This window comes from Anopheles moucheti, chromosome 2, assembly GCF_943734755.1.
Source record: "Anopheles moucheti chromosome 2, idAnoMoucSN_F20_07, whole genome shotgun sequence".
NCBI lineage: Eukaryota > Metazoa > Arthropoda > Insecta > Diptera > Culicidae > Anopheles > Anopheles moucheti.
Window position 1 is genome coordinate 95730882 of NC_069140.1, and position 143134 is coordinate 95874015.

Here is a 143134-nt window from a genome sequence, read left to right on the forward strand (position 1 = left end):
TCCACCGTGAGAACAGAGCTATTAACCAAACGTTTAAGATGTTTCTAACACGAGATGGCTCCCAAAATGGCTTCCAAAATGGCCCCCAAAATGGCTTTCTTTCAATTGATGGCGGAATGTTTTGACTACTTTTACTGAGCGACTGAGGTCCTGAAGTCTGTTTCTTGTGGATTTACTAAGATTTGGGAAAAGGACAAAAAAAAATTACCTCTAGAAGAAGTATCACCGTGCAAATAGACATGCAGCGATTTTTCTCAGTGCGAAATTTCGCAAAGTAGCTCAATCTTGCAAAAAACCCATTTCTCATGTGGAAACATTTCAGCGCCTACTGAGGCTGTCAAATCATTACATCGACAAGCCGTTTTTTATATATGAACTTATCATCGTATTTCATCGAATAGCATTGCGAAATTTCGCACTGCGAAAAATCGCTGCATGTCTATTTGCACGGTCATGTTGATGTGGTATTTCGTACCAACCCCGATCATTGTGTCAAGCGATCTCCGGTGGAGATGCACTCTTCAACATATTCAACAGTTTTACATGAGAACCTTTTTGTGAATATTTCAAACAGAAGATCTTCTTCAATAATTCTGAATCGCAACGCGAAGCAGCATTCGATCGTCAAGTCGAGAGGAGTTTTTAAAACTTCAGTATGGTTTTTTTTATGTTACAACTGCTCGTTGAAAATGAACTTACCCTCAGTTCATCCGCTCAAGGTCAGTGCGCAAGCAGTTGCTGATCACATATTTAATTAGCAAAGCAACTAAAAATCCTTTCGCCGGTTGATAAGAACCCATTTTTAGCACAAATTTGCTTATTTTTTTGCGCACCCAATTATAACTCCACCAAACGGCGGATCATCTCACGTACGACGACAGTGTTCCTTATCATAGCGGGTTTCCATTGGAATTGGAAGCAAACGAACGCACTGGGGCAGTACCAACAGGCTTGGTACAAATAATAAACACTTGACGCTACGAAACGACACGTCGACCGTTCTCGCTTTAATCGCCACCCGGATCGTGTCATCATCATCATCCGCCGGCAGTAGTTTTGTGTTTTGTTTTGGGCTTGGCTTAAGATCGTTTTCTTACCGCTTTCGTCCGCGCCTGTATTTATGTGTCTCTTATTTTTCCATCTTTGTGGTTTATTTTTAGATCCATCCCGACGGAACCCTTCGACAGGCAGGAGGGATGGAGCGATGGCGGGGGGGGGGGGACCCCAATGGCTGGGCTACGTGGAGCCCCCGAAAATGAGCTAACCGAACGACCGAAACGAGAGAGAAAGTGTGTGTGTGTGTGTGTGTGTGGGTTTGTACGGGGGACGCTCGCGAGTTCCTCGCCTATGTTTTTGCTTACCGTGTACGATCGGCCACTCTCGGCGTGTGCGTGTGTTTGATCCCCTATCATGTGGTGATGCTGCGATGGCGTTGCGAGGGTTGTTGCTAAAGGAAACCCATCTTCCTTCCGCAAACACCTACCCTTCCTCCATTTTGAACATAATTCGCTCTGGTGGAGCAACGCGCCGACTACAATTCTCTTTCTCTCCTCACTGTGGTTTAATGCTCGGGAAGATGCACCCCTATCATCATCCCCAACCCTCCACCGCAGGGGTGAGTCTACGTACACAAAAAAATCGCGAGTGAGAGAGTGTGTGTGTGAGAAAGAGAGAGAGAAAGCGCGAGATAAAGAGAGGGAGAGAGAGAGCAGTGGCAGCACTCCGTCGAAAAGCGGTTCACTCGCGTTCTCGCGTGCACGGAGCAGAAGCAACGCATCTCCCGTGGGAAACGGATCGTTTTTGATCGTTTGGCGCGCGCGTTTACCTCGGCTGAGCCGCCGGGGAATCGGTTCGAGTCTAGGTGTCGAGTGGAAAAGTTAAAGAAAGAAAGGAAGAAAAAAGTTCAAAATTATCGTGTGTCTACACGTTGTTTGCGTTGCTGTGTAACCGTATGTACGTGCGCAATTCGGTTCAAGTGTGTGCAGTGTGTGCGTCCACGTATCTAGCAAGTACTTACTGGGTTTAAAGGCGAAAATACAATAACATATGAATATTCATGCGGTCAAGCTGTTCGAAAAGAACATCACACCAATCCAACATTGGTCCTGAGAAGATTAGCTTGAGAGGGAATTTTCTTCCGGCCAAACAGCAAGAAAGTCCCTCGCTGGGAAAGACATGGCCCCACTCGCCGTGTTCTAATCTGCGTCAGCGCCATCTAGATCGTTATCTTAATCCCTCCGTGCAGCAAATTAATCAAAGTGTGCAGTCAGCAGCAGGCCAAGCAAAAAGCGGCGCATACTAAGTTTATCATCATTTACAGGCCAAGCAGCTGAGTGCCAAGCAAAAATAATAAAAAAAGAACGTAAAAGGAACCAACCACAACGAAAGAGAGTGAGAACGAGCGCACACACGTCAAAGAACGCAGGGTTTTTTTTTATTTGTTACCGTTTCTCCCTTTCGAATTCTTTTCTCCCAACCCTTATCCGACGCTTCGAGGCAGATGAAAATATGAATTCCCTCGCCAAAAAAAAAAAAATAAAAGCACCCAAATATTGGGCACCATTTTCTCACGATCATTTGTTGTGCTTTGTTCCGATTTTGTATGTTGTTTTTCTTTTCCACCCTCACAGTTACGTCAGCAACATTGTTCTTGTACGTGTGCGTGCGTGTGTGTGTTTGTTTGTGAAGTCAGTTTTGCAAGTGTTTCTGGTTTAGCAGTGTTGTTCTTTTTATAATTCGCCAAAAAAAAAACGCACACACACACAGCCGGAAGCTGTGACTTGGTGTTTGGGGTGTGAGTTCCTGTACGATCACTGTATGATCACGCGCCAGATTGTGCGCGCCCGTGTATGTGTGTGTGTTAAAGTACGTGTGTAATACGCGGAAAAGTGCAACGAAAACGCAACGATCTGGTGAAAATATAACCTGCTGCAAAAATAAAAAATATTTACCACAAACGTAAAGTGTTGACATCCTTGAATTTGAGGAGTTATTTTTTAGTCGATGTCTGAGGCAGTGTTCTAACAAATCACACAAATAAATGTGTCCGCGGTGTGTGCAGCGTGTGTGGTGCGCAATTATTCAATCTGTTTGATCTTGAGTGGTTGCAAGTGTGCATAACAACAGCAACAAAATATCACAAAACGAAGATTTTAGCATTTAAGTTCAGCTCCTGTTCGTGGTGTGCACGCGAAGGAAAGGCTTTCAGCAAGCGGGTGCACGGAGAAAACGGGCAGTGCACAGCAGGGTAGGGGATCGGCGAAACGAAAAAAAAAGAAAACGTAATAATATTCCACAAATCAGCCAAGTGCCACGTATCAGCGTCAATTCTCGCGTTCTCGGCGATCAGCAAATTGTGTTCTTCCTTCTTAGAGAAAACGTCAGTGGAGCCCGGCTCATAACGGCAGTGGAGGAAGCAAAACCGAAGAGTGTACGAAAAAATGGCGATGAGCTAGCGTGTGCTTGCGGCGCGTTCACAACAGCAGACGAAAGCGAAGATTTGACAGAAGAGCAAAAGTGAAACACATTCCCCGCCCGATCGTCCGTTTGGGCACATTTGAAGCCCCCAACCGCGGTGACCAAGTGCAAGTGAATATTTCGTGGCTAAGATACGCAACGATCGGTGGCGGCTCGGTAAAGTATTTGCTGGCATTTCCATCCCGGTTTCTCCCACGGCATTCTGGCACCAAGGGGAGTACGTCCCCGCCCCAACACGTTAGCCCCCTCGCTTCGTTGCAACCCTTCGTCACGAAACCGGCACCCCACAGGACGACGATTTCACGTTCAAGGCGAAGCGCGAAACTATTCTAAGTTCGGCCTTCGAACACATGGTAAGTTTGGCTTGCGACTCTAGATTAGCGAAACGAAATCAAAAACTGGCGAGACGCTGAAGGAAGTGGGAAATCAAAATCGGAACGGGGAGCCACGGGGTGAGTCGCTAGGGCACATACAGGGGGGACACACAGTGAGGGCGCTATTTTTAGCTCAGATGTTGCTGCAGAACATTTACGCTTTGTCGGACACATAGAGGGAAAGCGTCATCCCCGCTCACCCCAGCTGCGAGGGGTTGAATGAGGTGTCTGTTTATATTTTTGCACTGCACCAGAAACGGTGTTGTGCAGTTATGGTGCCGAACAGCAACAAGCGGACTTGCTGCTGTTGTTTTTTTACTTCTTCTCTTCGCTAGTGCCCCTGTTCTGGCTCGTGCATGTTTATTTGCGGCAACGGTGCACGTATTTGCTCTCCTCAAACCATTCGTTCGATCTGCAGCAACAAGTATAATTGCTAAAACAAAGCAAAAGCAAACAAACTGTGGAAAACTCACTTCTTGGTGGTGTGCCCATGATATGCTACGGCCTGAGGCTGTACGGTGTGTACACTTGGGTTATGGCAAAAAAAAAACGACAAAAAAGCCTCTGTTTACGATACACATTTCTCGGTGTGCTAAAGAAACCGATGCGGGAGGGAATTTTTTTACGATCGTAAACGGGCCAAAAGTTTGTTTTGAAAATAAAATAATAAATAATTTGCCTTTCACTTTCACCGGGGTGGGTTAAGAGGAAAAACAGAGAACCCTATAGTACAGTGAAGTTTGTTAAATTGCCTCATTATAGCGTTTGATTGAGAAGCCTTTGCATACCTCAACGATCATGCAATGGAAGCTAACTAAAGGGGTTTCCAATAGGGATTCGTTTTCTTTCCAACCGATCATTTATTCATTGTGCATCATCCAATGTTTGTTGAATGTACAAGCTTCGCAATAGGACAGGGTTTTGGCATTCATTGAAATTTAAAATGACAGTTGGACGTCCGGTTTTTATACACGGTGCTCTGTTTTAATATAATTGAGGAAAATTATCTAATGGAGGATTTTCATCGGAGCAAACCTCTACCCGTTATAACCCAAGAATAATCTTCCAATATGTTATTTTTTGCATAACTGAAAAGCACTTCAGCATGTTGAGCAACACCATGGAGAGCGCAACAACAAGTGGAAAAGATTAAATTGTGTGATAAAGATCATTGTGCAACGTTGATGAAAAAAGTAAAGTAAATCGATTTGGTATACCTTTTACTAAGAAATTTTGCATCTGAAAGGTTCATTTTAACAACTAAACAGCCAAAGGTATTGATAGGAATATCTCTTCAAGGAAAGGATAAATCTCGTCAACATCTCATTCACTCAGTTTTTTTGGTTTACCTTTGAGGATAGTACTCAGTTTAGAGTTTAAAAATTCATATAGATATGCCAACGATGTATAGATAGACCTCTTCGATCGAAGTCTTACAGTTTAAAGGTTTAAAAGTAATAATCACAATTATGCGGCACCATTTAACAATCCTTTTCTGCAACATTCAATCGTGAAGATTTATTTTGGTTGGAAAGAGGAGAGAGTTGGTATGATGTCACAATGTTAACGAATAACAAGACAAAAATAGATAAACGACGTCATACCATTGCCAATCAATTTATCATCCTTTCAGAAATGAATTAAATTCGATGAATGCAACATATTGGCATATTTAAACCGAGCAATTTTAATTCAGTGTCTTTGTAAATAGACGTTCTAAATAATTGTATGCTACAGTTCCTTACTATCGTGATAGCACATTAAGATTCATATTTTTGGCCCGGCTTTCATCATTCGGTTTCGCAATGGAGCCGCCTAGTCAGTTGTAAAACCGTTGCCATGGGTACGACAAATGGTGTACGGATTTATTGTACCGAAAATTTTGCGACCGTTTTCAATTGTGTTTCACTCCGTTGTGAAAGCAAAATACGAATGGGAAAAAGGATTGTCACAAAGGTCGTAGAATTTCGTGCAGTCAATTATAATGTGATTTTACGATCACAACGTTATCGCAAGTTATGGGGTTCGGATCGGAATTATCAAACAAACATTTTGTAAGATTTAATTTTCCTTTGCTCTTGCAATTGTTTCATCGTTATTTCGGGTAGGAATAGAACATCATCTATTTTTTCCATGAATTTAATATAAACGGAAACCCTGTTGGGTATTGTCCTGTACGTAATCTAAATTTGGTGCCAATTTCAAGTATTCTGTGGCGCATTTAGTTCGTTTAATCTAGTGCTATTTTTGCTGCCTCAAGCAAGAAGAATTCCTCAAATAATAACGTGATTCTGTACGCAGCGTTGCAATGTAAACCCATTTTGAGTGGTATCGCAGCAAAAACCGTCACCTGCAGACAACTGGAACGAAAATCCTTTCGGCAGTAACTTACCTTCGATGGTGATGGTGATGAAGTTATGCAAAACTGTGCCGTTCAGCCCTACCGACCGGCAGGACCTTATCAAAGCGATGCCACGTGACAATAAATCATTCCGGAACGGTTAAAGTTCTTCGTGTTGGGCCCGTGTTGGGGTTTTGTTGCCGCATGCCAGCCGTTACAGGGATGCGAAACATCCTTTCTACCGGGCCGGTTAATTTTCCCCAAGCAAAACTTTAAACCAAAAAGCACAAGCCGATCGTGAAAATTGCGGGTGTTTCATTTCGCTTCTCGGAAACGTTGCACGCACAAGATGGTTTTACTCTGGTGTGTACGGGAGATGTTGTGGTAAGTTGTGAAATGTAGTGGAAAATGGGGGACAAATGGTGCCTCATGTAAGAAGCCATACAAGCGAGATATGATTTTACGTTTCATAAGCACTTTCGTTGTTGCAAAATGCATTGCACCAGCAAAAGTATAGATGTGTTCGCGTAAAGCAAAAATTGGGTTTTAGAATAGTCTCCAGCTTTTTTTGTACATAAATTAACTTTTAATGTAAGGTAATAATGGAATTTAATACAGTCATTAGAGTACAAGCAATGTAGGAATCGGATAAGTGAGTTGATGTTAAAATAGAAGCGTTGAACTGAATATTGCGATTTAAAACTGAAATATAAAATGTCAGGTGTTCGAGTGCGAAACGCGAAGCTCTCTATTGCAAAAGATTGTCTTCTTCATGCGGAATGGAAATATACCGGCACGGCTTAAGTAATGAAAGCCTCCGTCTCCAAGGGGTAATTCTGAACCCTACACCTACTCATTCGACCGTGTGTATTGGGGAGCTTCTTTTTTTCGTCCTAGTCACATTTATTCTTACCGTTTTCGCCCCTACACAACAACCACTAGCTGAACATGGCCAATGGACAGGATCGGCCCAACGAAGGCTTGGCACTGATCGGTATTAAGCATACAAACATAACTGTCAGCCCGTCGGCGGCATAAATTAATGGCTAATTGTTGGTTTTATCGGCAGCACCCAGAGGGCCCAAAGGGTTTTGCCGGCTAAAAACAGCTGGGCAAGCATGCGGGGAAGGTTCGTGTTGCCTGGTGCTGCCTGTTGTGTCATCCGATCAAACCGTTTATCGTTTGTGGTGTAGGGAGAAAAGCAAAAAAAAAAAAAAGAAAGAAGCGAAAGGTCTGCTGAATCGTTTCCCTTCCGCCCTAGGTTAGATGGTAGAGGCCGTTGGCTTGCAATATTTAGCCATTCAGTAAAAGCCCGATTGTTGGCGATGTTGGTAGGTAAATAAAGCCGCTGGATGCGTGATGTCTGTGGAATATCCAAAAGGTATCCCTATCATAGCAAACATTGCTCAGACGTTTATGGAAAGACTCGTCTTGGTAGCTTGTTTTGTTTAACAATTTGTATTGTTTAGAACATTGTTCTAATTCTGCTTTTTTTGCACACATTGACAACTGTCTACATGTTTGCGATCAAACTCGCAATCATGTCATCGACACCAGCATCATCAGCACGTGACACACGACGATGTTTCATCTCGTAGCGTGAGCTTAATGGTTCTTCACATCCGCAAACCACACGCACGCAGTTCGTTCGGCAGATGAGTTTTGCGCTACTATTTTGGTGGTGTTTAATTACGCAGTTAGCAAGACGGGCGACAGACACCCACACGCTCACACAGTCCACGTAATATGCGTCCTTTCCCCAGCTTTGATAGCTTCCCAATCTTCCAATATTTAAAAAGGCGACCGAGAAACCCGGTGGGGCGACACACGGTTGCGCGAATCAAGCGGACGGACGTGGTTGCCGGTTGTTTGGTTTGTTCCCGGCAGGTGATAATTTATCGTGATGGACGGGGGTAAATATTTAATTAACACATTCGACAGCACGGGAATGGTGGAGATAAATATCTAAAAGCACCACTGTTGGTGCACATGGTTGGCGAATTGGTTTTTGCGTCGTGGGTTATCAACTGTGGGGTGAGTGTTGCTGGGGCATTTTTTCGTCGTTCGCCGTATCACCGTTACATTACAGCAGTATTCCGGTATATTGGGCGCATCATGCTAATATACGGTAAGCTAAAGCTCGTTTTGGTGTACAATTTTTAACACGAGCGTAATATTACTCTGCTGCGGTTTAAGAGTTTTTAATGGTGTCGGGTTTTATGTACTTTTGTTTGAAATGCTAAGCTTGAAAACGGTTGTCGACCGTGCGAAGGGAACGACAAACATTCATTTGCTGGCCCCAGCGACAGGCCGTGCGCTCATAAAGAATAATCGAACGACGAATGAAATGCAAACTTGGTGCGATACGCGATAAGTGGAGGCTCAATTAGTAACTTCGGACACCCTGGAAGAATGCAAACGATCTTGATTAGTGGTAAAGCGCGGCGCTCTGTTGCCTACTAGTATCGCTTAGCATCATAACGAATTTGCTGCGCAAAATCGATCTCACGATTGTGGTGATTTAATTCGACAAAACTCATTCTCGGATGCAATATTTAATGTTTAATGGTTAAAGTAGTAATTATATCTATTTCTTTCGTATTGTTTTAATATTTTGGTTATCAAAATATTAAACACGATGTTAACGTGTGGATAATTTTAAACAACTCACAATAAACAACCTGTCATTGATCCCACCATCACTCATATGTATCTGCCTATAAGTTTCATTGATTATTCCAACTTAAAGTTGGAAGAAATTTGTAATCGCCGGTCTAAATCTAATGATCTATCTAAATGATGCGCAGTGATAGCAATGTATATGAAATCTGTCAGTGAAATGGATCTCCTGTGACAACAATTTTAGCTCACTGACCCATAAATCACAGTGGGTGGAGAAAGAAATTTTTGGATTTCAAACTTTTGAGCTATAAATATGCGGAAGTAAGTAGCGATAGCAATCAAATCGTGCCCTTTCTAAATAAACATCAGATCTATTTACGTTTTAATTCGATAAACTTTGCAAAAAATGTTTAATTTTCGAGGCGGACGGCAACAGAACCTTTCGACCTAAAGATGTACGATCGGTGAGATTGTGCATCGCCTAAACTGATATTTATATTGAATTTTAATACTCACAAGAACACTTCTTGTGTTCTTTTATTTATGGTCCTCTTTCCTGCTCTATTTTCATTCATCTCATTCTTTAATGTGGTTTCATTGAAAGTCTAACCTTTTAATCTAAATATCAAAAGGGATCTTCTCAGTGTTGCAAGTTCCATTTTCGATTCGATGCTTGAAATTAAGGTACATATTTACTGAAGCAGAAAGAAAGTCTAATGCCCCGTACCGAGCGCACGAGACGACCTACTCCGTCGCCCATGCGTACGTGCACCCACGGGGCATCGCGGCAAGGCCAACAAAATGCATCCAGAAATTAATCGCCCACCGCCCGGTCCAAACCGGTGACGTGCCGCCGTACAAGTCGGAGGCACCGCAGGTCGACGATGTCGTCGTCGCCGTCGCATGCGTACGGACCACCACCTTGAGAAGCTGGTCCGCTGGCTGTTCCGTGAAACAGGTTAGACCGGGCCCCGGGCAAACCGAACCTGGGCTCCGGCGTTGTTGTGATTCCCGGTGACACTCACGCAGGGGCGAGAAGATATCATCGGGTTGGGGGTGTGTGCGCGGCGTAGGTCAATGAAACTGCTGTACGGCTAAGTGGTTTTTCGAGGTGCAGTTGTTGTGGTTTGGTTTACTTAAGCAACGCGGCAGAGTGCATCTGCTGCGCTGTGTACGGTGTTTTTTGCCCAGCACCCAGCATGTGATGGCTATTTTAATACGACGTTGCTTAATTAAGGATGCTTAATACAACAGCAACAAAAATATCAACTTCAACTTTTCCATCCGAGTTTAACCCATTCAAACTTTACTAGAATGGTAAAACCGAGATGGACATACCGATTCGCTGCAACGAGCGGCGTCGTCGGAAGCCTTGGTTCACACCCTGCGTACGCTACTAATTACAATTAGGCTGAAATTTATTGGCTCCAGATTGGAACTTTATTTCCGTCCCTTCCGTAACCACCCAGCAAAAACCCACCCCGAAAACCCAGCGCAAACGACCGTGATGTGTGATTGGAAAAAAGAAATTGTGATTTAGAGCGATAGCAAGGGGAGGGTGAAAAAATGCCGTATCACTACAGCGCACTAGCATGCGATAAAATATAGTCTTATGATAGCGCATGACAAGATTGCTGGGAGAAGTCTGGGAAGACGCGACTGGGAATGAAACCGTCGCCCGAGTGCGGTCGAGCGAGTTTCAGACAAGCTGTCCTTTCCGACACACACGCAAAGGATGTGTTCTGGATGATGGTTGCGGCTTCGCCCTCTTCGCTATCCATATTCTCATGCGCCCTGGCCAGACAGCAAATGAATCCACCACACCGGAAAAGGAACTGACAAGCTCTGTGCGAAAAGTTCTTTTTCCCATGCAGTTTTTTTCGTGTCGTACAAATGAAATACATTTCGTGTTGTTGGTTCTCTTTTTCCTCTGCGCCTTTTTTGTTTCCATCCTGCACACGCTACCTTTTGGTGGGAGTGCATTAATGCAACGCGTGTCGGTGACAGCATGCGGCGCACTGTTGTTCATGTTGTTTTGTGTGATTCGAGCCAAACCACGGGGTGGGAAATGCATTGTGGTAGAAACACAGTCGGGAGCGCAACAGGACACTTTTTTCGATGCGGAATACAACACTACTCGTAAATGGACGACAGATGATGGTTTGCAAAACATTATCAGTTTTGTAGTGGAGAGAATAATGTTGTGTGGTATTTAACATTAGTTGATTGGGAGGTTGTAAATAAATACATTGAACGATTATTATTTTAATACAGGTGTAACAACTTCTAGTAAAAAATGTGTTTTGGTCAGTTGACATTCCAAAGCTGTCATTAGATTTTACAAAGTTTGATAATGGTCTTAAAAACGCCAAAAAAACATTTTTAACGCAACGTTAATGTTAATGCAATTAATTGAATTTAAGGACGGTCTATTAGTGAAAAATAGTTGATGAATTTCAGGATAAAAGGAAAAAAAGATATTTCTAAAATTCTTTAATGACTCAAACGGTGGCACTTATTGTCATTTCATCAAAAAAAACCTCATTAATCACACATTTATGAATACGTTTTAAGAAGATACTGTAATATTGTACATAGCGAACCAAACAATTAAATTTTTTATCAAACCGTTGGACATACTTAATTAAAAGGCGATGTTTAACACCAAAATAATAAGTCAATCTGACAATGGTCAAAAACTATAATGCAAAAATAGATTTATCATTTTTAACTTGATAATTTCCGACTAGTAGTTAGTTTATTTAAATATCGCCGAAAAGCATAATTTATTTACTAAAAAAATCATACCTCGCTAGTAAACGATTGGTCGACCCGCAGTGGTTAATAATATCGCCTACCGATTCGGTTGTTTCGTTACGAAAGTCGTCAATTATCACATCACCATCATTCTTGACCGCGTAAACTTTGCGTTCCGCTTGCGCTCCGCCAATTCACCCATGTCCACCTTTCTAGCAAACATTTCACAGAACATAACTGAACCCATCCATCATGCTACTTTGTTTGTCTGATTGGCACCAGTTTTCGAAACGAAATCGGCAAGAAAAGCAAACACACACACACACTCGCAAGCGCACATTCTTAACCTTCTCATTACCATTTGGTGGGGCCGATTTCCGGTTGCGGGTTGTCCGCTTCTTGTGGTTCCCTTCCAGCTGAGCGAACTGATGATCACCGAGATCGCGATGGCCATGAAATTTCCTTCCCAGCATATAGCCCTCCACGATCGATCATCGACAGAACAACGTGCTCCCCCGCTGGTTCGCTTCTGCTGCTGTTGTTTGCGTCGTTTTTTTTTGTTGCTCGCTTAAACGCTATTTCTCGTCCTCTTCGGCCGTTGTTCTGTGCTTACCGTGCGCTTCGGTGATGGGGTGAGTGTAGTGAGCGGGTAACACTATTTTTTTTCTGCATGCAAAGCTTACGCACGCACTGTTGGCAAATCAATTAATTTAGAGTAAAGCCGCGCATCGCGGTGTAGCTCTTCCTGTCTTCCAGCCGGGTACTGGGTTTGCACGCATCGTATCGGTTCGCGTCCGGCCGAAGCGAAGGAATCAAGACATTCCGGACAATGTTGCAAAATTGCCCATTTGCTTAGGGTGCCCCGGTTGACTGGAGGTCGATGGATGGCTATAACGGTGGGTTACGCTGAGGACGCGTAAAGCTGGTTTTGACAAACGTGCCGCCAACGACGGGGAACCCCCCCTCTTTGGTTCCCCGAGGTCTGGCTGACTTTGATCGACTTGAACTTGACCACCTAGGGAAGTTGTGGTTTGATCTCCGATCGCGCTGTGGTCCGTTTTGTTAAACAGAAAACACAACCGGTGCTTGATTGATAAGTTATTTTTTGAGGTTTTCTAGGCTTTGGGCACCCGTTTGTATGATTCCAAATATTTTATACTTGACTTATATTATCTTATACTTTTAAACTTGAACTTTTTTGTTATTGAAAACCATAAACGATTACGAAGAGTTAACTTCTTTGGTTTATCGTTGATCAATTCCTCACAAATAAAATAAGATATTCTTCATTAATTAGTCTAACGAATACGTATATGACATCTCGTCTACGGTTTATCCGGAGTATTCGATGAATCGGGTTTAATCGAAATTAACTTTACGCTCACGTTGTGCTTTGGTTTATGAATTTCTACCAGAATAATATATATTTTTAAAATGCCATTACATTATGGAGTCGGTTACTTTTCAAGCAAGCAATTATTGGCACAAAATAAATGGATGAGTCAAGTTAAGAAGGAAGCAAAAGAAAGCCACAAAGCAAGCATAAATAAAACAAAGAGAGGGTTAAAAAAATCAAAGAAAAGCCCCACGTCCACAACTACTTCCTTCGATCATTTCACCACCGGTGGTGCGGTCCGATCGATTATGATCAGGCATAAATTATTGGCTCGAACATTCCGTTTCGTTTGACGGTTTAACGCAGGCGCACCTGAGGGTGGTTTGCTGCGGCCAGCCAAATCGGGGGAACGGTAGCACTACGGATGGGTAGTTTGGTTTTTAATTCGATCGGGGACCACCACGAACGAACGTACATCATGCACCAGGGTTTGCGGGCTGTGCGGGGTCCAAGGTTCCGATGGCCTAGCCACAATACAACCGGGTGCGAAACCATTGACCGAACCCAGTTGAAGGTGAAGTTGTTTTTATGTTTTTTGTTTTGCTCACACTGTTGAAAACCCCCGTTTAGCGGAGTAGAAATAGCGCAAAAATCCTCATTGCCATTGTAGCACAGTTATTACTTAATTAGTGATACAAAACCACCGCCAGGTTTTGGGTTTTTCTCTCGCCTGCCGAGACAGCATCACGGCACAAAATGCACGCGAAGATAATTTCTTTGCGGTACGACAAACTATGACAACGGTTGCGACCACCGTCTGATGCTGTCCACTTCCGGGTTGGTGGGAAAAAAGGGTACGATAATTGAATCAGCATCCAGGCGAGGGATGGGTAAGCGTACTCGGAAAAACATATCGGAATGCGCTAAGGCGAAACAGTGTTAAAGCACGATAATTGTGCAATTGTGGCATGGCAGATGGATATAAAGTTTAAACTCCCCGTTTGAAGTAGGTTTACATTCTCATATGCTCGTCACCGACGCACATTTGGTGATTAGATTCGCATAACTCTTTATTAATAACAACAGCATTATTGTTCGTTTCATGAATTAATATGCTCCGTTCTTCTGCTCTGACACATATTAGGGGCAGTATTTGAATCGTTGTATCATCCACATCGTTATTATGCACTTAATGTTCGAAATATGATCTAATCAAACATGTTATAGTTGTCATTCTACGTTGCTCTTATTAATAAAAATCATTGTATATTTAATTGACAATTATAACAAGTTGAATTAAGTTTGCTATGTCGAATAAAATTTGATTTTACTTCCGAATTTATTAGCTATTTTACGTATCTTATAGGCTAATCTAAAATGTTCTCATAGTTTCCAAGAATCAAAAATTACCACGCGTAATTGGAGTCAACTTAAAACACATTGTAAAGAGAGAAAAGTAAAGACACTAAAGTCCAACAGCTAAATTCTCATCTAATTTCATTGCAAAGTCTTAACTAAGGAACTAAATCATTAAAGAGCGACAAGGTAATGAATGAAACTTTCACCACAACATGCACGTGAGGCTATCAACTTGACCTATTTGCATGTAATAATAATAGCGGAACATCCTTATTCAAGATTCACCAACCATAAACTCTTCATTTGAATTGAATAGATTACAACAAAAAAAAAACAGCTACTGCATAAGCCACTGTACGCCCGATGTAACGATACTTTCGATCTTTCGCAGGAAAATGCGCCTGATGCATTCATTGAATCTGTAAAGCAAAGACCCGAAAGCGAACCGTAAACTTTGCTGCCATGCTGGGGGAAAAGGATGTCAGTGCAGTAGGGGGGTTTTTTTTTGGAAGGGAACCCAATCCATCAACCAGGACCTTTACCTTTCGGCTTCGATGTATGCTTGGATCATCGGGTTTTAATGAATTCCATTCAGAGACAGGCAGGGAACGCTAGCTAGCTGCCTGAACGGCCAGCTTGAACGCGGGCGTAGAACGCTGCAAGGAGAAGAATTTCCATTTTTGCTGTGCTCTGCATGTGCTTTTTTGCAGGGTTTTGTGAAAGGTTCCGTACGAAAGTACAGTGCGTGCGGGAGTGCCGTAGAATGCAATCATCACGTTCGCGAACAAATGGCTTTCGTTAGGGAGCGAAGTAAAAATATTGATAGCGTTTTATTCGACAGGAGATCGTAACATTCTTGTCCAAGGATTGGGTGATGGAAACATATTTTGAGAACATGTTTTGAACCAAAAAACAGTAGTAAACAGTTGCGTTTGTCAGTACACTACTGTAACGAATCAATCTTGGCATTCTTGGGATTGAGCGTCAGACGTTACAGCTGGTACGGTTGATAAGACGAATCATTCAATATGCTTGCCCAGTGAGCGAAAACTTCCGGTCACGAATGGATGGCAAGGCTGGCGGTTGCCTACACGAACGTTAGATAAATGCTTACAGTACGTCACCACCTGTTCGATAGTACGGTGGGCGAATGTGGAAAATGTTTCATTTTCCACATGTTTTTCCACCGTTGCGTCAGTTCAATTTTGCATGCAAGTAGTGATTCAACATTGATCCATTAACTGGATGCATGTATGGGCAAGATGCAAAAGTTGAAATGCAGTTCACGGCGTAAAGTTCAAAGCATATTTGACAATGAATTAAGCATAGAGTTTCCATTATGCTTAACCGAACAAAGTAAGCAATTGGTGCATATTGTTTTATTAATGTAGGCGAATCATTGGTTGAAAGTCGTTGGAGTATAAAAGCGATATTATATTTAAGGTCTTGTAATTTGATAGATATTATTAGATATTTTTAGAACTGTCTGCACTTGCTAGTGCTTTGTGAAGACGAGAATCCTTTGAAGTATGTAAACGGAATATGAATAAAACCGGAAGTCGTAAAAGCACATTAAAGACGTCCAATTCAGTCCTGACCTGAAGACCTGAAGACCTGAAAACTTCCTGATTTGAATTGGTAATCTAAGTAGACCGTTTGATGAAACGTTATGTCGCATTTAAATTTGAACTATCACCATATATCTTTTAAATTAAATCAAAATTACCACCTTAATTTAATATTAATTTAACGTTGAAATCATTTCCCAATGCACATTTATATTTTATTTGCGAAATGTCTAAATGAAATGGCTCGAAATGTTATCAGCGATGCCACACCAACAGCAAAGAACGTGTTTCGTAACCAGACAATGGTGCATTTGTGTCTTATTTGCAATTGGATTGGAATGTGGTTCCAATCCGATAGTGCACGCATTCGTTCGCACCAGCGTACGTCGTACGCAATAACGCCGTTGCGAGCAAATTGCCACGAGCATTGCCACCAACAGGACACGGCCTTATTGGCTGATGATGGGCAAAAAGGATCGAGCTGACTAATGTAGCCGGCGAACCCCATGGCAGCATCATGCAAACGTGTAGCACAAACACCAACCCGTACAGTGTGGCTCGCACTGTTCGGTCGCGTGTTTCGGGTGTTTTTCTTATTGAAGGTACGGCATAGATTTGAATGTGAAGATGTCAATCGATATGCTCCCGTTAGATCGTTTTGCTGCAAGCTATTCGTTCCACGCTTAATTAACACCGATTCACCCGGGCGAGGTGACCGTAATGGGGTGCAAAATGGAAGGCCACTGTTCAATCAACAGGTTGTACCGGAAACCGTACCGTCGGTGCACCGTATTTCCATGCGTCCTCCGTGCCATCCTCTGCCGCGACGCGAGACCTTCGTTCGCGCGCGCTTCATTGATTAACGCAGCGCGCACACACGTCTACCGGCGGCCCCCCGGTGGGGGGGGGGGGGGGGAGGGGAGATCATTGCATCTTTCCTGACGGTCTCGAAATGATTGATTAAACAGCGCTACCTCCGGTCGGTTCAACTTTGTTCGATGCAGCGAAACTCATCTGGCAAACGGCCAACGCGATTCGTATGGGTCTTCCGCCGGCAGTGTTTGCATTAAATTTCATTTTCCTTCCGAGCTGCCACCCGGAACGAGGTGGTGCACCCCATCATCACCAATTAAGTGTAGACAATAGGCGATGGGGTAAAGGAAGAGGGTGATGCGAAGGTTTGTGTGTGTGTGTGTGTGTGAGAGAGAGAGAATGTGTACCGTTTAGTAGCAGACCGATTGACAATTTAATTTTGAACACGACGCAATTCGTATGCTGCCGATCTTTTGTACAGCGGGCACTGATTTGATCGAGATTGAATGATGAGTAAATATGTCAATAGCAAAGCAATAGAATTAGCTGATCGATATCAATTGAGGTGTATTGCTGTTGCTATTTATTACGTCGAGTTTATTGATCATCGATCGAGTTTGTCATTCAAACGTAATTTTAAAAAATGGCCACAAATGAGTGTATTTTTTAAACTTATTATGTTTTGCTATAGAAAATTGAATTGACCGTTTTTTGTTGCTAAACTGTCTACTTTGAAATTCTAGTCATATAAATTTAATGTTGATAGGGCTCATAATAAACAACCTGTTTTCATGTCCCACCATGTTTCCTGTCCCACCATGCATTGACATTTGTTTGTTATCAAAAAATATTTGTCGCAAACAATTGTCGAATTTAGTAAATTTTCTCTTTTTAGCTTAAAATATATTAAAATTAATGAAAATAAAATATTTATTTTTTAACAACCTTTTTACTAGGAGGTTTAAATATAAGTTAAAAAAGTTGTTTAAAATTAAGCTATTGCGTCATTTCTCTTTCCAATAGTATGATTGAGCAGCCAAAGCATTCTAAAGTAAGCGTACGGGAACAAAATCACGATCTATCACACTCGGGCAGGGCACCGAGGCATGCATTGAACTGCATCGCAGACCTGTACCATTCATGCAACACCGACGATGTAATAGCCGGGCTATGGAGGGTGGGGCATGATTTGACCAGAGGCAGGGACTTAGAAAACCAGCTAAAGAACGTGCAACGATCGCCGGGACACAACGACAACATGATCGTGTGTGCCTACGATAACTTGCTCGCTTCACTGGCAACTGGTGCGCAATCCAAGGCCAGTTATTTATACGCTATCGGTTGGGCTAAAAATAGCCACACTTTTCATAAATTATCTACCCCTGTTCCTGTCCCTTCCCCACTGTCGTGGTGGTGTGGTGTCTCGTTGTTTGTTAGGGTGCCCCTTTGCCCCGCTCTCTCGCACACTTTCGACACTTGAGCCGCTTCGGAGCTGCTTGGGCGTTCGTACATCAGTGGAGCCCCCGGGGAGGCGGAGGCAGACATTTTGATTGAAGTGTAGAAAATGGAGACGATTCTGTGCGGGTTGTTCTACCGGGCAAGAATAGTTCCCGGGCCAGTGGTATGATACACTGGCTTGGGAACGAGCTCCAGCAGAATCGAGTGCTTGCAAGAATCTCCAAAGTCTACGCACGGAACAGCTTCGAAGAGAGCTTCGAATCTTCAAATCGTGTTGGTGTCCGGTACCGCTTCGAAACGGAACGTGCTGATCGGTGAGCTGAAGAGGATGGCAGTAGGGGATTGTGCGTAAGAGAACGCAATGCAACGCAAGTGTTCATTCGCAGCTCATCAGAATAAATTAAACTACACACTAGCATTGCGGTCGTGGAATGGAAAGGCGACAAAAAGTAGGAAGAGATTGAAAAATAAAGCACCGTGTGCGAGTGATCGGAAGTCACAGAGAGGGAGATCATTTTACGTCGCGACAACGTTTGCCTAGCTGATACTGCTCGTTGCAAGGTACGTGTTTCGTTTCTGTCTGTGGCGTTTCAGATTTTTCGGTGACGAAGTCACTTTAATGAACTGAAGTAACTGAGAATGTGTCGCAGGATTGGATTACCCTGTTGGAAAGCGCACAACAATGACAAACGCTACGACTGTGTTCTTGAATAACTACTGGCAACTTAATTCTGCAACAGACGCTATTGTTATTCTTTTGTTTTAATTTTATTACTTAAATTGTTAGTTAAAACTTTATATTGTTATTTCGGTTAAGTTTTTATACTAACATTGAAGATTTCTCTAACAAAATAAAGATCACTCTTTGTTGTCTGCAAGAGGCAATCTTTTCTATGCCGTTTTATGCACATCGAGGGAGCAGCTCTGCAAAAATAATGAAATAATCCTTTTATTCAATTTGCGATGAGGGTCTGAATATTCAAAATCCAAACTAAAAACGTAAAACCAACTTTTAAAACACTGTAATCACTTCCGCTTGCTGGTCGAAACACTCGAGCGTTTGTTTGGTGGCCACCAGGGCCAGTTCTGCACCACTATCGGACGATTGGATGAAGTTGAAACCCGCCGAGGTGAAAAGAATAAACGAGAAAGCAGGAAAACAACACGATCGCGTACCAGGGTGGCTGAAAACATGCGAATGGCAGCAATGCAGTGCGTCGATCTCGTTCCATCCATCATGTGCGCGGGCCAGTCCAGCAACCGGTTGATCCGGTAGTCACGACCGGCGGTTTCGGTGTGGCTATTTTTAGAACGGAAAATAATATTTATTTATTTACTGATACTGTTGTCTGTTTGGTTGGGTGTATGTGTGCCTCCAGTATTGTTGTTTGGGGATGGAAGGGACGCACGAGAAGCGACCTGTTGCCGGAGTCGGAAAGAAAGAAACGTCCGATTTACAATATATCATCCCCAACACCGAACGGCCGGCGGTCGTCCTCCAGCGTCGTCGTGGTCGTGTCCGAATGATTAACGTTTGCCGATGATGGGAACCTTTTGTTGCATTGTGGCCCCTACCGATACACGCACCTACATGGGGACTGCCCCGGATCGGGAGATTGCCGCGCCGATTGTTGGTGGATGCGTACGCGTTGGAGTTGCACGTAGCCTGCCCGGAGTTTTATGCAAAGCGCGTAAAACCTTTGGTGTCGAACGTTTTCTGGGACACAGTTTGCGGTAACGTTATAATGGACTTTCGGTGAAGGTGTGTGTGATCAGTGATGGGTCCATTTACTGGAACACCAAATGGGTTCATGGAAGCACATCTTGGGCATTCCTCATCACCATAAACGTGTCAATAATTAAGCTTAATTGTTAATTAAAAACAGAATTATTGATACTGAAGCGGAATAGTAAATTGTGTTGCTTATTAACTGCTTTTTGAATCAATGTTTTGCCTTAACAAATTTCATTTCAAAAACAAAACAAAAATATAGACTCCGTTCCGATGGATCTTTACGTGTTTACTTGTCTGTACAGCTGTGTCGATAGGGGAACTGGCCCCTGAAAAAAAAGCGAAACAAAACAAAACAGAGTACACGTCCGTCATCGTGGCGCAGCGTCACCAGGCACGGGCGATATTTTTAGCGCCCCATCGGCGTACGGTGGGCACACCTTCATTTCATATTCCTGTCAACGACACGCGGGAACCCACCAACGGATCTCCCGATCGCGGCAAACCGAAAACAATAGTGAACCTCTGTGCGTGGTGTACGGAATTTGACCAACAGCACATAAGCACTCGTGCACGTAATGTCCGCAAGGATGCGTGGGGAAAGTGTGCTGAAGCTGTGCTGAAGCTGCCGTCCCGGGTGCATTTACATAGAGATCGCGCACGGCCTCAAAGCGCTACATACTCTATTGTCGTTGGTGATTGATGGGTGATTCGTGAAGAAAATCTTGATATTGCTGTGCGGCGTGGTGCGTTTTGGTCCGGTTTGGTAACAAGCGTATAGGAAATGTGATTGTGTGTCCGTTAGAATTGTTATAGATTGTTTTGGGACACATTAACTTATGTTATGGCAGGAAGTTAAGCCTACTATCTAACTTAAAGTTTTGAGCTTAATATTTTTTTAATGATTGTTTACGCGTCTAGCCTCGATCTTTTTTTTCTGACGTCAAACAGGTTGATGTTCATCTAGCGGATAATTACCACGCAACGGTTCAAGCAACAGAAGTGATTCTCAATTAATGATTCATTTGGAGTATTTTTTTTTTGACAAATTGAAGTGGAAATAATAATGTGATTGTGCATTTGTTAATGATCTTTTGAAAGCTTTCAGATCATAGATAAGTTTAATACAATTGCTTATTGGTGTATGTAGTAATATGAGTAAATTAGTAAATTATTAAGTAAATGAATAAATAAATAATTGCAGTGGCACCGATAATGGGATGGGTACAAACAAAAGAAATATATTCAATTTTCGAATAAATTAGCATTGACTGCTGCTCAGTTTGGGCGTTACACAAACAAAACATACAGAGAGAAAAACACACGTACACTCAACCTCTTTCGTGTTGCTCATACTTTCTTACCTTTCGGTGAAGAATTCAAGAAATGAAGAGAAAAAAAAAGCAAATTCCGAATTGACCAGCCAAGACGCCCTTCAGTTTTGGGGTAGGAAATGTTATTTTTATAAATCCGGTTTTTAGCTGGTCGGTCCGGTCTGGTGCTGCCCGATGCTGCAACGTGCCCGGCTTTTGAGCACCCCAGGGCTGTACAGAACTGCCCTCGGCTCATTCCCGTAGCGCTGAAGACGGCAGCACTACATCAACGTGTTTCGAATTTTAGCGGTCATTGATGATTGTCGCCGGCGTGCCATTTCGTGGTCATGGCAACGGAGCCATTCTTGCTTGCTTTGTTTTGTTTTGTCGGCACAGTGGAACATCAAACCGGCATCGCGCATACAGTGTGGTGCGTATTTATTGTGGACGAAAGTTTTATTTTTATTGAGGAAGATTTTTTTGGTTTTTGGAGGGTTTCATTCGTGTGATTAAGAATTGTTTGCACTGAATTGGAGTTTAAGAATGTAACAATTGGCTTTTCTTTTAACGGATTCCACCATTTTGTGTTTACCGAAGCTAGCAACAACATATAAAAACACTACCAAAACAATGTTGTTTGGTTTGACATGTGTCAAAATTATCGCCATCTAGCGGGATTTCGCAATAGTTGCAATAATATATTTTTTTTCGGTGTTTTGGGAAACGATTGCAAAATTTTCCCAACTTCAACACAACCCTCACAACTTTCCCCTTGTCATCATTAGGGCCAGCCAAAATCAATACAAGGTGGGTAGGGTTTCCGGGCGAACCGATTTCCCGCCTCCCTCCCTAAAAAATAGACACTGGTCTCACAAATGCGTTAAAAATGTCACCGGAACAAATACCCGAAACTCGATAAAGTCGGGTCAGGTTTTTCCATTAGTCTTCCCACCCTCAGCGCCGGTGGCAGTTAATCACCGTTACGTGTGAAACTTGTCGAAATGCGTGCACAGCAGCACAACCCGATGGGTCAAGGTTAGCGTTCGGGCCGGCACAGGATGAACGGGGTTGGAATGTTGTTGTCGGATGTGTTTATTCAGTGCCAAGGGTGGTACGCGTGTTGTACTGCGCTGTTCCTTGATTTTGTTTATTTTATATATCTACAACGCTGGGCAAAAGGGTGATAGAGAGAATGAGCGAGAGGCAATATTTGAACAGTTAAAATAATATTTTCTCCCACGAGAACTAATTGAATAATTAATCTTGTTTTATTACAAAAAAAAATCTTCTCCTTTTGCTGTTGATGGAGGAAAGAATGTTATGGAAAACTGTGGAATTTTCACGAATGTAAATATTGTACGAACAACTTTGCGGTGTTTAACTCAACCGTGTTGATGTTATTAATATCATGAAAAGTAAACATCATAATACGCTCGGTTTCGTGCACCCGTATCGTCCAAGGCTGGAAGGAAAGTTTTGTTGATATTTTTCCATGACAGCAAAGCTTTGTACGTTGTACGAATCAACAGACGCGTGGGCCATTGGAAAGATAAATTGGCCTTACAGGATGTATGTTTTATTATATTTACCAGCGATTGTAAGCATCCGCCCGTACCAACAGTCACTGCACGTCCTGACGCACACGCACCCACAGGAGGCTTTTGAGCGCGCACAGCTCCTTGACTCCCACGGGCATTTGGGTCGTAACATCAAAGGATTGCGCTTGTCTACGCCGAATGTTTCCTTAATCGGAAAATTTGCATAATCCGCATTGAATTACACCGGTTGTTATTGAACCCCCAATGATAATTATGTGCGAATATTTGATACCCTTAACAGCGAGCATAAATCGTCAACTCCAGGTGATGTCTGTTTGCCAAACGACCGTTCAAAGTGGATTAAGTGAACCCAATGAAAGGTGTGTGCCCACTGGGTAAAAGTTTCCTATGATGCTTTGGTATTAATGCTTCAGCATTGCATTGATCTTTAAACGCTTCCCACACACAGTGATCAAGTGGCCGAATTACAAACCATCTGTTTTGTTCAACTTTACCATTGGTACTACAATTTTCCATCAATGTCTGCCAGTTTTGTTGAAGAACTTTTTATCAGCAAAAGCTTCTGGAGGGAGGTTTGCTTATGATGGGGGAAATTCGGCGAGTGGCCTCAGCGCCCATCAAAAGTTTTAGATTGAAGTTTTGCAGATGGATTATTAAGTGCGGCACAAATCGCCTTTTTTGGTGGATTGTCCGTGGTTTTTATTTGGCTATTGATTACATTTTTTTTCTGATGAGAAATTAGAATAAATGTCTACTGCTTGACTCATACATCGGCGGAACAGATGGCTTGAAGGATGGATTTGAGGTTAAACAAACTCGCTGTTTAACCAAAAATTATTATTTGGAATAATTTAAAAACGCATCTACTTCTTTGCTTTCCCAAAAGAATTTAATAACGCAAGCTAATACATAAACAATAGCATCTTCTTTCAAATTATTTGACCATAAAGATCAATGTTTGTACATATTTTATTGAAATCATTATAAGAATATTCAATGTTATTAGATAATTATAGTAATGTTTGCAACTTAGCAATATTTTTTCTCCACATGTGAACAAACCATAAACCATTGCACATACGCGCTTATGTGTTGCGCCTTAATTTCGGGGATTAAAACACGCTTCCATTCCACGCGGTGGGAGAGAGTGAGAGTGCTGTCCACGTGATGGCGTTAAGCACTGTGCTACTATTTGCCAACGGATGACATTTGATCGAATAATCACCAGGCACGTGACCTAGCCGGGCCACAGTGGGGTGAGGTGAGAACAGCGCACACGATACGTTCTAACAGAGTACGGTACGAAACCCCTGGGCAGCTTTCCACCCGAGTCACCGTGCGTTCGTTGCGGGCATAACTCTCGATGGACGACAAACTATGAATCTCTGCAGCTCCACATGCATCTGCACGCGCATCCATTTAGCTCCATCGGACGTTCTGGGGATGGGAGGGTGCAGTTAGTTGCCATTGGCGTTAGAGTTATGCAGCGCTGTTGTGAAACCGGCTGCTGATTGATAAGTCAATCAAGAGCTTTTGAACGGTGGCTATGAGTTTAGTTTGCTTTTACATAATTGCAGCATTTAAAAAGTAAATCCTTTTAATATTCTACAGTCACCAACTCTCTACCTTTATTATTGCAGAAAGTTTACAGTAACTTATCCATCAACTCGATAGCACCACTACCGAACCTGCTGGAATGGAAGCTGATTAATTAAGATTTTCACCCAAATGTCCTGAGGCTTACCTGCTCTTTGAGGTCCTATTTCATACCGCACATTGGATCGCTAACGAGAACTGAAAGATTACAGAGCCGCCTAACATAATTAGATGCATGAGTGAGCGAATCAAAAACGTTTTCTACGTGCGAAGGTTATTTCGCGTTGCTAGTTAGCCCGTTAGTCCCGTACCACCGCCCGTACGGCAATGTACTTTGACTTTTGATTTACCGGTGGATTAGACGGTCGACGGTGGTTGGGATGGAGTATTCCCTGGTGGTGGCTTTAAACATTAAATAGGCAAATGTAGTGTAGGAAATGAGCAGAAGATTAGCGAAGTGTTCAAGCGACTCAACCCTTAAAGGTTGGCTTTAAGCGAGCTAAGCGTCTTTAAATGTTGAGAATGCCTTATTTCTTCGATTGCTAAACGAATTCTGTTCACTTTTCTCTTCCACAGCCGGTGTTCGAAATCGGTTGGAGTCGCGCTGATCGGCCCCATTCGAGGGGGCCATGACGCGTTGGCCCGTCCTACTGCTTGCACTGCTCTCGGTGGCGTTCGGTCATGTCCCGGCCGTGGTGGCCCTGAATTCCGGCCCGAATGGCGCCGGTATCGGTCCCACGCCGAGCGGCGGTTCCGGCGGCTCCGGGAGCCCGAGCGTCCCCGAAGCGTCTGCATCCTCGGCCCTACCGCTCTATCATGACCCGTATCAACCACAGTCGTTGCTGCTTCAGCATCAATCATCCACCCAGCAGCAGCAGCAGCAGCAGCAAACGCACTCGTCCGGCTCGTACATTACGAAGATGCCGGAGAACTCACCGCACCAGAAGTTCCGCAACAATCGGACGGTGCTGACGCTCGGCTATCTGACCGCGGTCAAGGGTGATCTGATCGAGAAGCAGGGCCTCACCATCTCGGGCGCCCTCACGATGGCCCTGGACGAGATCAACAACGATCCGGAGCTGCTGCCGAACGTGACGCTCGCCCTGCGCTGGAACGATACGCGCGGCGAAACGGTTGTCGCCACACGTGTCATCACCGAGATGATTTGTGATGGTGTGGCCGCATTCTTCGGACCAGAGGGTACCTGCCAGACCGAAGCGATCGTTTCACAGAGTCGCGATATACCAATGATCTCGTATGTAAGTATTCAGACAATAGTTTAAGTAATGTTTAATGATCTTAACTACTTTTAATATTTGCAGCAGTGACTACTTCTTATATTTACTACTCCTACTATTGGACTACTCTTAACATTTACAGTCATAAGTTAATTAATTTCGTCTCAGTTCTTCTGTTCTGTTTTGTTTTTTAATGAGAAGCGCAGTGTTTTAATGTGAAATGGTGTTATTTAAGGAATTTTGTTAATTAATAAGTTGACTGGATAAGCAGAGCCTTCAATTTCATATTATACTGCTGCTATGATAATATCCTTTAAAATGAAGTGTAAAAAAACGTATAACATTTAATTATAAGCTATTATGTATACAAGTAAGTATCAAGCTTTTTTCTGCAGATGCCACTCATATTTACCAAAACTTGTTTGAATTGTTAAATAGTTTTAACAGAAATCCTTCAATTTTCACAACTTTTTCGCATCTTTCTGGAAAGTTATGGATTTCTGTCCAAACCACAGACTCATCTTTCTCAAGGCGTCTTCCCTAATTCAACTCTATTGTCCAAATAGTTATTAATGGAAGATATGATATAAGGTTCCGCATTGCCGTGAAGGAAATGTAGTGATTTGCAGGTAGTCCCATGTTCTGTTCTAAATTATACAAAACTTCTGCTAAAAGCTAAGGCGGGATTCTCTTCAAAATAAAGATCTTAAATTCTTTCTGTGATTTGGATTTGAATTCTGTCCGTAATGTAAAGGATTCTTATTTTTTGTAAAACTCTAAAAACTTTTTTGTACAACTTACTTGTATACCTATTAAGCTTTCATAAATCCTAATCTTTTAGTGTTAGTATTTAACAGACGTTTTACTAAATTATTTACATGCAACCGGCCTTTGAGTGCCTTTCACAAAGTATGTTTAGTAATCTTCGCCATCTTACATGATATAGTGATGGTGACGTTTGACGTTCTAATCAGGGGATGCATTCTTATCATTAATACACCCATCTGCCTACAGCTATTTTACTTTCATCATCTTTACCGATTGCATCGACCGATAAGGCGTGCAGAACTAAAATAAAAAATTGATTCGACCTTTCGCTTGTTTGTACTTGACGTGACGTGGCTGTAACGATGCTGTCACGAATGGTCAATCGGTTGAACTGCAGTGACGGCGCACACATCCTATCTTCGCCCGATCTAGGCATCTTCACTCGCCGTAGTTGACCCCGTTGTGGTCCCGTGCACTGCATCAAGAACAATGTCGAAAAGTGTCGCACGAAAATGAATAATGTCGCTCTAAAAATAACACCAGCCGTGCCTGTTGTGTTTGCCCATGGGTCTATCTGGAAGTTTATTTCATGCGCTGTCACACGGACGCGTCAAATGTGTGTTTGAACGGGCCGGACCGGGCGGGCCATCGATAAGTGAGGCGAAAGATGAATTGGTTCATAAATGCAGCGCCACCGAGTGCATTCGATTCCGTGCGGACACGGAGGGTTGGTGCTGTTTGATTGGGGTGGCTGGTTGCTGGATGACAGTGGTGGACGTCTTCCTGCATAATTATCAGCATTCTTGTGCCTGGTTCGATCGAGCGATAGTTTGCTTTGTGATGGTGTTTTCCCCGCTCGGGCAAAGACGACGTGAAGCATTCAGTTATGGTAATTGATGATTGCTAATTAACTCAACTGAATAGTAAATATCATCGCTGTTTTCTGTCACCGAGTACATCGTACTGGGTGACATAGATATGGGATCGGTGATGATCTTTTGATTTTAAACGGACACGGTTTATGGTGTTTGGTGTAATACTCGATTATGCAACTTTGTATTGTGGTTTTCTTCTTTATTACTATATATTTATCGTTTAATTTAGCAGTTTAGTCATCGGTTTTACTTTTTAAAACATATTTCCTCATGTCCTTTAATGTCATATTTTTATTTTTAAAAACTTGAACTCATTTACAGCTCCAGTGTAATGTAGCGAATAAAATCTAACAACGTTCACTTTTTGCATCTATTTGCAGAGATGTTCCGAGCTGCAACGCAGCTCACCAATTCCTACCTTCGCCCGAACCGAGCCACCCGATACTCAGGTACGTGAAAAGGGGGCGGATTTCTGTATTTGTGTTTGATGCTCCTGAGCTGTGGGACACATTTTCCGTCCAACTCGCTGACGTTAACGACAATTTTCACAAGCAATTGTGCAATATTCATTACAGGAAAAAGCAAAACACCAGCCAGCCAAGTGGTGGTGTGTAATTTAAGCGAGCAGCTGTTAGGATGCTGCAAATCGCAATGTTTGCGCTAGAAAACAGCTCGACAAGGTTGTGTTTTAATTTCTAGCACGACACGGTGTTTGCTCCTAAATCAACAAATTTACCAAAGCTGTCGGGAGATGTACCTTGTCTAAAATTCTAATTAAATTAAAATCTTCAAGCGTATAGACAAACGCTTGAAAGTCATGAAATGGTACGTCTTCGTACGCTATCAGCAGAAGGTTGTGTGTTTATCTATCTCCCCCCCCAAAAAAAAAAAAAAAAAACAGCTCGATACTTAAAGCGAATGGTGAAAACCAATCCCGAAACGTCAAACCAATCAAACGGCAGCGTGTACTTAGCATATTGATCGATTTGGCAGCGTTTGAAAGTGGAGCGAAAAACACCTTCACGGAAGAAGAAAATGTAATTATGCCACTCTGTCAGCGAAGACCTTTTTAATCTTTTTCGTTTTTTTTCCGTCAATACGAGAGCGTTCCATTTTTTTCTTCTTCTGCCAATACGAGAGCGTTTCCGATTACCCGATCCACCCGGTTGACTCACTGTGCAGCCGGCAAATTGGGGTGTAAATATCTCCTGGCAGGGCAAGGGCGCAAACTGGTGGCGTTCAATTTCGCTGACACCATGACCAGCGGCGAGGTTTGTTTTATTTTCGCTGCTTCAATGAAACCCCCACCACCTGTTGCTTCGTGTGCCGGTAATCGGCACACATGTCAGCAAATTTCTTCCTTTAAAACGTTCCTCTAAAAATAATACTTCCGTCCGTGGTGTTTCTGGAAGGTAAAACGTCCGCCTGTGGACGTCGGTGTGATGACATGCGCAAAATAGTAGACAAAAAAGAAGGAGTTTGCAAATTAGCGTTGCTCACTGGCGGCGATTATCACTTCCGGATTTCGTTTCCAAGAAGGTAAAGTTGATAGCACGGAATTTTGCTAGAGCCTCGTGATCGGAAGTACTGATCAAGCAGCTTTTAAGCTGTTGCATGAATGAAAAACTGAGTGCGTCGTACGTGGGCCGTGTGGGCTCATGTTGGTGTCAGGTGTACGGCTGGCACACGCGCCAGTTTTACGCAAGGGGTCGAATTTCCCGGGCAACTTTTATTGCCTGTCACGTACGCTTCTTGTATGGCATATGAAATATGGGGAAAAAAGTAGGTGATTCGATACTCAAAATACATTTTTTATTGATTTGAAATGCAAGCCATGGTTAGATACCGGTCCTAATTCAAGTTACCAACAGAATATTTCGTTAGTATCCTGGTCACGGCACCATAATAGCAAACGTTACTTTGATCCTTTTGCTTGAGGTGTAACAATAGAGTAAATTATTACATATTTATATGATTTGGTGTTGTATCTGGTTTTTATTCATTCTGAAGAGAATGTGATAGTGATTCCTTTTAAAGTTATCTCCGCATCCACCCTCCACTGTGCGAACTCACCTTGACTGCATTTGACATTCGAACGGGCGAGATATTTATGTTCTGACTCGCTACGTTCGATGTAAATTGTGCTTTATTTTAGCTTTCTTTTGAAGTACATCGCTGAATCTGGTGTACGAACTAAATGCGATCTGCATGTCTGCAATAGTAGCTGTTCGAGCCGTTCTTCTGCAATTTCATTTCAATTCATTAACCTCGTTTGTAGCTTTTGATAATATTCGTCGGTAGCTCTGGTTGACGTTTAATGATCAAATTTCGAAACTTAATTTACATGCGAAAGGTTAAATGGTCGTTTAATAGGTACGGTGTAATAGTGCTACAGAAACGAACAGGTCGGGCGCCATTTCAATGAATGTTTCGCATTAATAGTAGTTTGTTTCGCATCTCGCTTTGCAGGTTACCAAATCCATCATCTCCCTGCTGACCTACTACGGCTGGCGCAAGTTCTCCATCATCCACGAGCAGCTGTGGAAGAACGTAGCGACCTCGCTCGAAGCGCAAGCCACCCGCAACAACCTGTCCGTCAACCACGTCGAGATGGTGTTCGACAACTACAAGTGCTGCCAGGACGATATGGACTGCTGCCGTAGTGGATATTGGTACACGGTATTATATTATTACATAAATAATTAAATGTTGTCTAGAGCAGAAAGTTTCGGTTTTTGTTCAACTATCCGCGCACCATACAACCCCGCACGTTTTGCACGCATCGCGCCCACTAAGTAGCAGGACCGGCAGTAGTACCCCGGGTAGTCCGTTGGTCCGTTGGGTTTTCGGGGGAGGGAATGTTTGTTTGCTTGCCCCAGCGTGTTTGAATACGGTTGACGGGTGTCTTTCGATCTGTTCTGTCGGTGCGGATAACCCTTATCCTTTCATTATCTTGCTTAACGAGCTAGACCAACGTATTCCGATGGTAGCTAAGTGGGGCCTCGTTTCACAAACGCACCGACACGGACACGGGTTAATTGAATCGGGTTATCTACGGATGGGAGCAGCAAACTTTTATTTCTCCCAACCACCCAAGTTCTAAATTAAAGTTCAATCCAGTTTCATTAATAGGTCCTTTGTAAGTTCTTGCCCTTCTCCGGAGTGGATCAACGCGTGGAAAGAGTGCTTAATTTTGGTTTTAACGTTCACTACAACATCCTGCACTAACTAACATTAATCTCCTACCCCTGCTAATGTTTGTGACCGGTGTATCTTTCCTCTATGTGTACTTCAAACCATTTTGTTCGCCTCTTATTTCAACGTGTGTGTTTGTTTGTTTTCTCTTTTCTCTTCTCTTTTTCGGTTACACTTTCTGTGCTCTTTCGCAGGTCATACAGAAAACGATGAACAGGACCCGCATCTACGTGTTTCTCGGCAACAGCAATCAGCTCGTTGACATGATGGCCACCATGGACGGTATGCAGCTCTTTGCCAAAGGCGAATATCTCGTAATATCCGCCGACATGATGACTTATTCGCAGAAGTAAGTTGCGTGTGTGTGTGTGTGTGGTTTTTGTCCTCGGGTGCAGGGCAAGCTTACGTAAAACGGGGTACATTTTAGCATTACGCTTTGCATAGTGCTCTAGAGCATATTGCTACATTCCAAACATCTTATAAAAGTGGAAGGGATATTATTAAATTTCGAAAAACCCTAACCCCGACCTCACAAGCGGCACTTTTATTTGTCTTTTCAGCAGTTTTGAATGATAGGCTCATTGAAACAAAAGGCTCTCTCGCTTTTCTTTTAGTTAGTTTGAGGAATTTTATTTTAGTGCTTTCGGGCTTTGGATTGTGTATCCTTAAAACATAGGGGTTTCATTCCACCAGTGCAATGCTCTCTGATTTCAACTTCAGAATATCTTCAAATTTCCTCTGGTTCAGGCTATCTCATTCTATTGTCAGTCAATGTAGTGCGCAAGTACGAAACGGGAAGTTACTTGAAAATTTCTTCCTCAAGTGTTCAGTTTTCTTTATGTATTTGATTTTTTTCCTTTTCTACTAACTGTTTAAGTACATTAAAAAAACTTAATAATAAGATAAGGTGACCTTTCAATGTTTGGAGAACAAAATGTCTTGAAACGAATGTGAATTGTTTCTTAGATTATGTTACCTTTAATTATAAACAATATGTCCTGGCTGTCCCTTTTGAATATAAAAAAACTTTCAATTACTTTAATCACTAAATAAAGCATATAAGTGGTTTTTCCCATTCTCATGTTAATCACGCCCGTTTCTTCATTTCTGTTCTTTTGCTTTGCAGATTGTCGAACAAGTATCTGTGGCGGGTGGAGAAGCCACCGAACGTGCGAAACTGCATGGACCTGCCGGGAAACTTTGAGCGGCGTAGCAAAAGCTTGCTGATGGTTGTCGCCTCCGAACCATTGCCCACGTTCGAAGCGTTCACGAACAAAGTGCGCGAGTACACCCAGAAGGAACCGTTTTTCTTCAAGCAACCGTCGCTGTTCCATCAGTTTGTGAAGGTTAATTTCCTCTAACGATTCCAATGCCCTTAACGCTTTTCCCACTTTGGTTTGCAATGATTTTCTTACGTTTCGTTATTCGGTGTTTCACAAAACGATGCCTTTGCAAAAGCTTCTCTTGCGTTGTCGATATAAAAAATGGTCGGTTTTGGTTCTTCCGAAATAAGACAAAAACGTCAAACATTGCATAGCTTCAGGCTGTAACTCTTTCCATCGGAGAATGCCTTTTGATGGATCAAAGCAATCTCTTTGCAGTGGGTTTGCTGGGGCAGAATTTTTGTTTCTTGCTCGTTTTCTTTCCACATTAATCGCATGTTTGCGCCATTTTTTTTTTATTCGCTCCCATTTAGAAAAGGAATCAGTAATGTTACGTTTATTTGTATCTGTTTTTCGGTTCACATCACAGTACGTGTCAATTTATGCCGCCTATCTGTACGATTCGGTGAAGCTGTACGCCTGGGCACTGGATAAGCTGCTGAAGGAGGAACAACAGCACCGGCCGTTGACGAGCGACGTGATCCGGGACGTGGCCAGCAACGGTACCAAGATCATTCAAACCATCATCAACAACCGAACGTACCACAGTAAGTGCACAGCCAACCGTCCACTGCGATTGGTGTTATTAGCGAGTTAGTGTTTTGATAATATATTTAAAATGTTTTCCGTTTTGCTGTCTGTAGGTGTTGCTGGTGCGACAATTAAGATCGATGAATATGGCGATTCGGAGGGTAACTTTTCCGTGCTGGCACTTAAGCGAGAGTTTTACGAGGAGGCCAACTTTTCCTGCATATACCAGATGCGTCCGGTTGCACACTTTCAGATGCGGCAACCACAACAACTGAACGACACGAACCAGCATCGAAACGATGAAATTCCAGTGAGTGAGTCGTGATTGTTTCCGTACTTACCTTTAACTGCGCCGTTAGTTCTGTAGTGTGGAGTGGGTAGCAATATAATCTCAGTATCGAAGCGCTACCTACCGCGTAACTCATCGTCTGTATTTCGAATAATTCGAATTAATTGAAAGGAACAATTCATTTAGATATGCATTGGATGTAGCTTTTGTGGACATGGAGAAATGGCAAAATGGATAGGTGTTATTTGATTTAGAATAATTTATGCAGGATCTGCCGGCGGAATAGCTACACGGACACCAAATTTATTGCGAGGAACATGCGGCTCGTTGAAATGTCCATTTGCATGATGTAAAAATGTCGCAAGTGGCAATGTGTCCGTACAGTGCTGAAATGGAGCGTTGCTTATCCAACGGGTACATTTATCCGTCTGTTTGAATTTCAAACAGCACTAACTAATTGTATTTTATTGCAAATTTAAATTTTTTGTGCTGACTGCACATGTACATTAAACGGTGTACATCAATTGTTCTGTTCCTAAAGTGGATCTGCATTCACGTACCGAAACTATCCTAGAACTGAGCTGATGTGTAATTTAAAGCTTCTATGTGGAATAATTTTATTTTTGCGAAATTGAACACTTTCACATGCTAAATGTATTGAATTCAACTGCTGCGGTGCTTTGCGCCTGGAAGTGACATGCGATAATGAATGTAGCTTTCGTGTTGGTTATTTGTTTGTGTGTTTGCTTAGGATCTCTAATTAAAAGTGATGCTGTGTAACGAATGGCCGAATGTAAGGTGGCCAAATATCTATGGAGCTCCATTTCCGGACAACCCGTAGTTGCCATCCGCAGTAGAGTAGTCAGTGTTTTATTCCGTCCTATATGTTAACAATTGGTTGCACTGTTGATTGTCTTGCAACCCACAAGGATTTGGTTCGTGGTAAATGCTTCTTGTTTGCACTCCTCGAGGATTGCTACTATGTACTGAGTTGCTACAGTGACATTGATCGTAATCTTGTACTCAGCAGGATACTCCTCCCAGAGCGCTCCAGATGCGTATCCAGAGACAACCGCAATGCGAGGACTACAAGAAAAAAGCTCAATATACTCAATCAGTGACTACTTCATTCCGTCCGCGTCAAACCCACCCCAGATCCCTTCCCATCCTTACAGACCGAGCATACAAACGAGCGCACAGAGCAAGCCCTTCCGCACTCTAGCGACAAAGTTGAACGCAAAAGGAAATGACACTTGGCCGAACGGATCGCCGAATGTAAATGATTGTCTCCGCTCACCCGCACTCATGGTACTCATTCGTGGCGGTTGGGGGATTTTGAACGAATCCTAAAGGATTATCAATTATTTTCAACTCCAACTCCGCTGTCGGGCCACAGGACAACAGGCCAGCAGTAACGAGCTTTGCATTGTCCGAATTCGGTTTCCACGCCGGATTTACTCTTTGGCCGACTGGCGGGTAGTTAAGCTGCCCATTGTACCTTCGCATCACGCGCAATCAAACCGGTCTTATTGTAGGTGGCGTAGAAATTACGGGACGGGCAAAACCGAGGGGAAAAAATCCACCAGTTATTCAAATCGAAAAGCTTCCGTTCGGTCATGGCCAAAGTAGAATCACTGTCGTACAGAGAGGATGATTTTTTGTTCGTTCAGTTATTCGCCGATGCTCTTGTTTCGTCATATACGGGTGTACACATATAATCCATCCATTTCCGCTTTTCCCATTCTAAGCGATCCGTTCTTACTGGACATTCTGCACGTCATAAATAAATATTCTTCTATCCCTTTCCCATTGGCTTAACCTGGCTCTTCGCGTACGTTCTTTGCAGGAGTTTAAACTGTCCAAGGTTGGGAATGCGATCGACTGGCCCGGATCGGACCGACCGATGGATGAGCCGTCCTGTGGCTTTATGAACGAGCACTGCATGAAAGATGACACCCATATCATGTCGATGGTGGTGGCGGGTGTCCTCGCACTGATACTCTTCTGTGCGGGCGTCATCACGATGAGCATCTATCGCAAATGGAAAATCGAGCTCGAAATCGAGGGTTTGCTGTGGAAGATCGATCCGGGCGACATCAAGGGGTACTTCAACACGGAAATTGTGTCCTCACCGAGCAAGGTAAGTTCGGTCGGTGAATGGGATTCACTGACATGGTGTGCTCTCCGGGGGCGAGCATATTGGCAGTGAAGTAGCATTTCCATTTCCTCGCACGCTACATCTCGTTAACGTTTACGGTAGAAATCATGCTTGAAGCTGATTGAAAAGTCAACATGACAAGATGGATTTCGCATTCGCATTCGCTGCGTACAGTGGAGAGGGACTGCTTTAAATGGTACATAGTGCAAATTAGCTTCCTTGTCTGGCGTTTGCCTTCACCAATCAAACACCATTAGCTGTAAAACATTTTGAAACCCTCCATTCCATTATCAATAGTTCAGCTCTTTAGCTGTAGGATTTAATGGCATTCAGTATGCTCAAAGGGTTTATTTTTTGGTATTTCGGAAGCTATAAATTATTAATTAAAATTAATTAAGAAACCATTAAAAGGCAATGACACTCGAGTTACGCGAATATTTGACAGTAATTTTGTATACGGAAAAGAATGTTTTATTTGTCAAACTTTGAATCTACCCAAAAACACGTTACATTTTAAAATTTTAAACATAACGTTGGTAAAAATTTACTTTAATTGTCAAAATAAATGTAAAAATATCAATTATTAATGAGCTTCGCAACGTGAAACAGAGAAATTGATCGCTGAATACTAAATATAAACGATATTATTTAGAGGGGAGGGGTAAATCTAGTTGCCCGAATTTTTCTGGCACGCATAACTGAGGAAAAGGCTGTAATTGATGAATCAAACTCTCTCACTCACGTCGAAACTCCGTTCTACTGACACGCAAATGCATCTGCAAACGGCTCGCTGCATTGCACTGATATGCTTTGGAGCGGTAATAAAACATGATTCATTTGCTGAACGATTCCCAATGCTTCCGGGCGTAAAACTCGGCACGTAATGCTCGACACCCCGGTCTTCGGTATTTGTCGTGAAACTTGTTGCTTCTTTGCACATTTATGTCCTTCCGTTCTTTCATCTGTTCTCTTTTTTTTTTTTGCTTCATTCCCGTTCGACGCCGTACAGCTCAGTCTGGCCAGCGCCCAATCGTTCGGATCGCGGTGCTCGAACCAGGTGTTCACGCCCACCGCCCGCTTCCGGAGTGTGGTGGTGCGCATCAAGGAGCTAAAGTTTTCCCGCCGCAAGGACATCTCGCGCGAAATCATGAAGGAGATGCGACTGCTGCGCGACCTCCGGCACGATAACATCAATAGCTTCATCGGGGCTTGCGTGGAGCCGATGCGGATATTACTAGTCACTGATTATTGTGCCAAGGGAAGCCTGTACGATATCATCGAGAACGAGGATATCAAGCTAGATGATTTATTTATTGCATCACTGGTGCATGATTTAATTAAGGTGAGCGAATCGTTCGTTTCGTTTCGATTTCCAGCACGTCCATCGCGGCATTCGGTTCGCAACCCAGTGCGACCATACGATGGTAAACATCCAATTGAGTTTTCGCTAATCTAGTTTCTCCGTTCATTCGCTGTTCTCTTGTGTCCTTTATTGGTCCCCGGTGCGTGCGTGCTGTGCATGTACAGGCAATGATCTACATTCACAGTTCAGCTTTAAACTATCACGGTAATTTGAAATCGTCCAACTGTGTCGTGACGTCGCGCTGGATGCTGCAGGTGACGGACTTTGGTTTGCACGATCTTCGTCACTGTGCGGAGAATGAATCGATCGGTGAACATCAGCACTATCGAAGTAAGAGCTCATCACTGGAAATACTTTAAACAACATTTCAAACGGGACCAATTATATTTTCGTTCTTTATTTTCGTTGTAGATCTGTTCTGGAAATCACCGGAGCTGCTGCGTCAACCGAACGCTTACGGTAGCCAGAAGGGGGACGTGTATGCGTTCGCGATCATACTGTTCGAAATCATTGGCCGCAGGGGTCCGTTCGGGTACACCGAGCTGGAACCGAAGGAAATCATCGATCGGGTGAAAGCGTTACCCGAACCGGGCAAGGAACCGTTCCGGCCCGACATCGACAGCGTGATCGAGAACGAAAACGTGTCCGACTATGTGATCAACTGCATACGTGACTGCTGGGACGAAAATGCCGATCTGCGGCCAGACTTTCCCAACATTAGGTACGTGAGGTTCTGAGAGGCTGGGAGATCATTCGTGACGGTTTTATGCTTTAATTTTGCGTTTCCTTTTTGAAACAGGAATCGGTTAAAGCGTATGCGTGGCGGAAAGTCGAAAAACATCATGGACCAGATGATGGAAATGATGGAGAAGTACGCAAACAACCTGGAGGAGATCGTGCAGGACCGGACGCGGTTGCTGTGCGAGGAGAAGCGCAAGACGGAGGATCTGCTGCACCGCATGCTGCCCCAACCGGTGGCAGAGAAACTGACCAAAGGGCTCGGCGTCGAGCCAGTATCGTATGATTCGGTGACGATCTACTTCAGTGACATTGTTGGTTTTACAGCGATGTCGGCCGAAAGCACACCGTTGCAGGTCGTCAACTTCCTGAACGATCTGTACACGGTGTTCGATCGCATCATCAAGGGTTACGACGTGTACAAGGTGGAAACGATCGGTGACGCGTACATGGTGGTAAGTGTCCAGTTGACATGCCATGTTGTTTTGATTTTTTTTTCGCCCTTTTTTCTCATTACGTTTTATCCCACCGTTCCGCTTCACCTCAGGTATCCGGATTGCCCATCACGAATGGAAACCGGCACGTCGGTGAGATCGCTTCGATGGCGCTGGAGCTGCTGCAAGCGGTACGCAGCCATCGGATCGCACATCGGCCTAATGAAACGCTAAAACTGCGTATCGGCATCCATACGGGGCCGGTCGTGGCAGGTGTGGTCGGTCTTACAATGCCGCGCTATTGCCTGTTCGGTGACACCGTCAACACGGCGTCACGCATGGAATCGAACGGGGAGGCGCTCAAGATACACATCTCGCAGCAGTGCAAGGATGCGCTGGACACGCTGGGCGGATACGTGATCATCGAGCGGGGTCTGATCGCGATGAAGGGTAAGGGCGAAGTGATGACGTACTGGCTCGAGGCGGCAACGGAACAAGCCATCCAAAAGATACCGGTGGACGTGCGGGATCTTCCCCCACCACTGTTCTGTCGACCGCGGCGCAGCCCAAAGATGACGTACGATTCGCGCCATCCGAGCATCATCGGACTGCCGGGTGGTGGCATGTTCAGCAACATCAGCGGGATGGGTAGCTACATGCCGGGCAGCAGACGTCAATCGTGCGCCCATCGGGTCGGTGTCGGTGGTGGGGCGGATCACGAAAGCAGCTACAGTCTGCAGGGATCCATGTTCGGACCGATGGTGCCGTTGCGTGCCGATTCTCCGCCTCTCCGCCGACCGGATCGGGTCGGGCGCGAAGATTCGATCCCGCTGGACGATGCGGATGACGATTCGCAGTGTACGCTGGATCAACGGCCGACCGTAACGAACGCACCGACAACAACCACAGCGCTCGGCGGCAGCAAAATTGCCTCCAGCGACAACCTGAAGCGCGCGTTGTTTGGCAACAGTCCTGGTAAACGGTTGAGTCACAAACTGCGCTCGATTACGTCCGCCGACGATTACAAGCAGCTCTGCAGCAACATGCCGGCCAATGGGGGCCGATCGCCGGAAGCGGCACTTTTGCGCGAGAGCCGCTCGCTCGATCCCTTCCCTGTCACGATCGAGCCACGGCGCAAGCGGCTGGACGCACTGGCCAAACGCGTGCCGCGGCTGGGGAAAACGATTGCCGCACCGTCTCGCACCGGTTCGCAGACGTTCGCACCGGCCCCGACAGTTGTGTCCACGATCAGCCACGAATCGATTGTAGACTCCGTCCGGGGCCAGCACGACGATCAGCTGCAGCTCGGGTCGGGCAAACTGACCGTCCTTGGCAACGTAAAGTGTCGCGTGCCGGACCCAAACAACAGCCACAGCGAGGCGGCATACCACAAATATCTGCACAACAACAACTGCAACGGTTCGATCGGCAATGGGGCAGCGGAAGAGCAGGCCACCTGTCCGCTGCTCACGCGCCAGACATCGCTCACGACCCCGCAGGAGCACGACTGTCCCGGGCTGTACACGAACAACAGCAGCAGCAAGCGCTGGTACTCGCTCGAGCATGTCGGCGTGCCGGATGAGGACAGCTGTAGCAAAAAGTCGCTGACGCGCAGCTCGATCAAATCGTGGCTGGTCGGCTTCATACACGGCAATGGGTTTAAATCGAGCGACAGTTCGTTGCGCAAGGTGGGCGTCCTGCCGGTCGGTGTCGGTGGTGTTACCGGGTTTGGCGAGTTGCAACCAACGCCGGAAAAGGAAAGCATGGTTTGAGGCGTGATCTTTTCGCTTCACCACATTCCTGATCACCCCCCCCCTTCCCCCCAGTCAAATCCATCCATCTTGAAGGCAACAACATTCAAAGAAGACGCTACAATATAGTACATTGCCTCTTTCAACCCCAGCACCCCTACCCCCCCCCCCAGCCATGGAGGATCTGTTTTAAACCGGCTTACCAAACCATGATGCCGCCCGAGCGGGCGGGGCCACAATCTGAGAAGATTTCGCAAATGCGCGTTTCCGTGCATAATCCTTGCGATGTTCGTGTATCGATGTTTTACATTTTATTTTAAAAGTTTTGTTTGTTTGTTTGTTTGTTTGTTTTCCTCATGTATTTTAGCCTGATTGTAATCTGAGTGCCATGCGTTTTGCAAAACGGAACAGTGTGTAATAGGAGTGCGTAACAGACAGATGGGGGTGTGTATGCAAGAGTGGAATGGACCTCTTCTGGATCCAAACGTGCGTGCGTGCGTGTGTGTGTGAGTGTGTGCGTATGTGTGCGAACATAAATGGCGAATGTATGAATAAGTAAGCACGCGTAGATGTGTGCGCTTTTATGGTAAAGCCATAGCGAATCAACTGTACCTTTTTTATGTATCTTCCATTCACATAATTTTTAATCGGTATGATATAAAATGAACATTCATACGCATTGTATCACCTCGCCCGGGTGAGCTACGCAGAGGGGGAATGTCGGGGTGAGCAAGGGTGGAAAAATCATTAATTACGCACCAAACCAATTAAAACTATTACGACTCGTTTCCAACGATTTCAAGCACAGTGCAAAATCGGATTGTGCATCATACTAATGATGCAAATCGGACGGGACGGGTAGAAGATAGATAGCGAAGCGATTTCATTGAGACCAGACCGGTGCAGGTACTGCAGGAATGGGTTTGGGGAAAGTAGATAGCACACAAGTGAATGAAGGCAAAATGGAGAGATAAAGGGAAATAAATGGAAAGCAAACAGCGCAGAAGAAAAAAACGATGGAAATGAGAGGAAAAAAAAATACAACTAGGCTGTGAAAATAGAAGTTAATCAATTAAGAATGTTTGTCGTTTCTTTCTGGCACCGGGGACCGGGCTTTAGTCGCGCGCCGATTGAAGGATGAATCACCAGAGACACGACGGTTGCTTGGGGGTTGCGAAATAAGAGTTTCAACTGCATTATGCTTTAGGCTAGCGGGAATGTTTAGAAGTTCTTCGTCTAACAGTTCGTCTAACTCGTTGCTGGTGGCCACATCAGGGAAATTCGGTACAGCACGGTAAACATTCGTGGCAGATTTTGTTTTCGTTTCGTTCGAAACAAACTGTCTGTCGAGGGGGAGCAGGTGTGTTGGCCGTGGGTGAGCTTAAACTATACTTCATGTGATTGTGATTTGGGTGTATGATCTGGTGGCGCCACAACTAGTCGTCCCCCCTTATCGGTGTCTCTGTGTATATGTGTGTGTGCGTGAGCGTCTGTGTGTATCGTCGATGTACATGTGCCTGTATGTAGATGTATATGTATATTTGATCGTATTGTTTGCTTATCCGGCCTGGCAACCGTTTCCCGTTTCTCTCTCCCTTGAAGAAGCAGGTACCGCTGCGTACCGCTGCGTTGTGCTTGGTTTTATGACTTTTCGTGCAAAATGTACTTTAAATGATGTATGTAAAATATGTGTCAAGGATACACGCCCACACACACACACACACAAAGCGTGTGCAGCATCCACGCACGCACACAGGCGAGTGTTCACGCAACGACATGAACGATCACCAAGCGCGTATTTCCCGTAAAGGTGTGAATTGTAAGCGAGATCAGAGCGTTTGTATAGCAACAATACAAAAACAAATACACACACACACATCTTCACCTATAGAAAGCAACAATTAAAAATGAGCATAAGAGCATACGTGTAATATTCGTCGTTTAGGTAAATTGTAATTGAAATGCCTTGTGTGCTGGGCCAGGGTTTCGTCCAGGGTGTGAAATGCTAAGGGTTAATGCCGCGCAGCACGATTCAAAGTTACCGTCATTAGTAGAAGAAGTTATTGTTTTACGAAGCATACAACGAAACTACAAAGTGTGACACAACAGAAATACACTAAAGTAATATGCAAACCAGTGTGGGACGTAGTTCAGAAAACAACAACCAGTTACTGCTTTGATACGCAAGCTCCGTATAGTGCAACGCACAGAGAGAGAGAGATATCGATAACATAACATTTACGATATGAATCTCGTTACCGGCCGTGTAGTAGCTGTTTGGTTCGCTTCAATTTCTTCTGCAACACAGAAACAACAGTTCACCGTTGAAACGAACGTTCCCAGCGATCAAACGGTCGTTACCTTGTAGAACAATATATTTACAGATTGAAGAAAAAAAAAAGAACTGTTGAAAGAAAAAGCTGTCAGTAAAGCCAAGCATATTACACACAATGTAACGCGCGCGCGTGTGTAACATTACACGGTATCAGTGTATCAGTCAGCGTGGAAGGAAATTGTTTGGAAATATTACTGTATGTCATATATTTTATAGCAACGGCTAAGAGATTAGGCGGTCACTGGGGCCGAGCCGTTAAAAAGTGTATCCAACCAAACTATTGCTGTTAGAGGAGGAAAGCAAGCAGAATCTCGTCCGAGTGCGAGTAACGTGTGGGCAGCATAATGGCGCAAGCAAGGAAGAGAAGGAGAAAAGAAAACATTGGTTAGCGTGTTTTTAACATAAACATAACGGGTTTTAAACTATCAAATCATTCATTGTATAGTGCATAGTGTATGATTCACGTTAAAAAGGAGTGCTCCCGGGGCCAAACCCCCTACCAACCGCCACGGAGTGATGAGAAATGTATATTTATTGAAAATAAAAAATATGATACTACAGTACGTGTATTGTGGGGAGTATGGTGCAATTGTTCCTTTTTTTTGTATCTATATTATTCGAAATCGTGGAGGAAAAATGAGCATTTAAGTTAATTGAAACGGAAAACTTGTTTGTTTTTTACTCCCACAAAACAACTTAACGTAACCAGTATTTTTTTAATTATTCGGCTTTTGAACCCACACACAAATGACATATTGCCCACTATATATCATTCAACCATCGTCATAATTCATTCAGTTCGTATCATGAAGCAGACGATTAAACAACCACCTCAATTGAGATTATGTATTTATCGGACGGCACCGGAATGTTGTTTCAGGTTTGAGATGAGCATGGGTGAGGGTTCAGTGACACATTCCATCGAATATTTATTACTTTTGCTTGAAAACTAGATTTTTTTTTTAAATAAAAACCATGAAAGTAGTATGGAAAAATACTACTGAAAATAAGTTTTGTAAATTTTTTTTGGTACAATTTTATTTGATATTGCATCTAAGCTTAGTGAAGAACAAATAATTGAGTTAGACGCAAAAAAAAACAAATTAGAATTAAAGTTTTGAGCTAAAACAAAGCAACCAATTAAATTCCAATGGAGGCGCATTGTGTTTAAGGATGGAGACGCCTGGTGCCAGATGATGGAGACGCCTTGTGCTAGAAGATGGAGACGCCTGGTGCTATAAGATGGAGATGCCTAGTGCTAGAAGATGGAGACGCCTGGTGCTAGAAGATGGAGACGCCTGGTGCCAGATGATGGAGACGCCTGGTGCTAGAAGATGGAGACGCCTGGTCGTTCGTTTTGATGCGTGTATAGTAAAGTGGTGAGTATTATTAATTGTCTAATGGGGGGTTTCCATCGCCAAAATGGTACTGACCAATTTAAAAAAAACGTGTTTGTGTTAAGCTGCTCAACTTGTTCCTAATAATGTTTGCAATAATATTTGATTGGGGTTTGCAGAGCTCTGCAGTCTTCGAATTTCATTTCAAACCGTCCCTTGAAGTACATCCGAATATCAACAGGATATTAATTCCAATCGCTCAGATTTTTTCTATTTGACTTCTCGTTTGTAAGCACCATAAACATGCACATCCATCCCAAGGCATACGATGCTTCCTGTTACTGTACGTGTTCGGCAAACAGCAAACATGGTGCTTATCCAAGCAACACAAGAGCGACAAGGGAACAAAATCAATTGCTGCTTATCGGCACCTATTGCCCGTGATTGAACTGGCTGTAACGAAAACAAAATCCCAAAGGGCGGGTGGATGAACGGACAAAGCGAGGAAAGGTTCGAGATGGAGGGATAAGATAATTATTACACTTTCATACGTACCAAAGCTTCCTTCCTGCGAGTAAGCCAACAGATTGGCCCCAGGGTCAGCATCGAGCTGATCGGCCAGATGCACTCTTCAACCGAAGCCGAGCAACAAAACTTTACCCTTACCGAAAGCGAGTGATAGATGACGTGAGCAGTTAATGCAGCTTTTTTTTTAATTCAATCTTTACGAGCCTCAAGTGCAAAGAGTTTATAACCGAAAGTGAAGTGGGGAACAAAGGGCAGTGATAGAGAGAGATACAAACATAACCAGCTGACAGTCGGCCTGGCGCTTGGATCGATAAATTGACAGATTGTAAAGTTTGCTTCTCTAAGTAAGTGTCGACCATTTTGTGGCAGTTTATATTGAACGGTGTCGGTTTGTGGTTGGGTCAATCGTTAATCGTCAAAGTGCAATTCTCATTTTTTTCACACATCTTGCATAATGTTTCTAATTATTCAGGAAATCATAACTAAATTAAACATTCTAATCATATACTCCGACGAGTCCCCATTGGTAATGTACACCCGATTATCGGGATAAAATCGGGGAACGCACACACCACTTATGCAACGCTCTGTTTTTAAACCCAACCATTCTTCTTCTCTAGATGGATTTCACCGTGTATGATTATCCGCGCGAGATCTGGCGGCTGAAGCCCGGCTGGGAAGTGGCACTGAAGACGATCACCTTTCTGCCGCTGATACTGTTCGGTCTGCTCGGTAATGCGATCCTGTGCTACATTCTCGTACAGATACGTGCCCTCCGTACACCGACCAATCTGCTGATAGTGAATCTGGCGGTGGCCGATCTGGCCACGCTGCTCATCTGTCCGCTGATGTTCATGTTTCACGATTTCTACCAAAACTACGTGCTCGGTGCGATCGGTTGCAAGACGGAGGGGTTTCTTCAGGGTAAGTAGATTTGATTGGAATTTTCAGGTGAATTAAATGTTAAGCACATGCAAATGCCAGATGTGTGCCGACGTATATGTACGGAGAATTATGTGAACGTGAATTAAGTGATTTCCTAATGGATCAAATATGCATAATTCTGGTGATAATGTTTATACTGAAAAATATATTGCCGACGGATGTACAGTGACTCAATCGTGAATCCGGCCAGCCAAATAAAAGCTGAAGGACCTTTTGTGTTGGACAGAGTTGTTAATCTTTTTTTTTTATTTAAACATGTATTCGTTTTTTGGAAACCCTGGAAAGTGTTTTAGCTAGTTTTAGACAATTTTAAAACAATTATATTTTATTTCTCGAACTCTCCACATTTCTCTCCCATTTGTTTCAGGCTCGCTGCTAATAACATCCGTGCTGTGTCTGTGCGCCATCAGCTACGACCGACTGACGGCCATTGTGTTTCCGAAGCGATCGCGTCTCACCAAGCGCGGTGCCGCCGTGCTCATCGTTGCCTCCTGGATCGGTGGCTTCCTGCTCGCGCTGCCCCTCAGCATGTACCGGGCGTACCGGGAGCGGCAGTGGAAAAACTATCTCGAGACGTACTGTGCGGAAAACACGACCTTTCTGCCGAGCTACTGGCACGTGCTGATCGGTGCGCTCGTCTGGTTTCCGCTGCTGGTTATGTTCTGTTGCTACAGTCTCATCTTCTTGAAGCTGGATCGGTATGAGCGGCGCGTGCTAAGAAAGGAACATCCTATCTCGGTGTCCTACAAGCGAAAGGTCGCCAAAACGCTGTTCATCGTGTTGATCGTGTTCGTGCTGCTGCGTATTCCGTTTACCACGCTCGTCTTCATACGTTACAACCGGTATTTGAACGACAATCAGAACCAGGTGGGTGTGAAACGGTTAAGCTCAGTGTAATTTACTCTGTATGACAGCTTCCTTTGGCCAGAATGAACGATGTGGGCGTACCGTCAGTTATCTCTGAAGCCCTGAAGCCCTAAAACCCTGATATTTTTAATAACACCTGTTAAAATCGATCATTACCTTATTGGTTGCATACTTCCAGGCGTAGATGGAAGTTGTGCAATTGCATACTTTCAGGCGATATTTTTCAGCTTGTGGTGCAATGTAAATATCTAGAATAGAATACAGTTGAAACAGTGCAGAAGGAAGATACTTTAAGAACTCTTTTGTTAATGGATATTTAAATCATTAAATACGGCTTTTTCTCTTTCTTTCGATATCGAAACAGATTGGCAATGACTTCCTCGTGCTGTGGTACGTATCACACTATCTGATGTATCTGAATGCTGCCCTAAACCCAGTGATTTACGGCCTGACGAATGAAAACTTCCGCAAAGCTTTCCGCAAAATAAGCCTCTCCCGACTGTTGTGCATTCCGGCCCTTGCAAGTAAACGACCATCGGGCGGGAAGGGCCGTTCGCGAGACAATAAGCCCGGATACGGTGGGAAAGATGGCATCGCAACGATCGGGGGTCGGCTGCAACCGAGAGCTCCCTGTGGTACGAACGAAAAGATGGCCAACCTGTCCAGTTGGATCGTGTGTCAGGCACGGCGCGACAACCCCCCGACCAGCCCATCGAAGGACACCAAAATATCCCAGCTCAAGCCGACGACGGATGGGCTTGGTGGAGATTCCCAAACACCCCGCAACTCGACGATCGTTTCGGATGGATTTATGTGACACGGTCGTGTGAGTAAAGCCGCCCTACGCAGCTGGTTGTATTGGTGTAAATCAATTAGTAGTCACAGCGTGCATGAACCGCATTTCAACGCATCCGAACAGTTTCCTACTGGGCATCTGGGTTGCTGGGTGGTGTTCGGTAAGGTTCGATCACTGACACAGCTTCAATAAGGTCATTCTTAAACTCTACACAAAACGTTACAGTTCCCTCACTGTCAAGCTAGTTTTAGAAAATGTTTAGTCGCAAATTAGCACTGCTAAAACGAATCGAACCAGATCGAAAAGCTTACAACAAATGTTCCTCCTAGTTTTGTTCCCTCAACTGTAAACAAAAAACAAAACAAAATCTTCCACTTTTTATCAATCTCAGTCCACTCAAAATATCTTCCAAATGTTCCACCACAGAGATAGAAAATAGTTTTAGTCCACCTCCAGCTTGCGGAAAGATCCCTCCATGCCGAACAGCGATTCGGCCGTTTTAGCCTTTCCAACGCGCTTCCGCTCGTCCGTGCCGTACTGGTCCTCCTCCAGGAAGTACTCCCGATAGGACAGGATCTTTTTCTCCCAGATGTTCGTTATTTCCTGCAGCGAGCTGCTTTCCCCACCGTACTCCTTCGGCAGCAGACGCTTCGGTATGTGTTGGTACAGTTTGTCCAGGTTGCTTCCGTGTACGTACAGCTGGAAAGGGATTTCCAAGCAAGTCCACGTTGAGCTACATGTGGTTTAAAGTGTCCACACCGTGCGGGGGGATTCACTTACCCGTGATCGGTTCTTTTCGCTCATGAATGATTTGAACATGTTGAAGACGGTCTCGAATCCGGTCGGTGTGTTGATGTAGTGGAAACCCTTCTGGCGCAGTGGCGAACCTTCCTGGCTCATCATGGTCATTTTTTTCACAAACGTCGGTGTAAACTGCAGGAAGTGGGCGCTAGTCACGTTTGCCAGATCGAGAATGCCAACCTTCGGTGGGAGACAAGTTTAATCGTTATTATTGAGGCTTTTTCGGAATTTATGGTTAGTAGTGTCTATGTCTGTGGGTGTATATCATCGAGAAACATGTAACAATTGTTTATACAATATAAATTCAATGAAGAACTATTATTTCCAAAACAACTCCTTAGGGAAGCAGCACGCTCGTACTGTAGCAAGCTTCACAACCCGTACACAAGTCAATGATTTGATTTATATAATTCCGTTTGATTTAAATTCTACTAGAAATTTTGAATTATTGTTCCAAAATACCTTCACCAGAATAGGAGGCAGCCATCACATTTTTTAAGCCACCAATGTTGCGATTGACTCTAGCGCCATCTATTGCTAATAATAAGGGTTCTAATAATGAGATACTAATACTAATTACTGAGATACCTTTGAAAATGATTTATAAAAATGCTTTATTACTAGAAACTGTAGAAATTAAATGAGGTAACGCTCAATTTAGATTATCTTAACATCCATTAAAAAAATTCTGAAATTGAAGGTTAAATTGCTCAAGAATCACCGGAACCTAGAAATCATCCGACATCTCTCTGAAGAGCGCTTCGTGAACACTTTCCCCAGCGGCTTAACAGTGGCTTCCATAACTTATCTTCAACACTTGAACACACGTACACACCCACAGCAGTAAGTGGACAACTAACTAACCTAGCTCATTTCACTTGTTAATGGATTTCCGCACTTAAAAAGCTTGTTGTTATCACGCGCGTTGACAACAATCCGTCACTTACGTCACTCACGATGAGTAACAACACAAACCGAACGCTCGCACAACTCGTTCAGCGGCTGCCAGCACTTGACATCGACCGCAAACCTCTTATCTCCCGACCACACCAGACCCAAAACCCCAACAAAACACAAACACACACCTGAGCGGCGTGGCAGCACCGCTCACTCCACCCAACGACACTGACGACACGCGACTGTGCAAAGCGATAAGGCCCATTGCAGCGCATTCCGTGCAAAGTGATTGCGAACACCTAGAAGCTTCCTGCCGGGAGTGTACGGTCCGGCGTACGTGCGCGTACTCACCTGACCGGCGATCACCATGTTGTCGTCCTCCAGCATCAGAATGTCGTTGATCATGGTGCTCACTTTAATCACCTCCTCGGCCGTGTACTCCTTCGGGTTGTACACACCCGGCCGGATCAGCATGATGCGCGGCGCATCGGGACCATCGGTCAACGGTAGCGGCAACCCAATGCCGAGCCGCACAATCTCCCGCGTCCGGGCCTTGTCCGGGTCGCGGTTGCGCATCAGCTCCGGTATGGCCGTGCGCACGCTGTAGAACATGTCGATTTTCTCCTTCGCCCGCTCGAGACTGTACTTGCAGCCGCGCAGAAACGTCACCAGAAACTGGTCGTCAATCCGTGCGCGGATGTGAGGTGTTCGGGCCAACCATTGCCGTAGCGCAGCTAGATCCTCATCGATCCGTTCGGGTTTTTCGTTAAGTTCGCGCTTTGCCTTCTCGTGCAGTGGCGCCGATATTGGGCGCAGGTTCACCATGGTGAGCTTCACGACACCCTTAAACACGCACACGCACACCCACACACACGGCCTGGCAGCTCCCAACAAAGGTGGTTCGCTACTGACGGCTTTCAGGTAGATCGCAACGACCAGTACCCAGCACACGGGGCGGGAGATATCTCCACTTCCTACAAGCGATAAGCCTGGAACGCACCCGGCTCACTTATCGTGGTACTCCTGGCTCGTCGTTCGAACGGTTCGAAGCGCCATCTGCTGGCCACCGACAACCGTCCAACTGTGGACGTCCGTCGCTCAGACAACCGTTGTACCTGAGACAATGCAAACGTGATCAAAGCGAGGAGAGCTAACCCGCATCCATTGGCGGGATTGATTGGGCGCTGTGCGACGGACTCTTTGCACGGTGATGCAGGGCCTTATCTTATCGGATGATAAAATCCAACCATGATGCGGCGATTTTGTTTCTGCGATTTCATGCCGCTCCGGCACTGTGAGGTCGCTGTTATTTGCAAAACGCAATCGGAATTCCCGGCACCGGCCGGTACACATGCAATCGGTCGTAAATCGGCCTTATTGTAATTGATTTGCTCTGCAACATCTTCCTACACCTGGTGGTTCTTTATAGATACAGATGGACTGTATTAGTTGGGCTATTATTGGCGGCTATTTTAAGCCTCTCGTCTCTCTTTGACCAGTTTTATTTTTGGCCCAATATCTTTGTCCGGACATTAAAACACCGCCAAAAGACGTAGTACAAAGGTGCTGTCAATGATAAGGCTAAGATAGCTGCTGGTTGACAGATTGTAACCTAAAAATCCTTGAAGAATCAGGGTTAAAATGCTCACGGAAGAAGAATGAATGTTTGAGTGTAATTCTCTTAGCATGTGGTCCGGCCACGAATTCAAACCATTTTATGCTACCCAGTTCAAAAAGAGGACATCTTTATTTCCCACCTTTTAACACGCCCGTGATCCACCGCGCTTAGTCGACCTCAAGCTTGCGGAACGAACCCTCCAGCCCGAACAGACTGTCCGCATTCTTCGGACGACCCGGACGTTTCTTTTCCTCCGTACCGTACTGATCTTCCTCCTTGAAGTACTCCTTGTAGGAGATAATCTTCTTAGCCCAGTTGTCGACGATCACCTGAATCGGGCCAGCATCACCGCCGTATTCGGTGGGCAGCATGCTCTTCGGTATGTGCTCGTACAGCGACTCCAGATTGCTTCCGTGGACAAACAGCTGTCAAAGAGAAACGAGGAGTGAGTGCCTGCATCGTAACATGACCACCGTAAGTGCCGCTTACCCTGGAACGATTTTTCTCGTTGAGGAAGCTCTTGAACAGATTGTACACCACCTCGAAGCCGCTGGGTGTGTTGACGTAGTGGAAACCCTTCTGCCGCAGCGGCGAACCCTCCTGACTCCACATGGTGGCCTTCTTCACGAACGATGGACTGAACTGCAGGAAGTGGGCCATGGTGCAGTTGGAAAGATCCAGAATGCCCATCTGCCGGGAGAGGTTTGGACGGTTTAGAGTGCGCCGCACGTTTCCCTACCTACTGCAGCGCTTACCTGCCCGGCAACGATCAGATTATCATCCTCCTTCATCATAATATCGGCCATCATGGTGTTGTACCGGAACACCTCCTGGATGGTGTACTTGCTCGGATCGTACGTACCCGGGCGCACCAGAATGATTCGGGGCCCGTCGGGCGTGACCGTGTTTGGCAGTGGTACGGCCACACCGAGCTTGATCAGCTCGAGCAACTTCGCCTCCTCCGGGTCACGGTGCCGCATCAGCTCGGGCAGTGCCGTCCGCACCGTATAGTACATGTCCAGCTTTTCCTTGGCCCGCTCGAGGCTGTGCTTGGAACCGCGCAGGAACATCATCAGGAATTGATCATCGTCGCGGGATTTCAGGTACGGGCTCTTGGCCAACCAGGTCCGCAACGCGGCCAGATCCTCTTCGATCCGTTCCGGTTTCTCGAACAGCTCGTCCGCGGCCTTCTTTGCCAGCTCGGCAGATAGTGGCCTAATGTTCGGCATTATCGGTTTTACGGGAAGGGGGGTTGTATCGGCAACGGGTGACTGATAAGCTGCGATATAAAGCGTAAGGGGGAACAATCGCTCCGGTAAGATTATGCTCCAACCGGCATAGCGGGACAGTCGTTCAAGGTCAAAGTCCAGCGAAACGACCCAGATCACTGCACATATGCAAATCAACTTCCTTTTCTTCGTGGGTGATCTCGCTTATCTTACCTTTCTCGTTCTACTTCGCAACACTTCCGCAGTTTTCCCCTCCTTATCACACACAGACACACACTTTGCCAACACTCAACGCAAGGAACGTCCGCGTTGCGGAATGGTGGCCTCTGTACTGGATCTCCCTTTTAGTTCGCACAACACTTCGATTGGTAACGGGATGGTGAACTTTATTATCGATCTCCTTCGCCACCCTTTGCTGGGTGCGATTAATTTATTGATCTTACTACGGTTGCGCCCGATAAGATAACAGCGCACCTTACAAGGCGTCAGATCTTTGGTGGATGGTTTAAAAAAAGTGAAATCGTAAATTATTGCACGGTCATCCCCGGTTGTATACGGTTACAGTTGCGACTGGCAAAAGATAACCACGTGTGCGCCTTGCGAAGCTTTCGTACCGCTTGCGATACCGTACGATAGATGGCGCTCGCGAGTGAAAGCCGCGCAACGATTTGAATTTGCGAACCGTTGAATGCTCTTTACATTTTGGTTTGTACATTTATGGAAATAATTTGATTTTGGGGAGAATTATATAAAAAAGCCGTGCTGTGAAGTTCAATAATTTATTATTAAATTAAAATTATTATGTCGGTATAGTAGTCGGTATATATTAAATATTCTTTTTAAGATTTTTACATTTTATAATTAAACTTTATTACCACACATTTTTGCATTATTATTATTACTTAAAACAATTGAATTTACAATTTATTATTTTATTTAAAGTGCGGGAATTACTCCTTGTCCGCTTACTTCGCCTTTGTCTTATTAGTATAAAATATTCTTTCGTGTTTGGAAGTATTTGCAGTAGCCGTAGAGTTCTTGGTTTTACTCAAAAGTGTACAAATTTTATCACACTTTTTTATTTCACTAAGAACGGGCTAGCCGTTCTTTGAAACGACACTCTTAAGAGTTTCAAAAAAGAACCTTTAATTATTGCATACTTTCAGGCGCATTGGCCCAAGTCAGATCACTATAGATAGTCGTTTAATTGTTTCAATTCATTACATAACCACCCTCAATCACCTGCCCTGTCCTATTAGTGTTATGAAACCCTTATCAGTTTTGAGTATACACTCCGGTGCAGATGTTAATTTCAAGTCTCTTTACCTACTTTTCTGTTTTTGTAAATATTTGCCGTTCATTGTGGTAAGTGGAGAGACCTGTCCGTTTGAAGTATATCATTCCTGAATGGAAGGAACTCGTTTAGCATTTCTTCCTATCGTAAAATAAAAAAAAACACTCTCAACGGGAATCCCTGTCCACACACAGCTTTACCACTTTTAGCTTCATTATATGCTGCGATAAGTGATTCATAAAATGGAAGAAATAAGAACGTTTTTTTATCGCACCCAAAACAATATTTGCCACGCATTAATGTATTTACGAACTTCCGTCTATCTGCCGAAACTGCGCCGTCAGCAAACACACTTTGTTTCATGTCATGAAGCACGGCAACACACAAAAAATCGTGCATCGTGTGCAGTGTGTTATCGCAGCCGAAACCGGATCGATGTACGGTTCAGTGGTAGTGGTGGTGATGGCCGAGATTCACGGGACATATCTCGCTGCATCCGACAGTACGCGACACCGGCAAGGGAACTCGCACACAACGTGGACACCTGGACGGTTCGAGAAGCACCGGCTTCCCTATCTTATCAGATCAACGCCACAAAACATCACAGCCACAACGAATGCGTGTGACCGTTCGCGCGCTAGAACGCGTATATGGAAGACGGTCTTGGCAGGCGACACGTTCAGTAACGCACTGAAATCCCGAGTGGTAACAACTGTTAGCATTGCTTGAAGAGTTCGATAACAAAAAAAACGAGCGATGAGCATAAAGGTAGAAGCGCTAACGAACGAAGTGTTCTCGGCACCGGCTGTCCCGGATAGAAAGATGATCGTAAGTAATCGAGTGGGGGAAGTGTTAAATTGTGTGCTCTATTCGATCTAATTGATCCACTCTGTTTGCAGTCCGTTCGTCCAATTGCGGAATGCCTCAAGCGCAAAGCGGCCGACGAGCTGAACGAAAAGGAAAGCATCGTTGCGCAGGAGCTGGAAATGATAAAGACCTGGATCAGACAGTCCGGACACATCCGCGGTCGGATGGAGGAACAGTTTTTGCTTGGGTTTTTACGCTCCTGCAAGCACAGCCTGGAGCGGGTGAAGGAAAAGCTGGACACGTACTACACGATCCGGTCCGTACTGCCGGAGGTAATGCGCAACCGCGATCCACTCGATCCGTTCGTGCGGAAAGTCATCAAAATGGGGTAAGGATTCCTTAGCAGTGTGAAAAACAAAACCTTGTGTCAGCCACCTGCAACAGATCGTGTGCTATTTCCACAGTGTGACGGTGCCCCTACCAAGAACGGTCCACCCGGACGATCCGAAGATCATTCTCATACGGGGCGATGCGTTCGATGGGGAGGTGTGTGACTTCCCGGACATTCTGAAGGTGTTTACGATGATCGGTGACATACTGCTGCGGGATGACGATCAGATGATGATCTGCGGCCAGGCAGCAATCATCGATCTGGGCCACTCGTCCAGCAGCCATCTGTTCAACTTCAACCTGTCGTTCCTGCGCAAAGCGTCCATCCTGAACCAGCAAGCTTCACCCCTCCGGCAGAAGGGATTCCACTTTATCAACACACCGAAAAGCTTCGACATCGTGCTGAACATCTTCAAGGGACTGATGACGGAGAAGAATCGCAAACGCACGGTACGTATCTACCTTCTGGATGCATCCACCGTATCGCGTGCGTAACCATTGTTCGCGATAACGAACCATTTTCCCATACTGCGCATACACGCATGCACACCATAATCAAGCGAAGGGGGTGGGTGTTTTACGCTATCTAATGGGCGTCAATTTCCCCGTATCCAAACAGATCATATCGCACGGTTCCAGCCTGGAGTCGCTGCACAAGTACTTCCCCAGGTCCATACTTCCGGCTGAGCTGGGTGGCGAGCTCGGCCCTGTTCAACAGTTTGTGGACGAATGGGAACAGAAGCTGATTGACAACCGGACGTACCTGATCGAGGAGGAATCGCTCGGTGTGGATGAGAACCGGCGAAGGACCACCAACCCGCTAGCGGAGGAGAAGGATCTGTTCGGGACGGCAGGAACGTTCCGGAAGCTAGAGTTTGATTGAATGTCAGGTGGCTGGCTGGAAGTTGTAGGGTACTGCATAAGCCATATGGGGGGGTTGAGTAGATAAGTATGTTGATTAGATAAGTATTACTATAAATAATATATTGCATAAGTGATCAAACAGGAGTGTAACTCTGTAAACTAAGAATAACTGTGTTAGACCTGTGTATTACTGTGTTCTCCTTAGAACTTGGAAATTACTGAAGCTAAATATAAAATTATTTAAAATTAACTGGTAGAGTTTTGTGGATTTTTACAATGGAGACGCCTGGTATCTGTCAGAAATCGGAGAAAAGTATCAAATTAGCCTTAAACTAACTAACTTCTAATAATTCTGGGATTATTTATGATCCACAGAGAGAAATGCTATAGGTTTCTGGTTGGTCTAGATCAGGAGTCTTCTACCGTAGTTGGGGGCCATTATACATTAACTTTCAGGCCATTTACCAAGAGGCTGGAGGCTCTCGAGGGCCGCAGTTCGGAGACCCCTGGACTAGATCGTTCGGTGTCATTCCCGTGACGTAAGCAGGTAAATGTTTCCGCACGAAAGGTAATCGACTAACCTTTACAATCGCATTTTTCTTCCATCGCGATTCCACACCACCAACCCGCGTTATTGCCACCATTGCACCACACCTATTGATTATTACTGCAGACAAATACATCACTGCCTGCAAAGGAAAGTGTCCTAGTCGCACGAGACGCCACGACGTAGTAAATTATACAAATCCGTTAACTGCTTACAAAAGAGCATAATCACAATCGATATCACCCGCGAATTCTAGCGGTGCTCTTTTGTGCGCTGAGTGTTCCTTTGCCTGCTGGAGGCGATAAATCGTCTGGTGTCGTCTAAGGCACACCTCGCACTTCGCCAACGGTTGATGGATGGATATAGTTCGCTTAACCTTACCGATCTCTGCTCACTGGAACGACACGGGCGAACATTATTGCCCGTTTTAATCGTTACCAGAACCAATTTCCGTGCCGACAAATGTCGACGCGGTCCGTACGCGTACTTCCGGCGGGTTAGTACTGACCACCGAAAGATTTTGCACAATAGCGTCGGTACAACCGCGTACGCCACACGCAAGACCGATCCATTACAGCTGTAACTGTTCAACAGACGCTGAAACGATTCGCCGTCCTTTATGGACCACAATCGGATGGAGTGAGACGGCTCGGGAAGGTCAATCGATGGGTTTTTGCCTTATAAAGTGAGCTGCGTGAAATGAAATGTACCTCTTAAACTCTTAGCGCAGTCACCTTTCATGGAAAGAGCTCGTATTATCGGGGAAACTTTTGTCCAAACTACGGAGTGTATAGAACTCCACCTAAAAGCAAGGTGAAATCTTCCTTGCTTGTGTTTCTGGTGGAATCAAGACGCATAAATTAGCCCACAGCCACAGCAGCAAAGGCGGCAAGAAGAAGTGGCTCTAGAGGACCGAGTTGGCACTTCACGCCATTTTACCATTTCGGCGGTAAATCGCGGACGTAAAGTAATTAATAAAAGACCGTACAGAACAGTTCGGTTGAATAAAATCCATCTCCGAGGAGGGGCTTCCCAGAAGGGAAGAAAGGTGAAAAGTTCATAACAATTCACAACACGTTTTTTTTCTTTCTCCTCCCTGATGGTGGTGTGCCGTGATGAAATGGGCTAGTTAAAGGATTAACTTTTTCGATGGGGCAAGAATTTCAACCCTAGTGTGATTTTCTTGTTGTTTCCTGCGCGACCGGACCATAATGGGTTTTGGGGACATTTTAAGTTGCCAGAATTTTCGTTATCGCTCGACATGCCCAAAGCAGTAATAACTATCGAGTGTGCAATTTACAGACCTGATTCCGTCCATTGCTTGAGGCGCGATAGTAAACATTCTCATCTAACTGTGACCGAACATGCAAATCACACTCCTTTGGGGTTTATATTTCTCCTTAAACTTTACGTCAACAAATCACGTGCAAATCATCGAAAAAGAACCATCTTTCCACTCGAACTCGCGTGTTCACATTCACTACACACTTCATCGTGTTACATAATTTGAAGTCGAGTTCTACCATTAGGAATACTCATTTCTCGTATGTAGGAACAAGCTTCTTACTATTATTTGGAAACAATATTCAAATTATTGTACACTAACGCTATGTTCACATTTTTTTCTCTACCAATATCGTTTAGAATTCAGTTTGTGAATTACTTTAAACGCCTTGAGAAATTGATTCTAAGCTTTATTCAACTCCAATCTTGGTTAATAATCTTACTGCGGCAGTAATCTAATAATAATCTTACTGCGTCTTACAATCTTACACGTCGCATAATCTTACTGCGTCAGTACAACGAAATATAGCTAACATAACATAATTTAGAACATATAACTTTATGTACCTTTCAGAAGCTGCTGAAGTTTTCTGGTTTTTGATTTATTTTAAATAACTTGATAACTTCAAACAACCAAACCCACACAAGTATAAAATGCTATTTGCACTTAGATACAAACTGGAAAATCACATAGTTTTTGTTTGATTTATTCAAAAGAACAAACATCAAAATACCCCAAACACGTGGCTGAAGAAATTAAAAAAAAAATATTACCAAATTCGAGAGAAATTTCCCACTGTGCAACTTGCTCTTGGTGATTATGATCCTCTCTCTCTCGCTCTCTAGCGGTCTGTTTCGTGTTGCTCTACAGTAGAGTATCGTTTTGCTTTGCTCTTAATTTTAAATATTATCTAGAAACTATCGTTTATTCCATTTTAATTATCTTAATCATGATACACACAAACTCGTTCTTAACATTGGTAATTTTGCTTGAAAAAGTACTTTATTTTGGCAATTACAAAAGATAAACAATGCCCGGATAATCGGGACTCTACTGCTGAGAGGGAGAACAACAAAACCAAATGTCACTTTTTGAAGCTGGATTGAAAGCCGTACAAATACGAATCCACTCCACGCATGTTTCCCTTTGGTGTTATGAGACGGAACTCAAGCCAGCTTCAAAGTTACGAATGTTTTTCATTTGACATTGAGACGTTTACCGCTGACCAACGCGACCGTGCGAAGAAGGTAGGTGAGTTTTGCGACCACGAACGACTCCGGTATCCAATCCAGCCAAGCCGTTGCTACATTGGCTCGCTCTCTGAGGTCAGTTCGGTGTCCTTTGCGAACCCTGTGGTCAGACAAGCGGTGACCGCCGAGCCCTCCGGTAGTGCAAACAAAACTCCCTGCGAGCTTACATTCGCGTCCCAACTCCCGCTCAATTTTCGGTGCTCCATCAGGTGTAATTTCGGGTTTGTGCAATTTTGTGTACTTTTCAGTTGGTGCATTGCTGCATTTCCTGCCTTTCCTGTTCCACAACAAGTCCGTAGTGAAGTTAAAAGTGCAAAATGTCGGACCGGGTCCTGCTATCGAAAGATTCGGTCTATCAGCAGATCAAGGATTATTACAACGCCAACGGTGCGTCGATTAACATCAAGAAGCTGTTCGACGAAGATGATATCCGTTTCGATAAGTTCCAGTAAGTGTTTTAAAAGGGGCAGTGTAATTCAGTGGTTCGTTTGAGGTGCTTTTGCCATGACACATACGCATACACAACGGTAAAGGTTGCCTTCTTCACGATCATGTCGGAACACGCTTGACCTCCGCGATCTCTAACGACACGGTCAAACGCAGCCAACGAAGCAAACGCCACCAGTTGGTCGGTGAAAGGGAACAGCAATCGTTGGCAAATCACCTAGTGTACACTTTGTTACAAACTGTTGCTTATTTTTATTTTACCAAACATATTGTACGTAATTTACCGCTTATGTTACGTACTGTAGCTTATACTGCAAGATTATGGGAATGTGACGTAAGGCTGAAGGATTTTGCCTGTCCCTCCATTGCCGGCTTGCAAGGATGGTCGCAATGCATTAGTATTTTTAATTATTTTTCGCTTTTTGAAAAGATAAGGGAAGATGATGTTCCAAAAGTTAATGTGCCTGTTGTTATCTGTAATGTGTTGCTTCAGCCAAATTGTTTAAAAATTACATTCGCTTTTCATGATCATGCCATAAGCATGCAACCTCCAAAACAATTTATTTTGATACAGTTTATAGTTAGTATATTAAATTTATATCAAGATTTTAAAAAAATCATTACGAAATGTTACTGATATGTAAGCTTCATTTATGCTATATTTAGTTCATGAAAAACTACCGGATTGCATTAATTATTCCCGATATAATTTATTCTACATTACAGTTCACTTGGGTTGAGAGCCACTGACGGTCTTGCATATCAAAAGTATATGTGCAATAATTAATTCCTTTTCTAGTGAAAATATAGCTAATCATCTTAATGATTAGACTCATATGCTATAAAAAATAATTATTTTGGAATGAAATTATTTGGAGAGCAATCAATTAAGCTGTTGTTGTGCAATAATACAATATTGGAGTGTAGTTTTATAAATTCCATGTTGGGTCTTAGGGAAATTTAAAGAACTTGATAAAAAGATTATGAAAGGACATACAAGAATTTGTTGAATATGATGTCCCCATCGTTGTTAATTAAGTTAAGAAAATTGCAATACCTTTTCTCAATCAATCGATTATTATGTGGCAAACGATCGAACATTTCAGTTCAGGATTCATTATTTATGTTTTGAACTGGGCCAGCTCGGATTACCTAACTGTTGTAGCATCTGAACGAACGCGAGAATTCGTATTCGTATTTATGTTTTCATCTTTTTTCCCGATGTGTCTCTCCCATGCACGTGACATAACACTGTGGAGGGCATGTACCCCCAGGCGGGCGATACATTCACCCTCAACAAAAGTGTATCGAGATTTTAATGCATTTTGGAAATTTCTTTCGTATCATTTATCTGCTTGCAGCTTGAAGCTAACGACCCCGTCCGATGGTGACATCCTGCTCGACTACTCGAAGAACCGGGTGACGGACGATGCGTGGAATCTGTTGCTGGAGCTGGCGGAATCGCGTGATGTCGTGAAGATGCGCAACGACATGTTCGACGGAGAACGCATCAATGTGACCGAGAACCGGGCCGTGCTGCACGTGGCCCTGCGCAACCGCTCGAACAAACCGATCCTGGTCGATGGCAAGGATGTGATGCCGGAAGTGAATGCCGTGCTGGAACACATGAAGGAGTTCACCGAACAGATTCACAGCGGTGCGTGGCGCGGTTACACGAACAAGAAGATTAGCGACGTGGTCAACATCGGCATCGGTGGTTCCGATCTCGGTCCGCTGATGGTGTCGGAAGCGCTGAAACCGTACAACCAGGGCATCCGGTCGCACTTTGTCTCGAACGTGGATGGCACACACATTGCCGAAACGCTCAAGAAACTCGATCCGGAGACGACGCTGTTTATTATCGCGTCGAAAACGTTTACTACGCAGGAAACGATCACGAACGCGACTGCCGCCAAGCGTTGGTTCCTGGAACGTTGCACGGAGAAGGAGCATGTCGCAAAGCACTTCGTGGCATTGTCCACCAACAAGGAAAAGGTGGCCGCATTCGGCATCGACACCAGGAACATGTTCGAGTTCTGGGACTGGGTCGGTGGACGCTACTCGCTCTGGTCCGCCATTGGGCTTTCCATTTCGCTTGCCATCGGGTTCGACAACTTCGAGAAGCTGCTGGAAGGTGCCCACTACATGGATAATCACTTCATGACTGCACCGTTGAATGAGAATGTAATGAGTAGTGTTGACCACACATCATCTCAACTCTGTGGACTGATCAGTTTGTTTTCCTTACTCCTTTCTTTATAATGTGCGTTCCAACAGGCTCCAGTGATTTTGGCGCTGATGGGCATTTGGTACTCGAACTTTTACGGTGCCGAAACGCAGGCACTGCTGCCGTACGATCAGTATCTGCATCGGTTTGCGGCCTACTTCCAGCAGGGCGATATGGAGAGCAACGGCAAGGGTGTTACGAAGGCCGGCGAAAAGGTTGATTTTGCTACCGGTCCGATCGTGTGGGGTGAACCGGGTACCAACGGTCAGCACGCATTCTACCAGTTGATTCATCAGGTAAGGCCATAGTAACCTCTTTTAGCTCTTGTAGTATACGACAAATATGCTCGGAAAAGGTATTTTTATATCAGCAAGGAAGTTTTGCCAGAGTAAATTGTATCATTCTTGAACAATATGAACTATCTCTTCCGCAATTGATTACCAGCGGCAATACAAATAAATGATAATAAGTGCGATACGTATATAATAATGATAAGGCTTCATAAACGCTTTGCCGATGATATTTTACCATTTCGCACAAGTATAGGCACAAGTATTCAATCTAGATTGTTCTGCCATTATAGGTTTGGTCGGTTTTAATCATTAAACACTCCGCCTTTGACCGAATGATTGATGATGTGCGTCGGATAAAACAATCTGGTACACCATAGCACGCAATTTTATTTAATGAGCTAGATTTATAACCTTAATTAATTGCATTACTAGACTCATTTGTTTTGTCGTTAAAAAGTGTCCCGAGTGGAAGGATAATTTGAACTTGTTTAATGATTCAAAATCGTGCCGTATGCAAACGACTTGCTGTAACCGAAAACGAACCCAAAATTGACTCGTAATCATTAACTGCTGATTCGCTTTCGGACCGCCTGGGTTTCTCTTTTGTGTCCGCCGTGTAAATAGCAACAGATTGCCACCGGAACACGTTAGGGCAGTGGCACATCGTGAGCATATTTTTCAGCACTAATTTTCCAAGCATTTCACCTGCTTTCCCGCGTGCTGCGTAATTTATCGTTTCCTTCCTTCCGGTGACGAAGCGAAGATTGCCACAGCGTCGACAAGAGTGGTCGCGTTTGGACAAGCTTACTCAAATCTACCCGCTGCAATTAAGTGTGGTGTTGTTGGTGGGATCCGTATCATGATTCCGGATCACCCTTCTGTGAGATGTAAATTTTCACGGTCAGCAATCGGCGATTTCAATGGGTTAATCTTTCCTGAAGTATTAAACAAATTAAGTTATTATTCAAAAACTGAAACTCAAATGGAACTTGTCAATATTTCAAAAAATCAACACATTGCCCTTTTGTGTTGCTAAAATTGTGTTTGTTTTAAAAATAGAGAGAATAAGAGGTTATAATGACCGTTCATTCGTGCTCCAAGGATTATTTGCACAGACAGGGGCATCAAAGCAATCGTGTTCTAACGGCCCTATTAAGTCAAAATATGTTAATTGTATGTGTCGAAAAGAGCCATTCAATCCATTGCTATTTTTTTTATTTTTAAATTACAACAGAACGTACTGGCTAGTATGTCTGTCTTACCTGATATCTTGTGAATTTTTGTCATAAATTACTATTATTATTAATGTAAAATGGAACTGAAATTTGAATGAGGAAATAGTGAATAAGGAACCAAATTCCACAAAACCCAATTACAAAAAAATCCTTCTCTGGAGTTCTGCAAATTATGTATTAACCATTGGTACATAACTTACAGATCAGAAAATTTGATCCAAGTATTTTTCCGGGTCAAATGAAATTTATCTTGAATGTAAGTGACGGGTTTCAAAGGAAAGTAGTACATTTACTTTGTTGTTAGCGTCTCAATATGCTCAAACCGTGTGGCGCAATTGGACACGTACTGCTAAGAACCAAAACACATGCCACCTGGCAATTACACGTAGCGTCGACGCCACCGTACAAAGTAATGGAAGGGTATCGCGAGAAGTAACTCAACGAAATCCACCCCGAGAAAAGGAAATTCGGTACATTTCAACTTGAACAGCATCGATTGACCAAGCGATACGTAGGGTGACCCCGATGTTTGGCTGTAAATATGGTACCCCCGTAGCGGTACCTTCTGCTGTGGTCTGAGGATTCAATTGCTTTGTGACCTGTTAAACACAATCGCGGGGTACACTCCTTTTCGTACAAATGCGAACCACTGTTCCGAGGGGTAGAAGCATTGGTGATTTGAATAAAGTTCCTTATCATAACCGCTCCCCGGGAAGGATAGAAGAGTTCCGTTGTGACCTTTCCGTCCGCTTGATGGCTAGCAGCCGATAGTGTTTATGCTTATGGAAATTTTCTGCAAATTGATCACCACCAGCCCAAAACAACCACAAAATCCACTAACGTCCGAATCGGTCACTGGCTATAAAATCGTGTTTCGCCTCATTGCTTTCCATGGCCATTGACCGTTTCGTGGCGTTTGATGATGGATCAATGCGAAACAATTGCGTTTTTATGATACAAGGTTTTCTTACTCGTGCTAATGATTTTATACCGCTTTTTTTTTTTTGGTTTTCGTTTTCTTTCCAGGGCACACGACTCATTCCGTGTGATTTTATCGCACCTGTCCAGACGCACAACCCGGTAGAGGACGGTGCAATGCACACGATACTGCTCGCCAACTATCTGGCGCAAACGGAAGCGCTCATGATGGGCAAATCGTCGGACCAGGCACGGGCCGAGCTGGAAAAGGCAGGCATGGCCGGGGATACGCTCGAGAAGCTGCTGCCGCACAAGGTGTTCACCGGCAACCGGCCGACCAACTCGATCCTGGTGAAGAAGGTGACACCGTTCGTGCTCGGTGCGCTGATCGCAATGTACGAGCATAAGATCTTCACGCAGGGCGTCATCTGGGATGTGAACTCGTTCGATCAGTGGGGTGTCGAGCTGGGCAAACAGCTGGCGAAGGCGATCGAGGTCGATCTGGCCGATCCGAACAAAACTACCACGCACGATTCCTCCACCAATGGGTTGATAAACTTCATTAAAATCAACCAGGACAAGTAAGCTGTGCCGCCGCAGTGGGGGAAAATTATTTATTGAACCAAGCCCGATAACAATAAGCGAACAGTGAAGAAATTTAATTACTATATAACACCCTGCAAAAACACGCATAAGTGTAGGCACACCCACCAGATTAATCTTATCCCACTGGGGAAGATTTCCTAGAACACTTCTTCAAACACATACACACAAGCTATTCACGCCACTAGTTCTGGCGCCTAGAGTAGATGTGGACTGCGTTGTTTTGCCTCCTAATGCTGGAAAACAAGGTTATTTCTCGTACACATGCAATGGAAGCAAAGCTTGCAGATCTGTTCGAACGTAGCGCTCTACACCTAAACAAGCGGTGCAATATTATATGATTAGTAATAGCTTCGCTGTAATGTTATCAAATAAAAATATGTATGTTAAACCATGTTTTAAAAACAATCTCATAATTTTGCTTCATAGTTTTAAAAAAGCCGAATAGAGCATGTACATTTTTATTCCTATTCTTTTAACTAGTTTAAATGATAAGATCTTACAAAATCATCCAGTAAGAAACTCCCAATACGGAAAACAACCACACCAATCTGCATCACACTTATACATAGTACATATTTACCTAAATCAAATGTGTTTCAACCAAAGAAAATGAGCCCTTGCCCTGTACCCTCTGGCAAGGAAATTAGTGGGAAATTTATGATCCTACTCCAGCCTTTCCACGCAACGGAGCACAACGTTAAAGAGGTCTACGATTGTATGGAACTGGAACACGGGCTACACATTCAATCGTATAATTTTTGGTGTCGGCCTACGTGTGTTACATTCTTTCACCCTCTCGTCATTTTAACTAAGCATTTCGATGGCCCCGGATAACGGCCGATGGTCACTAAACTTGAGTTTGACAGTGATGGATGGATGGAGATGAAGTTTTTCGAGCCCTTTCCGAGTAAGTTGTTTCATAAGTGACTGTTTGGCGTATTGAAATTAACTACCAACTTTGGGTGTCCACACGTTGAAGGATTATCACGCTTGTGTCGATGTAAATACGAACATTGTCACCAGTTTGTCACCGAAAGAATTTTCTCCTGTTCTGCTACGCCCAAAAATACACTCACGAACCAGCAGCTTTTGTTCAATATGCGATGCAACTATTGTTGGGGACCTCAATCCACGTGGCTGTCGCAAAAGGCTGCAGATTATAAAAAGTCTATTGCTTCTACTGATCTTCTCCGTTCGGTATCCTCTAAGCTATGTGGTTGTGACGACGATGTCTACGAATGAAAAGAGAGATGCTATCTATGTTCTTCTGAAAAAATATTATTACAACACCGTACATGAACAGTTGAATTGTTATACGGAATGCTTATTAAGGTTAGCAAAGCTAAACTGCATGATAAAATACCTACAATACTACATACAAAGAAACAAACAAATACTACATACTACAAAGATGATAAGTATGTGCGTAAACCCGTGAGAGCGATCGCCAGCGCAAGTGAGATGGATCATATGGGAAGTCTCCCTCATCTCTCGCTCCAGTGCTTTCCGTCGGCTGATACGAAATCCCATACAAACCAGCTGTTTTCAGATTTCCGATACCAAGAGAGCATGTACCATCAAGAGGTGACACCTGGTATCAGCCGAGCAAGCTGCTTCCCGGTAGATGGCGCGCTACATCGTATGCAATGCAGTGTTGCACGCAGTCTTGCTCAACATTGCATACGCAGTTGCGCGCCATCTACCGGGAAGCTGGCGATCGCTCTCACAGGTTTGATAGTATGCAATTCAATAGGGATGGGCAAATTTATTCCACGCTGCAGGTGGAATATATTTACATTTTATTTTTGCATTAAATACGAATGATCCCCGAATGATTCATTACGAATATACGAATGATTACTTGTTTCGAATGTTAGTAATTGTTTCTTTTTTATATTATAATATGTGTGATATAACCCCAAATATATATAGTTTTGCATTATAGTTCTATATTCATTTAACTTTCCGATTTACAAAGATTTACAAGAATATAAATAGATAGAAAGCATTGTTTAGCTACGAAAACGGTTAATTGTATGCGTCCAAACATATGGAATATGCGGGTACGCCGGTTGCCAATTTAAATAATGTGTAAAGTGTAAATTTGGTGGAAAACTCTACGGTTAATTGAAACAAACTAAGAATTTGCGCCAAACAGTACACGCCAGAAATACGATGACATGCTTTGTTGACGCAACAATGGAAATCAACGGCTGATCGGTTTGACAGTTCGCTTGTTCGCACAATTTTGTCTAGTGGGTATGTGTTCTTTTTACCGCCAAATGTTGTGTTGTGTCATTTGGATTGTGCGCAAAGTGAAGCCGCCGTTTGGTACCGTCTTCCGGTGTTTTAAAAAGTAATATTTCTACCTATCTCAACTGTGTTTGGTGCTCCAACGACTATTTCTATTGTGTACTTGGTGAGTAAAGTCCGAGCGCTTGTGTTTTGTTTGTTGATTGTGTTTCATTTTTCAGTTTGTAACACCACAGAAGAGTGGCCGTGAATGTGGTGCACCTCCAGCACATACCGGCTGCTAGATGAACTCCAAGCGCAAACCTTTTACCAAACCCAACGAAGCTTCTGCTTCTTCTAGTGGACCGAAAAAGTTCCGGTAAGCATGAAGAATCATTCCGTGAAAGTATCGCCTAACTGACGTACAATTCCGTGTTGTAAACTGTCCTCACCACAACAGCGGAGAAGACGATGAGGAAGAGTTTGAAAGTTACTTCGAAGCGGAGTTGGCCAATCTCGATGACGATGCGGATACGGCACGGCTCGGTCTAGGACCGGAGAATGAAAACACATGCGCCAAATGGAGTCGTCCGGTACCGGAGCCGCTGGATCCCGCCAAGGATGCGCTGGTTTTTCAGCAAATCGATATCGATAACTACATCGGGCAACCGATGGCCGGTATGCCCGGTGCCCAGATTGGTCCGATTCCGATCATGCGAATGTTCGGTGTTACGATGGAGGGAAATTCGGTGTGCGCTCACGTGCACGGATTTCTGCCGTACCTGTACGTGGCGGCACCGCGCAGTTTCACCAAATCGCACTTGCCAGAATTTCGTGCCGCACTCGACAAAGCCGTCCTGCACGATATGCGGTCGAACAAGGATAATGTGCAGGAAGCGGTGCTGGATGTGGAGCTCGTCGAACGACAATCAATCATGGGCTACAACGGTGAGGATCTGTTCCAGTTCATACGCGTTACGGTGACACTGCCGAGGCTGCTAGCGGCAGTCAAACGGTTGCTGGAAAGGGAACAGATGATGCCGTCGATGGATTTTCAGGACTGTCGTGTGTACGAAAGTAACATCGATTTCGACATCCGGTTCATGGTGGACACTGGGGTGGTCGGGTGCAGCTGGATCGAATTACCCCCGGGGAAGTGGAGTTATCGACACAAAGGGGGTCGTCCGGCACCGGAAACTCGTTGCCAGATTGAGGTGGACGTTGCGTACAGTGCGTTTATCGCGCACGAACCCGAAGGTGAATGGGCAAAGGTGGCACCGTTCCGTATTCTCAGCTTCGATATTGAGTGTGCCGGTCGCAAGGGCATTTTCCCCGAACCGCAGCACGATCCAGTGATTCAAATCGCCAACATGGTCATACGACAGGGCGAACAGGAACCGTTCCTGCGGAACGTGTTTACCCTGAATTCATGTGCACCGATCGTTGGTGCACAGGTTCTTAGCTACAAAACGGAGCAGGAACTGTTGGAAAAATGGGCCTGCTTTGTGCGCGAACTTGATCCCGACATTCTGACAGGTTACAACATTAACAACTTCGATGTGCCGTACCTGTTGAACCGCGCCAGCCATCTGAAGGTGAAAGGGTTCGAGTACCTCGGGCGCGTCACCAACATTCGATCGGTCATCAAGGACACCGTCATACAGTCGAAGCAGATGGGTCGAAGGGAGAACAAGTTCGTCAACTTCGAGGGTCGTGTACCGTTCGATTTGCTGTTTGTGCTGCTGCGTGACTACAAACTCCGGTCGTACACGCTGAACGCGGTCAGTTACCATTTCTTGCAGGAACAGAAGGAGGATGTGCATCACAGCATCATTACGGATTTGCAGAATGAAAGCGAACAAACGCGCCGCCGGTTGGCGATGTACTGTCTGAAGGATGCGTATCTTCCGCTGCGGCTGCTAAACAAACTGATGTGCATCGTGAACTACATGGAGATGGCTCGTGTGACGGGTGTGCCACTCGCGTGCCTTTTGACGCGCGGCCAGCAGATTAAGGTTATGAGCCAGCTGCTTCGCAAGTCGAAAGTGGCCGGGTACTTGATTCCATCGTATCAAAGCTCTGGCTCGGAGGAACAGTACGAGGGCGCCACCGTTATAGAGCCGAAGCGTGGATACTATGCCAATCCGATTTCCACGCTGGATTTCGCCTCCCTGTATCCGAGTATTATGATGGCACACAATCTCTGCTACACAACCCTCGTGCAGCCAAACATGAAGGACAAACTGGGGCTTAGCCCGGAGCAGCTAACGCACACGCCCGCAAACAACGTGTTCGTGAAGTCGTCCGTGCGCAAGGGTATACTGCCGGAAATTCTTGAATCTCTCCTGGCGGCTCGAAAGCGTGCCAAGGCCGATCTTAAGGTCGAAACCGATCCATTCAAGCGCTCAGTATTAGACGGACGACAGCTGGCGTTAAAGATTTCGGCCAACTCCGTTTACGGTTTCACCGGTGCGCAGGTGGGAAAGCTGCCATGTCTGGAAATCTCCGGCTCGGTAACGGCTTACGGGCGAACAATGATCGAGCAGACGAAGCAGGAAGTAGAGCAGCGTTACACGGTAGAGAATGGGTACGAAAATGATGCGGTCGTAATTTACGGCGATACCGATTCGGTGATGGTTAATTTCGGTGTCAAGACACTGGAGCGTAGCATGGAGCTGGGCAAAGAGGCGGCCGATTACGTCAGTGCGAAGTTCGTCAAACCGATCAAGCTGGAGTTCGAGAAGGTGTACTACCCTTACCTGCTGATCAACAAGAAGCGCTACGCCGGGCTTTACTTTACGCGCCCCGATAAGTACGATAAGATGGATTGCAAAGGTATCGAAACGGTACGGCGAGACAATTCACCGCTTGTGGCGAACTTGATGAACAACTGCCTCCAGAAGCTATTGATTGAGCGCAATCCGGACGGTGCTATCGAGTACGCGAAGCAAACGATTTCCGATCTGCTCTGCAACCGGATCGACATCTCACAGCTGGTCATTACGAAGGAGCTCGCCAAAAGCGATTACGCGGCCAAGCAGGCGCACGTTGAGCTGGCGAACAAAATGAAGAAGCGCGATCCCGGCAACGCACCCAAGCTGGGCGATCGCGTACCGTACGTGCTGATCGCTGCTGCCAAAAACACTCCCGCCTACATGAAGGCGGAGGATCCGATCTATGTGCTCGAGAACTGTATACCGATCGATGCAAACTACTATTTGGAGAACCAGCTGTCGAAGCCGTTGCTGCGTATCTTTGAGCCAATATTGGGCGAAAAGGCGGAATCGATTCTGTTGCGTGGTGATCACACCCGTACCCGATCCGTGGTCACATCGAAGGTGGGTGCATTGGCAGCATTCACCAAAAAGCGTGATGCTTGCCTGGGATGTAAGGCACTGTTGGCGGTTGGACAGGAGGGTCGCGCACTCTGTCAGCACTGTGCACCGAATGAAGCGACACTCTTTCAGACGGAACTGGCAGCGCAACGTACGCTCGAGGACAGGTTTTGCCGCCTTTGGACGGAATGTCAACGATGCCAGGGTTCGCTGCACGAGGAGGTCATCTGCACCAGTCGCGACTGTCCCATCTTTTACATGCGCACGAAGATCAAGATGGAGCTGGAAACGCAAGAGAAGCGGGTGGCACGGTTCGGTGTGCCGGCGTGGTAAAGCCACAACAGAATCAGACGAATTTCTATAAGCAGTTAAAGGGATGTTAGCTTCGTGCGTCTAATAAAGTCTGTTGTCGTCTGTTCGCTTGAACTTAATACGTTTTGTATAATATTTGTTTTAATGGTACATCATGTTTTTTGTTTTAAATATAAAATTAATGCTTTTCAATCTAACGAACCACCTTGTTGTTGTTCCGCTTGCACCACCGCGACGTGGGAAGGAGAGTGCATATACCGTGCAAATGAAGGGTGTGTGTGTGTTGCCACGAAAATGCGGAACTGTACGCGATGTGTACACGATTGGTCTGGTGTATTGCAGGATGTTTTCATTCCTTTGGCACTGTGGCACTCAAAAAGGAATCGGTTTCGGGGAGGGGGTAGCGTATACAACCCTTAACTATTCTAACTCCGCGATGCTCCAATAGCCCGGACACAATTGGTTGCTCACCAGCTCACCATCAAACGGGTACGGTCAAGCAATCACTAAAGCAATAACGCATTTGACAAAATGTAAGCTATAAAATATGCTAAGGTTCTTGTCCCAGACCGGAACCTTCCGACCGGGCAATGTGGGGTCCGGCAATGTATGGATACGCGCCGGCTGTTCGTTCTCAGTGGAAACGAATGGTTCCGAATGGAAGGATAAAATCCCATTTTGCCGCTTTCGTACGACAAGCGATAGCGTTGTTTTGAATGTACTCTACAGAAATCTCTCCCCAATCCCACCCTGCGTTGGAGACGCTGGCCACGCCGTGAAACTACACATACTTAACGTATCGGAAGGTGACGCGGAACGAAATGAACGAACGTAACGAAAGGGACCGCTGTTTTCTGGAGCTATTTTCTCGCCTGTAACGCGTTCGACAGCCAGTCCATGGCCTGATCGAGGCCTTCTCCTTTGGTGGCGGATGTTTTGAATATTTGGAACGTTCGATTTTTCAGCGCTTCCAGCCCGAGCGCTTGATGCACCTCCGCTACGCTCATGCACCCTTCCATGTCCTGTTTGTTGGCCAACACGACCAGTATTGCCCCGGCAAGTTCGTCTTCCTATAATGTACATGCAACGAACGCTTTTTGTTGAATACGTACAGAAAACGGCAACTCTTTTATCCTTACCCTTAACATGTAAAGTAGCTCATCTTTTGATATGCCTATCCTATCCTTATCTGCGGAATCAACTACGTAGATGATAGCGTCTGTATTGCTGTAATAACAGCGCCAATATGGTCTGCAAACAAGGTGTGTGGATGGGATATTAATGTTTAACGTCGCCTTTACTTGCAATCACTCAACGCCGATTCTGCTTACCGTATGCTGGTCTGTCCTCCTAGATCCCACACTTGGAATTTAAGGTTTTTGTACGTCACCTGTTCCACGTTGAATCCTATCGTCGGTATTGTGGTCACTACCTCGCCCACCTGCAATCGGTACAGTATTGTCGTCTTGCCGGCGCCATCCAGACCGAGAATCAGTATCCGCATCTCCCGGCTGCCTAGCAGCCCCCGAAAGTAACTGAATAGTCCACCTGCGAGAAGAAAGCGCGATGAGAAAGTGTCAACAAATGGGGACAATAAAAAAACGGGGACGGCTGAGCAAAGCGACGTGCACCAATCCAGCATGCCAAGGTTTGGTTAAGGGCCACTCTTATCAGACACCGTTCCCCTTGCCAACCAGACGTACCCATGTCTGCACGTAGATTGCTGTGTTTTTGTGCACACGTACGGTGTCAACAGGGACAACCGCAACCAACCAGGGAGAGGAAGGAAAATGGGTTGATGTTTAGCGGTTCACTTTACACCACCGCCCACTAGCGTTCTACCACTTCTACGCGCAGAGACTGACACCGTCGCCGGGAAGGATTTCTCTTTCAATCGGTCGCACAAATTAAATCCCGAAAATATGCACAATACGGAATACAAAAAACCGGACGAGTCAGACACAAATTTGCTGGCGAAAAAAAATCATCCACTATTTGACATCTGCATCTTTGACGTGTCGGTTGTCAACATATTTGGGGAATGCAAGTGGATAAAAATGTTGACATTTGAGAGATGTAAAAAATATAAAAATTCCATTTTTTCAAAATATCAAAATTGGTTAACGGAAATTCACAAAACTTTTGATGCTTTTCTAATGAACTCTTTCCTGTTTTGGGATATTAGTTTATGCCTTTTTGCATTGAATGTTCACGAAAACGAGTTGATTTAAAGAAACTAAGAATTGAAATCCAATCAAGTGTGTTTTATTTCGTTCAACAAAAGTTATTGTTTCTACAGTCAGAACATTTTAAATTTAAAAACTAGTACAAAAGGCACGTCAAGCATTGTTAAAACAGTAGAATTTGGTACAATAGCTCCCACAGTAACTAGCCCATTCGCTTTATGCTACCGTTTTCAAGCACAGATCCTTGAACTGTTTTTCATTAATATCATCAATAATATTCACGTGGCCCTCTCCCTGCTGATGGTGATTCAATATCATCTGCCCACGAGTTAGCGCACCGTGAAGCTCCACATCTACCGAGTACCGTTGTGCCTTCTCCACACAGGCTGGCACTACGTACGCGGCTACTAGATATGCGTCGCATGGCATCCAATGCGTCCGTTTACTGTACAACTTTTGCTCGACTCCATTCAGTATACGCAGTACGGGATGTGTTTCATTTTTGCCGAGCACCTCCATGCGCCACTGCATGGGAATACCGTGTTTTTGGCAAGTCTCCCACGGTACGATCGTAACCGGGCAGTACTCTTTGTGCAGAACGATTTGTGCTGCTTCGGGATCGGTGTGGAAGTTAAACTCAGCCGACCACGTTACGTTGCCTACGCCATGACGATTGCCACCCATAATGTACAGATGATTAACCTCCTTCAGGAGCCCCGGCTGAAGCTTCATAGCGAGTGCCAGATTTGTAAGCGGACCGATGAAGATAAGATCGATTTGCCCTTTGTGCAGCGTAACCAAGCGTTTCAATGCATCCACTGCATGTTCCTCTTGGAATGGTGTCCGGTTGATCTCGATCCCGAACTGAATATCACCGAGCCCGTTTACGCCGTGAAAGTTACTAACGTCTTTCTTCTCTGCCGGAAGTATCAGTGGTTCCTGGGCACCCCGGAATACCGGTACATCCGTCCGACCCATTGCAGTCAGTAAGGTCAGCGTGTTTTCCACCACGTTATCCACGGTTGTGTTACCGTTCACACACGTGATTCCGATTACTTCGTAGCCGGACAGTTTTTCACCCTTCAGCAGCATCCACAGTGCCCATGCATCATCCGTACCGACATCCAGATCGATAATTACCTTCCTTGGTTGACTCATCTCAGTAGCAAGTTGCGCTTCAACCCGTGAATAGCAGGAGACTCGTGGATTTCAGTGCGGAATCTGTGCTTTGCAAGAGATGAATTAGAATTGGAGTGTCGCACCGACCGGGACAGCCACTGATAAAGGTTTGAAGAGGGTCAGATAACCCAAGACGATGGATTATACAAAGCAAATAGGGCATGTACCTCGTTATCAACTGATGTGAACTAGAACAACAAAACGAGCATCTGTGGCAAAGAAATCTTGCTGTGCTTTCAGGTTGTTTGTTTTGTTTAGCATTGCCGCCGTTCGTGCCCAAAGCATGCTTGACAACCAACGCACCAGCGCTACAATTTTGACAGCCGCAATGTGCCTAGTGAGGTGAAATTGATAGCGAATGGTGAAATTGGGTTTGCTTGCGAAAATCGTTACTAAATTCTGGGTAGTATTTTTGCTCTGGATGGTTTGGTTCTTTTCTTTGTGATTAATTTATATTTTCTAACAATTTATTGCTTTTTTGTGAAGTTCAACTACGTCAACGAACAATTGTATATCACGTTAGTCATTCGAAATATTCTTTCGACGAGCTCGTTTTCCATTGAATTACTCCAGTAATGCTCTCAGATAACTTTTCACTCTTCGTCCTAAACGTTTGTATCGCATTGATTATTGATTGTCAAAAACAACAAAGGTGTAGAATGTATATGGCCACATTCCACATTCCCAGGTCGTAAAAATGCCCATTACATCCCGCAGAAGCTCTCATAGAAGATCTCATAGAAGATGTCCTAAATATTGGAATAATTTCACAATAAAACTCGCCCCAAGGCCACTAACTGCCGAGCCAGGCGTATTATCTTTCACACTGCCTTCACAGTTTCCAACATCTTTTCGTTCGTACCACAGCTACGACTAGCGCGTGGCTGCTTTCTGACGAAAGAGATTATACTTGAACAGTTAACAACGTGACGCATGTGCCATTCGCACCGGGACGAATACTTTCTTTCGTGTTCAGAATGTGTTGGAATGTGCGCATTCCTCTTCTGTATGCCACGCAGCGATCGTATGAGTATGGTGAATAGTTTGGCGTTGTAGCGTCTAATGAATATCGCAAAAAGATTGGCTAACCATAATTCTTGCGTTTTGTGTTGTGTAAATTGTTGATCCACTATTGATTTGATTGTCGTGTTGTTATGAGCTCAATATGGTTCTTTTGGGCCATGCCGATTGCACAAAAAGAATAATTGTAAAGTGTTCTGAAGGAAGCATTCTTGATCGGTTCGCTCCAGGATTTATCTGTCTATTTATAGACATTGAAGCTCTATGACTCTCAAACTTGCTTGCCGCCTATTCCCTCTTCCACTTCGGAAGAACACCTATCGAACGTAGCGATACTATTAATATCATCAATTTTTATCGCAGCATGAGCAGTTGTCGTACCGTGCGCGTTGGTTTCCTGTGCATAATAAATGAACATATTTGCGCGAATCGGAATCGTTTGCCTCTGCCACCCTATCAGCGTCATATTTCAAAACCTCTAAACCGTTTTCCAAGGGGGGCCCGAGTACGGTGAAACAGCTCTGAAGCCGTCCGGGGCCGGACGGAACGGCCCTATTCCTCAGCAAAATGACATATTACTTTTCAGCGTTATTTTGGCATTATGATAATGTCCTTTCCCGGATCCGTCTTCTCGCTCGCCCGGTTTGGAATGTATCATTTTCAGCAACTCCTCGAACTTCCCGCCCGGCCTAGTGGCTCCACCGGGGCACGATTGACAGTTATCATTTCTGTTGCGTTTTTCCTTACGCTTCGCCCTTTTTTTAGCGTACGCACGAGAGCAAGAGGACGTCCGAAGATGAAACAGAACCAAAAAAAAAAAAAAGCTCAAAGAATACAAGCAAACTTTGCTTTGGTTCGATCACCCGTCGATCGGGCCGGTCGGTTCGATGATGCCTTTCTCCCAGGAGCAATAAAAAAGGGTTTTTGAAGCACCACAGCCAGAAACAGAATCTTCGAACGCCGCTGTACCACCGCTTCTCTTCGTCGCTGAAAATACCGGCCCCGGAAAGGTAGCCCTCCACCACCAGGGGTCACAACCATGCTGTACGCAAGCGTAAACGTCAACCAAACGATACGGCCCGTGATCGTTACTGCCACAACGTCAAACAACGTTTTGGGGAAGGTCCACCGGATTTCGTTGCAAACTGGCCCCTCAAGTATGTCTGAAAAAAAAAAGCCGGGTGTGCAATGAACTTGCGGTACTGGCCACTTGGTTCATGGTGCAAAGTGTACCGAAAATTTGGCGCGTATCCTTCACCACTCTGCGCAAGGCATTCACGCAGTACACGCAATTGCGCAGAGGGTATTGCGCGCCCGGGGAATATATGGTGCCCGCACAATGCACACACAATAGAAATGGTTTGTGTGCCTGTCCGCTTACGAGTGTGTGGCTAACGTTGCTTTCGTGTCCACATCAATTCTCACCGTTTCCGAATGTTCCGCTCTCACGTTCGATTCATTTCTCCTCGGAGGTTCTCTTTTGAGGTTGCCTTTTCCTAAGGTTTTTCATTGCCGTGCGTTGAGTTTTCGGGATGCTGAAGATGAGGAAGCTGCGGTTGACCACCGGTTTGTGGTGGTGTTTGAATGTTTTGAAGACGGTTGTTTTCATGGACGCCCTGCCGTTCTCGTACGAGAGTTCGCGGCTGAGCGTAGCTTAATGTCCCCGCGTATTGAACACCACTGCCAGTACCAATACCAAGGGGCGCCGATGGGCTTATATCGCAGGGTTGAAATGATGAGCATGACGTATGTGACCACCGATGTCCATGTCCCAGAGTTTGTCTACCGGGTTCAAGTTCATGTGTGATATCATTAGATGTAATTTGAATATTTGTACATTATGTTGTAGTAAGTACTAAACACACGAACGTAGTTCAATTCACGCTAAGAATACTCTCTAGAACAATGTATAAATTAGTAGCATAACTTAACATTTCTTATCGACATCTACACAAACATTCCAAAGTTCCCGAAACGAACGCGTCAAAAACGCGGAAGATTGCGTTCTCTTGCAGCGAGCCAAAAGGAAACAGGTAAGTGTATCCTCGCTCGTGGAATGTCTTACAAGCTGTTGGCCACTAAAGCTGCCGAGAGCGAGCAAACCGCGGGATGAGGCAAACCCGAACCACCATCGAAACGCTGGGGAAAAAAGGTTAAGCCCTCGTTACAAGCCGGCGCGACCCTCATCGAAAAGGCAGTCTTGTTGGGCATGCGAAGGCTCGGGACAAAACCATTTTCAAAAGAATCTGCGATGATAAAAAGGTAGAGGAAAAAAAAAACTACTACTGTTGAACAAAAAAGCGACCAGAGAAATGAGCATTACACCCCGGCGCATGCGAGAGCGCAGGGCCAGAGCGAGAGCGTAACGTGAGAGCGAATCGATAGGGAAAAATATGCTGAATCGGGCACGCAGCATAAACTTCACATGCATGCTGGTGCCTTGCGAGATCACATTGAGCGACCGTTCGCTCCATCCAGCCTCGGTTGGGACCGAGATCGCTTACAGTTCTTTTCGACGCGTTGCGCCAGTCGGTAGTGTCTGTCTGTTCTGTGGAAAGTGCTCCGCAACTGGGGGGAAAAATTAGGGGTTTTTTCCTGATCGAGAACGCATTGAGAATTGTGAAAGTTTGTGTCGTAAAAAAAAACATAAAACAATACAACAACAAAAAAAAACGAACCGAATAATTCAAGTGCAGTGTATTTCATGTAAGTTGTGTTTACTTGTGCTTCTTAGCTGTTAAATAATACAATACCTCAAAAGTGTTTCTATTTATTTAATTGTAAGTGTTGGTGCTTTATTCGCAAAGCACGATAAGAATCATTGTGCATCGTTAGCGCTGTGTGAGATAAACAGTCAATAAATAGCTGTAAATGCACACCATTTACATTCAACACCCATAATTCCAGCGCTTCCAAAGGTGTTTAAAAATTGCTGATTAGCACGAAAGTACTGTTTCTTCTTCGTCGATGCAGCCGCTGCCGTGAGTTGGCCGGTTCAGTGGCCGCTTCCCCCGGCGAACCTGTTGCAGATTTCGTTTTGTTGCGCTTTGCCAATTGTCAAATTGCGTTTACCTTTGGAGTTACATTCTTTGCACTCTGTTCCTTTTGTAATCAAGCTTTTTTTTTGACGTTGTTGTTGTTGCTTGGTTGGTTTAGTTTGTTTTGTGTATGCTTCTGTTTCGTTTCACGGGACACACATCATGACAGGATAATGATGTACATGTTGCGCTACCAGAAAAAAACGGGTAACGCAAGCAAAATATCTTGCAATTGATTGTGCTCAAAGATGGGTGAACAGTGACAGTGAAGGGAGAAAAAAAGGACAATAAATTGTAATGATAAAGTTGTGAAGTATGGAAAAGAAATTATGATTATTCGAAACCGTGCTCAAGTGAAGAATATACGCCTTGTAATAAAATGTTTAAAAAAGTAATAAAAAAAAGTGCAAAACAATGTGAAATGTCCAACGTTTCCAACTCTTTTACCCATGTGCCTTAAAACAATCGCTATCCGAAGCCACCAGCAGGTAGAATATAGTGCATGTGTTTGATAAACAAATTTAAAACCGTACCGACCGTACAAACAATCCCGGGTTCGTTGCCTGTGCGCCCGCACAAGTCTTTCGTTCAGCGCTTTCAGCGAGTTGCTCGAGACTTCTCGGCGTTGCACACACAGCGCACCCAAACCAAACCGCTGCATTGGAAGGAGTTCGTTACCAACGGCAACCAATGTCTGTGTGTGCGTCTTTTGTATGTACTCGGGTGTTAACTACGAAGGGCAACCTTTTTCTTACCGAAAAAAGCGACAACAACAACAGCTACAAAATGAATAATTGACAGCATTAAAGCCAGCAGAAGTACATGTTGACATTGGGTTTTCTTCTTCCGATTGTTTTGCGTTTGTTTGCGTGCTGAGCTTTTCATGCAGCCGTTCGCCCACCCAACGATCGCTCATCTGAACCGGAGTGGCCCTTTTTTTTGTTGTGTGTTACCGAAACGCTTCCTGAACCAAGCGAGCAACAGAAAAAAAAGCACACCTACAACATGCACATCCACAGGGATGGATTCTTGAGATGCAAGTCTGGCGAACGTTTGGGGATGGTGGTTGAACTCACTCACAACAGAACGTTCAAATCAATCCTAATTTCAAGTACAAACATCAATTGCACAATCGAACGGAAGTTGCTGCTGCTGGCTTCGGCACATGCTTGCGCTGTGTGGGAAAAATGTGTATGTGCCAAGCGCACAGCGAGCTTGGCTGCCCGGTAACGAGAACCTCGCAGGCGAGTTAATAGCCACTTTAACGGCAAGTGCACTCCCCTGTCTGAACGTTGACATTTAGTGACATCGTGCCCCGCTCGGTGGAATCGGGCTTAATCAGCTACCTTTAATCTGTTGTCTATTTTTACAGCGTGAACAAAACGAAAAAAAGTGGTTTTATACACGCTTACATTGGCGATCCCCTCTGGCCTGATCGCGTTGATGCGCAGTGAACATAATAGTGTAACAACAACGACAAAAAAAAAGGAATCTAGTTTCTCGTCCGTTGTGAAATATCCGTGAGACACCGTGAGTGACATCGTGTAGCATAGTTTCCAGCACACACGTGCGTACGGCGTTCAAGTTATTGTTGCCCAATCCGTGTCCACTAGTGCATTGGTAGAAGGTAAACAAAAAATAAAAACAACCCAACCTGGAATCTCAAGTGTACCGTGTGTGTGTGTGTGAGTGTGTGACCAATTTCCCCGACCTCGCGCACGGCCAATCCAGCATTAGGCGGGGGTAAAACGTTAATTGGCAACATTTATTACTCATTATTTTGTGCATATCGCGTCCGTTTCGCAGTGAGTGGTGATGGCGTGAGTGCCTTTGAACGTGAAGGCGCATAAAGGTGTTAAAACATTTTAACGTATTACGAAAACGTTTATTCGCGCGGGCTGGCTAGCAGGTAGCTGGAAAAGATCCCTTTTCTTTTTCACTCCACCCGGTGTACTCTGTTCAACCTGAACGAATCGCGCCATCCGACAGCACTGCGGCAAAACCCATTCCGTGACCTAGAAGAGGACCATTCCTGGGCGGGCAACGGCGTAAGGTAGGTTGTACTTCTTTTGCCCTCGAAGCGGTACGTGGATTTGGTGGTGTTTAGTTCGAGTAATGCGAGGTGTTTTGTGGTGGTTATAGTTTGTTCTCTTCCTTCAGTCCTGCCAACGACTGTTCGTTACCATTCCACGCCCGAACAGTGGTGGATGGGTTTTTTTTTTAATGGATCTCCACTCACTCGCTTTTACCACAGCGGGAACCGGAGTAGGTCTAACGACATTAAACTCAACATCGGCCGCAAGCAACTAAAAGGCATATGAAAAGCAGGACAACACACCGCATGCGGTACGGTGTCTCGTGTATTTGCTGGGTTACATAAATTTTGCATCCCTTTTTGGTGACAGATTTGCACGCAGCTCCACGTTTTTTTTTTCGTTGTTGCAGCGACTCGTTGCGATCTGGACGCAACGATAGTGTGTTGATTGCTGTTGCTGCACTAATTATCGCCACGATCGTTTTAGCTGGGCACCGTACGGAGCAAGGCGGTGTGTTGATATCGATTATCGATCTGTTGTAGCCAATAACTGTGCTTGGGCAAATCAAATGAATGTTTGTTTGGCTTATCGCGCGCTTGTTAATATAGTCGTACAAGGTTGACATGATTTAGGCAGTGGATTTGAAGACGTTGGTTCTTAGAATTCTATTGCCATGCATCGGGCCTACCGACTGCTGCACAATGGCACGATTCATACGAGATCAGATCGAGACGCAACTCTTTGATGAACAACGGACTCACACAAAACGGTGCAATGAAACGATGCCAAAACGAAACAAAACAGCGTTTGGCATTCAGTCTCTATCGAAGTCCGGTCAGTATCTGTAACTCCACACCAAACGGTTCCCCATCCGGGGGCAGCTCAAATTGCACCGAGCGCTGTGGAAGACTGTGCGCATAGATCACTGGTGCTGCACGAACGAGCATCATTACCCACAAAGTCTCGGGCAATTTATATCGGTGGTTCGATAAAAATCTGCATACTTCACCAGACGACGACCGTACCCGTATGCGGGGGAATTGTGTGAGCTAAATGCGGATGAATAAATGGAACTCGTTATGGTGCAGATGGCTGTGCGAGGAGAACCCATCCCATCTTTTGAAGCTGGACAGCACGACCAAGCCCCGCTTGGTGTCTTGATGGTGGCAATGTGTAAAGCTCGTGTTACGCTACGCATCCCACAAGCAGAAGTTGGAGTGTGCTGGAACTCCTTGAAGAATAATCGTCTAAACATCATCAACCCTCGCATAGCTGAAGCGCTTATGACACCACGGCTATCCTACCGCTTATTACACCTCGCTCCAGCGGTAGATTCAGGATATATCCCCTAGACCCACCCAAAAATAAAAACCGGTAGCTAGGTTCCATAAAAAAACAAGCATGTCCAACCCGCTCGGTTCCAAATTAAGAAATAAACCTCCCCTAATCCATTTAGACGACCAAACGCTTACTGCAACCGTATGCTAAAGGCGGTAGCGTCGTGCTAAACGGTAGCACGTTCGCGGACAAACGACAACCTCCGCAGCACGGGTGAAAGCATGCAGTACCGGGCCTCGTATTGATAGGATTAGCGTCGGAATGGAAACTTTGAAGCGACCTCCAAACGTCTTAGACATAAGACCGTTTGCCGAAGAACAAGCAAAGCGCAAATCAGCCCCCATCGATCGGGGCGCGATCTTCACGTGATAGCAGGGCTGGTGGTTCAATCATCTCCAAGTCGTCGGACGATTTGTGACTTCAGCACCGGTCACGGAAACAAGCGAGCAACCGATTCCACACCGCATTATATGTAAACGAGCTATAATCGGATTTTCTCGGCTTCTCGCGCGCTCGCCCTGTGCTGCGCGGTAGTGACGACCGGTGGTGGTGGTGAAAGTTGCATGGCGGAAGATGATGATTGGTCCAATGTGCCGTTTCTAGGCGTCAGATTGCGCTAAGAACCCAGCGCCAGGGGTCTGGGGCGATAGCACAACCGCACAACCTGGACAAGAATGTCGTCGCACTCGGGTTATAAGCAACACAGCCTGGGCAAACGTTTGCCGTGCTTTTTATTCTATTAGTGCCCGTTTCTGTGCATTCCGATGCGCAAATGGTTGAATCGGTTTTGCGCAACTACCCTTGGCAGTGCTGCGCTCTCCACCGGCGGTTGATGCGTGCCTCGAACGTGAGGTACTAATTACGTCGCGGCTTTGGTATGGTAAGCTCCGGTTTTTTTTCCGCTGCTGCTCGCTTTCACCCATCCGCCCAGAACGCCTCGATCGCGCCTAATGTTTTGCGTCCACGGCCCAATCTAACGGCGTGTCCGCATCGGTGGGGATGGGAACAGCAACAGCATCGGCCTGGTCGGAATCTCGATAAAGTAGAAAATCAATGCCTCCAGTCAATTACAGTTGTCGCGGTTTGCGTGGCCACTTTTGCCACCCCGTGCGAACCGGCCGCCTCCCAAGACCACTTTCCTGGAGGTGGTGAAAGATTTGTGATACTGTTTCTGGCTCGTGCATCTCTGTCGCACGCACGGGTGTGTTTCCAGCTCCAATGCTCCGTCCAATGGCCGTCAGAACGAACGGAAAGTGCTCGCACGGGCCCGTGGCCCGATGTTTATTGCCGTGTGCCACTCAGAGGCAAATTAGATTTTTCTCCCAACCCCGCTGGTGTAAGGCCCCCGAGGCGGTCCGGGGTCCACCCCGGAGTCAGTCTACGCAATGCGCAGACCGGCGGACACACGCACCATCTCGTGCGTACCCAAGACATTCGAACAGCGCACACGGCACCATTAGGTGAGCTGATCACTTTTTCTATCTTTCTTCGGTGGGTTTTCCAGCGTCCGGAGCAATTCTCGTTTGACGCCCTTACCTTAATGCTTTTGGATTAGCAGGGTGATTTGTTCACGTGCCACGGCACTCTAGCTGGACTTTCGTCCGCTCGGGAGGATGTGCGATTTTATGTGACTCGTCAAATGTTTATACACACCTCATTCCACGCTCGTGATCGCTCTGCCTCCGCTCTGACACAGGTTGAACGACTGTGCCTGGGAGTGCAATTAGGCACGATACGAGTTCAGGTTGTGAGAGGCACCGAAACGAACCACAGCCTAAAACACACTGTTACACATCCCACCGGACATTGGACTAGGCCGGTGTGTTGATATTAAAAAGGTATTAAAGATGCGAGGAAAAACACCGACCAGCCCCAGTGTCTGCTGACACCGTTTTCTTCCGATGGTGACCTCTCCGGCCGCACGGCAGCAGTTGCATAAGCAGCGCACGCGCCATTAATTGACCGCTTCGTACCTGTTGAGCTGATCAACATAACAAGCGATCGGATCGCTCATACGCAGGCCCCCGTTCCGTGGGCTGTACCTCATCAAAACTACATTATCCGTATCTAACGAGAGTCACTGAAGATGAAGCGGCACGAACGGTACGTACACGCATGGTAATGCTGCTATTGTTTCCTCCCAGGTTCACCGCTATCGCGCTGCTTAAAAGCAAACCAAAAACAACCGAACGAGGAAACACTTCACCACCAGGTGCCCAGTGGCAGTGTGTCGGATCGGAACGGAGTGCGCAATTGGGGTTTTCCATTTCCACAAACATTCAGCAAAATATGCTACATTTTCCCATTGAGTAATCACACCAGCGCGCGTGATGCTTGTGCCTGTTTTGCGCTGAGCGTGCGGCGGAAGTGATTGCGTGATCCAGTTTTTCCTATTGACGCTGGTAGGAATGGCGTGGCACCGTGTTCGTACAGACGTTCGTACACTCATCTTCCACTGTGTCACGTAAGGTGAGGAACGGTTTCGTAAACGCAAATGCGGCACACATTTTTTCGCACCTGAATGCTGGATGCTGGTTCACAGCAAGGAAGATCCATGCTGCCATGCTCTTTAAAGAATGGTTCATTGGGTATCACCAACTTTATGACTGGGAAATGTGGAATTATTATACGATAAGTGTACTAAATTAATGTACATTTATTCCAGCTTCAGATGTCTGAGATACCAATGCAACTGACACTAATAAGTCTCGAGAGTCTCTGGATATATGTGGGATTTTATTAGTCAGGTTACTAAGTACATTAGGAGCTTTCGAAATAACAGACACGACAAGTTTCTAAGAGTGCTCTGGTAAACTTCCAGAGCCTCAGGTCACTGACTGATCTGTCAGATATCGCAACCACTCTGTAAACTTTAGAAAGGCTACTAATAATTAGGTTTTTTAGTATTAAGCCTACTAGACCTAGACAAATTCCAGGGCTGAAATAGGTGAATGAATCTCCGACATCTATTGTCTGATTTTCGCAGCTTGACATTTCAAGAGGAAACTATTTAAGAGTACTGCGTCAGATTTAAAGACGAAGACTCCTATATCTGAAGGTTCGTATATGCACGCTGCACATATATGGAGATGCTGTACATAGAAGATAGTTAAGGAGTTTCTATCCGTATTCGACTATTCGAACTCGAACATCTTCAGAGACCTAAAGATTCCTCTTATCTACACATTGTTCTGAAACATATCCTAGCAGAACAGAACATATAACTTACGATCAAAGGAGTTGTTGTTGAAGATCTCTATTTAGCAACACGAGTTTGACAAGTCCATTTTCTTCCCAGTGTGTGGATATTGCTTGGCGTCTTTGTTCACTTGTCAGCACACTAAACTGTAGTACCGTAGCAAAGTTCTCGCCACAAAATTCAGCACCCTTTGTCCATGTGCTGACGTATCGATGCAACGCAAAACGGTCCGATACCTTCCTTCCCTCGTGATCGCAACAAGATTGGCATCCGTAGGCGTTGTCCATCCTGGGGGGGAGTGGAAAAGGCATCGCATTCCTTCCGTCAGTACCGCGATGTGTCCACGTCAGTTGATGATTCGTTGCCGGCCATCGGCACGCAACACACATTGTAGCGTTCGCGAGGGCAGTCTCGTCTAGGCAAACCAAGCGTCGAACCCCATCGTATCAGATCGGTTGACCGTTCGCCCCGAAGGCTTTCAATATGCGACGTGTCGCGATGGCCGATTGAATTCAGTTTACTTCCCCTTCGACACCGTACCCAGATCGCACGAAGAAGGGCATGACAGTGCAGCCAGTACGCTGCAACATTGTGCTGCAGTTTGAATGAGAATTAATCAAATACCAGCCCAGCGGTTAATGGAGAAGTGCGTGGCAATGCTTGGTTCGGGAGAAGATCGGACGGAGCACAACAACACCACACACGGCACATGCGACGTTGCGGGGGTGCTAACTGAATGTTTAATGCCTCTCACGCTATGTTGTACGGTAAGCAGCTATAATCCCCTTTATGATCCTAACTCATTAATAGGCGATCTTGATAGATGGGCTTTTTAGAGCTATCCGCTGCCCATGCTCGTGCCCTGACGCTGAGTGCTTTGTGTATGATTTACGGTCGAGTTCGGTCGGATCGAAAAATCATGAACTTACATTGTACAAGTGTGTGTGTGTTTAGGGGTATTTCCGGGACTCTCCTTAGGTTTATTTAAATATGCTTATTCTAGAGGAATCATTCATCATCCTCGGTTGTGTCCCCATTTTCTAATAACTAATAACTAATCCCGCTTACGAGATAAGATGACATCCTATTAAAAACGGATAGTTTCAATTTACACGCCTCATCAGGATGCAACGGTCGAAGGTTTAATTTGAAGTGAATTTATGTGTCTTTAACTAAACCATAACTTTACTATCAAACAACACATATCGCCTATGGTAATAGCTTTCTACCTTACAAACCCGCCACTGTTTTGTTGCTCCTACGCAACGTTCTTTTAGTGCACGATCGGAATGTTTGCTGTCCGTTTCTTTTTTTCTGTCTTGTTACTTCTTCCTTCCACCCAACGCACTTTAATCGCATCGACCCGTGCATATCGCGCATCGGAAGCGGGAAATACTAAAACAGCAGAAAAGTGGGCAGACATGCGAACAGCAGATACGGTTATGAAGGCTCTTGCCGAAGACGCAACCACCGCCGACGGTACGAAAGAGGAAGAGCAAATAATTCAGGACGTGGTGGGGGGAAAGAAAAAACCTCAAAGACTTATCCGAATTGTGTGTGGTGCCCGGTTGCGGACGCGGGGCAGCGTAACGTACACATAATCGAGTTCGACTGCTGATCGACTGTGAGGACACGGCGGGATGGACGAAACTATGCGAATGCTCGGAATTCTTGCACCGGGCAGCGATGTGATATTTCAATTCCGCGCCCGTCCATCGCATCCCGATGCAGCGCTGTGATTGATAAATCAAATGTGCGCAGACGGGGACGCGCTGCGTTGGTTCGTTCCGTCCCGTACTGTCGAATGTGTCGCCGGTCCATCGGTCCAGATACACCTCCCCGGACTGTAGCCGGCTGTCTCGGATGCGACTTGTCTGCATGTGCTTAATTACTTGCCCTTGGCGAAAATCGTTCCGCACACGCACCAGATTATCGCCCGGACGGATCGAATCTAGCCCTTCTAGCTCGGGAACGATCCAATCGGGTCGTCCTATGCCAAGATGAAGCTTACGCGGTTACGGTGCGCAACTGCTTGTGCTTGAGTGCGTCAGCGTGCTGCACGTTGAAACCATTCCACCAGCCGCGTTGGAACGCGCAGCTACAAGAAAGAATGTTTATCATGATGAATTAATCTTTAAGCGTTCGCTGGCGGAAGTGACGTTTTGTGTAGACTTCCAACCCATTCCCGAGTGTACCTATATCTCTGCCACGGGTCGGATTATTGCGTGAGTGATGTGAGCGGTTCGAATGTGCCATACACCGTCGCGATCGTTCGATCGTACGATCGTTCGATTGCGATCCGTTCCAAAAACCAAGCTGTGATGTGATCCGCAAAGGCAGGACGGGAACGTTTCACAAATGTCTGTTCCTGTTTCCTATCCACCGCTGCTTTTCCACACCTGCTGCTGCTGCTGCTGCCTGCCTGCACATCAATAAACTGCATCGACCCGTTCGTTTCGAATCAGCTTCGGTCGATCTTCGATCGATCGCGTCTCTGGTACGTTTATTGGCCAGCACCAGTCGGCCAGCATCCGAAGTCACCGTTGAGTGGCGTTTATGATAATAATAAAAAATTAAGAAAATCAAATCTTTAACATCTTTCTGCTCCGCGGAACGAGGGCACGGCGAGTGAAGTTTTGAAAGACGTCCGCGCGAGACGCACACTCTAATGGACAAGTTTGGTGGGGTTTTATTGGTTTGCTGCTTACTTCCTAATCAGAGGTCTCTCTCAATCTTGCCTGCTTGTTGTATCTGTTTCCAGTTTTATATTCCCCGGTTCCAGACGAAGATGGGGAAGGAATGTCAGCTATCGGGCCTTGCTAAGGTGCTGATTATCTCACTGAACTTGAGTAGTAGTCTCTGGAGTTTTTTTTGTTGAGCTAAAAATGAATTTCTTTGTGCATCTCCGGACAGACATCAGCTTTATTTCTGCAAACCAAAAGAGCAACAAAACCCAGGCATCATCTTCATGCCCACACGCACCAAAATCTCAACGCCACGCGGGAGTCGCGGTGAGCAGAAAAATAGATTTTAATCTCTTTTTAATTATGGTTCAGCTGTACGCTGCCAGGCGTGAAGAAAGAATGCCCTTTTTTGTGTGTGGTTGGTAGAAAGGGAGTGCACAAAATGCAACATTTTATCCGATATACATCACACGATTCCAGCTAACAGCGACGGAAAACGACGTTTCCCGGAAAGCTCGCAGTCTGACTTTGAGGAAAGTGTGTGCAACACCGCACCGCCGTGCCCAGGCCAGGAAGTCGGATTCGAGTCGGAATCGCACACACAACGGGCAAACGTCACTCACGATCGTGTATAAATTTGCATACCCAACCCGGAGTGTCCCGCGGGAACACGTCGGGGCATCTAAGCGGGCGCCTGGCCCGGTAACGGCTGGCCAATCCCAACACTTTACTTTGCCCCCCGAAGAATGGAACCGATGGGAATGTGCATCGATGCAGCCGGAGCCCGGGGTGCATAATGATCATTCTAGACGAGAGAGAGACCTTCCAAATGGAACAAACGGTGGACGGAGAATTGGACTAGAACCAGTTCATAAAATGCTACGTTATGGCGCACGGGTCGTTACATTAAGCAGCATTCGCAGGGGAGCATTTAAAGCCTCAACCCGCGCGGAGTGTGTTTTCTTCTATGATAAATACCAGTTTAAGTTCTGCGCGCTTAAGTGAGTTGTATTTGCGCAGCACAAACGTCCAAACGGTTCGGGCCGTCCTGAAGGTGTCCGGCCCGGGTGGGGAAAATGGGTTCGGGAAAATAGAGGAAGAACATAACATGCGCAGACTGCTACATGACGATACCAGTAGTTCTGACGGGAGTGATAAATTGTGAAAATTTACATGCACGCTCGCATTTGCTGCATGACTCGGAATGGGTCGTCAGAACAAATTGCGTCCGACCGTACGCGGTGCTGTGTAAATACGGCTCCTACATAGGAGAACACTAAGATGGGTGACGTTTGATTCATGGTGCGCCGTGTATCCTATCGCTCCATTGTAATACTTTCCTCGTGATATATTTGCGCACCGCTTCTTACGTTCGTTTATAGCTTTATTAGAGTTGTTTTTTTTTTAAGTTCAGGAGATGCTTTCAGCTTTTAAATTTAGCACCCCCTAAGTACCTTGCCCGCTGTATGTCCGGTGGTGGTGCGAGAGTTGAAATTGTTCGGTGAACACACAACAAAAAAAGTAAAAGTAAAGCCACTCAGAGCCACCCATTAGCGGCCACGAAACTTGTGCTGCTACCAAATATGTAGAGCAGCAGCCACAAAACCCGTCTGTGCCCTGTGCCGTTATTAGCCGGTGCGCTAATGCAGGTTTTTCCTTTGGCGGACGTGATATAGTGCGCCCGTAACCGACAGCTAGTTGATGGGTAGCCTCACCGTTTGTGTGTGTGTTTTTTTTGCCTTTTCTACTACGATGGATAATGGCAATGGCAGTGAAAGTACAGCCAGGCTATGTACGGAGCAGCGCCTTACACCTGAGCGATTAGCGAGCAATCGGAAGCCATTTCGTTCGGTTTTGCCGGCGCCTTATCGGAGGCCCTCACTGCCTGGTGCAGTGTGTCGCAGTGCATTGTTCACTGCGCGGCAGTGATCTTGAGGATCGATCTATCGATCGTTTTTCACAGTTTGGCATAACCGTTGTCGATAAACAGGGAAATTGTAGTTTGATCCATATCAGGAGCAAAATAGGCGCTTCAGGGGTGTTTTGTTGCTACAAAACCTGACAGCTCTATCGTGCTATAATTTTGTACTATTTTTATATGCTCTCCTGTAGTGTGTGTAAACTTTTGCTTCGGGAAGTGATCGAGATCGATCCTCCCGTACGGTTGAGGTGCCGATGGAAAGTGGTACATTTTTGCGGGATTTTTTCCCCCAATCCTGAAGCGTTATCGGACTTTCTTTTTTTATGGCTTTACTGCTAGGGTGCTAAACTTTCGATTGCTGGTGCGAAAAGCCCGTGCATCCCGTTACACTGTGGCCACTTGAACGAACGTGGAAACGCGTTAAAAGCACATGTCAAACTGGTGCAAAACTCATTTGCATATCGATCCGCCACCTCTAACCAATTGAAATCGTACATTCGTCATCAACGTCATGCGCGAAAACCGTCCAAGATGTCATCGTTTTCTAGGTCTCGGCTGGGACCCCGGCAAACTGGGGGAACTGTCAGGCCAGTTTGACAAATGGAGCGAAGCGAAAGTCACTATCACCGGTGGATCGAATGATCGGAATGGGCCTGTGTTTAGCAAAGCGTTTGCCCGATGCCAGAACACCCACGGCCACCCGATTCCAGCTGGTACGACCGTAGGTGTTCCGCTCCATTCCGCGGGTAAAAATGGAAGAGTCTTTGAACTCATTAGGACCTCCTACCCGGGAGGTCGAACGCCACCCTACATCCCTTCCGTACAGAACATTCCTTTTTCTTTTGCTCCTTGTACGCTTCCATCGGGGCTAATGATTATCTCATTAGAACACAGCGCCCATTGGGGCGTCCGTCTCAGCATCCACGCACCCACGCACGCTGCGAATCGCACGGTTTAAAATAAAATCCACCGAGAAACGCCGCGAATGGCAGGAAATGGAACAAATTTATTAATGCAAAAGGGATTTAATTAAGTCTTGTGCCGGGGCGAAATGCTACCTACAGACGATGACGACCATCATTATTGTGGTGTAATCTGGGACAACATTATCCGCCAAATACTGGAGCACGTGTGGGACGTCCCAAATTGGTGTACAAAATATGCATGCCCACTGATAATGTTTACCCGAATAAATGGGTTCCTTGGGGACTTCGGGGATAAGTCACAGGCAAGCAAGTTCGAGGTTTGCTCCCCAAAATCCCCAACATTGTAAGGAAGCCCTCTACTACGAGCACATTATACAACGCAATAGCAGTTTGGAGTTGGATTCTGTGCGCGCGCGCTTGCCATTTGATTTGCCCGTAACCATATCAAGCGATCGGAAAACAGAAACACGAGACATGCTGTCAGCACGAAAAACTTAAAGGGGCAAGGCAAACAAAACCCGATCGCCCCGGTTTAACGGGCCATCCACCATTCAGACCTGAATCGCAAACGGAAATGGTGATGAAGATGATGTCGACTGCGCCGTAGATGGACTGCGCCTTCCAGCAAAAATAAAAAAAAAACCGGGTACGAGCAGACGATGTGGAACGAGCGAAAAATTGGCGTACGCCCGGTTTCGGTACTCCCGGTGCGCGCGCGTCTGAAGTTCGTAAATTCGTCCCGATCCGGCCAAACCCCTTTTTCGGCGTTCGCGAACAAATCCACGTCCATCGCAACGCTGTAACTCCAATTCCAGTTGGGCTACCAAGATATTGCCCAGCAGTTCAAGATGCGTCCAAAGCAATTCCCGTCCCGACTCGGTGGTGGAGGGGGGTGCGATAACCAAACAAAGTGTAGTTCGATCTCGGACGACGGCACGGCCACATCCGACAGCCAAACAAGCCTCCAAGTTCAGGATGGGCGAAATACAAAAAAAAAAGCGTTCACCGAAGTGGAAAAACGATACCAGTCTGGCGGTTAAAACAAACTGCACCCCGTGTCTGCCGTCTGTCTGCCCACCCATAATCCATCCGGGCCATCCATTGGGCACTAGGGAGGACCCCAGGTGTCCCAACCGCGCTATGCGCTTTTGTCTTCCAAAGCCCGTTTGCATCGTCCGATCGGTTGTTTGCTTGGAACGGGCCCGAACCGTACTTATCCACCATCTTGTCAAAGACCCTTTTCGTACTGTGGGGAAACCGAGAAGATGCTAAAGGGCCGTAGGGAACATTCTTGGCGGAGTGAAAAATATCGAACAAGTAAACAAAAGACTCCGCCAGATGGAAGAGTCTGGAGAGTGAGGATCGGGAAGGATAGGGGGGAAGGAGGGAAAGTTTTTGTGAAGAAACATTGCACATCAGCGCCCGCGTCCGATTATTCATGGTCGGCTGCAGTGTGGTACCACATTCGAGCGCTCTGCAGGCGCACCCGGGCCCGGGTGTCTATCAGGAGCGCGCCTGACCATAAGTTGCCCACCGGTGGTACATTGACCGTGGCGCACCACCGTACCGTTTTTAAAACGGCGGACTCCGCGTGGGTGTCACTGACCAAAGCACCGAAACTCACTACCAATGCTATCGCCGCACTGATGATAACAATTTTTCTCCATTACCGCATAGAACCGTGCCCGATTCGCTCGAACTCCTGGAAGGTTGCTATTTATGGTGGTGGGGTTTGTCGAGTGTATTGACCCCCCGGGGGGCCAACTAATGGAGCGTTAGAGGAGATAGCGTTTTGAGTGAAAATAAATTTAAACCACAACACGTGTGGAAAAAGTGTTCGAACCAACATTCTTTACGGTGTGTGATAAGGGCCAACAAATTTAGCTATGGTCTAAACATGGTCCAACAGCTTTAGTCTTTTCGACCATATTTTTGACTTTCAATATCCCATGGGAACTCTTGTGTTTTTGCAAGTACAAATGTTCCAACTGCAGCTCACTGCAAGGGCACTCAAGGGACGTTCTTCAATAGCAAATAATTAAACCTCGCTCGACGGCCTACATTATCTGCGCTCCCATTGCCACTGCTATTGTTTTCCTCGGCGACGTACTTTGCGATGAGAAAGCTCTGCCTCCACGCCGGCCGCTTCTCGTGATGTACTCTAGAATTGGGTATAAAAGATAGAAACAGTGAAGGTAACGAGCATGTCCATACATTACCAGCTGCACCTATAGCCATTGCAATTATGCATCCCCGGTGCGCTAGGTAGACGCAATGCCTCCGCAAGTGCCGGAATCGCAAACTCCATGACCAGCGGCCGCACACACATGGCCGTACATCCACAATATGGTGGCACAGAGCACTAACATAACTGTCTCGCTGGGTAAATAATAGTCGACACATCGGCCCAAGCTGTTGTAAGTCTTCCCGCCCGGGGTTCGTCCCGTCGCGGGGATATCCGGGATGGGTACTTCAAAGGCAAAGGCTCCGAAGCGATCGACTGCGGAGGGCTGTTGTTGCGGGAAAATTAATTCTATTCTTAACCGCTTCGATGTAACGCTGTTCGAATCGTTCGTCCACCTGGGAATCTCTCTTCGCCCGGGAAAACAGAAAACCGGGCGTGGCATTTAATTAGTGTTGCATTAATGGCGAGTCTCGGGAGTCTCGGGAGGGTGCCTATCATGGACATTGCGTGATACCGCTAGGCTCTTACTACCCTTGGAGGGTGGCTAGGGAAAACCTACGACGGAAGTGGGTCAGTCAGACGTTCCCCCGGTTCCAGATGACCGATTCACTATTCAAATTGCACCGATTGCCATGCCTCGCCGGATATTCAAATCCATTCCGTTTGCTATTCTAAAGTCTCCCAAGCGCTTGTGCGTGATTACACAATATTTGGAAAGTGAAATGTTTCTCCTTTGCGCACAAATCACATCCCCCAAGAGGGTAAACGATACGAAAGCAATACCATCAGGTCGTAAATAATTATGAAGATTATGTATCGTTTGCCTCACGGTTGAGAGGCTGTGGCGGGAATCATTCTCGTTCTCCACTAATTACCCTCCGAGATGCCTTACGGAGAGGCCTGCACAACCATTTTGCTCGATTGTTTTGAACGCACATTTGCGGTGTCGTTGTACGTTGCGCGAGCCCATATAAAGCACGACGTACGTTGCTTTCAAATGTGACGGGCGCAACATGTCACCGTGGCGGTTCCCGATGATGCCCACAGAGTAACAAAAGAGTGTCCAAAATTGGACACAATCACTTTAATAATTTATTGACCGTAATTATTAACCGAACCCGAAACCCGTTTCGTCTGGCTCGTCGTGGCTTAAGAACAAAAGCCTGCCCTCCATCGTCATGAAGATCGTCGTGCTGTGTGTTGTTTAATGAAAGTAAAAGAACGCGAAACCACTTGCCCACACCGAACCCGAAACACGGACCCAACCGAGCAGGAGGATGAGGAGGAGGACCTTGTCTTTTATGCTCCAGCAGTCCAGCAATTTGTAGCAGTCATCCCGGGGGCGATCGTCAGCTATTCAAGCGAGCAGACGTGATTCGTCAATCGAGAGAACATTGGCGTACGAACCTGTCAGAGGTGGCGTTTTTGCTTGTTTTTTTTGGAGAACCGTGTTTGTTTGAATTTTAAAACTTGACTTATTTTGACTTGTGCAACGGTGTCGCGGCAGGACACACCGGTATGTGCGGTGTTACGGTACCGCGTAGGTACCGTTTCCACCGCACAATTAGGGACCATGACGCGGTGCAAATATTGATGTGCTATCGAACAAATGCGCCAAGTGGTCTTCATTCTTTGGCCCTTCACGTCCTACCGTAGTCAATAAAACACTGGAAACAATATCCACGAGCCGCTCGAAAGTCACAATCGCGTGCGGGCTCCCACGCACTGTCGATGACTTGGGAGCTACTGTGCGGTGTAGGCCAGCATCTCGAGTGGCCATGCTGGCGCGGTAAGAACCAATTTTAAAAGCGTCTTACACTTACGACCCGTATTGAGAAGAGTGGCATGCAGTAGCGTGTGTTTTGTATCTAAAAAGCCGATTAGACCCTCCGATAGGCCTATTAAGCAATTAGCTTATCGAATGTCCTTCCCTTACCGAGGCACCCTTCCTGTGTTTGGGAGAGCCTGGAAGTTTAGAATGTGCCCATGTGGCAGATTGGATATATGTTCCTGGAACTCGATCGCTACTTAAATCGCTTTTTATGTGCCTTCCTCCCCACCCAATCACAACCGGTTGAGCATGGTCGAACAGGACACTTTTTTGTGGTTTTGCAGCTGATACACACAGTAACGAACTCACCGATTGTACCGATCGCTGCTTATGGCATTATGACACTGTGCATCATAAAAATCAAATGTTTACTGCCTGCCCGGACGACACACTCGCTGCATGATACACTACCGCTATGGACATGGGTCATGCAACCATAAATAATGGGGACCACAAATCTGCAACCGTCTGCCTCACTCGACCACTCACCCATCGCAGCCGAAAATGGAAGAATGTGGCCGAAAATGAAACACCCAAAAAAAAAAAGAGGGAATCGTTGCACACCTCGCGCACCACTTTCCATATGCGTGCGCAAGCGTCCCGCCGAAATGCATCCTTTGTGTAGCACCTTAAAACGTATGGCCAAAAAGGCACAGAAGCACCACAAATCACCGTCCGCAACCATCGCGCAGTACATCGCTCAGCAGCACCAGCAGCAGCAACAGCAGCATCAGCAGCAAATAATGTAAATTCCGAAACGGTCATGCCTTCTTTTATCGAATTTCTCTTTCATTACATTTCCCGTAAGAATAACTGTATTTTGGCGAACGCGCGCGTCCCTTCACTCCTTCACCGGGTGTGGGTTTCGGGTGTGCGTGTGTGTGTGTTCAGGTTTCATGGTTCAGCGTTCCAACCTCCTGCAGCAGGAGCTGCGTTGATCTTCTCCTTTTGGGCCTGTTGTGATTGTTCATCTGCATGCGGCGGTTGTCAGACGGCCCCGGCACCACTGGCCGCTGTTTGAACCAATGCTGGAAAATGTACAACAAAGCCCCGGCTGCGAAAATGTTGCGTCCCCGAAAAGCCAGTCCGCACATCATCGCGCACCCCTGCGGGATCATGATCGCCAAAAATGGCAACCGTTGGATTCGTGGAATAAATCTGCACCCAACTCAACCGGGGACCGGGAATGCCCAATCACACACCCGTCGTACGTCCAATTACGGAAGCATTTCGGGCCGCAACCACCGCATCTGGGTGGAACGGGGATCCCTCTGGCCTAACCCATCTCGCCAAGGGGATTTATTCCGCTTGAAGCTCGCGTTACATATACGCGCGGACACGTGCTGGTTACAATTGTTAAGACACTGCTTCCCCTCGAGGGCGAGGGCATTCGGGTGGGTTTTCGTGCATGTTGCACAGTAGGGCACACACGGCTACACACCATTATCGCTAGCGGGTCAGGACACCCCGTTGGCATCGCACCGTGTGCTACTGACGAGTGGCCATTATGTGGCTGTCAAAGCACACTTCCTTCACTGCAGTAGGATTTTTTTATTTTTGTTTTGGAAAACCAACGTCTAAAATGGCGAACACCCCAGGTTGTGGTCGAGCGAAGGTGAGTTTGCACCCGCTTCTGGACTTTCCTGAAGAACTCGTCCAAAAGGCAAAAAAACACACACACCAACAAGCGTGTGTGTGTTTGTGAGCGCGTGCGCGATGGCTTAATTTATGATATTTATTCAGAAACAATGTTTTGCTTTTCGCACCGCAAAACGGAACCCCGCGCATACTGGCAAATTCCGGTGGTTGGAGGTTGCTATCACGCTGGTAACATACACTGCACAGCTTCCAAAAAAAAAATCCCGCGTCCGAAAAGGTCAGTTAATCAAAGTGCCAACGTTATGGTGCGAATGGAATGGAACATAATCGATTTAATGAGCCTTCTTTGCGTGGTGGATTGATCGTTGTTTTTTTGTTGAGGGAGCGATTCTTGTTTTCTGACTTCGTTTAAATACTTTTTTAACGACCAGATGGTAGTTCTTGCGCACCGTCGAGTTTCACCCTAATGGAAGCCATATTTCGTGCGGAACCTTCAACCTCCGAATGCCTGGAATTAGCTGCCAATTGGGACAGCCACGGTGATACGGTTGTCTGATAACTTTCGCTGCTATTTCTTGAGGCGAAGCTGAGGTATTTACGGGTATCTCAATACAACGTCCAGTGTCAAACTGGGTGCAATATTTTGACAATCATCAATCTGGAGATCTCCAGGAGATCTCGACTTTCTGTTTCAAACAGCACAATTCGCAGGAGATATCAGTATCCTTTTGACTACATCTGCAATAACTCTGTGAATTTGGAGATTCATACCTCAGCAGACTACCTCCTCAAAGTTCGTGACTTCTCAAGTGCCTCTCGTCTAAGGTTCCCTCTCCAAACGACACCATAGGTTACAGGTTCGCGACACGTCGGAGAGTCTGTCAGAGATGCACATAGAAAGCCATCTTAATTCGCAAGTCGGGAATTGAAAGCAATACTTCTTCAGCTGAGCTCCGCGAGCGGGAGCTCCAAGAGGCAAAGAAAATGGAATGCTGCCAACCTCCAACGAACGATTTATAGAAATAGCTTCTTCAAGCTCCCAGCCCAGTGTTTCAAACTCATTCAGTTAGCTCACTCTACAAGCGAGGTACTTTGTGATCTTCTAAGTCTCTCTCCTCTCCCCCGCCATTGACGACATTCGACCATGGAGTGGAATCAACTTCACTCAACGAAATCCTGCCCTAGCTCTATGCGCCATTCCCTTCGCGTTTGCGTTCATTTAATGGTGGAAATCTCTTCGGAAATCGAACCTTAAACACTCACCCACAGTAGGCGCCCCATGTCTGAAGCAACAGATGCCTGCCTCAGCAGGCTGGTCGATCGAAGAAAGCACCCCGATGCAGCAGGGTCGTGCGGATGTGTGTGGTAGCGTCGGAAAACTTGTTTCATGCCCTCGGGCGTCGTCTGCCTGCGGGATCTTCTCTTCCGTTGCGTTGAAACGAAAAGAAAAAGAACAGCCACACACACACACACCGAGCGGTGGGGAATAGAAATATTTTCGCTGACGAATGTCCAAAGTCAACGCCACCGATGCCAATGATGGGGCAGCTCAATTCAATCCCTTTTTGCCGAGTGTCGGAGTGTTCGGGTGTGCGTATTTGTGAGAAGGGCGTCTCGTCTCGCACCGGGTCTCGTATCCCCTTTGATCCCCAGCTCTGTCCCTCGCTTAAAAGCGCTTTCTTCATTTACAACTCCCCGGCAAGATTACGAATTTAGGTCGTTCCGTTTCAGCCGATCGTGCTGCGTGGTACTACACACGGCAGGCAGCAGTCAAGATTTATTTCGATGTCGCTTTTTTCTCTCCAATGGAGCTCAGCACACACACACACACATACGGGAGGGGAAACCCGGGAACTGCGCGGTGTTATTGGGATATAAATTTCTTCACTACGCTGACAGGTATTTGTGCTGACTGCTTTTCGGTGCCTGCTTCTTACCTCCACTGCGTTCGATGTTTATAGTTCCCTGCGTTCGGTTTGTGGCTTTTTTTCCCCCCTACGATTGTGATCGGGAATTCCTGCCAAATCCACGCACGGTGGCGACAATCAGCGCTTTAAATGACCTCAAATTCGGTGGTCTCTTAACCTTGACCCATCGGGAAAAGTGTGAAACTATGCCGTGCTGAATGTCGATGCGGCATTGAAAGTCTCTGCTGTAATGCGTTGTCAGCCTCGCCAGAGGTCCAGCAGCCTAAGGTCGTGACGACGGCGAGGATCTACTCGTAGCTCGCAGATGGGTTCTTCCTCTTCGCCGCTCCTTTCGCTAAATTGCTTGACCTTAATTATTGAGTAGGTCATGCCAAATCGCGACTGCCTGCCACCCCGTTGGTGGTTGCGTACGGGGCTTGCATACCTCCAGGAGTTTCTGCGCACGGACACGGTCACGGATTCAAAACATTTGTTACGGTCCAGCGGTACGAAACGCCGCTGAAATGCATCATGCAACGCATTTCTTTTGCTTCTTCACCTCCTCCCAAAACTCCTTTCCTTGCTCTTACTCTTCTACCGCCATCCCCCATTCCCCCTCTCGGTCCGGTGCATTCCATTGATCTAGCTCCTAACATAAAGGGGGCCCATGCCATATGCCCGGGCCCCAACAATGTGACTGCAAATTGCATTCACACTCGGCCTCATTTTGATGGAAACGAACAGAAAAAAAAACACACGCGGAGAGGAATAATGTGGCGCAAAAATCGGCAATACTTTTAGGACGCGCGGACCGTGTTGGCAGTTAAAATCCGGCCCAAAAGGACGAACCCGGGTCCGGGTTCTGGGTGTGGTAAAGCGGAGCAAAGAATCGAAAGATCATTGCTTCTTGTGCGCTTTATCGGAGCCATTAATCATTTGCGCTTGGTACCAAGCGGGAGGAGAAGGTGACCAGGGAGGGAAAGGGGGGAGATGAGTGAAGGGACACGGGACTTAGGCTGGGTACGAACCGACGGCCGAAAAACCGACGCACTTTAACGCAGCAGCAGCAGCAGCAGCAAACAGCAAAAACTTTACAGCGCCGTCACTGAAACGACTGATGATTGTTTTATGTTGCGTTTTTTTTTTGCTGTTGTTTGTGTCTTTCTCTTTATTGTTATTATTATGTGCGCATCGCCCGTTCACACACACACACACGAAAACAGGCCGGCGTACGCTCGGACGGACTGGCGAGATGAAGTTGCGCTGGAATTCGGGTTGCAAACAGTCGATCCTTTTCAGCGGTCCGCGGTACGGTGCCGCTGGCAAAGAACGGCGTCCAGTTCGATGCCCCAGCTGGTCCGGCAGCGGCGGCAAAGTTCTGCCACCAGCAACTGGTAGCATTCCACGCCACAAGAACGGCACACAAGAGTGCTAGCTCTCCCATCGGGCCGAGCGTCTATATCGTCTTCCGTGCCGTTTTCTTTTATGTGTCAAATTTGCCATCCACCGGACCAGTGCGGCGTTGCGTTTGGAGCGCACAGGAATTTTCGGGGGATGGCCAGCAAATGGTGGCGGTGGCCGCGTAAAAACGGTAGCCATGCTGCGGGCCTGTCAATTCGCGTGCTTAATGTACCTCGAACGTAATTTATGTTTATTAGCTTTTAAACGCTTCTGCTGCGGTGTTCTAGTGGCGAGCTGTTTTGTACTGTTTTAGTGCCACTGCTTTCGATGGAGTTGGGCGCGTTAGATGGCCCTGATCCAGCTTAAGAGAGGGTTAATGATTTTGCTTGGCTACTAAGATTGTACCGAAAATAGTTACGAAATGCGTTTAATAAATTCTGTCAAATTTGTTCTTTCCACTTTTTCGTGACTGTGTTCTACATAGCAATTAGCTCGATGTTGAGTGAGGTTTGTACGTCTATTTTTCTTATTAAAATAAACGCATAATTTCTAATGCTTTCGAGCTAAAATATCATGGTTTTATTGAAGCTAATTTTAAATTAAAGTTTAATTATGATCTAAACCAAATTGAGATGTGTTTTTTCCTTATTTTATGCACCGTTTTGGCAATAAAATTCTCCACTCAATAATCAATCATTTTGAGGAACGCGTTTAAACGTCGATTTAAAATACTAACTGTACCGAAACGATTTTGATTTTGATCCAATTTGTACGGTTTTCGTCTATCTATTTCGCACAAACCATCGCACCACAATTTTACTCTCGCCTAAAAGCAGGTCATCATCGATGCGATAAAAGCTCAGCGGATCTGTTCCGTTGGAGGAGAAGAAAAGAAAAACAACAAACAAACAAAACTCACCAACCACGATCAAACACGCATTTAATTCGATCATCTCGAACGATTTCGAGATGCGTGTTTCGAGGGCTCCCAACCGATCCCGTAATGGGCCCCGCGCAAAATGGGTTTTGCAGCATCCGTGCAGCAGAGCGATCTGCAAGTTGTTTAAACATTCCCCGAACTGCTACTTTGTTAAGAACATGACTCATTATTCCAGACGATCATTAGTCGATCTGCACCGGACAAGGGGGGGATTTGCGTGTTTGATGGAGTTTTTTTTGTTGCTGTTTGTTGTTTGGTTCTGTGAAACATTTTTCGTCGGCTAATTTTCCTCCTTCTTTTCTCTTTTTTTTTTGCAACACAAAAACGCTCAACAACCCCCCCGGGGGAGGGCAAACGAAATCCATCGAGTTGTCAAAGCGGGAATCATAAAAATCATAACATTAAACTAATTTGTTTCGAATGAAATCGCTGCACTTTCGGTGCGCCCTGCCGTACATTCGGTTGAATTTCGCAAAAGTCGTTCGTTACTGTGAAATGTGTTCTAAAAAATCGTTAAAATAATTTTGCCTGTGCGCGGTGAGTGAGTAAATTGAACGTCAAAAAACAATTGGGAAAGGAAAAACAGGTTACAAACACAGGAGAGGAAAAGAAGCATTCAAGACAGGACTTCTTGACGGTGTTAGAGATAGTTTCAAGTCAGGTTAACAAAAAAAAAGCAAAACACCATCCCGAATCGTCCGAAACATTTGGCAGCTGCGTGCGAGAAGATGCCTCTCGCTTGCCGTGCGAAACCGTCCCATTGCTTGTCCCAGCCTCGAGAGCCGCTGTCGATCGAGAGCAGCACGTTGAAGCAAAACAGGCAACTTCCCGAAGAATATCTTCTTAATGCCCCGGCTGCCAAGCCCACTGTCGGCGGGTTCGCTTCCCAGCCCCCCGAGGGGTCAGTTATTTTATGCTTTTTTTTTTGCTCCCCCCGCGGTAGAGGTTGTTGTTTTCATCGGCCATACCCATAGCCCGTGATGGTGAAGAGTAAAAATGTTAAAATATTCCAACTATGCGATGCGCGCAGTGTTACGAAGCGATCCTTTCCGAAGACGCACGGCGATGACGATGGTCTTCCCCCTTTTGCACGTGGAATGAGGACCCCTTCAGGGGTTCGAAGAGAATTTTCGTACGGGAGAGAAAGCAACCACTGCGGCACAAATGGGATGGCACAATATATTTAATGCTTGTGTTAATACGTGGGAAAATGGTACCCAAACGTGTGCACAAAATTGTTGTCAAAGCTCAGTAATTATTATTATTTAATTTTTATTATTTTATTTTCATCTATCGAACAGAGTCGGTTTAAAATACTATTTCCGGCTCAGAAAACACCATTCCGCTCATAGAAAAGATCGGTGTCGATCGCAACGCTAGGTGGATAGAGACGAAATTCCATTCCACTTACTCAACACAAGAATTTTTCAATCACCTCGCCGGAGGGCACAGTGTTTAATGCTGTACGTGAAGGCACAGGTTCGGTACGCCCGTTTTGCAGCACTTGCAGCTTCATCAGTTTCCGTCTCCGTTTGCGATCTTTCACTTGCCCAGGCCATACACTTTTACAACCTTTTTTTGCCGTGCTTGTTGAACCTTTTTGTGTGTTTTTTTTGCCTTAATAGCACCCTTTCGTAACTTGTCCATTTGGTTTTGGTGTTTTGAGATGTTTTTTTTTTCTTCTAAAGCTAGCAGTAACAGTAAGGAACGTGTTGGGGTTGTGTGTTTACTCTCGGTTTTATTTTTCTCACCTACTCGGTAAGATCCTCACCTTCTGGTCTCGTCAAAAAAAAACGAAAGAAACACAAAAGCTATCGCTGGAAAGGAAGTTTTATTAGTGGTTTTTCACTTTAGAGCTAAAATCAATCAACGAAATGGGCTTTTTTTTAAAAAAAAGCAACATCTCAGCTTCCTCTAATTTCCACATCGTCGTGTGTGACCATGCTGCTCAGCAACAACCACAGCGCAACAACCACACCGTAGCGGTCTGAATGGTCTAGTTTTACTTTGTGCACCAAACATTCGATGCAATAATGACCAAATTAAGGCACCGCGTATGAGTGTCCTCGATTTGCGCGATGCGCGCCTGACAGTGAAAGGAATCCGAAAGGAAACTTCCAATTGATTTCCGCATTGTGCCGGATTTTTTTTCGGTTGTTTGGTTTATTGTGTCCGGCCAACATTGGGCAACGGTGGAAAAAAAGGGAAATTTAGAGCAGACGAAATGAAAATGCGTAACCAGCCAACTTTCGGCAGTGAAATGTGCATTCCGATTCTGGTTTTTTTTCTCTTCACTTCTCTCGGCAAACACTCGCTGGTCAAGAGGTCTTGTTTTGATCGCTCACCACCCATGCAAGCTACAGAATCGCTTGTTATGGATTATTGACACAAATTCAAACAAGCTAACCCGCTTCCGGGGGCTAATAAAGTCGCTAAATTAATGTGAGATTTCGAAAATAAGAAAACAAATATTCGCCTACGAATGAATTAAGATACAGTCCGATCGCGGTTAAACTATTATGCAGATGCTTCACATCCCAAGGGTTGTTACCCGTATCCGTGGAATTGAATGCTCCGCTCGGTGTGATAAACATCAGCAGAGACTCCACACTCACACACACTCATTATGGAGGAGGCGAGAAATTTGCATTTCCTTTAAGTGGTGGCTCATTAATAGATTCGTTTCGACTGTTTACCGCCGGGTAGGCGCGGAACCCGGGTGGACAAACGGTTCTGAAACAATGTAGTACGATAAAATACGATACTTAAAAAATTAGTTTATGAACCATCGGGCAACTGCGGTCATTACCAGCAAAAGGGGTAGAAGAAGCACACGTTGTTAGAGCTGTATTAGACCGAAGGAGGACAAATTTACGATGTTCTACGGTTGCCGTTTGCAAAGCTAACTTACCCGAGATTAGCCAAGGGTTGTTTTTTCTTTCGCAGATTGGGATGATTTAAGACGTAATCATTTTTCCACCCAAAAATAAAAAAAACACACTGAGGAAAACCCAGTAGTATGTTAATTGAATTTGCAGCCAGTAGGGTTTTTTTTTAAATTCATTCGGTGTGCCAATTACAAATCTCAGACCACCAGTTTAAAACCTCATGCTCTCTTGCTGCTGCGCTACGGATAAGGTCTAAATTTCGTCATTTTCCTCACCAACCAACCAAGCCAACCGTGCCTGGGGAAGAATGAAACGTTTCTTTCACACCGGCGACTGGCGGTGCAGGAAGAAACCAACGGTCCGCGACGAGATCCCTCTGATGTCAGCTTGAGATGGTTTGAGCAGCTAATTTATGGGCCATCGCGTCGTTCTTGTTTGCCGCCCCTTTGTCGCACCCTGTCTTTGATGGGAACAATGTTCCCGAAAATGTATACTTTAGCATGTACAACCGCTCGTCTAACCACTCGTGAAGCCATGTAATCGTTCTAATGAATATATTAATAACTGAGACAGAGCAGATAACCACTAAACCGGCTTAACCCGACAAGGAACGGGGGAAAAAAAGCTTTTAATGTAAAAATATTCACACCCTCATCTGAAGCATGATTCAATTTTAGAGCAAGTCTTTTGGCAGTGGCTACCGGAAGGGAGAGAAAAACCACGCACCACTGTGCACAACGGAACGAAAGACTTGTTCGCCGCGTAAAGTGACGAACCTGGTATTTGCCCACCTAAAACTACCAACACCATTCAAAGGCCGTTCAAAGGCGGGCGAAAATGTTTTCATTTAGGACAACACTGCCGGTAATAGGTAGCGCGTAATGTTTTGATTACTCAGCCCGGTTTAGAAAGCAGCAAAAACAAAAAAACGCCTCCACCAACGCAAATGATGGGGTGTGTGTGCTTGTGTGTATTTTCGGGGAGAGGTTGGTGTTAATTTGGCGTAAATGTCTGACCCGCGTAATAATGCGCGATCGATTCGCTACCGGCGACCGACCGACAAAAAGAAGCAGAAAAAGCAATGATTCGACACTTGACCGCACAAACACACCGCAAGGGAAAGTTTAGCTCCGGCTGTTCTCGTTTTGCTGTGCCAGCTGGGCGCTCTCCTGAACCCCTATTTACGGCCAGGGGTGAAGCTTAATGTGAACAACCCAAAGTGAGGTAGTCAAATGAATTAAATGGGGGGAAATTGCTACGCTCCATTCGATCGAGGCTCGAAAGGCCATCGGATCGAAGGTTAATAGTGACATGCGTCCTTATTAAGATTTGACTAATGATAATGTGCTTTTTAATGAGCGTTTAAGTGAGGGCGTTCGAGAGACTTGGACTGTGAAGTCGTGTCGTGACACACACAACGTAAAATCCGTTTCAAAAATGTCTACTCTTTCACCGCAAGAGTCATTCAAACAAATGATATTATCAAACGCTTCACCTGCTTCCATTTGGCATTGATTGATGTCTTGCGTACCGGGTCTCTCTTTGTTCTTCTTGGTCGATGAATCGATCCAGGCGTACCTCTTCTGTGTCGCGTCTTCATAATGGCAGAACAATACCTGCGCCAGGCGTACACACGCATGCGAAATAGTCCGTGCGCTAACATCCTCTCTAAGGTGCATCCATCGAAAGAGAAATTACCTTCATTTCACGACGAGGTTTGAGGTCAACGCATACAGACCTACAGAGTGAAAGGCACCCTTTTATGGGCAAAAAACAAGGCCAATCTTGTACAGGGACGGCTCACCGAAAAATCCTTCGCATTCTTCTCCTCACCGTGCACTCAGCACACATAAGCACTGTGATGGGTGGGCAGGAAGATCCATGTTACATACCTTATAAGTCACCGTCGGCGCGTAAAACGCTTAGTGTCGATCAAAACTACCCACTCGACCGAACCGTACGGACCGGTGCTGTCAATACGCAAGGAAAATGGTTGGAGTATGGGTCCATGGGTGATTTATAACATCTCTAACCAACACTAAACCCCCCCCCCCCCCTCGCAGGAAAGCGCTGGTGGCGAGCGAGAGTTTTGTTCTACTTTGGTTGTAGACGGGATTAGTCGAACGCGCTGGTTGCTTCAACCAACCTACCGCGAATGCCGAGATCCCGGGTAATCCCTCCTGAATGCCTGACCCCCGTCAATATTCGTGTAATTTGCGTGTCATGAGCGAACGGCTGGGGCACATTCCACGGCACGGGTGTGTTGGCTCGAATCTCCGCTTCGGCAAACATTGAAATCAACTCACACGCGGATTGTTCGATTGCGCAACCGGCCCAACCATCCACCACGTTGTGCAGGGTGGTCAGTGTCTTAGCGTTTTTTTTCTTTTTTGCACATCAGCCACCATTTTGCATGCCAAGTTACCTTCTTTTTCTGTTTTTCTTACCAAAAAATAAATCGGCCACTCCTATCTACCCCGTGAGGACGATCGTTAAAAGCTTCAGCTACCTGTCCTTGGCCACTGTCTTTCGTGCACGCCAGATCATTAGTGTAGCTCCCGACTTGGGGACTTGGATTTTAAGTGGAAATGTGGTCCAGGGGTGTTTTTTTTTCTCCACCTCACCCCTGTGAGCACTGTCAACGGGTGACCCCACTGATAGCATTCCATCATTCGGTAACTTACCACGGGTAGGATTGGTAGCCTTTTTTTGCGGTCATTCGTTCGGGCCCGGCGCCCGATTTGGGCATGAGAAGAGATTTATGGTGAAATTGTGCGTAAAAAAAAACCCTAATGAGCTACGGTATGCATACATGGCAATCGCACGTGACACTTTCTTTCAATTAATTCCATGTTTTAATTCATGTTATTTTTGTATTCACTTCCACTCACTCCTCAAGCTTACGCGGTAATTGAGCTATTACCACATCGATAGTACGGCTTTTTAAGGTGCTAAGATGCATTTTTCATTTAAATATCATCAAAGCTGCCAGGGGGAGAAAAAAATGCATGCCATGGTCACACATTGGACTAGCCTGACAGCGGCCTCGGAATGCGCCGTGCGTTATGCAAATGTAACCGATACGTCATAAAGGAACGCGAAGGATTTATTTTATTGACGTTTATCGTGGCATTCGTTTTGTTGCACCGCAAAAGGTTAACCATTAACATCTTATTTTATCATCGCTCGGTTTGGCTTTAAAACGTTCTAGGTCGCCCTTTCAATTTGGTGTCAAATCTGAAGTTATTTAACCCTTAAAGCCCAAACGATATGTGTAATTAATGATTACCTCACAGATGTTTGGTCCAATTACACTGGAACGAAACACTGTCGAGTTAGAGCGAAGCTCTGCTTGCCGAATTCAACTATAACAACCATTGTTCCATAATTCACTATCGATAGCTAATCGATTCCGAAGCGTGCCGATGTGCCGAAGATCACGTTACTGAGTTTCATCACCGAAGTGCGACTTCGACGAGCATAACACAGTGTAACGAGCAAATTGGTGAACAAAACACCATCCTAAACACTCGGTTCGTTACGAATTCGATCTAGCGAAACCATACTTCCGTTTCTTCGCGTGTTTCGCCAAGGAAGCCTTTTTTTTTTGCGCACCTTGAAGCATCGTGCCAGGTGTACCAGAAAGCCCTCGGAGCTGCCAGCGTGTCCATTCTACCGCTCCTGCTCCATTAGGTTAGTGGCAGTGAATCTAAAACAAAAGCCCTTTCGGAACCGGTTTGTAGGATGTAATTTACACATCAGGAGACCAGCATATACCCACTCGGGTGTTCTGTTGGGGCTTTGTCCTCCTTCATCGTAGTGGAGCAAACAAAAAAAAACGCGAATAGCCAACGATTCCAACGTGACGGTTATACCACAAAGAAAGAAGTGCAAAAAAAAACACACAAACATACATTGAAGGTAAATCAAAGAGCAAAGCATAAGTTTCTGCTTTTAACCAGCATGCTGCTTCATAAAATGCACAGCGTGGGGATGGAAGGGAAAGGCCACGCGATGGTACGCGGCACAGCTGAAGGTGCAAAAATTGACTCTCGGTTTCCCCTGGGCACGATTTCGCTCACCCGGTGGACCTGGGGTGGTGAGCTTTAAAGCCACCCAAACAAAAGCACCCGGCAAAAGGTGCGGAGCCCTGAGGGGTTGCACCATTAGCGACGGGGCAGGTAACTCGATCAGAATGCTCGAATACGTTACGTGTTAGACCTTCATTTGTTTGACTTCGACACCCTGGTTCGGATCCCCAAAGCGGACGTCGCGGTGGCTGGTGCGCTACTCGTTTTTGCCATTTTGTGCTCCCCGTCGCAAAGAAATCCGTTGGAGGTTTATTTTTTTTCTGTTGAAGCCGTTCTTTTTTTTTGAGGTCAGGCAGAAAAATGTTAGACGAAAGAGAAAAGTGGATACATTAACCCTTGAGTGTGGCTGTTTGTTTGTTCTGACAAGTGAAACTGAAGATGTTATTCGGATGGTAATTATCTAACGCTTGGTACAATATAAGTGTGTTCGAAAACAAATCGAAGAATGTTATTGATCGCCATTGGAATTACCTTGAGAGTTCATATAAAAGAGTGGTATACTCTCAAAGTAGGGTAATTTTTAGATAATTTTTTAGACGGAAAAAGACAGAAATCTTACTTAATTTGAAAAGCATCAAAGCAATCATTGAGTTCAAATATTTATTTTTTCAGGAAAAGTTCCCTTGCACTCAAGGGTTACTCCATCATCGGCAAAGAACCAGGAGCAAAACAGTGAAAAAAAAAACATTTGCACTCTCACCTCACGATATATTTTCATCCGATGTTCACTTGCTTTTTCACAATATGGAGAAGGAAAAAAACACACACATTGGTCGATTCGCTCCATCGGTCGTTCGAAGCAGCTGGCAGGGGCTTCAAATAATTAAAGTTTACTATTGAGATTAATTAAATTTAATTTCTCACCGACGACCGACGCGCGGGAACGACTCACCTTGAGGTGCCTAGTGGTCGCTGACACTAATTTGCGAAAGAAATAAATGTACGATCGTTAAATCGCGTAGAGAACCCTTCGCGCCTGCTGAAACCCGACCGAACTTTATGGTGTATGGCAGCCGATTCTAGAAAGAATTCACATAAAACCATCCCTATCGGTGGGTTTAAGGTTTAAGCATTAATGTTTGCGTAGTGGAGATCGTAAGTCGAGGAGTCGAAGTATTGGAAATTAATTCCCATTATGTTGAGGAATCGAAATTTAAATATTTGCCTCGAAAAGGGTATTGCGTTCGCGAAAGGGGCGGATCAAACACGATCATCGTATTACATTCCTGTTTCGTGTGTTATGATTCCCGCTGGTGCTGGAATCCGTCTATTTATTTAAATCCTTCAAAGGAACACCTTTATCAGATTAGAGTTTTGCTCGTGCTCAACGGCTCGCCAGGTGTTTTTGCCAGCTTAAGAGCAGGAGTTGTTTGGCTCCGCCAAGCGACACGCCAAATAGGTGACTGAACTGTAGAGTTTCTAATTTCGAACCTCGTGCGCATGATTTCTGCTTTAAATTATGTGTCACTGGTTTCGGAATATTATAAATTCTCGCCGAATGAAAGCACACAACAACACCACTAATCGATTAACATCCCTTTCCATTCCGCACCGGTACCGATTGGTGAGGGATTTCTGTGTGCATGGGACGACAAGCGAGGAAGAGCTTTAATTAACATCGCCATCAATTTTACGAGCTTCCAACCAACGTGTTTTGTAATTGCCTGTCCCATGAGGACGTGTCTGAGCATTGGTGGTTTCAATTTAATATGCATCGAAACTGTCATCGCAGCAGGCGTAGTTTGTTGGTGTGTTGCTTAGAAACGTTGGCATCGACTCTATTTACCCGTGACACTTGGAGACGCTTGCTTGTTTCGCCCTTTGCCCCATGTCTGGAACGCAATGTGTGGCGTAATCGTGTGCATCGTTGAACATTCTTAGACGAAACCCATTCTTAGACAACGCGCTACGTACTTCAACAGTTGATACGCTCAGGCGTGCTACATTGGATTCCATTTTTCATGTGACGCTGTATCTCTGACTCACGATCTGCCTCTTTTTTGTTCGAAGCATTCATTCATTCCCGTACGCACTGTTGCTCAAGAGGTGATACAAATCTGCTGAGGAATGTCGATCAACACGCTCACGAAAAAAGCACAAAACAAAACAATGACGAAAGCAGAAAAAGCGCTCCCCATCGGACACGCTTTGGTGAGTTAATTGAAATTCATTTGTCAGCTGAACACTGAATCGATCGACGCGTCCTTGCCCGTCGTTTTGTGTTTGCTGCTGGATGCTGAAGATGCGGGACATCGAGAGCAGAAAATATGACTTAAGAATATCGGGATTGGGTAGGGCTAAGCTGATTCCACCACTGCGAAGGACAATGGGAAAAGACGAAAGGTTGCACGAAGAATCGTATCAACATTCTGGCACGCGGCCCAGAACAGACCAGCACACGACACGGCCCGTGTGTGCGTGTGTGTATGTATCTCATCTCTCCGCAGGCGATACATATCTACCGAAAGATGGTGGATTATGCGGTGTTCTATGACAAATACGATCAGTTGTTTTTCTTTCCCGCGCAGTGCCCCCAAGTTGCACGTTCCTATACAAACCCCGCGCACATTTCTACGGAATCTTTTTGTCGGCATCGTCTCCACCGGCGTGAGTTGATTTATTGGTGGTTTGGGTAAAAATATTTGGACCACCATCCAGCCCGACCAGCAAATACACAAAAACCGAGAACCGTGGACCATTCTCGACCGGGAGTTTCCTTCTGCTCCGCCACAATCCCATCTAATCTCTTCGATCGCTACCCTTTAACGGCTGCTCCGCGGTTTTCCTGGCCACCGGTACCGGTTCGATACAAAGACCCAGTGTCTTTGTTTATTTTTGGTGCCCTAGCACTCGCCCTCGGTGCTGTGTGATTCATGCACGTGAATGTTACGAAACGTCGGCACGAAACAATGGAAGGTCTTTGTTTTTTGGGATGTGATGTTCTTTTTTTTTTTGAGCCTCAACAACCGCGCAATCGTCAGCAAAAGAGATAGAAATTGAAAAGAAAACCGTTCTAAAGGACACGTCATTAAACAGCGTTACATAAAAGAGTCGGGCAGGAAGAAAAAGCGACGAACCCCCTTTTAAAGAGTGATTTCAATTTTAAATCTAATCTTTTCCACTACATACTGTCAGTTGATTTTTAACACATTAAAATGATTGTATTTCATAAAGCAGAAAAATAAGCATAATAATAAGTATAAATTGAAGAAAAAATCGCTTTAGAGGCCAAAAACCAAAGAAATATAAAATCACAACATAAAAGAGTTCAATGACCAAAACTCGAAAAGCGACGAACCCCGTTGAAGAGTGACTTCAATACTTATTATGATTCGTTCTACTAACTATCTGTTTTTAACACGTTTTAATGAATTTTTTTTATTAATTTATCGTTACAGGTACGAATTATGAACCCAAATCCAAACCCACCCAGATAGTAAGTAACGGCGACGAATAGAAAATAGGTGATTTGCTGATCGAACTAAATTACTTACAATACAACGAATTTGACACATTTTTCACGGTGTGAATCCATCACACCAAATAGCTTCAATTTCACGTTAAAAATACTGCTTCCTTTCGAGCAGTTCGAGAAGAGTCCAAACCAAACCAGCAGAAAAAAAACCGGGACACAGCCCCAGCTATCACTAGCCACGAATCGACCAGCGCCACCACTTTCAAACTACATCAACACGGAAACCTGTTTGCGTTTGGCCACGGGCTGTGATTTGTTTTTATTGGCTCGTTGGCTTGGGATTTTGTGTCCTCCACCTTCCCCCGGTGACCGTTTTCCGTTTCGTTCGCTGGATGAAATTAAGCAGATCAGTGTGCTCCCCGCGTCCGAAAAAGAATAAACAACGCTGCTACGCGCGGTACGGGCAGAGCGCACGCAACAACACTATCATTAGCACGCCCAGCGCCTAGATATGTGCGCGTCCCTTTGCGCAAGGGGGTTATCTATTTCCTTTCGACTTCCGCTGGGACGAGACGGATGGGATTCGTTTTCGATACGTCCCCGGACGGGGGTTTGGCGCGTTGGACGATTGCTCCGGCTCGCCACCAGTACTGTTGAGGTCTTGTAAAATGCCAATGAAATTGATGCCCTGCCAGAAGAAAAGGATGTATTTTTTTTACATCGGTGTGTGTTGTGTTTGTTAGCCTCCCCCCGAAAAAAAAACTGAAGGGCTCAATAAAACTAAAACCCATTAGGCTGATCGGAGAGGTATACGATCGTGTGAGGAAAACCAAAAATCAATCCGTCTCCGGCTCTGTACGGACGTCTGCGAGAGGTCGAGAGCCTAAGGGAAGGGACTGCCGTGTAGGATCAGAGTAAAATTTGGGTTTTAATTTTCAGCTTGGACGATTCGAAACGAAAATCAAATTCCCTTCGTTTTTCTCCTCAGCAAACTGCTTCCAAGCCCCGGCATAACTACAATTAACTCAAGACGAACAGAACGTCTATGATGTGGATTTTTCCATCTGCTCTTATTCTATTCCCTCTTCTCTTTACCTCCTTCTGTGTTACTGTCTCCTGTATTTCTTTTTTCCTTTTTCTCAAACAGCCAATCTATTGCCTCCCTTTTTCCATTGGCGCACTTTGTACGCCGTCTGTTGACTTCCATCAATCGCTCGCGAGTTCCATCTTACGCCTGTTACCGCACCGATTCGACGCACCGCACCACCACGGGAGCATAATTGGTCGAAACGTTTAATGACTGTTTTGTTTTGATCGAATGCCCGCGTTCTCGTGGCATCCTCCGCGCGTAACATGCTAACGAACGCGCGGCCTCACGGGTGAGCGCAAACTAAAGATTCATTTCCTTTCCCGACGCTGCTTGGTAAAGTGAATTTCGTCCCGTGACGCTTGTCGCTTCGGGTTGCGTTCAGGTTCCGTCATGGCGAAAGGGCTTTATGACACTTGGCCAGTTGTGTGGATGCGTACGATTAAAATCGCATTTTAAGCTGCGTAAAATTATGAAGATTGTGTTAATTGTGTTAATACACTTTGTGGATGTTCTACCTAATTACAATCCCGTTGGAAGCATTCCCATACATACGACGAGTTCTCGCTTCTCGTTCATACTTTACTAAAGTGAGTTTTTGAGAGTTGATGGTTAAGTTTAAAAATTTCCCCAATAGACTTCTGGAAAATAGGCTTATGGAACCTTAGATTATGTTATTTATTTGTTTGATGCATCAACAACTGCACAAATGACACAATGCAGAGCTGATCTTCGTACACGCTGTTTATCAATTAATATGCACTTTTGTAAGAACCGCCATTAGCCGAGCCGTTGCATTAGTCGTTCGGGCCAAACTGCCCGACAGCTTACGGCAATTTTCCGTTCATCATCGCGCGTCGCACAACACGGACCGGCGCGCAATCGCAATCCCGAGCGCGGCGTGACCCAATTCCAGGGTCGCACCGTTCGGGAGGAACGGGGTGCAAAAACCACCGTAATCAGACGCGGATCGTGGCGAACCGCGCACAGCCATGGACGCGCGCAACCACGAATGCGGGAAACGTGAACTTATAATTTAGCTCGGATTAATCGCCCCCGTTTCCAACCAACCCCGGCAGCCGGCCGATTCGGTCGGAAAGAAAGTCGATGGGGACACAACGGTTGGGACCGTTGTCGCTGATGTCAGGATAAATGGCGCCTAATAATCAGCAAAACAACCTAATGGCCGGTGGAATCCCTTCGGGACACGGGGTTCACTCTTCAAGGCTGCTGCTCACAGGTGATGCTCAACCCTGGTTTGCTGTTGGTAGTTCTGATCCGGTAAAAGTGCCTCAACACGACTTCCGTGAGCTGCGGGCTAGACGTTTGATGGTTGTAATCGTACGCTCTGCCCTGTCCAGCACACTGTGCTGGTGGAGATGAATTAAAGACCCGCATTGATACGGTAGAATGGTTTGTTGGTTTGGTCGCCATTGTAATCGGCTTTGTTTGTCCATGCGTTCTTATGTTGCTGCAAAATGCTTGCAGGCAACGAGGATCATTTTATGTTTCCCTATTATTCACTTCAAATATTTTGTCGTTTGGCTTAGATCTCCGTAATAAGGCCTAACTGTGAGACTATGTGCTGTACAGAGGGTTTCTTTTTCATGGCACTACAACCTCGTCTTGGACTTCCTTTTTGTCTAGTTACCTGAAACTGGACCATTATGATGTAAAATCCAGATTGGATTCTTGAATATTCTTCGACTCGAGAGCTCCGGAGTCTAATTCGGTACTCGGAAGTCCGGATTGACTTCGAATTCGACTTGGTCGTATTCGACTCCGATGTCCATCATCATTTACGTGTGAGAAACACCAAATATTTGTGCCCTCTTACTGAGTTTTCGAGACATAGAGTTAATATCTCGTTATATATAGCATACAGGTTGCGATAGATTGATCGATTTACGAGATTGAGAAACAAATCTTAAATATTAAATTATCACTTCCATTAATTAGCATATTGCGCACGATAAAAGCGTTCACAATTTCATGAAACTCAACATAAACACAAAAGAAGACTGTAGAGCCACAAAGACCTGCAAGTGCCGCATTGACCCCAAATGCCAAATGTCAATCAGGTGATGCATCTTTTGTGCAATAATAACTCCAAATTTACAATCCAACTCATCCACCCCACACGCCATTATTCGTCCACACCTTTTGCTAATGATGTTTGAAGCGCTTTATTTTCTACATCAATTATGGCATTTTTTGGTAAATAATTTTTAAACTCGTCTTCCTCCCCGGGCACCAACACACCGAAACGAAACAATGAAAAGCCTCTCGTTCGACGAGTTGGCAAAACGGTAACAATTCAACCGGAATTTGCCAAAAAATTGTTTGCCCGCGGCAAAACACATTCGGCACGCCATTGTTGTTGCATGGCAGGAGGGGCCAAAACTATTCCCTGCACACGACATCAGGCGTAATGTGTCCGGTGTTGTTACACCTGTCGCCGGAAGCTAAACGATGCATTATGTAGGCAAGCGATTTGAATTCTGCCCTACCGACAAACAATGTTGCTGCACATTCTGCAATCCTGTAATTACAATGTGCTCGAACGTTGGCCGCTTACGATCGAAAGACTAATACGTTAGGGTTGGATTTTTGGAAACTGAATTGTTTTTCGAACCGTTGTCTGTTTGTTATCTCCTTGTATAAAAACCCAATCGATAAAAAAGTACATAAAACTCGAGTATCAAATTACCCTCACCCTGAAGAAGCGGTAATCGATTGCTTCCAGCCATTAAACTCCATATAGAGACCATCGTCGGGATGAAATGTTTCGCAGTGCGAAAACAAATCGATGCTTATCTTCGGTTCGCAATCACAGCCGATGACATCAGCCGACGAGCAGATGGTTAAAATATGTCTTTTTAATCCGAATTTGTCAACAGATCGTTACAACCGTGCTCTCGCGTTCGTCGTCGGTTCGGTGCCGCAGAACTGACCTTGTGCGTTGTGGTTATTACCACAACACACATAATTGGAAGACCTGAAAACTACTTCCTCACCACAAAAAGACCCCCAACTCGAACAAAAAATATTGGAAAAGTTTGTTTAATTGACCTTCCATTTGCTTCCACTTCCTGCCGAAGATTTCTAAGCGAACACGGTGTTGCAAGCTGCACTCGAGCGTCGGGGTATGATTTAATGCAGTGTAACCTCTCGGACGCAAAACGCTACCACAGCTAATTACACCGCATGTTTTACACCTTTCGTTCACAGTTCTTTCTTACTTTTCTTCTCGATCGGTTCGGGGTTTGGACACTATTATCCGCCAACCCCCAAACAAGTTTAGAACCCCTGAAAGTAAGCTTCGGCTCCCCATAAACCGATTGCTGTTAGATCGGTTTTGAGCATGATTCATCATTAACATAAAAAAATCATTTGCAACGCCATTTTTTCTTCAACCCCTCCTATCGCGGGCAGATGGCAGATGTTTTATTTTTTGTTTTCGCCCGTGGGCCTGTCATTCTTCGATCATTTCATTTCTCACCAAGCACCGAAAAAAGAAAACGTTTCCCAAGAACAATTTCTGGACGCTCTTCTTTGCAGCGTCTTTGGCCGATCTTCCCCGGATTTACGTGTTGTTTTGGACATCCGTTGCATTGCGGCATTATGCTGTTGTGAGATACCTTAGAAAGACGTTTGGTTATGGTAAACAAATTTTCCACAGAAAAATCTTCCGGCAGGTAGAACCTCACCAACATTGTGAAGACAATTGAGCGGCGTAGTAAAATAGCGAAAAAATGATATCATAAAATCTGTAATTAAACTTAATTAGGCGTGTAATGTTATTATTAATTTCTCACATTAAACCACCACCGTAGCGTCCATGTGGGAGAAATAATCTTCTACTTTCTGCTTCTACTTCTACCCGGCTCAAAGCAATAGAAACCAGTGTTTTCCTACTCGTACCCGCACGCCCATTCCCTTCCAAGACTTGCCTCCCAAAAAACCGATAGCGATCGTAAAATCCAAACCGTCAATAGCCAGCTTTCGGTCTGCTGGTGCCCGGGCCCTAAAGGATCCCCCGCTGACATCCTGCTGTGTGCTTTCGTTTTATACTTTGGACAAAAAAAACAGCCCTCGCGCGAGAACTTGAACCGTGGCATCTCCCACTGGTTCGACAATCTGCGGGCGAATGACTTTCCTGGACCGGGCGTCCGTAAAACCTGTTCCGGCCATAGGGCAGCGGACGGAAACTTTGGGCAGGACCGCGTGAAAGAGAGCCGGAGCGCTCGGTGTGTAATATCGATGCCCAGGTTTTGATTGTGCGTCGCTGATAAAGTGCCAGGAATGTTGGCCAAACAGATGTGCAAGACCGAGGCACGAACTGTGCCTCGAATAGAAAGGAGCGTAAGCAACACTAACGCAGGGAATGAACGATGCTTCAGCTGGCTGCGTAAATTAATCAACACACAATTGTTCTCGCAAACAGTCGCAATAGACGAAGCGCTTCCGTAACATAAAAATTCCATTCAATAGCCCATCACGAAGAATGGCGTCCATCCTACTAACAGTAGCAGTTAGCAAACATTAAGCAGTGTTGTACGATGCATTTAAAACTGAATTCTGTCTAATAAATAAGTACAGCGCACGGTTCCTCTTTTTATCGCTAACATGAATCTTGCGTCAAAGATACGTGCATTATCTGCGTAGTATAATGCCCGTGTGTCACACATCAAACCGCTTAATGCTTCCTCGCAACAGCAGCAACGCACATAAATGCTGTGTGAGCACGCGCGCACCAGGTTTTGATCGTCATGAGATCGCTCATCAGTGACATTTCTGTGGCGTCTTCGAGTACTGCACATTCAAACTGTCGGCCGGACCCGGTAATGGACTGGATTATCTTTTTTCGAGCCCAACAGCCATAATAGTTTGCATCATCATCACTTTCACGGGCTGGCAGAAATCCACTTTAGTGCCCCAGAGCCCAGCGGAGCAATGTGCAACATTATGGATGCAATGTAGCTAATATTTTTGCCGTAGTGCACTGTGGCACTGTGCAGCTTGTGCGCTTCAATTGGACAATTTCCTTTCCTTTGGAAGCGTTCCATTCTGTCGGTGCCCTTCGATGTGCGAGGGCACACGTTGGGTAGATCAACGCTGCCAGACAACGGAATTGTCGTGAAGTCAAAATGTCAAAATCGTTATGGTTCAGTGAGGTGAGCGAGGAAGAGAATTGTTCGGTGTTTTATGTACTGCAGCACTGCTCTTGATGTATGCAGGGCAACACCGTTTATCCGGGTGTACCGTTTAACCGGGTGATTGTTCATCCGTGCTGCTCAGGGATGACAGCTTCAAGCACGTTTTGACAGATCAATTCCAGAACGGACGATGGTAGTCTAGTAGTAGTAAACATATTAAATTCAGATACTAATAAAGTAAGTTAATCGTAAATGTATTACAAAGAGCTTTTACGTCTTTGCTTGAAAAATGTAAGCAGATTTTCATTACATTCGTGACGACATGTTCTGGTCCAGAAACAGAAAGACTTTTTTCTGCGCATCGGAATGTGTGGCACACCACACACTCCAGAGGTCACTCTGCTTGCTCAACTATAAACCTTCAATACATTCTACAATCTGACTCTATTTTTACCACAAGTTTACCACGACACCCTGCTCTCCGTGTCCAAGACCACCGCCGCCATCGGATCCCAATCATATCACAACCGACGAAATCTGTCGCAACGAGGTTTCCGCTAAGCAGGGCAAGGTAATAAATAAACGGTCCGATAAATTTATGGCTTTTCAATTGAACATGAAAGGCGATCCTATAATTTGAACCTCGGTACTCCACGGACTCCACGAACTCCACAGTGCCTGAGCAGGCGAACCTGATGCAATATTGCCGCCGCTCGGCCACGTCCAAAGGGGAAATGGTTTGCTTAGTGTCCCATTGCTGAAAGCCAACGTGATAGAGGGTGGAATCATTCTTTGCACAGGAGTCGAACTATTCCAGGGGTGTAAGGTATGATCAAGGAACCAGGAGGGAGATGAAAGAGAAAAAAAAACCTATACCGGCCGTGGAATCGTTCACAAAGTGCGGGGGGAGTGAGTAATGCAAAACGTACGAAAAAGACGCTGACCACAGGCTGGTGAAGGGGTAGTGCACTAGGAAGGGTGGCGCTTTAGCGTTTTAATCGAAATCTAATCGCAATCGCCACCACAAAATTGCAGCAAATTAATGGATTGCTCGTTGCGCGTGCACAAACAAACTGTTTCCTGGGTAATGCAACTCTAAATGCATTGCCGACATTAGCAAACACGAGGGGCAGGAACTTAATAGTACGCCTGTTTTGATACTCTTTTTGTAAACAAATTTAAATACTTTTTAGCTGTCCCATTTACCAGCTTTTGTTTATTATCTATTTAAAGTAAATAACAAACCTTCGTTTAGATTTAGATTTCAACATGTTTAATCAATTACTCACGAAAACTGCTAGCATGTAGTTAACTAATCTTCAAGAAAACATCCACGAACACCCGCATCCAGCACGGCCCCAACCCAACGGATGGATGATAGAGGCCCGGGAGATAAATTACAAGATGCAAATTGATTTATTGTCGGGAATGTCAAGTTGGCTAAACTTAATCCCTTTTGGCGCAAGGTTTCGTTGTCGTCTTCGCTGTTCTCACCAACCGTGTAAACCATCGGCCATCGTGCCGTTCGATCTACGATCGTTCCACTAGCCGTGGACAAGATTTGTCCAGCCCTGTCCTATAGCCTCGCTCCTTCACTCGGAACATGCTGCTTCCTCGCCCCAAAACGACAACCGTGCTGACACGCTGTACACACGTTGTTTCTAACAGCGCGTGCGTCCTACTAGCGGCTCCAGAGGATTATGTGCGCTTGCCACTCGGAATCGTAAGGTGGCCCATCGTGAGCAGCAAGCGTCAAAAACACTTTAGACAAATCATACCGCTTGCGTGTCGTTATCCTTCCATTCTGCAAATGGGGCCGGGAAAGACAACGGCAAACGAACCCTGTTGGACACACGGTACCGATGTCTTCCTTCGTGTCGTTGCCGTTTTGTTGTATTTGCATCTCCTTTTCGCTTTAATATGAAAGATATTTCTACGATTTATTTCACAAACGGCATTTTGGCGCTGGGAGCTTTAAAAAGCAGACCGGACACCGGCCGTGTAGAAACTCGCCCATTCTTCGCATGAAACATGATTTACATGTGATCTGACTTAACGAGAGCATGTCCGGGGCGAGCTTTTTTCCCGTTTTAGGATCGACGCAAAATTTACATTTCATCCCAATCCCCCCCGTCCGGATCGGGTTCTCTTCGCTTCCAAACCCCCGGCCCCGGCCCAACCTCGATGGGTTTGGGCTCTGCCCACACGGAGACATTCGACCCGGGTGCATAAGGTTTCCATAAATTTCACTCCCACTTCACACCACCGAGATCGAACTCCGCGTTTGCAACGGCCCAGCCACACCAGATTGAGAATACCGGTCAGCACCATTAGACATCTTCCTCGCGCTGATCATCGCCCTTTTTTGTGGTTTCACTTTCTCCAGCCGATCAGCAACAACAACAACTTCCTACCAGAGCCGTGCCGTGTATCAAAACATTCCGTACCCGGCGTTGACCCTTTTACGAGTGCAAACTTACGCTTTATCAACGGTTCGACCTTCATTTCCATAACTTTCCGGTTGTCGCGAGATGTCCCAGGAAACTTTCACCATGAGCGCCGAAAATATTATACCAAAACGCTGACCGAAAAGCACAGAAAAAGGGCTCTTCCCCATTCTGCCACACTCCCGAAACGTTGTCATTTGCCATGTTTCCAAATGGTTTTAAATTCGTCGACATCAATTCGAAACGGGTGTCTAGTGTGGGATTTACCCGGGATACCTCACCTTACGGAACGGAACGGATGGATTGGTGTGGTTGGGTTTAATTGGATGCTCGTCTGTTTCACGGTTCGCCGACTGTGTGGCCGTGCTGATCACTGGTCTGTACCGTCACACGGTGGGTAGTCTGCTTCAACCCCACCCCCGCCTAAGGGACAGTTTCTGGCAGGACTGTAAGGCTTCTGGATTGCCGATTGAAGCTCCATTGTTGGGGTGAACTTTTGTATCGGGAGGATGTTTGGGTAATGGGTGGAACGAATTCCCCGCACCCTGCAACGGAAAGACAAATTTGATCACGGTTACGCTTGTTACGCTCCGAAAGTGATTTGCTCTTTGTTTTCTGCCCGACAGCAACTAAAAACCCCGAGGGGAGGAATCTATTTCCGTTCTGCATACTGACGCCAATGTCAGACTGGGACGTAATGGAACCAATCTCTTATGCACGGTGGCTTAAGGTATATGGATAAGGGTCTTTTCAGGCGGATTGACATACAAATCCTCAACAATTGGACATATCTTTCTTTTCCATCTTTTAAGTAGATCAGTAGTTGGAAAAATATGAAAATGATCGTCAACTATTTATGGGCGATTAACATGATCCCAACATAGAAGGTACCATGGACTTGTGCCACAGCGTTGGGTCTTATATACCGACGCTCGTGGATCAAATCTCATCTGGGGCGCGAACCCTTTAAAGATAATAATTGGTATTTGGTGAGATTTTGTGACATTTTTGAAGATCGATCGTTAAGCCAAAAGAATTATCAGCGTTATTAAAATAAGCCAAGATTTGTTAACCCTCCAAGAAGAATAGAGCAATTGATTACACATTTATCAGCCACACTCCCTTTCCCCTCAATGCTCATGTTTATTGAAAACAGTGGAGCTTCCTACGGGACAGTATTTGGCACATGTGTGTCATGTAAAATGCAGATACAACGCCTACATACATTCCACTGCAATCAGCGCAACCATTTCCGGGGCGCGCTTGCGTATCCTCCTCTCCCTGAGTGGCCACTCCAGCTCACATTCCTTTAATAAACTCCATTCCCTACATCGACAGCGCATTGTGCCTTCGTTCGCGTTCGTTCGCTGAACCCGGTACACAAAACTTTCTTATTGCTGGCACGGTCCTGCTGCAGTGGATGGCAGCAATAAAGATTCATATTTTATTGCAACACCATCGCTGGGCCGCGCTGGGCAGTACCAACGCGTTTCGTCCTCGCGTTTGCTGCCTCATCCCGGATTTATCACCAATTGGAAGCGCACGCGTGAAGTTCGATGGAAAGACATTCCAACCATATTTATCATACTTCACCGGCCACCGCTATAAATGAATATGAAAATATGGGAGTGAAAAGGAAGGCGGCCTTCGACGAAAGAATGCGCTCGAACATTACGAAAATGCATCGGAATGACAACGACTTCACACCTTCTCCGGTCCACACTCGAGTGCGTCCCGGTTCATCAACATATTTTATCCACAATCATAAAATTGTGTCCATCTGATGGAATGTCATCATCTTTCACTGAGGGGGAGAGTAGCAGACACGCTCGAATTCGCGTAGAATTAATCTTTATCAAGCAAAATGTCACCAAAGGGCAACACATCCGTTCGGGGCTGCCCATCACGCCCATGCATGACACAAACTAAGTAATAATTCAGATGACTATCGCATTCATGCCAGCATAACGTGCGGGCTGGCATGATTATTAGCATCAATTAAAGTACACACACGCGGCTCGTGGGTGCCACATCCATTGGGTGGCAGAGTTTCAACCCATGGACGCACAAAACGGCGCTGTTAATTATTATAATAACGTCCGGAAACCGTACCGGGAACCATATGGTTGCAGGCAGGCTACTGCATTAAAAACGGCTAAACGGTTTAGAATCCGTTTCGGAAAACTCCGATGCGAGAAGGTAGCCCGTTCGTTCGGAATTATTCCCATCACATCGGCGTCCCATCGGCGACACGGCTGCCCTGATATGTGATCTGGCTAACGATTACGCACAGCATCAGCGGCGGTACGCAACTCCCAGCAGCAGGCAACGCATCAAACGTCCGACGATGCTGTTCCTCGGGGATGCTTTACCGCCGTCCGATCGAATTAAAGCTAACGGCAGTCTGTGGCGGAAGTGTGTGCATGTGTGAGAAGAGAAATGTTGCTGTCGTTTTTTTTTTGTTTAATTTCTTTCCTTTCCACCCAAGTTGCGGAAGAGTTGGAGTTGCCCACCGAAGTTCTCATCATTCTTTGCCGGTGCGTTGTTGCATAAAAATAATACATCTCGGTTTTTTTATAAGACCTTATGCTGCTATTATCACGCCACACACAAGAGGCTTCTGGTGAACATTATGCTGGGTAAATAATTGTACATCACAGGAAGTAAATATTCATCCAACCCTGTTTTTTGCTAAAACGTTACGGTTATGGAGCTGTAGTTTTATTATTCGGTTATATTTACATACTGGCTGGTATTAACGGGAGTGATCACATCATTTCAAACCAATCGTTTTATTACAAGTACTTAAGTATTTTTAGTTCTTTTTTTTATTTTTTAATGCATTCGGCAACATTGTAACATAAAGTATACACAAGTTTCAGCTATCGATCTGTGCCGTATTTTAATCAACCACAATCGAACGATTCGTCTGGAATAGATTGGTTGGGTCGGCCCTTTTACGGAAGCAAACCCAACGTAACTCGATCCCACCGGTGCGTTGGGCCGTTTCCTAGGATGTATAACTCGCCAACTGACAGTTTCCGATCGGCCGGTCCCATTAGGTTCCACCCCACTCGGGCATCAGAACGCAACCCTCCTAATATGGCACGGGAACTACTTAATGACTATTTGGTGTTATTTCAATCGTGACTGGCCCTAACCCATCCTACCGCCCGGATAGTTCGATCACCTGAACAACTCCCCGAGATCTGTAAATGGTAACGTGTCGACGAGCGGCAGGCAACGAAACGGTCCTTGACCGACAGGTTGATACGATAAATTTTCCGATAACAGGTTTTGTTGTTTTTCGGCCGTTGGGTTGGTAGGGCGGCTGCTGCTGCTTCTAAGCTTTCCCTAATGAACCCAAGCCGATCATCCATCAGCTGTAAGGGATCGCGTACAACGCAAACGGGAAAGAGGGAGCAAAAATACAAAACCGGGCCAAAAATTCCCGCTGAGAATCAGAAAACAATCCCTTGCCGGATAACCGCAAGACAACAATAAAAACACTAACAAGGCCTTACGCACAACCGCGCGGATAGAATTTCCACTTCCTTCTTATCGATTTAGAAACGGTTTCGAAATGGAAGCGTGTACGTTCTTTACCATAATTTCGTAACACATTTAAATATGAATAGCACACACCACCGTCCGATTGGAGGTGCGAGAGAATCGGCATAAAACTGTAACGACTCGACTACTAAAATCAACGCACTAAAAATGCTATAAAAAACTGTCATTTCAAAAAGGGACCAGCGGTGTAATTATTGTCATGCAAACACCACCAGCAAACCAGTTATCAGCCACGGGTTCAATGGGTACGGAAATTCAATAGGTGGATTAAACGAAACATTCCATGCATGATGCTGCTCTGTGATACATTTGCGCCTGGAAGGTAGGCTTTCGCTCTACACCGGTCCCAGCGGGAATGTTTGGTTCGTTGTGATTTTGCGTTCTCGATCTAATATCAAAAGCATCTTTTTAATACATGGTAATAATGTTTTTCTTGTTCACCAATTTTCTGATCAGCAACATGAAGCAACATTAGAGTGATTGGAAAATAAGCAACTTCCATTAAATAGCCTCACCATATCTTGACAGCCGTTTTTAATGCCATCACTTTCGTTGTCTATAAATTGCATTTTCCACACTCGCAAACTTCACGGCGTGGAGTAACAACTTCCACCTCCTTATACTTGCACCGTGCAGCTTAAGCAAAGATGCAGCAAGCAGCAAGCATCAACGGCAGCATCGAAAGAACAAAATACGACATCCATTCCCAGCTCCCAGGGAAGATGCGGGGCTGTGGACCTCCAATATCCTCTGGTGGAACAATTGTGCGCGTGAATCAAAACGAAGGTGTGTCACGCAATCGATCAAAACGTTAATGATCCTCGCGCTTGCCGTGCATTCCGAACCGCTGACGGGTCTGATGCAAAAGCCCCGTCGACAACGGCGACGGGTTAAGCATCAAGCAAAACCAGACAACCTGGCGGAAGAATACTTATGCTCGCATAAATTATGCTCCCAGCAAAACCGCAACCACTGGGGCGCAACCATTCTTGAGCGGTGCTTCACGTGGCCCAGCACCGGTTGCCAGGAACGTTGCGAGAACCTTGGCGGAGTTCACCGTCGTTCAGCGCCTCAAGGGTAGAAGATTGAGGTCCCAATTTACCCAAGCTGCCTGATTGCATTTGGTTGTGTGTGTGTGTGCTTGTTTTTTTTCGGTTTGGTTTTGGCTTCTCTTCCCAACTGAAGCGAAAGAACCCCGAAACCCAGACAACATAATTTTGTCAAAAAATGCTTTCTCCACTGCGTTTGCTCATCATCATACCGAGGGGCGGTTGATGGTGCCCGGGACGCTTTTGCAGCATCGCGATGAGCCACGAAACTTGTTTTCCATTTGTTCGCTTCGTTCCATTTTGATCGAATTCACCACGCAACGAACGTAGACGAACGCACGCCGTGTACGGTAAAGGGTGAGCCGGGGCGAAGACACGCGTTAGATCCTACGACCGAGTTCCGTTTATGGAAATTCGTTTGCCCCCAAAATGTTCGACAACATTAGGTTTGGCTTTTTGTTTTTGGGGGGGACCGGTTTTTCGCATCAGTTTAGCCCGATCGCCAACCCCGGACAGGGCTCGCATCGAAATCATTATGTTATTCGCATGTTTGGTGGAATATTTTCCACCCCGTTCTTCGCCCGCCCGTCCGTTCGTATCTGACCTTTGGGGCGGGCAATGCGTTTCCCTGCACGAAACGCGAGAACCCAAACCCAAGTGCGAGCGTAATTGCTGCCGGGTAGAAGTCACCTTCCGAAGTACCGAAAGAAGGGTTCGCCCGTAGATGCAACGGGGTACCGTACACTATCTAAGGACGTAATCGAACTGATTCACCGGCAGCAACCGGCAGCAGCAGCAGCAGCAACAGCGGTCACTACTCGAACGCACCACAGACATGAAGCAAACGGCAGGTTCACCTCTTGGGTAGATGTGCCTCTTTGATAATCACCACGTATCTCGCCTGCATAATAAAATTAAACGCTGCCAGCTATACTGTCAAAGCCTGCCATACAGTTTTACGCCGCAACCACCAGAACTTCCAGAAGGCACGCCCGTTTCGTGCCCGTGTCCTTCACCTTTTTCAACGGGATCCTCTGCATGCGGATCTCAAAATACACCAACAGTATTGCCGGGCACGAGACGCCAAACGTGCCCCCTTTGTGTACGTGTGTGTGCCAGTTCTGACAACGAATCAAAGGATGTAAAGATGGCTCTCGATCGATTCCACCCGAGCTGACCCGAGCGCGCGACCGGGTGTTGAACTGTGGACAACCACCGCACACCTAGCCCGAGGGCAAACGGTTATCGTGATTTTGAAACTCGATCATAAACACAAAAAAAATACCTTCACAAAAACAGGGCGCAAATTCTGGCCGAAGACCGAGCAAGGCTAAGATAAGGAAACATTACAAGCAGTTTCTGACACAGCGTGTGATGTGATGCTTTTGCATCGAACTGACTGGCCTGATGATGAGCTGTTGTGAGCAGTGCGAGCTCACCTCGAGCGCGCTGTTAAGGTTGGGTGTAAATAATTTCTGCTTCCCATCTGGAAATAAAAACTTGCCTCCCAAAGCAGCAGTCGGTGGGAAAACGTTACTCGGTGGATGGAAACTCTCGCAAAAGGGGTGGAAAGAAAAAATGTCTGCAGCTTGTGCTGTTGTAGCGCTTCGCGTGAAAAAGCTCTCGATCGTTTGAAAAAGCTTTGACGGTACGAATGGTACGCACTGCACGCTTTTACAGGGTTACTCAGTAGACTCGATACAGCGGACACACCTTCGTGAATTGTAGAAATTTGCGATTCATTTGTGAAAGATTCGTCATAATTTGTATTCTGATACGCGTATGACTGTTTCTTAAATTTTCGCAGTTTATAAAACATCAGAATTAGAGCTTCGAGAACAGAGATGCATCTTATATGCTCAAGCAGTCCTCGCGATACGCGGTACCTCGTTTTTGGAAATTTTTCAGCTGAGTTAGTTTATAGCACAAAATCTAAGCAAAACAGACGATGAACAACACAATTGTTTTCAGATTTGCGATACCAGCAGAACATGTTTTTCAATAGGTGACACCTGCAGTGTGGGATACATTTGCCCATCAATATTGCATTGCATACTATCAAACCCGTGAGAGCGATCGCTAGTGTAAGGAAGATAGATGAAACGGAAAGCATCCTTCATCTCGCTCAAACTTCCCGTCGGCTGGTACGAAATTCCATACAAACCAGCTATTTTCAGATTGCCGATACCAGGAAAGCATCAACGGAAAAGGTAGCACCTAGTACAGCAATTTTGGTCGAAAAACGCCGAAAGGTATGCAATGTTTAAACACTAACTTTCCCGTTGGTCGTGAAAAATTTCTCCGAAAACTACCAGTTTTTGAATGTATGATACCAGGAGAGCATGCACGGAAGAGGTAGCTCATGGTACTGCGCCGTAAGGTATGCAATGTTTATACACTAACTTTCCATACAAACCAGCTGTTTGGAGATTTCCGATACCAGGAGAGCATGTCTCTCAAGAGGTGACCCTCAGACACTCAGTCACTCAGTCACTCATGAGTGCCAGTCACTCATGAGTGACCGGCACTCATGAGTGACCGGCACTCATGAGTGACTGGCACTCATGAGTGACTGAGTGACTGAGTGACTGAGTGCCTGAGTGTCTGAGGGTCACCTCTTGAGAGACATACTCTCCTGGTATCGGAAATCTCCAAACAGCTGGTTTGTATGGAAAGTTAGTGTTTAAACATTGCATACCTTACGGCGCATTGCATTGCAAGTTGGTTGCAAAGTTAGTGTATAAACATTGCATACCTTACGGCGCAGTACCATGAGCTACCTCTTCCGTGCATGCTCTCCTGGTACTATACATTCAAAAACTGGTAGTTTTCGAAGCAATTTTTCTCGACCAACGGGAAAGTTAGTGTTTAAACATTGCATACCTTTCGGCGTTTTTCGACCAAAATTGCTGTACTAGGTGCTACCTCTTCCGTGGATGCTCTCCTGGTACTATACATTCGGGAATCCTTCAATTTCGTTTATACTTTAAAGTCACAAAGTCGATATTCTTCTCTGCATTTAATTTATCACATAGAAACAAATGTTTTATATAACCAAGGAAGATATTCTTGATCAATTTTAGTTTTAATTCAACGTTTTTAATTAGATTTTGTGCTATAAATTAACTCTGCTGTTAAATTTCCAAAAATCGCACAATCGGCACCAATTTTTTGGGGCCTCCAACACGGCGAGGCCCTAGGCGACCGCCTACTCCGCCTACCGTTTGATCCGCCGCTAGCAGAGAAGGAAGTTGACACTGTGGTTTTGAAATATAAACTATATTGCACCAGGATTCCAATTGCGCGGAAATTCGAGCTACGTGGAAATTTCCCGGGTTATAGCAGCGTTCGAGTTCTCTAAAATTACTAGAAGTAATTAACAGAGTATTGGAATTATTCATTATCATTTCCAGAGAATTCCTGCTGAAGTAAAGAATATGACTTCTATGACAATTAAATTGTATATTTTACCAATTTTCTATATTATTGAACTTGCTAATGAGAAAATGGTAACTATGATTTTATACAATAATAAACTTATAAAAACAATTCTGACAGGTCTGATCTAAAAAGTGTCCTCAACGATAGTGTGCTCGCGGAGACGTATCAATTGAAACCCCTGTAATCCTTTCCGTTCCGTGTGTTCCTGTAGTTCATAAAAGAAAAACCATTAATTGCAACGTTCTCTGCTTGCTGTCTGGTCCTCGGTTGCACATTCCATGTTTTATTGGGCTTCAAACGACCTGGAGTTAATAAAATTTCACTGACTTTCTACTCTTCAGAAATCACACTCGCGGTTTCCTACCATTTCAACAAGCCAGCGTGCGTCCTTCATACACCAGTTCAAAGCCCCAATCATCATCGTTCGCAAACGATCCCTGCCCCTGCGTGTTATCCGTTCCCCCCGTTCCGTTCTGCGTCAACCCTTGCTCTGCAACAAATTGTACAAAAGAAAACTCTTTTTAACTCGTCGTAAAACCATCAGCCGCATGTAAAATGGGAAGCGAAAAGAAAAGAAAACACATCCCTCCCAAAGCACCCAACGCAAATGAAATGTCGTTACTGTGCACATTTATTTGCTCGATTGACCCGGCTGCTCTGCCGACCATCAGCAACTGGCCTGGACCGGTCCAGAACCCTCGAAACACAACAAAAAAACCTGAATTTTCGCTCTTTGCCAACATATTTTGTGTGTGTGTGTGTGCGTGTGTATAACCGTGTATAATTTATGTTCCTGTTGCATTCGAATAAATTGATTTTCCTGCCTGCCCAAGAGTTTCGGTGCAGAAAGGGCACACACATTTTAGCAACATCAATTCACCCTGGTGGTTCCCTGTTCGGGACCTCTTCCGTTTCGCGGATGTTTGTATTTCTGTTTTAATTTTGCTCACCTCATTTTTTTTCTTTATCCTTTTTCCCTTTCTTCTTCTTTCTCTTCTTTTGTCCACCCATCTGGGGCATGTTCCAATTTCAGACCGAGGGCTGATTTATCCCGTGACAACAACAGGCGCGACACAACAGGTCAAGTGAAATTCTTTTGCACCCTTTCGCCCCACAACTCATCAACTGGTTGAGGTGTTGAAAGAGGCAAAGGGAGAGAGAGAGAGAGGGAAAGGAGGCTCGGAACCAGTGGCCCAAATTTGGGACTTCCTCCGCAGAAGCTACGGTAGCGCTAGCAGACTCCCAAGCAGACAATCAATACACAACGATCCTTGCAGGACGATGGGCACCCGGTGATAGTTGGGCAGCAAAGGAGTACGCGCACGGTAAACCCGCCATGTCACCGCCATGAGTCATACGACAGTATCAGCGAGTGTCATACAGGCGGTGGGAACGCCCGGTACAGCGGCGTCCGCGTCGGGAGGACCACCGGCCGCAGCTTCCGGTTCGGGCACGAACGGGAACACACATCACTGGACGTCACACGCCGGCCGGCACAGCTGGGATCCGGGACGGATGGTGGGGGTGGAGCATCTGGCCGGTGCCCTCAGTCCACTGTGCATTACCGACGCCAATCACGAGATCGTACGACCAAAGCCCAGGCGGTAAGTTTTTTTATGCGCCGTACCGGTAGCCGGTTGTTTTTTCTCATTTACGCTCATCAGATGTCATGTTCAAGTTTTGCGCCGCGTGGGTAGGCAATCCGCATTACGCTAAACAACAATGCGCGTCCAAAGACTTGCTGCCGTGGGTAAAAGCTCTCCAGTAAGGGTGCAAAGTGGGAGCGAAGAGAAAAATTTATATAAATCTGTTAAGAATAATATTTACTTTCATCATTTTAAGTGCAACTTAATTAACTAGTTAAAATTATTATAACCAATATTATCAAAGATATGCTTGAAAAAATCGCTTTCAAAAATTAAAAATCATCAATTATCATCTTTGGAACCGTTCTGGCCATTATTAATGTGTGCCCAAAAACTATTACACCGATCTTCAGCTGCAGCTTACCACATGCTTAGTCATCTGCATATTGCAAACAACATAATAAGCTATGAAAGATCAGCATGCACCATCAAACACCTTTTCCAAACGCACCGAATTAACTTTGACACACTTTCTGACCGCAGCCTGGTCTATTAGTACAATTAATGATATGCTACAGTGCTAAAGCAGCAGCCGTTCTTGCAATTGTAACACTGCTCACCAAACTTCTGCAAACTATTACAACACGCTCAATTTCACCTTTAGCTGCACAGGTTCCGCTATCTGTTCTACTTCGGATGTAACAGTTGGTCTAAACTAAATTGTTCTTTATAATAGCAGGGTACAGCGGGTCGTAACACAACCCCAATAATGTACTGCCCTAGAATAATCCTTCCACAGCGGCCAGACGGCTACGAGCAGTCGTCGTGGCGCGTGTTCAATTTCGCATATCAATTAAATTCCCGTTGACACGAAAAGTTCTGTATCCGCTGTATCGCTTCTGCGTCTGCTGCTGCTGCTGCTAATAGCTCATGATGCATTGTAACATGTGACAATTACCGGAAAATCCTCCGCCGTCCGTGAGGGAAAGAAAGTAAAGCGAACGTGCTCCGAAAGACGTATTAACCCTGTCATTAACTTTCGCTCGCGAAAAAGCCTCACTTTGCTCCACGACCTGCGTTAAGACGGTGCACCTTACATCTGGATGCGTACCGATTGCACCTTCCATACGGTGAAGCACACCACTCGAGAACGACGCGAAAAGGAAAGGAAAGTTTATCAGCACAATTAACCAAGTGCGGGCAGCTTCGGAGCATACTGATGCTAAGGTATCTCGCACGCAAGAAAAAAAACTCCAATTCGGTAACTTGTGCAAACGAACGCCTTCTATTACGATTGTTAAGGAAAATGCTCGCCCGGATTATCAACTGTCACTCGGGCGAACACAACTCAACTCTGCTAATTAGTGATAGTAACAAAAGACTGTCTCTTTTCACTGCGACAAGACAAAAAATGTTTGAGAAACTCGTGGAAAATAATTAAAACTGAACAGCACGGTCGGTGCGCGCCCGACACCCGACACCCGATAAACAATGCTGGGATCCATGCCGGGAACCGTCGACCGGGGTGATGTGATGCGCCAGTAATTCACTTTCGATTTTATTCCTTATCGCGCAGGGTGAAAAGCTACGCCGGAGTTGAGTTTTTCGGGAAAAACTGTGCACAAAACTACATAACGCAACCTGGGGCTGCGTCTAAAATGTTTCACACAAAACCACAAAGATTGTATAACGGATGTGCTTTCTCTTTTTTGCTTTTCTGTTGATTACACCGCGGGATGAACGCTACCAGAAGCATTCCGGTGGTGAATTATCATAACCAAACGTTGACAACTCCAGACAACTCCACTGAAGCTTATGATGAAACGCAAAACTCCCGTCACTTCTGGGCCGCATTTATTCTACCTCGGATCGAAACCCATTAATTTGCTAACCTTTCTGACGAAATGTACCCTAAATTAAACGAATTAGACGAACATCAAACATCGCAAGCTTAATTGCTGGTCCACGTTGATGCAATCGTTACGGGCGCGTTTTCTTTAGGAAAATGTGAAAAATATTCGCCCAAAATTACCTCACAGCCACAGCATTCAACTACTCGCCACACACCTGCTGGGCCAGTTTTAAGTGGCTTTACATTAATAATGCAATGGTTTTGTGAATTCTCTTCCGTTCTGTCACTGGCGGTGGACGCAGAAACTGCCAGTTGTGGTTGTTGATTTAATGTTACGCACTTAGAAGCATGTTGATGATGACACTGATTCTTACGGGGCACCGTAATAAATGGTGTAGCCAAATTGCGGCCTACAACTGCCAATTGCGTTGAATAAAACATTCATCACCTGATCGCCCATCCCGAAATGGGTCAGCCGCATCATTATCAGCCTGCTGGCGCTGATTGTTTTACGACGCCGGGAGACAAAATGGTTGAGTTAATAATCCGGGATCATGGATCCCGGTTTGAAGAGTGTGATAATCGCGCGAAGAAATGGTTAAGGCAAGGCATCCAGGAAGATTGTGGCATGCTTAATAAAATGTAGTAAATGGTCCAACTTTATTACGCCACAGAACGACACACTTCGTATGCTAACAAATTGTACGGAATGTTTCATAAATTGTTGCATTATTCAAGTCGTTTAATGCATTACATGTGGGGCTGCATTACAAGGTTTTCGATATCTCGTGAGAGAGTTGTTATCATTCTTCTGGGACCATTGCAAGTTGAAGTGGAATATGTGGAGATAATCGTTTAATTTTTCCTTCTTTCGAGAATCAAAGAATTCGTCAAATTCGTCATGTTAACAAGCTTTACCAATGTGCCCATTGGGAGAATTTTGCATGGAATCAATTTTATCTAGGAAAAGCTTAAGAAAGGTGTAAGATTGTTCCTCTTAATTTTGAGAATAGTCAATAACTTAAGAATGACTTGAAATCTAACAAATATTATTAGGTTTAAGAATGTTTTATAATTCATTGAATAATTATTTTTACAACTCGATCTTATATTTTACTTCCCTCTCAAAAACTGCCATGTTTTGGCCAAAATAAATCTCCAAATAAACACAGCTGTTGCCAATCGTCTAGATCAAACGATAACAGCAGTGAAACACTTCCTGTGCACTAGGCACCTTTCCTCGGGATGGTCTGTCATCAGCCCGTTGTGCTGCACCATATAATTTGCTGTTTGCAAATTGTTGTGCCTTCAATGCTCTGCAGCCGCGATCTAAACAATGCATAACAAACTCCCAAATAAAAAAAACCCATCCAACCACCCATTCATGTTCCCGAATCCGGATCCGCGCATTGGTTTTCACTCCCGTTTTTTTATCGTACGAACGTTTCGTGTGACCTGCGCGAACCAGTGTGCGCCTGTGCCTCTGCGTCAAAAGGAAACCACACTCCGGGAGAACAAAAACCGATCAAAAATAATGAAGCATCGCCACATTCACCGGCTCCCCCAAACGAAAAAACAAAGCGCGACGGCCATTTCACGGCCTTTTCAATGGCTAATTTTGTTTGCCGAAACAGGCGACCCACGCCACAAACTACCCTTGCGAAGAAATTGCAACGAACGGATCCACCCATCATCCAGTGGTGCGCGGTTACATCATGTCATCGAAACGTTCGGAACGTGCTTTTGTGTGTTCGGCACCTTCGCGTACCCCTGACGTACCGTAGAAAAAAGCGCAAACATAATACACAATACTAATTTAGTTTTTCCTGCGCTAACAGCCCGAACCAAACGCCAAACACCGCTTCGCGCAAAGGAAAGTGAGAAAGTGTGGGAGTTTTGGGCCCCGCCGAGTGCATTCTGCCACCGGAACAACGGCACGGATTGAGTCGTGCAGATGATGTCCACGGCATGGAAACACCCCGCCCGAAAAAAAGTAAATAAGGAACGTTTTCACGCCAATGCTCACGCCTCACTCTCACGGGCGCTGCCATAACCGGGCGTCACGTCACCGCGATGCTTTGCCTAAAAAGCGACCCAAGCGGTGGTGCCCAATTTTCCCGAATCCCACCCACCCAGCATCTTGGCGGTGATAAGCAGCTGTGTGTGTGTTTATGCTCCATTGTGCAGCATTCCGCCGCGCATTCTCGTTGCTTGATCGCGATCTCTCATGGTACTTTCTTCGATGGCCCTTACAAACCGGCGCCTTACGCAATCACGAGAAATTGTGCGCGCTTGGGTGCGGCCCTCGGGAGCCGCGTGGGAATTTCCATCTACAAAGCAAAAATAAAGTATGACAAGCGAGAAGCGAAGGAAAATAATAATAAAAACAAGTTCATAAAATCCCCCGACCAGCGATCGGGAAAATAAAAATGAAAATGTTGCGATTCCGATCTACATTATCGCACAGCCCTTCCCCCCATTCACATTCACTGCCGCTCGCATGTGCGGGAAACTGTTTTCCAGCGGGCTAAGAGGGCGTGGAATTTCCTTCTCAATTTTCCACCCGGCCCGGAAGAGGATCGACCGGGGAAAATACACACAAATCGATGTACTTCTTCGTTACTGCTGGGGTCCTAAATCAAACAACTGTTTTGCATTTGCTTCCACCTGCATTTGCGTGGGTGAGTGAGTTGTTTTTTTACCCTTCCTGTTAAATTTCCAACCCAGAAAACTTGGCTTTTCCCTGGCCAGACCAGGAAAAAAACAGCACCCACCAATAGTCGACCAGAAGGGAAGGAGCCCTATTCCGCGTATGAACAACGCGCGCGTCATTTGTAATGGAGTTGTTTTTCTTTCAAAGGGTGGTTTATTTTTCCCCAGCCAACCCTCCCATCGTTTCCTTTCAGTTTCCTTTCCATTTCATCTGCCGTTGGGGTTGGTGGTTCGTTGCGTTGAGTATCAATCCCTTCTCTTCCAATAAAAGGTAAGAGTGCCGGTAAGGGCACCCTATTTCAGGCACTTTTGGTTGTAAGGTCCGCATGTTTTGCCATCATTTCCTACCCTGTCGTCCGTTTAATTGGAGCCTTCCGTTACGGTGCGAGAGCGTGATGCGTTCAATTAGTGCATCCCCCCTCCACAAACATGCCACCCTCTGCGCCACGCCATTAAAAGGCCCGTACGCAAGCGCATCTCACTTTCGTTTGAGGAAAAACGCTTCATTTACATTTTGGCCATTAGTCGCTGGGGTATGATTAATGGCAGTACGTGTTTTGATTTTCGTACACAGCGTTTTCTATTCAATTTTTCGAACGGAAGAACAGGTGCGATTTACTTTGCTATTTTTTGCTTTGTCTTATTTTCGTTTATAGCAAACAACTCAAGTGGAGATAGCAATTTAGAGGATATTGCAAGATGCTTGTGAACTAGTACAATTTTGGTAGGTGAATGTAGTTTAAAACATAAACGAAAGCTGCTCTAACTCAAAATATATCTTTGAACTAGACCTTAACGGAAAATAGGATGCTAAGATCAACGATTGCATACTAACAGGCGAAATGATCCTTTCACTTGGTTAATGAATAAATCTTAAATACTTTCTAAATGATAGAAATTACATGGATTTAATTAATCTTTTGGAATAATTTGGAATAAAATCTTTAAACGCGTATAAATGTAATATAATATTTCTATGTCAAAGCGAAGATTCTTTGCCTTTATATTTCTTGCTGGCTTTCTAAACCTCGTGTAAACTAGAGGCTCTCCAATCTCTAAATTCATAGCTTTAATCAACTAGAAAACAACATTAATGAGGATGACAACTTTACATCATAGAAGAATTACGACTTATTATGATTTATTCCGCTAAAAAAGTATTAACTCATAGTGGGTGAAAACACAAGAAACGACATCAAATTCTTATCTTGTCATGTTTACGCCACCGCAAATGATACGTTAACAACACGCGGTTCCGTTTTTGTTTCCTTGCGGAAAATAAATGACCAAGAATGTGCGCACAAAACTAACGCGCCACACTGCTTATTACCACCACGCGAGAAGATGAGTTCCTCTTTCGTAATCACATACCCGCCCCGCGTATCGCGATGGTTTTCCCCCGACACAGCAAAACAATAGTCAACAATCGCAAACCCGTAGCTGCTGGATTTGGATAAATTTAATGCCACGGGGAAATGTGTAACACCCAACCAGCCGCACGACAATCGCATTTCGCGTAGAACTCTCAGGATCACTCGCAGCAGATCGCGATCCCTCCGATGATCATCACCATGATCACCATATCGCGATGATTCCGCCTTTCGCGCACCGTTTCCATTCGGAGCTCGTAGTATCTGCCGAGGGAAATCTACGCTCAGCTTGCTCAGATTCTCCATCCATCCAAGCGATGGGTTTGATAACTTCGCTAACGAAGAAACCCAGCGACTAGGACGGCTACTCGGCACCTCTGCACATTCAACACCCCCACGACTTTGCGGCAAGCCAGCATTAGATGATGGTGATTTGTGAACCCGATGATCTGAGGCACCATCCTGTGCCGCACACAACGGCCGGAATTTGCGCACCGGCACTGTGTGAGGTTCGAGCTAATGAAGATCCGTGAGAAGAATGCGACCGGCTGCTCTCACCCACGCCTTTGACGATAGCCGTTAAGCATGGTGCGTCACCATTGCAGGCAAAACAATAGGAAAAGAAAAGCCTACACTACCCTCACGGGCTTTCGAGCTTTCCAACAATCGAACCCACCGTAACTCACCGCACCGCGGAAAAATGAAGTGAAATGCAAACTTCAACCTGGCTCCAAACCCACCCCCCGGGGGCTAAGCCTTTTCGCTTCCCGCGACATAATTGCGGGCGTTTAGGAACGAGACAATGTTGGCCCATTCGCTGATTGTGTGGATTGTTTTATTTGCTTTTCTTTCCTACCAGCGCCCCCCACCGCGAGACGGGTGTGGAAAATCTTTCTCGTGTCTTTCTGTTTTTCTTTGTTGGGGGAGGGAAGCTGCTCTGAAGGAAAAACCCTTTTGACAGAAGACGATTTTTTCGCTCCCTTACGACTGCTTCATTTGCAAAAAAAAAGGTATACACGCAGAAAAGAAAATGCACTGCGATGTTATCGGTTCATCGGGTTACGTCTGTGAATGAGCGAATCGTCGTCGGGTTGTTTCACGCTCGGTGTACTACTCCATGACTAATTGATCGTTGACAGCTTCGTAATGTCATATTTGCCTGACGCTAACGTTTATCATCTGTGTTTTGCTTTTGATTGGAGTGCGGCTACTAATAAAGCTCACAATAAGCCGGAAGGGAAGTTTTGTTGAAAAGATACATTAACTCGCGCCAAGAAAGATACATTAATTAGTCAAGAACTTCCTAATGCGGCCATCTAACACCGTTACGACTCAAAGTGGAATGTGGCACATAACAACAATGAGACATTTTGAATACTATGGCTATTTTCTTAAACATTTTAGATCATTCATTAAAAAAGTTGTAGGAAAATCAATAAACTCTACCTTTATGTACATCAGCTTCAGCACATATTTTCAACATAAATAATAGCTTTACAATAATAGCGTACCGCTGCACTTTACCCTCGACGAATCGTCTGCCAATGGCCCATGTAACATTAACATCTACAGCAAAGATCTGAAATTAAAACTTGCTGTACGTCGAAAATCAGTAAACGCACCAGGCTGAGCGCATCCCTGATACACATTACCCTATCGTGTAATTAACGCGTCGCACCGTAACCAAGGGTCGAATTGCGGTCGACATCATAATCCGCGCACACACTGGTAGACAATTTTAACACAACCCCCTAAGAGCCACACGGGGGTACAATTGCGCCAAAGAGATCGATCGCGATCCCGCGCCGAAGTGAATCAAGTGAGTGCGAGCGCGAGCTGCGAGTGATCATTATGCGTTTATTATGCCAAGTTCCACACATTTGCCGTCACTCTAAGTATGGCCGAGTGCTGCGGTGCGTAATGCTGCCCGATCCACCGTACCGAGACTGTCTTGCTTTTGCGCGCCGTTATGAAATCGATGCCTCCACCACGGGGGAACGATGGAGTGGAGTTGCAGAGTTCAGCCAGTGTGTGTAAAAGATCTTCCAAGATCTGGTGCACCGCAGCAACCGAGCTGGATGATAATTGCCATTTTTCACCATTTCACCGACACGGAATGTCGGTGTTGCCGGGGGATTGCACATGGGCCCATCCGTGTTAAATGGATGGCGAATGGTCAAGATTTTTGTGTTTTTCTTGTGCGTTTTTTTTTTCTTTCGTTCGCTGCAATGAATGGGTTCATGAGTGCGACGTGTGCGCTTGCGGCAATCAAATGGCGCACATTTCTTCTATCCGGTTGCACCGTTGCACTCAAGCTTGCGAGACGCAGCTTGCACGAGTGTATGACAAGAATGAACCAACTGGACACATGGCGCATCGATCAGTTTGTAGTTTTTTTTTTCTTGTTTCATTTGCAATCCACCGGCACATCAAAATGTGGCGATTGAATAACAGTTTCTCAATGGAGATACGTTGCATTTTTTAATGTTGTCTTCAAAGAGTCGCTCTATTTTTACTTTCATGTTATAAAAATATCTTTGGATTGTCGGAGGAGAGAGCCCACTTCCTTGCTACTGCTCATGCAGGAGGCACCATACCCAGGGAACTGCTCCTCAAAGCTCAGAACCTATGCCGTATTACGTCAACAAATGCTAAAAATATAACAATTATCCACTGAATTGAACTTCACCGCTCTTAAGAAGAAGGAGAAGTTACACAACCATTTTTTGCCTAAATTATTCCTTGAGATCAGTTCTGATGATGCTGATGCGGTAGAATCTCCTATGCGAATTCGAAAGGTTTAGAAATACTGTACCAACGCGGTACAAGAAACTTTCTTAGCCAATCTGTACTTAATTCCTGATGTTTACTGAGCTTCATTTGTGCCGCTAGTCGAGGATCTGTTGAGTTTAATGTATTAGAAAGATTCATTATTTTCAACAGCACCAAACAAAAAAACCTTGATACCGATTACTGATTACTATTATTATAAAATCCCAATAGAATGACTCACTTCCAACATCTTTCCTCACTGTCAAAGACCTTATGACCCCTACCAATTGACTTCCAAACAACCAACCAACCAACCAACCTTTAACGTCAACTGTCAGTACAAGCAATCGACTCTTTATGCATATTCATAGCGCAACCGATCCAGCAACAACCGTCTCTCACCCCGGCGTGAAAGCGTGAGCCCGTTCAATTTGCATTTGAATTTCTATTACATACAAATATTTGCCACAAATCGATTTTCGTCCAACCGACCATTCGAGACCACTAACTATCTCGTCTCTCTGAAGCATGATTTTAATCGCCCGTTTGCCCCGTTACACTTGCGATTAGGTTTTGGAATATGTTTCCCTCTACCTCGCGCCAACCACGCACCAATCGTGGGGCTTTCATCTTGGCACGCAATGCCCGACCGGCACGAACACGTTTGATAGCGAATTGAGATATAAATCTTTGCAAAAATCGTATCCAAAATCAGAACAGATCACGCTTCGAGAGGGAGGAGACACAACGCTCGAATGTCGCGTGTACTCCTTTTTGCCGGGTTTTGAATAACTTTATCCCGTTCATTTGCTGCCCAGGTTCAAAGGCTGCCCCCTCTAGGGTTGACAAGGGGTGGCCCAACCTTAAGGTTGCCACCGGGATCGATGTGTAGATGTGGAAATTATCTGATCATAAAACGAGGAAATGGTCAGCCGTTGCAGCTTGTTGTCGGTTCGGTTGTCAGATCGTGAGCCTGTTTAGACCTAAACTGTTAGCCATACACTTCAACGGAGGGTGTTTTTGTTTGATGTCTTCATTTGTCGGATTGCTCCAACCATGACGTCAACGGGTTGAGATAGTGAGAAAAAAGATTTTACTAATGATATTGAATTTGGAAAACATTGTACTTATCGAAAAACAACTTTATATTAAAAAAGAAATCACAAAAAAGGTACAACATTGCTATCTCTCTTTATAAGATACGATCGTGTGGAAAGCGATAACAAATTATATGAAAAGGAGAATAACAAATCTTCAAAATTAATAATCAAAGTAAGTAATAATATTCCGCTGGCCATTTCAAATGCTCCAACCACGTCAAATATAACAAGCACACGCATTTTGATTGGTACAACCACCCACGGCATATCTAATCGTACACCTGCCATGTAAGACACCGCCAAACCCAAATAAAGCGCAAAAGGAAAGTAATCGACCAATAGCGTACCACATGCACAAAACTAAAATACCACAAACTACTGCCGGCATCGGGCTGCGAGCGAGACAGGAAAATTGTTTTTGAAATTTTATACATTTTTTAAATTTCTCCACAAAAGTATTTTTTCGCAGCTACCGCAGTGTGCGTATTCTTCTTCCTTCCACCGTGCGGAACTGCGGAAAAACACAAGCCGAACCGCGCATCCTCATACTCTGCCAAGCGGACGGTCATGCGCGACCGATTTGTTTTTCAAACGTTCCCTTTTTTTCTGGTTTTGCAATTTACTGCCATTATTATCGGGCAGGTTGGCGGGTAACGAGCTCGTATTTGATAGCAGTCTTCATTTAACCCGAGCGTTCCCCCTACTTCTCTGCACTCTCTTTGTCACAACTTGGCAAGAAAGTGCATCAAAAAGCAACCCTCCACCGGTACACCCTTAACACGGTCCCCGTATCCTTTCTCCGGAGTGCGGAGTCGCTGGGTGAACTCTCGGGCTAATTAATTAACTTTTTAATATCTTCAACATTTCTCCGCCGATCGAGCGGATGAAGGCATTGCACCCGGCGAAACAATAGTGCCACAGTGCGTGCGCTGATGGCGAAACAATAGACCCCCCGTCGGGTGTGTGTGTGTGTGCTGGTGTTGCGTGTCATCGGGCACAACAAAACCTGCCATCCCATCGGGTTGCTCCGCTTTTTTTTTTTGGTTCGTGCCCGTGGTCCCACTGTATCGTAGATGAACTTTGCAGAAAGTTCACTTTCATCGCTCGGTCCACGGTTGACGGGTCGATGCTGGGGTGTAGAAATCTCCAGAAATCTCAAGCTCCAGTTTGAAGGCGGCGCAGCAAAAATTAAATGTTGTTGTGTCAGCTTTAACAAGCTTCGTTAGCGTGGAGTTCGAACGTCAGAAATAGGAAGATGTAGAGTTGGTCACCTAACACTACCCGAACACACATATTCCATCCCTTCCCATGGAGAAAGCATCCAGAATTTCTAGATCCCACCTCACGACAGCAATCAAAACTGGACGTTTCATCTACGTCTTCGATTCTCGCACTTCTGGTCCACTTCTCGCCCAGCACCATCTTGCCAAAGGTTCTATCGCCTAGCGGTTGTTTTATGATTGTAAACTCATCAAAACGGACCCGCCCCGTTAGCCTGCCGATCATTTCCGAACCCGAACGCACTACCCTTGATCACTGGCCAGCCTGATTGCTCGTAAAAACAAAGATTTAGATAAAGAAAAATGGAATTTTTACTTTGCAATTCCGTGCTCGCTTTTCCCTTCAATTTAACGAACGTGGAAAACGTTTTTGTTCTTTGCTTTAAAAAAAACTTCTCAGCAGTTTAGAACCAGTTTCGGTCGTGTGTCAAATGAAAACGGCACAGTATTTGGGCAAAGGAAAGGTAGTAAAACACTTGCAATAACCACCCCAAGAATACAGCTTACTGCGATGGGAGCGTTGCTTACTCCACTAGAATTCACTCTCCTTTTATGTTCGGTTTCAAGCGGTGCAGCAATAAAAGGTTTCAATAACTTAACGACCTTACTGTACATCTTGCAAAATATTAAAAGTTAAAGAGCAGCACCAACTCCAAGAACAGAGACTCCAAACTCCTCTTCCAAACTTTAAAAAATGGAGTTGTCGCCTAATAGCATTTAGAGGAAAGGTTTAATTAACCATTTTTTTGAGACGATCTGTATTAATTTTATTTAAATATTATACCTTGAGAAATTAAAGCCCATCCCCCATCCGAATGTTGCCCCTTCCCGGGCTTTGGTGCATTTGATTCAATTAATTCATATTTTCTGCTGGCTGGAAATGGAAATAATGAATAGCCTAGTGGCGTTTGTTACAATCAACAGTTAATGAACCATAAGCCACTTCTTTCGCTTACACACTTTCACTTTCAGTGCATTGTAGCTGGATGTAAACTAACGAGCAATAGCTGTAGGAAACCCCGAGATGGTTTATGTCTAGATCTGTCATAAAGTTATTGGACAGCGCTCTGAAATGATATCCTGGGAGTACCTTCATCCGCATGTCATTTGTGACCTATTCTTGTCTATCGAAGCGACACACTTCATTATCGCCCCAAACAATTGAACCCGTAACGCATGCAACCTGGAACGTACTGCGAGACCCAAATTCTGACCACTCCTCAGTCCCTTTAAAAGGTGACATATCTAAGACCTGGGAACTCATCAACCGCTGGTTGGCTAGATCTGGCCGATGGTTGCTGTTCTTAAGCGTCGCCGCTTATGATTGCACGGCTGTGCATTAGCAATTTTCTCCGGAAGTTCCAAATTCCGTTAATGATGCAACAATGGTCGGGACTGAGAATTTCTGCTGGGAATAAGTTCCTTCACCCTACTCCCACTGACCAGTGGAGCATCTAAAACGGCGGGTGGCTGAGAAATAGTCCGACCAGCCAGCCAAATGCTCGACAAAACATTTGCTCCACTCCACATTAACTTGTCCGCGAGATCGGGCCACGCCACCCAGGAACGCATCTCCAACGCTAGTACCTAACCGAAAATTTTAGACAGCGAACTAGATTCCAATTATTCTAACGGCGCCCGTTAGCCGCGATGGCCCGGTTATTTCTTTTTCGCGGGACGGCTTATTTCTTTCCGTTTTCGGGCGACTCGTTCGAAGACACGTTTCCGGGTGCGGCAAAGTGTCCATTTTGTGCGCCCGAAATTTTTCCAACCATAAGTGCGCAAATGAAAAATAGGTTAATCAGTAATTACCGATGATGAAACCGGTGGCAGGGCCCGTGATTGATGGGTGAGGATTTGTGGGGCAGTTGGGCCTTCTTTTTTGGATGTACTGCACTGATGAGTTTGCGCCAGCTGATAATGGATGATGTAATGATTGGTGCGCAGTTTGTTAAGCGCAGTGGATGCGCTTGTTTTCAATTGAGAGCAACCGATTGGTCACACGTTTTTACGAATGTCTTGCTCGTATGTTTGAGTTACCGAGTGACATGGTTTAGTTACCGGAAAGGGTCTTCCTTTTCGGATATGTCAGACGTCTAATGCTAGTTATTTTCAACAATTGAAATATATCAACATCTGTAGTCGACTGTGAAAATCTTCTAAGATCTTCTACATTTTAGGATCACCGAAATTCCTCAAAGCCTTCAATATCCCCAGATTAAGACATCATCTCACTAAAGACAATAATTCGCAAAACAGAACATGCCATGTTAATTCATGCTCAGTTTGAAATGCGTACTCTATTTCCTCATTTGCATTTAGCAACGCTAATGGAGCAACGCTGATTTCAACTCAATGAAAGTAAAACAATCTGCAAATGGGCCACCACTGGTAAAAGGTTTCACTGGTCAAACCATTCATCTTCCACAGGCAAACAACTACATCAACATTTAAATACTCAAAACAGCTCCTTCCTACCCATCGGGTTAGAGTTCACGCCGTCGTACTCGGCCCACCACTCACAGGACCCGTCGAAAAGCGGAGTGCTCGGACGCTTTACGCAGCGTCGAGTTTTCCAAGCGTCAGGAAAAATCCGCTCACTACGATCGTTCACAAAATCCCTCCCGACACAGCCGAAGCGGGGGGGTGAGAAAAACTTTAAACCGCCACCTTCGCAAGCGGTTTGGAAAAGCAACCCGAGAGAAACGCGTTCGCGGGGGAGAAAAAAAAAACAACGCGACCAAAGAGAGGCCTGCTACGAGCGCGAGAGCATAAACAAACAGAAACCACCAATAGCCTGCGGTGGCGGCTGCAGCAATTTATTACAATTTCACCCTTTTTCCAGTTCGGTTGTGGCTTCGAACGTGGTTAGACGCTTTCGCCGTTTGGACGCAGTGCCGTCCCAAATCATGTCTGTGTTTATCGCTCGCCTCGGGCAAAACGGGCTGTAGTTAGTGATTGAGTCGTTTGCCGTCGATCAGTTGACAGCCGTACAGAACAAACGTGCACGGTGTGAGTGTTTGTGAGCAAAGAAGACGTGATCAGCAAGCGTTTGTTGTTGTTAAAGGCCATTTGCGATAAACCGATCGAAATCTAATCGAAGGTCGCAAACGTTAGAGCCAACGGAAGAGCATCTCCGTTACGTGAACCTCCGCGGACCTCGCGTGCAAATTACCAGCGCTCTAAGAGCAGCGGCCACCGTAAAAAGCTTCCACCATCGATCTTCCAAAATCGGATACTTCCTGCGGATGCCGACGTGATCGATCGTAGTCGCATTCTCTAGTGCAATATTGCCCGCGCCCCGAACCGGGGGAATCGGATAGACGCGGTTACGTGACGGCTTCGACACAATATAATATGCGCTCACTCTGCGCCAAGACGGTGCGCCGATGGTGGCATGTGTGAATGATAATTACGGCCGCGTTACAGTGCGCTAGCGTGCGGGCCACTCCGAAGCGAAAATGCGATCGTCTCCGGGTGGCTGGGTGAAGGAAATCAAATTTTAATCACCCTCGGCACTACCGCCGCGAATCATCGCTTCGGGCACGCATCGGTTGCCGCAGCGAAATCAGGTGTGATTTAAACTAAGACCCAGGTGTGACCGACCCAAAAGCACACCCCCGTGTTCGACTCTGCGCCGTGTATGAAGGCAAAACAAAAATTATTTTGAAATCAGTTTTCCATTTCCCGGTGCCGCGAGGGCGATGTCGGTGTCGGTGAAGAGTGAAGCGAGCGCTACGAGAAACGCTATTTCGGTGATGGTGCAAGTCTTTTTGAAGAACCTAATCCGTAATCGATCGTGAAACGATCTGCAACAGAATCGCGTCGTCTGTGTTGAAGGCATACGAACTTCGATCTAACGCGCGTAGTGTCTGACGACCGCAGGGTGTGAAGTGTCTCTCGGGCGTAGTCATTCCCAATTTACCTTCGCGTACGAAACCTAGTGAACTAGAAGGGAGTGACCAGCGAGTTTTTTTTTCTACTTCGGATGCAATACTAATCGGAATGTGTTGGAGGTGTTGAGCACAACACCAACCGAACATACCACGCACCAAAATCCAGTGTTCCAATCCGGATAAACAGTGCTATTGCTGGTGGGCATCGATGTCGAACAATGTCGTCCGCTCGTGGGTTATAACACCTCGGGCACGAAACCGATTCGGCACGATTGATCAGCAAAACAGTGTCACACCGATCGTCGCCGGAGCTGTGCGCCACCAGCGTAATGTTCACGTGCGCAAAGTCTGCGTGGCGTAATCTCCTTCACCGAAGCGGAAGGACTTAATTGAAGAGCTTACGTATTCTTCGGTCCCTTCGCGAACCCTTCCTGACCCGTGCGGTTGTGCCAAGCGTCGAGTGGCGTCCGATCTCGTTCGGGCTGGGATCGATCAACTTCGAACAGCATTACGCGCCAGTAGACCCTTAGCTTCCGGAAAAGCAGGGGGCTCCAGGCAGTGGATCGCGGATCATACGATCCGGAGCACATGCACGGTGGTTGATTGAAGTATAATGAGTGTTGACTGAAGTGTGTTTGCGTGATTTGTAGCTGGCCAGCGCTCGCAACATAAAACAAAAATTAGAACCAGAGTGTTTGAGCCCAGTGAGGTGAAGAGAATGTGAGCGGATCGTGTACGGTGTTTGCCCATGCTGTCAGCATCAAATGTCAATTAGTTTTCGCTCAGAATAGCATAACTAAACGGGCTAAAAGGGGCTCGTTCCAAGTTCTACGGTTCGGTGGCTACGTGGCTGAGTGTGTGTGATCCTAGAATTCTCATGCGTGACGTGTGAACAAAGTGACCAGAACCGCACACAACAAAAAAAAGCTCGGAAACCTTTCGAAAACCATAATCGCAAAGAGGTTTTTTGTGTTGTAGCTCCAGAACGAAAGTGAACGTAACGAGATACAACCGATCCGGGCTCGGATGTCGTTGGTGACGGTTCCTTAGGTGGAACCGTCCGGGTGCAAGTGTCAGTCCCGATCGCACCGGGAGCATCGTGCCCAGTGTTTGTGTGGCAGACGTCAGTTCGCGTTCAACCACCGCGAACGGATCATCCAAACGAACGAACGACAGCCGCTAATTGGATTCTGTAAGCGAAGTTCTTTCGGGTCTTGATGTGTGCCTTTTCGGTACGTCATTGATTTATGGTGCTCCACCGTAGGCTTGTGAAACAAAACGAATGTCTTAAAGGCATCAAACGAATGAGAACGACTTCTACATGTCCACACAGTTTGTCCCAGGCATAGATATACCCGATTCCGAAACTTTCTTGATGAGATGTTCTAACAAGATCTGTCAGCTGCCGTACGGTTAAATTGGATTTGATACGCTTTTTGCGATCTATTCGGTTTTTGTAGATCCCAAACATCCCCCAAGCGGAACACCTTAATGTGTTAGAAGCCTCAGCGTTGGGAAATAGATTTACCACTCTGAGGAGGTCTGAGGTCTGAGGATCTCTCCCATAAAGGCTTCTCTCCCAAGAAGATCCATGGATATTTCCA

The 143134-nt window shown here is 45.5% G+C and overlaps 8 protein-coding genes across 13 annotated transcripts; 5 read left to right on the plus strand and 3 right to left on the minus strand.

Moving 5' to 3' along the window:
• Nucleotides 1-1313: 1313 nt before the first annotated feature.
• On the plus strand, nucleotides 1314-41503 carry LOC128299031 (receptor-type guanylate cyclase Gyc76C-like). Of its 4 annotated transcripts, none has more exons than XM_053034865.1 (15): nucleotides 1314-2009; nucleotides 2631-3830; nucleotides 24882-25564; nucleotides 27567-27635; nucleotides 29656-29865; nucleotides 30576-30730; nucleotides 31508-31727; nucleotides 32134-32311; nucleotides 32408-32604; nucleotides 34430-34723; nucleotides 35751-36083; nucleotides 36269-36434; nucleotides 36516-36825; nucleotides 36904-37297; nucleotides 37390-41503. In XM_053034865.1, exons 3-15 carry the CDS (start codon nucleotides 24935-24937, stop codon nucleotides 39046-39048), a joined length of 4815 nt encoding a protein of 1604 aa, XP_052890825.1. In that variant the 5' UTR covers nucleotides 1314-2009; nucleotides 2631-3830; nucleotides 24882-24934; the 3' UTR covers nucleotides 39049-41503. The 4 variants fall into 4 exon arrangements, with proteins under 4 accessions (XP_052890825.1, XP_052890826.1, XP_052890827.1 ...); XM_053034866.1 differs by having other exon boundaries at nucleotides 1314-1953; XM_053034867.1 differs by having other exon boundaries at nucleotides 1314-1949.
• Nucleotides 41504-43681: 2178 nt separating this feature from the next.
• Nucleotides 43682-45856, plus strand: LOC128308828 (neuropeptide FF receptor 2-like). Its single transcript, XM_053045526.1, has 4 exons — nucleotides 43682-43753; nucleotides 43848-44151; nucleotides 44540-45039; nucleotides 45404-45856. The coding sequence occupies exons 1-4, from the start codon at nucleotides 43682-43684 to the stop codon at nucleotides 45854-45856; spliced, it is 1329 nt and encodes a 442-aa protein (XP_052901486.1).
• Nucleotides 45857-45872: 16 nt separating this feature from the next.
• LOC128300452 (uncharacterized) lies at nucleotides 45873-50423 on the minus strand. Its single transcript, XM_053036516.1, has 6 exons — nucleotides 49907-50423; nucleotides 49641-49841; nucleotides 49348-49576; nucleotides 47885-48507; nucleotides 46616-46816; nucleotides 45873-46534 (listed from the first exon to the last, which is right to left on the minus strand). The coding sequence occupies exons 1-6, from the start codon at nucleotides 50378-50380 to the stop codon at nucleotides 46277-46279; spliced, it is 1986 nt and encodes a 661-aa protein (XP_052892476.1). The 5' UTR covers nucleotides 50381-50423; the 3' UTR covers nucleotides 45873-46276.
• Nucleotides 50424-52210: 1787 nt separating this feature from the next.
• Nucleotides 52211-53979, plus strand: LOC128297071 (retinol-binding protein pinta-like). Its single transcript, XM_053032634.1, has 4 exons — nucleotides 52211-52502; nucleotides 52574-52869; nucleotides 52946-53321; nucleotides 53491-53979. Exons 1-4 carry the CDS (start codon nucleotides 52431-52433, stop codon nucleotides 53752-53754), a joined length of 1008 nt encoding a protein of 335 aa, XP_052888594.1. The 5' UTR covers nucleotides 52211-52430; the 3' UTR covers nucleotides 53755-53979.
• A 2763-nt stretch (nucleotides 53980-56742) lies between these two features.
• LOC128297895 (glucose-6-phosphate isomerase) lies at nucleotides 56743-62940 on the plus strand. Of its 3 annotated transcripts, none has more exons than XM_053033610.1 (5): nucleotides 56743-56814; nucleotides 57066-57265; nucleotides 58626-59448; nucleotides 59542-59787; nucleotides 62046-62940. In XM_053033610.1, the coding sequence occupies exons 2-5, from the start codon at nucleotides 57135-57137 to the stop codon at nucleotides 62520-62522; spliced, it is 1677 nt and encodes a 558-aa protein (XP_052889570.1). In that variant the 5' UTR covers nucleotides 56743-56814; nucleotides 57066-57134; the 3' UTR covers nucleotides 62523-62940. The 3 variants fall into 3 exon arrangements, with proteins under 3 accessions (XP_052889570.1, XP_052889569.1, XP_052889571.1); XM_053033611.1 differs by lacking the exon at nucleotides 56743-56814 and adding an exon at nucleotides 56914-56953; XM_053033609.1 differs by lacking the exon at nucleotides 56743-56814 and having other exon boundaries at nucleotides 56821-57265.
• A 2116-nt stretch (nucleotides 62941-65056) lies between these two features.
• On the plus strand, nucleotides 65057-68544 carry LOC128297894 (DNA polymerase delta catalytic subunit). The gene is made up of 2 exons (XM_053033608.1): nucleotides 65057-65154; nucleotides 65236-68544. Exons 1-2 carry the CDS (start codon nucleotides 65081-65083, stop codon nucleotides 68441-68443), a joined length of 3282 nt encoding a protein of 1093 aa, XP_052889568.1. The 5' UTR covers nucleotides 65057-65080; the 3' UTR covers nucleotides 68444-68544.
• A 260-nt stretch (nucleotides 68545-68804) lies between these two features.
• Nucleotides 68805-70387, minus strand: LOC128297896 (ADP-ribosylation factor-like protein 1). The gene is made up of 4 exons (XM_053033612.1): nucleotides 70126-70387; nucleotides 69754-69970; nucleotides 69562-69673; nucleotides 68805-69492 (listed from the first exon to the last, which is right to left on the minus strand). Exons 1-4 carry the CDS (start codon nucleotides 70127-70129, stop codon nucleotides 69283-69285), a joined length of 543 nt encoding a protein of 180 aa, XP_052889572.1. The 5' UTR covers nucleotides 70130-70387; the 3' UTR covers nucleotides 68805-69282.
• Nucleotides 70388-70761: 374 nt separating this feature from the next.
• Nucleotides 70762-72062, minus strand: LOC128298010 (inosine-uridine preferring nucleoside hydrolase-like). Its single transcript, XM_053033739.1, has 2 exons — nucleotides 71955-72062; nucleotides 70762-71829 (listed from the first exon to the last, which is right to left on the minus strand). The coding sequence occupies exon 2, from the start codon at nucleotides 71764-71766 to the stop codon at nucleotides 70825-70827; it is 942 nt and encodes a 313-aa protein (XP_052889699.1). The 5' UTR covers nucleotides 71767-71829; nucleotides 71955-72062; the 3' UTR covers nucleotides 70762-70824.
• Between the last annotated feature and the right edge of the window lie 71072 nt (nucleotides 72063-143134).

What these genes read in the sequence shown, in the direction of transcription:
- LOC128299031 (XM_053034865.1), top strand. Translation starts at nt 24,935, where the DNA reads ATGACGCGTTGGCCCGTCCTACTGCTTGCACTGCTCTCGGTGGCGTTC. An exon ending in ATGATGACTTATTCGCAGAA is followed by an intron (nt 30,731 to 31,507) that starts GTAAGTTGCGTG and finishes TTTGCTTTGCAG; the next exon opens with ATTGTCGAACAAGTATCTGT. An exon ending in TGTTCCATCAGTTTGTGAAG is followed by an intron (nt 31,728 to 32,133) that starts GTTAATTTCCTC and finishes TTCACATCACAG; the next exon opens with TACGTGTCAATTTATGCCGC.
- LOC128308828 (XM_053045526.1), top strand. Translation starts at nt 43,682, where the DNA reads ATGTTTCTAATTATTCAGGAAATCATAACTAAATTAAACATTCTAATC. An exon ending in ACTCCGACGAGTCCCCATTG is followed by an intron (nt 43,754 to 43,847) that starts GTAATGTACACC and finishes CTTCTTCTCTAG; the next exon opens with ATGGATTTCACCGTGTATGA. An exon ending in GACGGAGGGGTTTCTTCAGG is followed by an intron (nt 44,152 to 44,539) that starts GTAAGTAGATTT and finishes CATTTGTTTCAG; the next exon opens with GCTCGCTGCTAATAACATCC.
- LOC128300452 (XM_053036516.1), bottom strand. Translation starts at nt 50,380, where the DNA reads ATGCCGAACATTAGGCCACTATCTGCCGAGCTGGCAAAGAAGGCCGCG. An exon ending in ATCTGATCGTTGCCGGGCAG is followed by an intron (nt 49,842 to 49,906) that starts GTAAGCGCTGCA and finishes CTCTCCCGGCAG; the next exon opens with ATGGGCATTCTGGATCTTTC. An exon ending in GCGAAAAGAACCGATCACGG is followed by an intron (nt 46,535 to 46,615) that starts GTAAGTGAATCC and finishes ATCCCTTTCCAG; the next exon opens with CTGTACGTACACGGAAGCAA.
- LOC128297071 (XM_053032634.1), top strand. Translation starts at nt 52,431, where the DNA reads ATGAGCATAAAGGTAGAAGCGCTAACGAACGAAGTGTTCTCGGCACCG. An exon ending in TCCCGGATAGAAAGATGATC is followed by an intron (nt 52,503 to 52,573) that starts GTAAGTAATCGA and finishes CTCTGTTTGCAG; the next exon opens with TCCGTTCGTCCAATTGCGGA. An exon ending in CGGAAAGTCATCAAAATGGG is followed by an intron (nt 52,870 to 52,945) that starts GTAAGGATTCCT and finishes CTATTTCCACAG; the next exon opens with TGTGACGGTGCCCCTACCAA.
- LOC128297895 (XM_053033610.1), top strand. Translation starts at nt 57,135, where the DNA reads ATGTCGGACCGGGTCCTGCTATCGAAAGATTCGGTCTATCAGCAGATC. An exon ending in ATCCGTTTCGATAAGTTCCA is followed by an intron (nt 57,266 to 58,625) that starts GTAAGTGTTTTA and finishes ATCTGCTTGCAG; the next exon opens with CTTGAAGCTAACGACCCCGT. An exon ending in CTGCACCGTTGAATGAGAAT is followed by an intron (nt 59,449 to 59,541) that starts GTAATGAGTAGT and finishes GCGTTCCAACAG; the next exon opens with GCTCCAGTGATTTTGGCGCT.
- LOC128297894 (XM_053033608.1), top strand. Translation starts at nt 65,081, where the DNA reads ATGAACTCCAAGCGCAAACCTTTTACCAAACCCAACGAAGCTTCTGCT. An exon ending in AGTGGACCGAAAAAGTTCCG is followed by an intron (nt 65,155 to 65,235) that starts GTAAGCATGAAG and finishes TCACCACAACAG; the next exon opens with CGGAGAAGACGATGAGGAAG.
- LOC128297896 (XM_053033612.1), bottom strand. An exon ending in GGAGGACAGACCAGCATACG is followed by an intron (nt 69,674 to 69,753) that starts GTAAGCAGAATC and finishes CCTTGTTTGCAG; the next exon opens with ACCATATTGGCGCTGTTATT. An exon ending in AGCTACTTTACATGTTAAGG is followed by an intron (nt 69,493 to 69,561) that starts GTAAGGATAAAA and finishes TGTACATTATAG; the next exon opens with GAAGACGAACTTGCCGGGGC.
- LOC128298010 (XM_053033739.1), bottom strand. Translation starts at nt 71,766, where the DNA reads ATGAGTCAACCAAGGAAGGTAATTATCGATCTGGATGTCGGTACGGAT.